The sequence below is a fragment of the Phacochoerus africanus genome, chromosome 3 (assembly GCF_016906955.1).
Source record: "Phacochoerus africanus isolate WHEZ1 chromosome 3, ROS_Pafr_v1, whole genome shotgun sequence".
NCBI classification, from domain to species: domain Eukaryota; kingdom Metazoa; phylum Chordata; class Mammalia; order Artiodactyla; family Suidae; genus Phacochoerus; species Phacochoerus africanus.
The window spans coordinates 203,152,470-203,289,181 of record NC_062546.1 but is presented as its reverse complement, the minus strand read 5'-3'; the positions used below and the strand labels follow the sequence as shown (position 1 = coordinate 203,289,181).

Sequence of the window (136,712 nt, the reverse complement as noted above, 5' to 3'; positions counted from 1 at the left end):
AGGACATAGACGCAAGTTAAATGTCCACCGACAGATGAATGGATAAGGAAGATGCGGTGTGTCACACACACACACACACACACACACACACACACACACACAATGGAATACTACTGAGTCATAAAAAATCATGAAATATTGTCATTTGCAGAAACATGGATGAAACTAAAGATTACCATATGAAATGAAGTCAGACAAAGACAAATATCATCTATCATTTATACGTGGCATCTATAAAATAATACAAATGAATCTAGATACAAAACAGTAACAGATGCACAAACACAGAAAACAATCTTATGGTTCCTGCAGGGGAAGGGGCGGATAAGTTAGGAGTATGGCATTAACAGATACAAACGACCATTCATAAGCCAGATAAGGAACAAGGATTTACTGTACAACACAGGGAACCACATCTTATAACAATCTATAAAGGAAAAGAATCTAAAATACATACACAACTGAATATATGCGCATATAACTAAGTCATTTTGCTATACATCTGAGGCACAGTATTGTTAGGTCAACTATACTTCAATTTTTCTAAAAAACCTGATTTTATTTGGCTTGTGGCTCTGCGGATCAGGACTTCACGAAGGGCTTAGCTGGGCCGTCCTCGCCTGGGGTCTCTCTGGAGGTTGGAGTCGGACGCTGGCCGGGGCTCAGATCCTTAGTCTGAGGGCTTGCCTGGAACGAATGTCCGAGATGACTCGGTCAACTTGGCTGGCTGTCACTGCTGGCTGTCAGCTGGCAGGTCAGCAGGGTTGCTGAGTACAGGGCCCCAGTGTGGCTTTTCCAGCAGGGCAGTCTCAGGGTAGCAGGACTTGGTACTCGGTGACTGACTTCCTCTCGAGCAAGCATCTCCAGAGAACCAGGCAGAACCTGGCCTTTATGACCGAGCCTTGGAAATCATATAATGGCTCATGCAAGAAGATGCTTCAACATGCCAGTTCCATTTAGCAGCAGACGGGGAAGAGCGGTTTTGGTGAGCTTAGCTAGAGCTGTTCTGGAGAAGCGACGAGGTGGAGCAAGGCTGGGGTGGACTGAGAGGTGAGCAAATGGAGACTATTCACTTCAGAGCACCTCTGCAGTTCGGCTGTTACGGGTGAGGGGAGGGCAGAGAGGACTTCACAAAGTGGAGTGAACGGTCAATGAGATGAGACCTGTGGGCTTGCTGGGTCCAACAACGTCCTAAGCCAGAGATCGCCAGAGGCACATCTGTAGTTGACCAGGTTGGGTTTCTTATTCATCCCAGCGAGGAAAACCGTTACTGGAAATCTCAGTAAAGCGATGCACAAAGGACTAGAAGGTCTGAGTTCACGTTCACTGATTTGGGGAAACACTTAGGGAAGTGGAGCTTTGCTCTGGACTGGATAATGTCAGAACTGGGGGGCGATGCCTCCACTGGATGTCTTACTGTCATGTCTGAAAGGCAGGACCACTAGACAAAGGCTACACTTGTAACTGGTAAAGAAGCAGCAGTCACTCTTAATCGGCAAGACAGGTTTTTTGTTTGTTTTTTTAGGGCCGCAGTTGCCTCATATGGAGGTTCCTAGGCTATTGGTTGAATTGGAGCTGCAGCTGCAGGCCTACAACACAACCGCAGCAACGTGGGATCTGAGCTGCATTTGCAACCTACACCACAGCTCACAGCAACACTTGGTTTTTAACCCACTGAGCGAGGCCAGGGATCGAACCCCCATCCTCATGGATACTAGTCGGGTTCTCTATCACTGAGCCAGGACGGGAACTCCCGGGTGTCTGGTCATTTTTGTGGCTTCGACTATGTTCATCTTTTGACCGGGTTCGGACATGAGTGGAAGGGCCTCCTTTTTTTGCCTTGACCTGTCCTCAGAGCCCGAGGTGTATGTTTTATGAAACTGTGCTTATTCAATAGAGCACCGAGGTCCAGCTGCGTGTGCCGGGCCAGCTCCCTGATGTCCTCTTTCCCCTCCCCCACGTGCCCGGATGGATGCAGACAAGCCGAGGGATGCCTCCTCTCCACCCTGCATCTTAAGGAGCCGCTGTCCTAACTCACCGGGCCGCTCCATCAGGCCTGGAATGGGCTGGTGTGAGCATGACGGAACGGACCCATGTGAAAACCCCATAAAGTCTTCCTGGCCGTCAGGGCTCACTGCAGCTGCCCTTGAGCTCAGGCATTTCTCTCCTGAAGGGCCTTCTCAACCTCGGAGGCCGGTGCCCAGGAGGAGTAGGAGGGGCCCGCGCCCGAGGTCCCCGAGAAACATGGCGCCTTCCGCGGCGCGTCAGCCCCGCCTGCCCAGGTACCAGCTCGCGCCCCGAGAACAGGGTAGACGTGCGCGTGCGCGCCGCCAGCCCCGCCCCCTCGCCGCCCCGCCCCGTCCCGCCCCGCGCGCGCGCAGGCCTCTGGGGCGGCCTGGCCACGCCGCGCGCCGATTGGTGGCGTTCCGGGCCCGCCTTCGGGTGATTGACGGCTCGGGGCCACCACCGCCCCGCCGCTGCCACTGCCGCTGCTGCTGCCGCCGCCGCCGCCGCCGCCGACGCCGCTGCAGGGTGTGGAGCCCGCCGCCGCTCGCGGGCTGCGCGTCTGCCGCCGCCGCCGCTGCCCAGCCTCCGCCATGGACCTGTTCGGGGACCTGCCGGAGCCCGAGCGCTCGCCGCGCCCTGCTGCCGGTAAGCGGGTGGCCGCCGGCCAGCGAGGGGAAGGAGGCCGGAGGGCGGGTGGCGGCGGCCTGCAGGCCCGCGGCGCCTGAGGCGGGCGGCGGGGGAGCGCGAGGGCGAGCGCGGGGGCACCGGCTCCGGGGCTCGGGCGCCTCCGCCATGTTCGCTGCGCAGGAGGAAAGGCCGCCGCGTCCTTTGTGTGCGGCCTCCACGTGCGGCCGCCCGGGGCCCGCAGTCCCCGCCGGCCCGCACGCCGGGCCCGCTCCCCGCCCGGAGCCGCCCCCGCGCGGCCCGGCCTGCGCTCGAAGCGCTCGCAGGGGCGACGACGTTATTCCGGGCGCTCCCCGCGCGGCGTCTCCTGCTTTGTGTTTTGTTGTCGCGCCAGAGGTTGCAGGGATCACCCACTTAGGCGCCCGCGGCTTGGAGGCCCGAGAGGATTTCTTCTCTGCCCCTCTGCTTTTAGCGTCTGATTCACAGCACTTGTCTGTGCTTTTCGGGGTCCCGGGAAGTGCCCCGCTCCCCGAAGTGCAGAGCGTTATCCCGGGGCCGCTCCCCTGCCGGCCCCGGCCGCTGAGCTCCCGGAGCTGGGGTTTGAGCTCCACGTTTTAGCAGCGTGGGGACCGTCTGGTTGGTCCTGTAGGTCCAGCCGCGCCGGGTCGCAGTTGGCAGAGGACCCGCTACGGATTTCACGTGCAAGGTCTTCAGCCGGATGCTGTGATTTAGGGCTTTCTTTCCAAGCCAAACTCGGTGGCAGAGAACGTGGAAAAGCAAAAGCAAGTTCGGATACTCCAGGCTGGCCTCAGCCCCGCTGCATCTGAAAGCCTGGCGAGAGCGCCCTGCCTCGGGGTCGTGAAACGTGCAGGAGGTTTTTGACAGCCCAGCAGGGGTCCGGAGACCCGCGGTTTGGGAACTACTGCTGCAGGCAACACGAAGGGCACTGAGACCCAGCCTTATGCTTTCAAAGAGCCTGATTCTGAGTGCAAGCGATTAAAATCGAAGAGGGCTGGAGGTAATGACTGTGGGAAATGCTGCTGTCCCGAGAAGCGGTGTTGGTAGTTCGTGGCCGGTGGAGAAGGAGGCGGAGCTGGAATTGGCCTCTGACGACGGGGCAGACTTGTGACGGGTCCTACCAGGGCGGGGGGAGTAGTGCGACACGGGGCCCTAACGGTGGTCCCCACGGGAGGAGTTGTCCTGCTGTCCACCGGGCCTGGGTGGGGGCTGGTCGCCTGTGGGTGGCCAGGCCCGTCTTTATCGGGTCCTTGTGCGCAGTAATGGCACCCTTACTTTTCTCCGAACGTTCCGTTTTTAGATTTGTTTTCTAGATCGTTCTGGTTGTGAAAACTCTGGCTTGTGTGTGCACTCTTTCTCACTCTGTGGGTGGAGTATAACTTTTGTCTGAGTATGTTTGGGGCAGACTTTGGATTTGTAGATGTGCCCGGAAGCCTATCAAATCTCTTTTTACCTGAAATTAATTCGGGTCTGGTGGGGGGGTCAATCCCTAAAATGACACAAAACTTGACAACTCTCCTAAGTTGGTGCTTGGAGGACACACCCAACCCTGCTGAGATGGCAGGTAGCAGGGCTCTGTGCGATGTTGAAAGCCCCCTTCCCTGAAGTGTCAACGGCACTGACACTGTCACAGGTCCTGCTTGACTGGGTGTGTTTTTTTTTAAATAGCTTAAAGAACGAAGAAGGCATGCTTTCTGATTTGTAGATGACAGAAAGCTGAGAGGGATAAGCACTAAAGTGAGTGACAAAATTGGAACCCCAAATAATCTTAACAGGCATTTAGTTAATACCAACAAGATGAAACGTAACAGGTTAAAAAAAATCATTTGAACAAGAACAGACTCTGATTTCACAATCTTGTGAAAATATTTTGATTTTTGAAACTTTAAATGTCATACTTTGTTTCCCAAAAATCGGCCATATTGGTTGATTAAATTGAACATAGAGTGAATGAAAAGAAAATAGGATGGATTTTGGAATTCCCGTCGTGGTGGAGTGGGTTAAGAATCCAACTGCGGCCTCTCCAGTTGATGCTGAGGTGCAGGTTCCGTCCCTGGCCCGGGGCACTGGCTTAAAGGATCTGGTTGGCCACAGCTGCAACTCAGATTCAATTCCTGGCTAGGGAAACTTCCATATGCCACAGGTGGGGCCGTTTAAAAAAAGAAGGAAGAAAAAGAAAAGGTTAGGGAGTCCCGTTGTGGCGCAGCGGAAACAAACCCAACTAGCAACCATGAGGTTGCGGGTTTGATTCCTAGCCTCGCTCTGTGGGTTAAGGATTCAGCGGGCGTTGCTGGGATTTAACTATGTAAAATAAAAAGTTTCTGCAGGCAAAATACCACAGAGGCAAGACAAGCTGAGAGAGAAGCGTTGCAATACACCTTGCTCAAGGTCACTGTCCCTAATAAGGGAGAGCCTCGGACAAATCTGTAAGGACGAGAGGTATCCCACCAGGAAAACGGTCAGAGGATGTGTCCTGACAGGTAATAGAGACGAAGTGCAAATGACCCGTCTACAGGAGCGGATGCTCTGTTTCTTCATTCCTGGAAAGGGAAAGGAAAAGCCCATCAGTGCTGTGCCCTGTTTTTCACTCATCAGCTTTAAAACTTGGCCAGATGGCGGGGAGGGTGTTCTCATAAAGTGTATTGGGAGTGGAAGTTACCACAGCTTTTTTTTGGAACACAGTTTGGCATTTTTCAATTTATTTATTTACCCTTTGACCAGCCGTCTAGCAGATATAATGAGGATATAAGTCTCAGGTTGTTTGTTGTGGCAGAATTTGTCATGGAAGAGACCAGAGGCATTCTGCATGTGCCCATCAGCAAGGGAACCAGAGAAGTGAGTGGCCGTGCTTCCCAGAGAGAATATTGTGGGGCTGTTGGGAGAATCAGTAGCCAGTGTGCTGGCCCGAGCATGTCCTGACGGCCTACAAGAGCAAGGATGTTTGTAGACTAGTGGACGGTGTGCGTCTGCCTTTTAAAAACGAAAACACACGTGCCCAAGTTCATGAGCATAAAAGAAAGTGGAAGCTAGACACTAAAACTGTTACTCTGGGTGGGGAGAGTGGGGGCGAGGCGGGGCCTTTTCTGATACCTCCGAGGCATTTGGAAAACACGCAGGGCAGCCCCGCAGTATCTGCGGGGGATTGGTTCCAGGGCCCCAGTGGCTCCCATAGCCCTGGGTGCTCAGGTTTCTATCCTAGGACGGCTGGCCCTCCGTATCCACAACCTCGGATGAGAAGGTCACCTGCATCACACTTGTAGTTGACAAGAAAATCCAGGTGTAAAAAGCAATTTAGGCAAAATATTTAAAAGCTTTTTGTTGCCTTATTGCGCATAGCAGCTTTTAGCTAACCCGAATATGGTCAGCCCAAGCGTAGTATGTAGTATAACTTTTAGTAGACTTAGCTTCAGAATGTAGAGAACTTTTTTAAAAAAGTCCTAGATGAAATTAATTGTGATGAAAAACTTGTTTTCGGTCTTGTTTCTTTCTTTATACTAGAGTTCTTATATCGAGAACACAGGGCCTCCTCCAAAGTTTCAGGTCACGGTCCCACTTGGCCCAAAGATGGCAGCCACACGTGTTTTGATTTGCTGTTTTTCCAAAACAAAATGTAAGGTTCTTGTTAACCAGAAGGTCCCCTACAGCATTTGTGACCTACGGAGTTTTTTGTTTTGCTTTCTTAAGAATCCGGACGCGGGCTACTCTAAATATGATCCTTTTGATGGTGCAGAAAGTGTTTCAGAGATGGAGCGCCTCAAGCACTGTCTTGGTGGCCTCGTGTAAGGGTTAAGTGAGCCGGTCCTTGTGAAGTCTCCAGACCGGGGTGGAGGCAGTGCGGCTCCTCGCCGAGAGCAGCCGGTGCTCAGCTGTGGATTGCCACGCCTCAGTCACGCCCTGGCACGGTTATTTAACCCAGGTGCCTTGGTTTCCCCGCCAGTAAGTAAAGCAACAATAATAGTACCCACCTCATAAGATTGTGGTAAAGGATTGAATGCATTCGAATAGGTAGAGCATTAGACACTAGAGTAGTTCCTGGCAGGCAGTGGATGTTAATTATCAGGTTTATAAGCCATTCGCAGTGGTGGCCAACAGAAATATGAAATGATGTCATTGTGTTTAATTGAAATAGTACTCACGGTATTCCAGAGTGACAGAGGCGAGGACAGACTCATACTGTTCAGGACGGGAAGGAAGGCCCTTCTCCGGGTGATGCTAGGTTTGGGGCACTACGCCAGACTGAGCTGTAGCCAAAGGAGAGGACCAGGCTGGTGCTAAGCTGGAAGCTCTGTCACGAGGAATGCTTACCTGGGTAAAAGAGGACCTCCCCCATTGGACGCTGGCATTGCAAAGACCTGATTGAGGTGTGTAGTTTAATTCTGGAATTAAAATCTGACCTTGCCCAAGTGGGAGGGTTGGTTGCTCTTGAGGTTGGCCTCCACCCCGAAATGTCCCCTCTCCTAAGATGCTGGGGCCCTGGCCCTGCTGGTAGCAGTGCAAGTGTTCAGCTGGACGCTGCTGGAGTGGGCGTGTCCATGGCCAGACAGCACAGAGCGAGCTTCCCTTGGCCGCGGCCTGCCTGCTGGAATATCAAGGAGGGCTTCTTGGAGGAGGCTTACTGCCCTGAGGAAATGGTTCTCCTAAGTGCCCCGCCCCCTTTTTTGGTCTTTGTAGGGCTGCACCTGCAGCATATGGAGGCTCCTAGGCTAGGGCAGAATCAGAGCTGTAGCCGCCGGCCTAGGCCACAGCTCATGGCAGCGCTAGATTCCCCAGCCCACTGAGTGAGGCCAGGGATCAAATCCGCATCCTCATGGACACTCTTCAGATTCGTTCCCGCCGCACCACAGCGGGAGCTCCCTAAATACCTTTTAATGTTTTTCTAATGCTGTTTTTTGAGTGCAGCCCATAGAGTCTCTGCATCAGTTGTGATAAAAATGAAAGTGCTTCCAATTACTTAGTTTCTGTAGGGTGGTCTTGAGGGTCAGACATCGCCCATTTGCATTAAGGATATAAAGCAAAAGAGTTACTTTTTGTTAAATTAGGAATATATCAGGTATTTAATGTCCTTCTGACCTAAACACTCCTGAAGAAATTTCCCTCTTTGGAGGTTATACTCCTTTTTTTTTTTTTTTAATTTTATGGCCGCATCTGTTGCACATGGAAGTTCCTGGGGGCAGGGATTGAATCCGAGCTGTAGCTGTGGCAACACCAGATCCTTTAACCCACTGTATCAGGCCAGGGATCAAATGGGCACCTCTGCAGCAACCTGAGCTGCTGCAGTAGGATTTTGTGTGTGTGTGTGTGTGTGTGTGTGTCTTTGTGTCTTTGTCTCTTCAGGGCCGCACCCACGGCATATGGAGGTTCCCAGGCTAGGGATCTAATCGGAGCTGTAGCTGCAGGACTACACCACAGCCACAGCAACGCCAGATCCGAGCTGGGTCTGCGACCTACACCACGGCTCAAGGCGATGCCATATCCTCAACCCACTGAGCGAGGCCAGGAATCCAACCCGCAGCCTCATGGTTCCTAATTGGATTTGTTTCCACTGTGCCATGACGGGAACTCCTGCAGTAGGATTCTTAACCCACTTCACCACAGCAGGAGCTCCTGGAGGATAGACATTTTAATTAAAATTTTGCCAAGTTTTCTAGGCAAAAAGATGAAATGGGTGAATCTTTTAGAACATTCAAGTTGAATTGGTTTTTACTGTATTTATTTATTTATTTAGTCTTTGGTCTTTTCAGGGCTGTACCTGCGACATATGGAGGTTCCCAGGCTAGGGGTCGAATCGGAGCTGTAGCCTCCAGCCTATACCAGAGCCACAGCAACGCCAGATCCGAGTGGCGTCTGCGACCCACACCACAGCTCACAGCAACGCCGGATCCTTCACCCACTCAGTGAGGCCAGGAATCGAACCCGTAACCTCGTGGTTCCTAGTTGGATTCGTTTCCGCTGCGCCCTGGCGGGAACTCCTCGTGTGATTTTAAAGGAGTTCATTGCTGTGCCTGAACTCTGGGGAACAGGACAAGTATGTTGCACGTGAGAGGCTGTGACTCTCTGCCACCCCCCCGCCACATCCCTGTGGGCCAGTTCATCTCTTTCGTACTTCCAGTAGAAATTTTGGGGAAAGCTGGAAGGGGAGGAGTGGTGAAATTTTACATGGGGGGGAAGAATTGCGTATCAAACATTTAACACAAGTACTTTGGAATGTTAATCTTTAGGTTTTCGGATAGGAAATTTCCCTGGCTGTCTTCTGTCTTGGAGGATGTGAAATTCCTCACTTTCTTCACACACGTCTGTTGAATTGAGGCCCGTGCGAGGGACGCCAGGTTAAGACGACTGGCTTGCTTCCCTCAAGTGTCTCAACATCTCAGTGCCTGTGTGTTTGAGAGCCTCCTTGGTGTTAGTTGAGAATGTTATTGACATAGGATTTTTTAAAGACCTGCAGACCTTTTGACAAGTCCCTTTATCCCTGAAGTTTTGTCTAGATTGAGGTACCAAGACAGAATTACTGTCTTGCCCTAGAATTATTTTTTTTTCTCCCCAGGATTCACTTTTAAAGAAAGATTTCAAAATACTTGTTCCGTTCAATAGTGAAATTATCAAGAAAAATTCTTGTTTCCCTCAAAATACCCAGTGGCCTTTAAAACGCCTGTTGGAGCATCTTCCATTGCTTTTATGTTGGCTGTAACTGTTGGAAACAAATGTCCATATTAAATGGCTGTCAAGAAAATATTTTTTAAAAATAAATGTTGCCCGACAGGGAGGAGAAGATTTGAATTTCATAGCAAACCCCTCTCAGAAGCTCCCCCCTCTGCAGAGCCCCGGCCGGTGACCACATGCTCTCTAAGCAGGTGTTCCGTGTTCTAGGGAAAGAAGCTCAGAAGGGATCTCTGCTCTTTGACGGCCTCCCTCCAGCCAGCAGTGCTGACTCAGGTACAGTCTTCAGGCTCTCCCAGGTGTGTGTCAGCGTGCCATCCTGGGATTGTAGTGGTCTCAATCTTTTTCCCTTTCCCCCATTTTCAACACACAGATGTTTTAGGTGTTGGACTGTCTTAAGTTTTGAATCCATGGCGTCAGGTAAGGCAGAAAAACCTGCTAGTCGCTAGCCCTGAGAAACTGCGTAAAAACGCTAAACGGTTTTCTCAGGTTCATTTGCGCGTCTATTTTACTAGCTGAGATGAGATTTAACTCTTTCAGGCAGGTTTTGTGTCCTGTGAAATGATAGGACTTTAAAATAAAATAGGTTCGAGATGCTATGTTGAGCACTGTGTGAGTTGCCACCGATGGACACACGAGTTTCGCGTTTATTTCGATGACCCGTGTAGGTGTCCTAGTGGGATGGATTCTGAGACTTGAGCCTCGTCCTGGTTTTGTGGATTCACCCAGTGTTCTGCTGTGTTTCAGGATCAGGGGGACCTTTGCTTTTCGATGATCTCCCACCAGCCAGCAGTGGCGATGCAGGTAAGTGGCGGGAAAGAAGTCCAGTGTGCCGATGGAAATGGTGCGTGATGTTTTACATTTATGTACAGTCCACTTGTACTTTTAACAAGGATCAGGATGACATTAACTCATAGTACAGCATAAAGCGTATTAGGGAGCAGAAAGATACAAGTACTACCATCACTTTTTCGTGATTATTTTTATCCCCCCCCCCCAGCCTTTTGTAATGACTTGAAGCAATATGAGTTTAGGGAGTTCCCACTGTGGCTCAGTGGTAACAAATCCAACTAGTATCCTTGAGGATGTGGGTTTGATTCCTGGCCTTGCTCAGTGGGTTAAGGATCCTGCGTTGCTGTGGCCGTGGTGTAGGCCGCCAGCTAGAGCCCCAGTTTGACCCCTAGCCTGGAAACGTCCATATGCTGTGGATGCGGCCCTAAAAAGGCCTAAAAAAAGAAAAAAGAAAGAAAGAAGGGAGTATGAGTTCAGTGATTTACTTTGATCTATGTTATTAACTTTAAAAACAAAACTCAGAGTTTGTCATTCTGGTTTTGCCTTGTTATATTCCTGACAGATCTAAATGTATCCAGCAGAAGTGTCTGTATATGAAATACAGTTAAAATTTATTTTCAGGAGTTCCCTTCATGATGCAGAGGAAATGAATCCGACTAGGAACCCTGAGGTTGTGGGTTCGATCCCTGGCCTCGCTCAGTGCGTTAAGGATTCAGTGTTGCCATGAGCTCTTGTGTAGGTCGCAGACGAGGCTTGGATCTGGCGGGGCTGTGGCTGTGGTGTAGGCTGGCAGCTGTAGCTCCGATTTGCCCCTTAGCCTGGGGCCCTCCATATGCTGCAGGTGCAGCCCTAAAAATAATAATAATTCAGTATCCCTGAAAAATTGAAGATATCCCTGATAATAAATCTTCTGTTTTATGCCAGTTATATTAAAAAAGAATTTTGGTATTGAAAAAATGAACTCAGAATGACACTGGTTATTAACTGGTAAGAGATCATATACAGGAATTTTCTTGAAATTCAAGACTTTAGTTAATTATTTTCCAGTCTGTCCTTATATGTTCTCAAGATTCTGTTTATTGATGTGATTTCATTTTTGTTAAGCCTTAACATTGGCTCAGAGTTCTCTTGTGGCACAGCAGGTTAACTGGCATTGTCACTGCAGCAGTTCAGATCACTGCTGCTGCATGGGGTCAGTCCCTGGCCTGCGAACTTCCACGTGCCGTGGGTGAGGCCAAAAAAAAAAAAAAACAAAAACAAAAAACCCCGCAAAACAATTGGCTGTACCTTTTCCTGTAAATGTTTTAACTTTTCCTTTTCTGTTCCAGTTAAACAGAAGGGGCAAGTAGAGCAGAGTCTCTAGGTTGTCTCTGTGACAAGTGTGTTACCCCATCTCACGGAGACCTTCTCACGTGGAATCCCCGAAAGGGAGGGGCTGCGGAGCAGTGGTGGGGACGGTGCTGGCGCGGCCGTCCTTTTCCTATGCAATTGTTATCTTCTAGTGTGAAAAGCCTTCCTTATGTTGTCAAGTCAGCCATACTCACTGCTTTTCAAGTATATTTTTTTTGTATCATAATTCTTTACCATAGAATCATTGGTCTAGAAAGTATGGATTAAATAAGTATCATCCCTATATTGAGAAAAAAGTATCACCATTATCTTACACATAAGAATTCTCAGGTTTCCAAACTTTGTTTCCTTTCCAAAAAATTAGAGCACTCTCATACTCCCAATTAACCTTAAAACCTTCTCGATAAAGACAAGTCCTCTGGGTTATAATGAAAGTTAACGTGTGCAGCTAGGGCTCTTGACACATTTGGTGAAAGAGAGGAGGGTTCCACAGAGTTCCATCGTAGTTACCCGTAGCCCTGATACTAGCAGTAATTTAGAAGATTTCAACAGCACTTGCTTGATTGTGTGTGTGCGTGTGTACATGGAACCCAGCCTTGTACCCAGTATTTTGGGCGTCTTGAGGAGACCTTCTTCTTAAGCAGGCAAGAGCCATTTACTCAAGTCGACTGCATCCCGGGCCATAAAGTAAGTCCCGGTGACTAATCAATGTCCCGTGTAGACCACATGTTCCAGTTAGAGTGTGCTTCAGTTAGAATTCAGCAACAGTCTAAAAAATGTCTGTTTTGCGACTTAAAGGAAGAGTCTCTTACATTCCCATGGGGGACCTGGAACACAGGCAGTAAGTGACAGGAGGCTGATGGAGGCCGGTGGGAGATCCGGGACCTTTTCCCAGTTAGGTCGCCTTACCGTGTGGGGTCGCGTGTGTCTGTTAACCTGATGCTGTTGCAGACCTCGCTCTTTGGCAAGGAACCGACTCTTTCTTGAGGGCAGGGACACGTCCTCTCTTTTCTCCTTGGTACTCAGAGATGTCTGGCAAGGAGCAGTTGAATAAATACTGAATGCTTGCAGAGTTTTACACCTGAACGCAGAGGGCACCTGGGGCCATGTGCTCCGACGGCGGTGGCCATGGCCTGGATACTCGGCGGACCAGGCACCGTGGTGGCTGCTTTGCCTATTTTCTCCCCACTGATTTTCAGACAGCCCTGAGAGGAGGGTACTCTCCCTGTCATGGGTGAGGAGACCGAGCCTGGGAGGTTAAGTCATTTGCCTTAAGCCCCCGCCCCCGTAACGGACATCTGAAACTAGACTTCGATCACTCCGGAAAGCACACGCACCGCGGGTGTTCTTGGCGCTGGCTTTGAATACCAGCTCACCCTTTGCAAACAGGAATGGCCTCAGCAGTCCTGTTTCACCTTTCAGGATGCATGTAATTCTTAAAGCCTGACCTTTCGGGGCGCTTGTTTCTTTTTTGAACTGGTTTGGGATGTTTCACTTGACAGATTTGGGCAACTTACTGATAAGGGCTTATGAATGTTAAGGATGGCGTCTGTGCCAGGCCCCCAACAGGCGTGGGCAGTCGGACCACGAGAAGCCTCTCCTGCGTGTCCTCTCATGGTCTGTCTGAGCAGGGCCTGGCTCTCAACTGGGGGGGGGGTCCCCCTCCGTGGGTGCCCGGCCACCGCCCCACCCCGCAGAGTGCGAGCCCCGACTGCTGTGCCTCCCTCTGTGCCTGGCCTCGCGTGAGTGGCTCTCGGAGTCTGAGGGCGGGGAGGGGCCTCGCCTGCCAGGGACTCTCACAGCCTACAGCTGCGTTTCTGTCTGGCTCTTGCTTTGTCTTTCCAGGTTCTCTCGACGCGTCGCCGTCCCAGACGGGAAAGAACGAAGGGAAAGGAGCAAAGAGAAAGACCTCTGAAGAAGAGAAGAATGGCAGCGAAGAGCTTGTGGAAAAGAAAGTTTGTAAAGGTTTTCAGACAGTTTGAAAACAAATGTATTAGACTCCGTATCTTAAAAGACCCCAGAGCAAAAGCACGCCCAGCTTTCCGATTACGATTCTTCCTTTCCGTGCCTGCACCGAGGGAGCGGGCGGGCTCCGGGCTTGCCCACGGGTCTCCAAGGCTGCTTCCGCCGCCCTCCCTCTGCTCTCGGCACCCCCTTCCTCAGCTTGTTCAGACAGGAAGCCTGCACCTGGTTTTCAAGGGCCAAAACGCTGGGGGGTGGGGGGTCCTAGCTTTCTGCGGGGAGCGGTCAGCTGACCAGCCCCCCAGCTTCTCTCTCGCCGCCCGTCCTTGCGCCCGGCCTGTCGAGGAGCCCTTGGGATATTCCGTGACCGGCGCGGGCAGGCAGCGTCCGCAGGGGAAAGACAGGCGAAGTGTGCAGTCAGCTTCCCCGCAGGTCCCGGTCCGTGGGAAGGAGCGAGAGCCTCGGCTCGCTCAGGGGAAAGGAGGAGCTGGGTCTTCCTCCCGCCGCTTAGTCTGGCGCCTCGAGTGGCCTGAGGCTCCCGGCCGCGGAGAGCGCAGCCCCGCGCAGCAGCCCCGCTCAGCCTCGAGGGCTTGCCTGCCTGCGGCCGCCCCGCTCTTGCGGAGGGGCCCCGGGCATTCCTCGGGGCTCTGGGTGGCGGGAGCCGCGCCCAGCGTCTCTGCCCCCGGGGGGGCTCCTTCCTCTTCTTTCCCTCCTGACGTCGCAGCCGCTGGTACTTGAGCAAACCCCGCAGGGGCCGCCTCGGGCTGGAAGCATTCGATTCCAGCGTCGCCCGTGGGGCGGGCGTGGCCGTCCCTCTCAAGTAGGCGGCTGGCGGCCGAGTTCTCCGCCCGCTTCCGCGCGCGCGCGGCGACGGCACGCTCCTTGCCCGGGCGCTTCGGCCTCGCGCCCTCTCGAGCGGCGCCGTCCCGGCCTGGCGCTGTCGTCCGCCGTCGCCTCTCGGCGCCGCGCCTTTGCCGAGCCGGGCCCTCCTGCCCCCGCGGCCCGACGTTGCTCACAGACCCGCGCGGGGAGGCGCCTCGAGGGGCGGCGCCCTCGTCTGCGGCCTCGGCGCGCTGCCAGCGGCACAGCCGCCCTGTCCTCGCTCGCTCTGGGACCGGGGCTCCCGGGGAGAAGGGCAGCGTTTTGTATTGGCTTCCTGTCCTCTCCTCCTCAGCCTCTTCGGCGATCTTCGGTTTGAAAGGCTACGTGGCCGAGCGGAAGGGCGAGCGCGAGGAGATGCAGGACGCGCACGTCATCCTCAACGACATCACCGAGGAGTGCCGGCCCCCCTCCTCCCTCATGTGAGTGTCCCCGACGGCCCGCGCTCCTGAGACCGCCGGGCCCTGAGACCGCCGGCCCGGGGCGGGGCGCTGGCGGTCGCAGCGGCGGAGAAGGCGCGGCCCTCGCGCCGCCTGCTGCGGCGGCCGTGGGTCTCCGCTGCGTCTTCTGGTTTCCACAGCGGGGCCCGTCCCACCTGCGCCGCGGGGGCGGGAGGCCAGGGGGCCGGCTGCGGCCACAGGTGGGTCCTGCCGCTCAGGGCCGCGCGGCGCCGAGTGTCGGGCCCGCCGGCGGCCGAAGGCTGCGGACCCGGGAAGGACCCTCCGCGTTGCGGGTCTTTGGGGGACGTTGCTTTCTACCAGGGTCTGAGGCGCTTCTGGCAGGTAGTGTTCTCGCTCTGACCCAGGAGATAGAGGCCGAAGCCGCTAATGAGAGCAGCGAGTGGTGCTCGAGGAGAGCTGGTGCAGAGCGCGAGGGCTGAGAAAGAGAACGGAAGAGCAGAGATGGCATCAGGAAGCAGAAGAACTGAACATTTTCCTACAGTTGTGCAGAGGAAAATGAAGCCTCTGGATACGGTCCGAGGCCTGGAGGAAAAGCAGCCAGGAGGCAGGACGTTGAGTTGGCCGTCAGGAAACACTGTTTACACCTGCGGCGACGTGTGCGTTGCACAGGCGCTCCCCCGCGTCCGTAATCGCATAGCCTTCCTGACAGGCGCTGCCTGACACCGAGTGCTCTGCTGGCGCTCGCTTTGGTGCCGGTGCTCTTGTCCCCTAGGTGAGGCCTAATCAGGAGGTGGCGATGGCCCCCGCAGGACACCCGGTCACCTGCAGAGACCACGGTCCCTGGTACACACCTCAGTGCTGCTAGGCTGCCATTGCGTACCAAGAGCAGGAGTCGCTTTCAGAGCCAGGAAAGGCACTTCTGGAGAGCACCGGGGGCAGGCTTTAGGGATAGAGCGAATTCGGGAACACTGAACCCTAACCAGCAAATACTACACCGTGAGAGTCCTTTTTTGGTCTTTTTAGGGCTGCACCCATGGCCTATGGAGGTTCCCAAGCTAGGGGTCGAATCGGAGCTGTAGCCACTGGCCTACGCCACAGCCACAGCAGTGTCAGATCTGAGCTGCGTCTGTGACCTACACCACAGCCCACGGCAACGCCAGAACCTTAGCCCACTGAGCAAGGCCAGGGGTGGAAGCTGTGTCCTCATGGATGCTAGTCGGGTTCATTAACCACTGAGCCACGACAGGAACTCCCAAAGATTCCGAGTTATAAGCCACATGAAGTTTTTTTGCCCTTGGCTTGTGTGATCCCGGATTGAAAAGGAAGTCCAAAAGTGTTTGGAAGTAGAGCAGCTCTGCAGAATCAACGTCGTTTCTCACTGGATTTATATTCTCTCCTCCTCGATTCAGTGTCTTCATGCCATTTATTCTATGTGTGTTGGTTTTCTGAGAACACGTGAATGGGGAAAAGGAGGAAGACTGGCACGATGGGCCTCAGGGTCTCTGTGTCGGTCAGAGTTGGAGCAGCAGTTCTGCAACTACCCATTCTTTTAGACTTTTTAACTGTCTTGCGTCAGGAACTGTTCATCTGAGTGTTAGTGTTTAAAACCAAGTCAGGTTTATTAATTTATTTGTGTTTTGGGTCATGCTTATGGCATGTGGAATTTCCCTGGCCAGGGATTGAGCCACGCCAGAGCAGCAGTCAGAGCCAGAACAGTGACAAAGCTGGGTCCTTAACCCACTGCACCACCAGGGAACTCCTCAGTCTGGCTTACAATAGAAAAAGTTCCGAGTTTTAGGTTAGTGAAAAAAATCAGAGTTAATAGATCTTGAATTTTGAAACAAGTCTGAGTGTTTAATTTTAAAATGTCGTGAAAGTTGTTTACATGTTTGTTTCGGTTAATGTTTGGTGGTTAAGAGTCATAGGCCTTAATGGCGAGGAGTGATCTTTGCTGACTCTCAATTCATTGTTCCAGTACCCGGGTTTCATATTTTGCTGTTTTTGATGGACATGGAGGAATTCGAGCCTCAAAATTTGCTGCACAGAACTTGCATCAGAACTTAATCAGGAAATTTCCGAAAGGTGAGACTGAGAACCAGAGCATTTCTCGTTCATCTCAGTGTTGGCTGTTGGTGTCGGTCGGTGAGGTGTCCTTAGCTTTTGTAAAGACTCGTTGCTGGAATTCTCTGGGGCTCAGCGGGTTAAGGATCTGGCGGCGTCACTGCTGTGGCTCTGGTTGTGGCTGTGGAGCGGGTGCAATCCCTGGTCTGGGAACTTCTGAATGCCGCAGGCATGGGCCTCTCCCCGCCCCCCCCCGCAAAAGCCCACAACACAGAAGGAAAGATGGAAGAGAGTCCCCGTTGAGTGTCAAAGAGCAGGGCTTCGAGGCGAGCAGGAGCTCTGGACCTGCGCACGGCTCTGCGTGCTCGGCGCCTCTCGCGAGATGTCTGTGGGTGCGAGTGAGTGTCTTGTTTTCATACTTGGGAGGCTTCAGAGCTTGTTTTGGCCCTTCTGTGATAGGGGATGTCATCAGTGTAGAGAAAACCGTGAAAAGATGCCTTCTGGACACTTTCAAGCACACGGACGAAGAGTTCCTCAAGCAGGCTTCCAGCCAGTGAGTACAACACGGGAAGACAGGTGAGGGAGCGTTAACTAAACACACTTCAGGCCTGGTGGGGTTTAATGCTCACGCTCACTGTGTGAACGGTTCCTAGTGCTGAGCAGGCTCGTGTAACTGCTCCCTAATCGGAAACAGAAAAGCACCCATCCAGGAACGGTCTGTTTTAAAGTCTAAGGCACTTCCCAGTCAGCTCGGGAAGCTGGGCTGAGTGCTTGCGTGCTGGTGGTGAGCGTGGTTCTGATGTGTTTCCCCGCAGGAAGCCTGCCTGGAAAGATGGGTCCACCGCCACGTGTGTTCTGGCTGTAGACAACATCCTTTATATCGCCAACCTCGGAGACAGTCGGGTATGTGGCTCGGAGGCCGCCCCCGGAGACGTCAGCGTGCGACGTGGGGGAAGAGCTGGAGGAAGCACTTGCTGACCAAGAGTACAGTGGTGCTGGCTGGGTCGCCGTCTTGTGGGGTGGCTGCAAGAGCTCCTGCTGCAGAGGTCATGTTCTCGGTCAGAGCACAGCAGCTCAGTTGGAGGCTGTTTGTCCTCTGGGAAGATTTATGCCCTGTAACACCTTTTCTGCTTTTTTCCACATTTTCCTTCTCGTGGGTACTCTCAAAGACAGGTGCTGGGTGTTGGAATTTAATCGTCACGCAGGGAGCTTAAATAGTCATCCTCATTTTCTGACCTCAGACAGAAATGAATGAAAAACATTAACCGCTGCCTCTCAAAAGCCTGTGATTCCAGAATAACTCAAAAGCCGTAGCTAGAACAGTGGTAGGTCTGTGACATCTATCCATTGAGCCCATTACACATGGCTGGGGGGGGGGGTTATTTCCCCCCGTGACAGCCTGCGTGCCAGTCACAGTGGTGGGGCGTGACTTGCAGCTGGAGGCAGTGTCTGCAGGGCGGCCGGGGCCGGCGCGTCACTTCCAGCACTGCTTCCTCTGCAGCCGGCCCCACGTTGTGCGGCAGTCACGGTGACAAAGTGACCTTCCCGGGCCTGGAAATAGCTGCTCCCCGGCCCCGTTGTGTTTAGGGTGATTTATAAAAGGCGGCCCTGGGGGTTAGGCCCTGAGCATCGCAGACGCTAGCCCTGCCTGGTGGTGCTTAGATTCTGGGGGTCCTTGAGTGGACTGTCTCTGCCACATAGGTTTAAACCAAAGGGCAGAGGAGCGTGAGTAAAACTGGCTGAGGAGAGAGAGAGACTTGGGAGTCAGAGCCCAGTTGGGCTCCTGGAGCTGCTCGGGGACTCGAGGTGTGATGCCGCCTGGGCCTCAGACTTCCTCACACAGTAAACACAGTGGCGGGAACGCACGGAGGGGCGCTGGGTCTGCCTCGTCTTGCCTCCCGTAGACTCCTAAGATGGTAAGGCCTGCAGGGGCCCTGGCCCCGCTTGGGGCCTCCCTGTGATGTCACACAGAGGACGGCGGCTGAGGGCGAGCATCCACCAGTTTGCCCCAGAGTTGAGACCAAGCCCGGGCTTTTCTCCCCACCTTCTTCTGTGACACCCTTCTGCGGCTTGATGCTGCCTCGATACTTGAGCCTCTGAACTCAGCTTGTCAGCAGGAGGCCGAATCTGAAACGCCACCCTTAACCTTTTTCTTTACTGTCAGCTTTGGGCGCTGAGCTCCTTGAATTTCACAGCTGCCGTAATCTCTCTCTTCCCAGGCAATCCTGTGTCGTTACAACGAGGAGAGTCAAAAACATGCAGCCTTAAGCCTCAGCAAGGAGCATAATCCAACCCAGTATGAGGAACGCATGAGAATACAGAAGGCTGGCGGGAATGTCAGGTAACGGGGGTGACGGCGACTCCAGGGAAGGAGGGCTCCCCTGAAAGGGGCCCGGAGACTTCCGAGGCGAGCGTCCTGTGTCGGGCGGTCTTCCGAGCTCTGACCTGGGCAAGCAGGCGAGCGAGAATTGACGGATCTCCTGTGTCCAAGTGGGAGCAAAAAATACATGCAAGGAGTTCCCGTTGTGGCTCAGCGGGTTAAGAACCCGACTAGTATCCATGAGGATGCGGGTTCGATCCCTGGCCTCGCTTACACCGTTGCCGTGAGCTGCAGTGTTGCAGGTCACAGACCGCGGCTCCGATCTGGCGTGGCTGTGGTGTAGGCCGACAGCTGCAGCTCCAGTTGGAGCCCTAGCCTGGGAACCTCCATGTGCCGCGGGTACAGCCCTAAAAAATGCATGCAAGAAACAGGCCTCCTGCATTTGCAGGAGGAGAGCTGCCTCAAGTTGAAGCGGACCATTTGCAGCGTTTTCTCTGGTCCTAGGAGCCTTCTTGACCGATCACTCGTCACAATCGGATAAGCTACGTTGAGGCAGTTCTCTAGAGAGACAGTCTGACGTGGCTAAAGCAGTAGATGTGAGACGGTGGTCCGTGCTGATCCTCTCCGGGCTTCCTGGGGCACAGCGTCTCTGGCTCAGAGGCCGCTCTCCCTGGCTTGGCCCTGGCTGTTCCACAGTCTTTGAACTTGACCACCGCGTGCCGGCCCTAAGTGACCATCTGCCGTCTCTCAGGGCGACGGAGGAGGTGGGGCCTACTCTACGCTCAGAAGAGGGACTCTTCAGGGACACTGTGTGTGAATTTGACCAGAAGGGTTCTTTGGTTCATCTCACAGTTTGACCCCACTAGATTTTATTTCCTGTTGGAGGTAAAACCAGCATATCAGCATAAGCCTGCAGTTACTTGTCCTTGGAAGCGTCGTATCTCTTCTGTTGCTCTTTGTTACTGCTCCAGGCTGGTCACAGCCGCTGGTGCAGGGGAGTCTCTGGAGAGGAGTCTGAATTCTTCGGGTTGGTTAAAAACCTCCTGGGTTAGTGGAAGGTGATTTTGGTCTTGGTTGTGGCTATGTCCATGAGCGCCGGTGGACTCGTGGGCTGGGTTCAGACGCTGCTCAGTGCTGTATGCCTGGCTTTTCCCTCCGACGGCTGTGGGCGTTAGTGCCTGAGAAGGCGACCCCTGCATTAAATGTCAGCGTCACCTGTGGTCCCCCCGCCGCCCCTTAAGGGCCACACCTGTGGCACATGGGGGTTCCCAGGCTAGGGGTCGAATCGGCGCTGCAGCTGCCGGCCTGCACCACAGCCGCACAGGATCCAAGCCATGTCTGCAGCCTACACCACAGCTCATGGCAGCGCCAGATACGTAGCCAACTGAGTGGGGCCAGGATTGAACCCGCATCCTTATGGGTACTAATCAGGTTCTTAACGCATGGAGCCACAACGGGAACTCCTCTGCCTTTTTTTTTATAACTGCTTTTGCCTGAATTCCTTGAAAAGATTTTGACACTGACGATCTTCTGGCTGAAAATAAGATCGGCGGTGCTGCGTTTCCCTCCTGTTTCCCATCCCTCGTGAAGAACAGTGTGTGTTTAGGGTGAGCCCCTCAGAAGAGGGGTGGGAGGCGAAGAGGTGGCGGGGGTTGGGTTGCGGGGGGAGGCAGTTCTGTTCTGGAGCAGCAGGGGCAGGTTGCAGCCTCTCTCCTGCTGAGGTGGGCTTGGCATGATTTCTCTTCCTCTATTCCCCCACTTTTATTAGTAAACTTTCCAGACGTGCAAAGAAAATGCTAAAATAGGAAACATTTCAATGTCTGCCACCTAGATTCAGTGAACATTTTGCTGTATTTGTTTTGTTTACATGTTAAGCGGAACTATTTAAAAATTAGTTGCGGACATAACACCTAAGAAAGAAAGAATTAGGGTTAGTTGTTACTTAGGGTCTCAGTAATCATTAGAATAATTAGGTGCTGTTAGGCGTGTGATGTCCCACATGTACTCGGCCTGCGCCAGGTGTCCCCGCATGCCGCGGTCTACATCCGGGGCCTGGGCAGCGGGCACGTTTCCTCCGTCCGCCCGTCCTCCGGGTGTAGGGCCGTCTCCCCTTTGCCTAGGCCTGGGCCCCGTCCCTCGCCAGGCCAGCGGTGGTCGAGGGTCACCAGCGGCACTGGTTCCACGTGTTTCTCACACAGCGAGCGTTAGGTCTGAAGACGTCCTTAAAAGATGTAGATGAAACACAGACGTGTTTGGTGGGATGCGGTGCCCTTCAGACGGTCTGGCTGCTGTCGGCGACCCTGATGCCCACGTTGGCTGCCGAGGGGTGAGAGGAGGTGTTTCCGGTGTGATGACCGGTGGCCGGGGGGATACCCTCCGGCCTTGGGCAGGTTGTTCCCACAAGCCTTTCGGCTGGCGGTTTTCTCTTGCCTCAGGGAGCCTTGCACATGCCCCCGCTCCCACAGGATGGCAGCAGCCACGGTCCTCCGCCTCCGTGGTTCCTTCTGCACGCGTGCTCGCGGGCGGCCTGGGAAGAGGGGCCGGCCCCCAGGAAGCAGGGTAGCGGGCCAAGTCCTTAGTCACCGTCGGCAGAGCCAGGCGGCCTTTCCTGCCTCTGCCTGCCCGTCCCTCTCTCTCCTCCTCCGCGGGGGCCGCAGGCGGGCTTAGGTCTCTTCCTCTCACGGCTCCTCGTCCGGGGCCAGGGGAGGGCGCCGCTTCGGCCGCCCCGGGCGCACCGGCCTGGCCCGTCCTCGGAGGCGTGGGGCTGCGCGAGCGGGGAGCCCGGCTCCGCCGCGCTCGGTCCTCCGTTCCGAGTCTGTTCGGGGACGGAGCCCGCGGAGACCCCCCGCCCCTGCAGGCCGGGAGCTCAGACGGCCGCTTCACGTTCAGGTCGAACATTTGGAGGGCCTTCTTTTAACGGCTTTTAACTCCGGAGTTGTCATGTTTTTCCACTGAAAATCGGGGTTCCTAATGAGGGGAGGCTGTCTCTCCGCCACAGCCGCGTGAGCACCGCGGCGTCGGCGCCGTCTCCACGAGTGACCGGAGCTCGCGGCTCTCGCGGCTCCCGCGTCCCCAGCCGGCGCCTCACGAGGACGCGCAGGGCTCGGGTGTGGACGCGGAGGAATTACTCTCAGCGCCGTCTCCCTGCCACGCTGGTTGTCACGGGCCTTAGTTTCATTGGGTGGTCGGCGTCGGGGCTTCGGCTGTTACAAAGCAGGGACGTGGTGACGTCGGACCGCCTGTGCGCGGGTGGTGGCAACAGAAGGTGGTGCAGCCGCTGCGGAAACCCCAACGGTGGGGCCTCACGAGCCAGGCCGGGCCACCCCGACAGCCAACACGTGAGCCGCGAAAAACAGTGCGAGCGCCCCGGGACCGGCGGCTCTCCTCCTGGGCCTGGACCCTTCAGAATGGAGAGCAGCGGAGTCGGACAGATCCTCGGGCGCCCACGTTCACGGCGGCGGCAGCCCCAGTGTCCGTCAGCAGATTAAGGGGTGAACCGATGAGGCCTGTCCCTGCAGCGGGCGGTCGCACAGCCTGAACGAGCAGGCCCTGTCACACACCGCGCCACACGGCACAGCCCTGACGGGGAAGCAGGCGGGTCGCAGACCCCGGGCCCACCCGCCCTGAGGACGCTTGGCCGTCAGCAGGCGGCGGAAGAGTGAATGCTGGGCGATGCCACGTCTGAGGTTCCTGCGTGTCAGAATCATCGTGGGGACAGAAGGAGAATGGGGTTGTCGTTGAAGGGGCAGGGCTTCGGGTGGGGGCACAGCGCTGTGCTGCCCGCCACTCAGCTGTACAGGGAGACGTAGTTAAGATGGTCACTTTTAGGTTACAGATATTTTTAGCACAATTTTAAAAGTGAAAACCCTTCTTCACGTGGTTAAATGTCTAAATTAAAGAAAAGGCACAGCTAGACCACGCTTTCACCTCCGCTCCCTTCACCCTTGGTTCCTGGTTGCTTGCCGGTGTTCCTCCTCGCCGAAGCTAGCAGATCCATGTACGTCTTTTTTCCTCTCCCGCTCTCTCACACTGGCGGCGGTCTGCTGCGGGCACCCCTGCATTGCACACGCCTGCCGCTGAGCGCCTCCGAGAAGGCAGGACCGTGCCAGGTGTATTTCACGAGGAAGGCAACGGAACAGATGGAGGGAGCTCGCCTGTGTAACTTTTTAGTTTCAGATACACGCTGTGTGCCTAGGACGGGGCTCTGAGGACAAAGACTTGGGCTGGGATCACCCCCAGCCATCTCTGTGGCACCCACGGACCTTGGCATCTGCGTCTTTGGACGGTCACAGGAAGATGGAGGTCCCACCTCCCAGCCTCAGCTCTGTAAGAACTTCGAGGCCACTGGGTCCCTGCCTTTGCTCACGTGCTAGATCAGCTGGAGTCAGAGCAGCAGCCAGACTGGCCTCCGATTGTGGAGGAAGCATTGGGACAGAAACTGCCACCAAAAAGAGCTGCTACGATCGGGGACCTCAGTGAGCGACTTTCCCACCGTACGACTGCTGTTTTCAGGTCGACGGCCTGACGGAGAGGAGACGCGCACCAGCAACCTGGAGTGAAGTTTAAAGTGCTTCTGGGCAGGAGGCCAGTCCTGTGGGTGACTGGGACCAGGGGACAGGCAGATGGGCCTGGGACCTCCTCAGCAGGGCGGGCTTGGGAGCCGTCGGGGGACAGCGGGAGGAGAGCGGACCTGCAGCCGTTCGTTGGGGGTGAACCAGCTGCAGAGCGCAGCGTCCTGGTGCCTCCCGGAGGCTGGCCCGTCCGGGACAGATGAGCCAGTTCTGCCGAGGGGGCTGGCGCGGGAGCAGGGCGGGCGGGGGCCGCAGTGCGCGTGTCCCACTGGGACGTGTCCTGCGGGATCGTCACTGAACACCAAGGGCAGGTGGCGTGGCTTCGTGCTCCTGTGACATGCAGTCTTGAGAGCTGGTGCTCGGGCCTCGCTGTCTGGCACTTGCACACGTGTGTCTGACAGCGCCTGCTCAGAGCTCGGGATTGGAGACGGCAGCTCTGGGCTGTGGTGCAGGCGCTCTTCCTCACCCGACTCAAGAGCTGTTCTGTGTTTCCTGTACTGATTTGTGCTGGCGGTAGCTGGGTCTTCCCGACCTGCCCCGGGCTCACGCTCGCTGAAACAAGCTGGGTTGATGGCTCGGGGGCAGTCTCGTGGCTTCCCACGGTCCCTGTGAGCTGGCATGGTGGTCTCCGGGCCGAGAGACCCCCAGCCCTCCCCTCTTCACTCTTCAGTGCTGCTGCTCTGCGCTCCCATCCCTCTGGCTGTTTGTTTTACTGTTTGTGCTGGAGAAGATTCGCAGATAGCAGAGTTCCGTTGATGACTTAGCTGTGACCACTGGGAGGGTGATGTGGGGGGGCAGACGAAGGGCTGGGAGCCAGGCTGGATTCTGACCCCGAGACAGCGGCCCAGCCCAGCTGGGCAGTTACCGGCCACATGCATCCAGGAGGCTGCAGCTGCCCGGGGTCGCACAGCAAGCACACACCAGATTGGTTCCTGGAGCCTCAGGCTGGGGCCCACTTCCCCCGCCGACATACCTGTCCCCTGACAGCGAGTCTGTGTATGTGGGAGTCACCGTCCTGGCTCCGTATCCCTCACCTAAAAGAGAAAATCATGCTGTCCAGGTACCAGCCTTGGTGTTGAAGTCATACTCATACCCAGAATGAAGAAAACTTGCTTCCAAATCTGGGAAGAGCCACTTTCTGGCATTTTCCAAGTCTGATCAGATTGAAGTGCAGAGTATCCCTCGATTCCAGCCATTCCTAACCCTGGTGCACGCGTGACTCTCCTGAGACTTTAAGATAAAAACAGGGAGTTCCTGGCTCAGTGGTTAACGAACCGGACTAGGAACCATGAGGTTTCGGGTTCGATCCTTGGCCTCGCTCAGTGGGTTAAGGATCTGGTGTTGCCGCGAGCAGTGTTGTAGGTCACAGACAGGGCTTGGATCCCGAGTTGCTGTGGCTGTGGTGTAGACCGGGGGCTACAGCTCCAATTCGACCCCTAGCCTGGGAACCTCCATATGCTGTGGGTGCGGCCCTAAAAAGACAAAAAAAAAAAGATAGGTAAAAGCAACACAGAAAAAGGAGGCTGGGCCCTGACCCAGGCAGCTGTGATGCTCGGCTCTGGGCCTGTCTGTGTGCGAGGCCCAGCACTGCCGTGTGCCAGCTGGAGGGGGCACTGTTGCCGTCGGTGCCACGGGGCTGAGGTGCAGGGCAGCAGAGTGTTAATGACCGGGAGCCGCGAAGCTGGACCACGAAGATGCCCGGCCTCACGTAGCCCGCGGCGGCGTCTCAGAGCTGTGGGTTCCCAGGTCACACCTCCCGCCGTCCCCGTTGCTCTGCTTTTTAAGATCAGGTTCTAGGCACTGGGACCCATGATCTGCCAGACAGAGTCTGAACGGTTTCCCTCGTTTCAGGGACGGGCGCGTCTTGGGCGTGCTGGAGGTGTCCCGCTCCATCGGGGACGGGCAGTACAAGCGCTGCGGGGTGACGTCTGTGCCAGACATCAGACGCTGCCAGCTGACCCCCAACGACAGGTAACATTGCCCTCCGGAGGGCTCTTTCTCTTGAGACCTTTTCCAGTTGGTGTAGTGAGCCGGGGGCGGCAAAGGGGGCGGCCGTGGCCTAGGCACCGGGCCAGGCCCTGGAGGTGCAGGGATTGATAAAAATACCATTTCTGCTCTCATGGGGTCCCCGGTCTGGTAGGGAGCATACATGGCTCTGGCTCTGGGGCTGCGCGGAGAGACCTTGGCCATGGAGGAGGGGCGACGACCCTGGTGGAAAAAGGAGGGTTTGTGGCAGAGGGGACACACATGGGCGTTAAAGTAGGACGGGGTGAACACGTGGCCAGGCAGGGGCCAGTACCGGGGCATCTTGAGAAAGTGACGGCAGGGTGCTTTGGGGACAGATTGGGAAGGCCTTGGATTTGTGCTGAGAAGTTGGACTTTTAGCTTAAAATGGAAGAATCATGGGAGGTTTGTAAGTGGAGCCAAGCTAGGCCGATAAAGAGGCACCCATGGAGCTGGCCCACCTGTAATTCTAAGGCCCCAAGCAAAGCGACAGCCCTCCGCTAGGAAGTGTTGAAGGCTGGCCTAGGATGGCGACGCCCGGGAGGAACTGATGCAGGGACCCTGCCCGGGGCGCGGTGAGCATGGAGGTGGCCTCTTCCAAGGAGCCTGGCCGCACCCCGCCTGCCTCGGCATCCAGCTTTCTAGGCACTGCCTCAGAAGGCACGTCTGCGCCGTGTGTGTGCCGTGCCAGCCCCCTCGGCTCGGGATCGGGACGGTGTGCCCGCGTGGCCACTTGCTGGAAGGGGCAGGTGCCTCCTTGGAACTGTGCCCATTGGCAAGCATGAGCCACGTGCCCAGTAAACAGTTATGGACCGAACGCCAGTCGGCAGGGGAAACCAGGGCCTGGGGAGTAAAACGAGGCGGGAAGGGTTAAGTTAGAGGCGGGACCCCAGGCTGGGAGAAGCGCGGCCGTCCCCCTCGCCCATCGCCGTCCAGAGGGCCTCGCCTCGGGACGTCTCGGGTTTGAGGGGAAGATGGTCCTGGTTGCAGAGGGTGACAGTGGACGGCTGTCCTCCCTTCATGTGGGTGGCGCTTGAGGACAGTCCCGAGTGAGTCCGGACCGTCTGCTCAGCGTCTGAGGAAGGGCTCGAGGCCTGTGCCAGGGCAGTTGAGTGCGTGTTCATTCCCGGAACACCTCGTGACTTGATGGGGTGATTTTCCCAGAGGGGGTCTCAGAAGCTGCCGCGTTGGGCTTCATCCATCGTTCGGGGTGAGGGGTGCAGTCCCAATTTTGAGTCAGAACATTTCACCCGCAGGTCACTTTAAGTAGCTTGAACTCTGGTCTCACAGAGGTTGAGCTGGTGGGCGATGTCGGCCTCCGAGGAGCTGGACAGACCCTCTCCCCCGGGGCGCCGGGCCACGTCACAGCGTGCCGCGGAGGCCGCTTCGCGCCGCTGAGGTTTCCTCTCCCCGCTGCAGGTTTATCTTGCTGGCCTGCGACGGCCTCTTCAAGGTCTTTACCCCGGAAGAAGCCGTCCACTTCATCTTGTCCTGCCTTGAGGTGAGACGGGTGTTAGAGGCAAAGCCGCTTCGGCCCAGGGTGCCCCGCGTGGGGAGCGTGAACCCCACCCAGGGGGCGGACCCGTCCGTTTGTCCCGCCGCCCAGGGCGGTGCTGTCTCAGGAGCCCCTGCTGACCAGCCCCCTCTCCTGCCCCGCAGGACGAGAAGATCCAGAGCCGGGAAGGGAAGCCCGCCGTGGACGCCCGCTACGAAGCCGCCTGCAACCGGCTGGCCACCAAGGCGGTGCAGCGGGGCTCTGCAGACAACGTGACGGTGATGGTGGTGCGGATAGGGCGCTGAGGCCGGGCCGGGGCCGCGTGCCCTGGGCTTCCCCAGGTCCTTCGGTGTCTGGCGCACATTGTGTGTTTCATGCGCTCTGGTGGGCTGCCCGTGGTTGTAAATAAAGGTTTCTTTCTTTTCTAGATTGTGAGTTATCTTTTACATTGCGAGCAGCTCGGGACCCTTCAGAGGTTGACGGTATTTGCTTTTGAAGGGGCTCGGGGTCTTTCCTTGTTGAGGCCGTTAGAGGCGTCTCGGACCGGCCAGTGACTGTGCGCTGCTGGCTGTGCGGTGCTTGGTGGTTTACGGGCGCCGTTCCAGGGCTCTTTCGCCCTCGTGGTAACTGGCTAGGGAGGCGCTCAGGTGACCGGTGTTGACAGACGAGGACCAGAACCCAGGGCTGCTGGAGAGCTCGGGCTGTGTTGTTTCCACACGAAAAGAAGCTGCCAAGGCATGAGGCGGCGGGACCCAGGCTGAGCTGGGCGTGCAGACTGATGGATGCGGCCATTCCTCAGGCGGCAGGTGCCCCTGTGGGCCCTCCGCAAACCCCACGCGGTTCAGCCTGCTTCTGATCCTGCTGATGGCAGAGCCTGTGGTGGGCTGGGTCCTCGGGTGCAACAGGTGCCCTTCCCAGGTTTGGGCAGTCAAGCGCGGCCTCTCAAGTCCGGCTTCCCATGTTAGGCGTGTGGCGTTTCCTGGAGGCTCAGCAGGTTATGGACATGGCCTTGTCACTGCGGTGGCTCAGGCCGCTGCTGTGGTGTGGGTTCGGTCCCTGGCCTGGGACCTTGCACGTGCATTCACTTGGCCCTGTGCCGGGCTGAAATTAGCTTCACAGGAACACGTCAGATTAAAGTGCATCTCCGCCTACTCAGAAAAACAAACTCTGAGATACTTTTGGAGTGCCCGTCGTGTCGCAGTGGAAACGCATCCGACTAGGAACCATGAGGCTGTGGGGTTCGATTCCTGGCCTTGCTCAGTGGGTTTAGGATCTGGCGTTGCCGTGAGCTGTGGTGTAGGTCACAGACGCAGCTCGGATCTGGTATTGCTGTGGCTGTGCCGTAGGCCGGTGGCTACAGCTCCAATTCGACCCCTAGCCTGGGAACCTCCATATGCCGCGGGTGCAGCCCTAAAAAGCAAATAAAGTACTTTTCAAGCCCTTATATCTGAAAGCAGGCCGTTGGTATTGCTGTTGTCACTTCTTAGTAAAGCAGCTTTTAGGTCCTTCTCTGTAAATGCTAGCTGCTGGATGATGTAAGATCTGAAAATTTGCTTTTGAAGCTGTTTTGGCATGTTTGCTGGCCCCGCCCAGCCTGCACACACGGCCTTATCGCCGCCTGCGTTCTGCTGGTGGACCGGCCTCCCTCCCTTTGCTGAGTGCGGGGACGATGCAGGGCCCCATCGCTGAAAAAAGGCACCTCAGTGTCTCAGAATTGGGATGTGGAACCGTTTACTTAATGAACTCCTTCCTGCAACGAGCCAGGCGCCCGTCTGTGGCCCTGTGGCCCTAATTCCCAGAGTGCCCCTGTCTCTGGCCGCCGCCCCCCCCCCGCCACCTGCTCCATGGGGTCGGAGGGTCTCCACGGCTGGAGGCCGTCCTTCTGCCCCCCCCCCCCCCCAGCACTCACACCTCCATCCGTCGTCCCGTCTAAATGATTTAAGTGTCTATGTTTTAAGGTTTGCCCTTTGTTCCTGTAACTGTGTGTAATCACAAAAACAATTCCCCAGAAGGTCAGTTTTGTCTATTTATATATAAATAGACCCCACTTGGCACTATTACACGATAAATACCTGAATAACTTGCTGTGTAACACACTCACACTGAGAAAAGGAAGAGATCTGGCTTTTTCGAGGGTCAAAGGTCGTTGCTCTAAAGTGTCTGCCCACGGGACCCAAAGTGAAATCCAGAAAAGGGCGTGGCCACACCCCCTTTATCACAGAGCTGGGGAGGCAGGACACCCACCAGCTGACATTTCCTGGTAGGGTGGGTACGAGTCCTACTGAGAACTGTGCCCGGCCTGCCAGAGGGCACAGAGTGGTCTGTGTGTGCTGCGCCCGCTCCCCGGCTGGGGGGAGAGGCTGGATTCTCATGGTGGAGATGGGAGCTTAGGGCTCCTGCGATCAGCAGGCCTGGCCCTCGTCACCTGCTCACCCCGCGGCCAGCTGGGCTAAGGTGAGAGGTGACTGCAGCCACTGCCCCTTCTCAGGCCTGCAGGCACCCTTGCCGGGCCAGCTGGGTCCCAGGACATCCCGTGGCCTGTTCCGTGTGGAGGGACAGGGGTTGGGAGGACTTCCTCAGCAGGTGGGGTCGGGGCCTCCATCTTGGAAGAAACTGCAGAAACTCCCAGAGACCCTTTTCTTCACAGAGAGAGACCCCCCCCACCCCCACCCCATCACTGCTACAGCAGCAGAGGACCCGGGACCCGGCCTTCCCGAGATGAGCTTTTTCTCAGCACCATCTCCACCCATCCGCGCTTGGAGCCACGTCCCCACCCAAGTGGGGGAGATGCTTCCAGCCCCCGTGCTGGAGGGACCCGGCCAGGCCACGGCTGGGCAGCGAGAGCGTGCGTCTGTCCCGATGGGTGGGCAGGGCCCGGCTGTCCCTCATCTGCAAGGGCGTTCCACTCTCTCATCGGATGGGTGGATCCCGGCTGTCAGCCAGAGCAGCAGGGGCGCGGGCAGAGGGACCTTGTTGAGGGGACAATTCGCGGAGGTGGCAGCGCAGCTCCTGGTGGGAAGGCGGGGGGAGCTTGCAAGCGAGGCTTCTATGGCCATGGCTGCAAGGAGAGGCTTGGGTGCCAAGGTCACTCAGGTCACACGGTGCCCTGAGGTCCGTGGCAGGCTACAGGCGTGGCCGGGGAGAGGGGCAGGTGGGGACCAGGAGCCACAGGTAGGGACTGGGGGCAGTGAGAAGGCTGCCACCAAGCTGGGCGGGCCATACACCTGGCTTTCCCTGGGAAGTCCCTCAGCCCAGAGCAGCCTGCCCCCCTCCACAGGGGGACCCTGGGCAGGCTGGGCGGTCTTTCCCCTGAGTGCTGGCACCCCCACAGGGGGCCCCTGAGAACACACGGGAAGATGGGTGAGCTGCCCGATGGGGCCGGGAGGGGCCCAGGTCTGCAGCCAGGTAGGGACAAAGCGAGTGCTCCTGGGCACGCCAGGTTGGCTCCCCAGCTAACAGCCCAAGAGGGCTTCCCCCTTTAAGAGATGGCACCCTAAAGTCACGCCCAGCCCTGGGAGGGTTCGCACGTCCCCCACCGGTGGTCCTCTATGGGCTGAACTGTGGTGGCCAGTGTGAGCTCTTCAGCGCCTCTGCCACGCTCGCCCGGCGAGAGGGCCTGGGGTGGCCGGTCACACGCCGAGGAGGACAGCGCTGAAGTGGGAGCCGCTGCGCACAGTGATGGGGGAGCCGCTGGCGTTGTCCAGGAAGACGGAGGTGTACTGGCCCATCTGCGGGGAGGGGCAGAGTCAGCCCGGGTGCTGCCCTCCTGCGCACACCCTACTTGACACAGACCTACTCGAGTGCTTTCTCCATGGCTCCATCCACCCCCTGCGCCCATGGGCTCCCTGTAGGTCAGGTGTGCGGGAACAAGCCTCTGCTCAGGGCCACAGTGGGGTTCAAAAGTCAAAGAGGTGTCTGGAGTTCCTGTCGTGGTGCAGTGGTTAACAAATCCGACTAGGAACCGTGAGGTTGAGGGTTCGATCCCTGGCCTTGCTCAGTGGGTTAAGGATCCAGTGTTGCCACGAGCTGTGGTGTAGGGCGCAGACATGACTCGGACCTGGCATTGCTGTGGCTGTGGTGTAGGCCGGCAGCTACAGCTCCGATTCCACCCTTAGCCTGGGAACCTCCATATGCCGTGGGAACGGCCCTAGAAAAAGCAAAACAAAACAAAAAAGTCAAACAGGTTTCTTGGCTGCCCTTGAAGCCTGAAAGGGTGCCCCTTCCTTCACAGGCCTGGCCACACCCGTGTGTTAGAGCCGTTGTGGGACCAGTACTCTGGCCTGGCTGCTCCAAATGTGGTCCAGGCACCAGCAGAGACACACCTGCTGGAAACTCCCAGAAACCCAGAATCTGGGCCTCACGGCCTAAGACCCCAGGCACACCATGTGCTATTTAAGTCTGAGCAGCAGTGCCTGGATCCAGACCCCTAAACACACTGCAGCACCCACGGCTGCCTGCGGCCACAGCTGAACCTCCAATCGGGCTTTGCTGTGTGAGTTTAGGCAAATTACTCAACCTTCTGTGCCTTAGTTCCCTTATTTGTTTTGTTTTGTTTTGTTTTGTTTTGCTTTGGTTTTTTTAGGGCCGCACCTGCGGCATATGGAGGTCCCCAGGCTAAGGGTGAAATCAGAGCTGCAGCTGCCGGCCTACACCACAGCCACAGCAACACCCGATCCGAACCACGTCTGTGATCTACACTGCAGCACCTTAACCCACTGAGCGAGGCCAGGGATTGAACCTGCATCCTCACGGACGCCAGCCGTGTTTTGTTTGTCACAGAGAAGTGATAAACAAGTGCCCGGAGAATCAAACGCGTCATTTCTGGGAAGGGCTTAGAACCGCCCAGCCTGGTGGGTGCTGTTTACATGGGAGCTGTTTCTCCACACATCTGCACCTACATTTTTTTCTTTTTTTTTAGGAAGTCCCACCTTTTCATCAATTTCTCAAGCACTTGCCCAAATCCCCACGGTTCTAGAAAGAGACTCTCTCTCGGGGTTTTGTGTAGAAACAACCACACCTGCTTCCCACAGTTTCAGTGGGCCAGGATGTCGTGATATCCCGGACAAGGAGCTGACCTCTGCCGCTGGCCCCTCACCCCTCTGCTGTCCACTGGGTCCCTCTGAAGGGCCAGGAGCAGCCGTGCTCAGCGTGGGGCGCTGGGGCGGTCTGAAAACAGGACACTGAGGAGCAGAGCGGCGGCTAAGGACTGGTATCTGCGGGGCCAGGTTTGGGGAGAGGCGACCTGGTGGCGGCCTGGCTCTGGCCAGACTAGCGTGAGAGCTCTGCCCGGCCCTGGCCCTCTCCCGGGACCTGGAGACACACGGCTCCTCGGCACCCACCAGCACCCCTCCCTGCCTGGTCAGCCCCACAGCTGGGCCCAGGTGGCGGTCCCCCAGAGCCGAGCACACACCTGCAGGTACAGGACCCCGTTTACCGAGATGGTAAACAGCTCGCTGCTGCTCTCCAGCCCCATGACAGCCTCCAGGGAGCTGTGGCCAAAAGAGAAAGAGGGTCGCCCGAGACCCCTGCCCCAGACCCACCAACTTCACCCACCCTTGCTCACAATCATCCCAGCAGCTGACCCTGGCCCAGTGCCAAGTGCCTGTCTTGACCAGGTCTCTGGTGGAGGGGTATCCAAACAGGGTCCCCAGGAGGAAGGTCCCCAAGGCTGAAGGGGTGCTGCAAAGGCCGGGAAAGGCAGGCCTGGGCCACCTCCGGGGGCAGCAAGCCTTGGCTCTGATGGGAAACAAGACACTGGCCGCTGGCACTGGAGGTGCGGGGGTGGCAGCGGGGAGGCTGGGTTCAGGCCAGTCCCGGGAGGGCTTTCCGAAGCAGCCAGAGGTTCTGAACTTCATTCGTGCCTGCCTTCTGCAACTATTGTGCCGAGCACCTGCTCTGTGCTGGGGCTCTTCTGGGTGCTGGGGATACAGAAGGAGCAGCCCCTGGCTGCACAGGGTCAGGAAAGGCCTCTGAGGACCTGGCGCCTCAGGGTGCTGCATGGCTGTCAGTCCCCTGGGGGAATGGGCAGAGGGAGAGGCCAGGCCCCCAGGCCCTGAGTCCGGGTCTGGAAAGCTCGCGCTGGCAGGCGGGACGCACACTTGGCCTTCGATGGGGGACCCTCCAAGGGAGGAGGCGGGAGCCCCGCTGCGCCCCGCCCTCGCCCACTTACGCGTGGTGCTGGCACCGGGACTGGATGCAGATGAGCAGGCGCAGGCGGTCCCGGGGGCGCAGCGGCCCCCGCCTCGGCTGCTCCGCCAGGGCTGCGGGGGAGGCGCGGGCGGTGGTCACGGGGCGGCGGGAACCGAGCCGGCGGGGCGCCCCCCTCCCCGCCCCGGGGCCGGGCCTCACCCACGTGCAGCGTGGCGGCGAGCGCGTAGAAGCCGGCGACGGGCGCCGTGTACTGGCCGCTGGTCAGGTTCAGGCCGGCGCCGCGGCGGAAGGCGCCCTCGGCGTCGGGCTGCGGGCACACGGCCGGTCACAGCGGGCCCCCCCGCGCCCTCCCGGGCCGCCCCGGCCGCGGGCCCAGACTCACCACGTAGTAGACGCCGAGCTCGTGCAGCGCGCGCCGCTCCACCGACGCGTCCCGGCGCAGGCGGCAGTGGAAGGCGGCCTCGACGCGCGGCGCCTGCGGGCCGGGGGCCAGGGGCGCAGCCAGCAGCGCCAGCACGCCCGCGCCCCCCGCGTCCTCCTCGTCCTCCGCTGGGCCGCGCGGGCAGGGCTCGGGCTCTGCGCACTCGCGCGTGCGCACGGCGCCTGGCACAGAGCGAGCGGTGGCCGCGCCGGACCCCCCCCTCCGCCCCTCCGCGTCCCGGTCCGGCTCCCCAAAACCCCGGCGCTTCTGAGAGCGCCGGGGACCATTACCGGTTACCCCGGAGCCGCCCTCTGGGATCCAGGGGACACCGCCCTGGCCTGCAGGGTCTTCGGAAACGGCTTCCTGATCCTGCGGCTGCTCCTGTTTCCTTTCACGCTTTGGCTAGCGGGCAGCCCAGGGGCTGATTGATACCCACGGCGCTGGTTCTCCTGCCTCCCCGCTCTCTCCTACCCCACCCCACGTGCCCCCTCCCGCTGCTGCTTTTTCTCTGTTTACATTGTTATCGTGTCAGGGAAGGCAGTCCTAGAAGCCAGACTGGGCATTTTGCGAAAGAAGCTGAGTATAAAGAAATAATTATTGCAGCTATACTGGAAGTAATAGGGAAGTTTCACGGGCCACTGAAGCTGGTCTATTTAAACGAATAGCACATTACACCCAAGGGGGAAAAGACTCTCCGTAGCTCTCTCTCTTTTTTTTTTTTTGTCTTTTCTAGGGCCGCACGTGCAGCATATGGAGGCTCCCAGGCTAGGGGTCTAATCGGACTGTAGCCGCCAGCCTACCCCACAGCCACAGCAACGCTGCATCCAAGGCGCATCTGCAACCTACACGAGAGCGCACAGCAACACCCTTCCTTAACTCACTGAGCGAGGCCAGGGATGGAACCCACAGCCTCATGGTTCCTAGTCGGATTCATTAACCACCGAGCCACATCGGGAACTCCCTCGCAGTAGCTCTTAAGGACATTAACTCTAGTAAATTCCCTGAGCCGCAATTCCAGCACCTGCAACAGCACAGGGCCAGCCCCCCTGGGTACTCCCCCTGGGCTCAATACCGCTCTCTCCCCCTGCGGCCTCCAGCTCAGCTGCCCCTCCTGCTCCCCGCTGTGCTGCCCCTTGACACTGTCCCCCCTGCCTCCCGCCCCATGGGGGCAGCCTCCTGGTGCCTTCCCAGGGGGCTCTGCAGCCAGCAGCTGAGATCTGTGGGGGGAAGAGGCAGGGGCAGAGGCAGTGGAGGGGAAGGAAGGGGCCTGCATCACAGGGGTCGGGCTCAGCTCCCCCTGGGGTCACTGTGGGGATCAGAGGAGCACTTTGCAAACTTAAGGAGCCCCGATCCCTCCCTTGCAGTCCCCTCTTGGGGGGGCACAGGCTTGGATATTTGCTAGGCTCACCCAACTCCCAAGTCAGGTATGGATGCTGGTCCCCAACCACCTACTGACACAAAGTGGCCAAGTCCACCTTCCTCTGTGAAGCCACCTCCTCACCACACCCCCCCTCGCCCGGCTCCTGACCCATGGCCCTGACCCAGGCCCAGCCCCGGAGCAGGGGCCTCCTGGAAGACAGGTGGACAGACCAAGGTCTAGCCCACCTCGGCTTCTCCGGGATGCTCCCCCCGCCTGCTCCCACAGGAGGTGTGTCTGGGTGGGTGGCACCCCTACCTTTCAGCAGCAGCTGGAACTCCTTCAGCAGTACCTCAGGTGGCAGGATAGGGCCTGGGGGACCCTGCGGGCCGGGGGGCCCGGGGGGGCCTGGCAGGCCGAGCTGAAAGAGAAGCTCGAGAGTGAGGACACCTGAACAGGCAGGCCGGGGACCCTGGGCTCCTCCTCTGCACCAAGGCCACCAAGGCCGGCAAGGGGGGCCCTGCTTTGACCCCTGCGGTGGAGGTCGGCCTCCAGGGCATCCCCTGAGAAGGCAGGGAAAGCTGCAGGCCGGCTGCGGTGGTGGGGCCCCTGGGGACAGGGCTGGGGGCAGGACGGGGCACATGGGTGGGAGAGCAGAGGGCTGCGGCCAGCCGTGGAGCTGGTTTCCTGATGCAGGAGGAGGGGAGGGAGGGAAACTCCAGGCTGCTTTTGAATCTCAAGATCTGTCACTGCACCACTGGCCAGTCCCCCCGTGCCTGGCCCAGCACCAGAGCCTGGGGTCCCCAGGAGCCTACCCTGAGCTGCGCTGGGACACAACCCAGGAGCAAGGAGGTCCTCTGCAGGGAGGAGCAGGGGGGAGCCCCCAGATCAGCGTGGGGCAGAGCGAGGCAGTTCAGAGGGGTGAGGGTGACGGGTCAGGCCATGGTGAGAGCCCCGCTGCCCGGGTGCCTCAGGCCCAGAGCCTGGCCCTCTGTTGCTGGGTCAGATCCAGGGCAGAGTGAGGCCCGGGCTCCATAAGGGCAGAACCTCCCTGACCAGGGCACCCCAAGGGGACACAGCCCTCCTGGGGCTCAAGGCAGGAGTCGGCCATCGGAACCAGGGGCCAAGTCCCTGGCCAAGCTGAATGAGAGTGGGACCCAGAAGCTGCCAGGGACCCATGTCCCTCAGCTACTAGGATCCAGTCCATGTCACCCCAGCCCCGCTGTAGGCTCCAGCTTGGTCCCTGAATGCCCTACCAGGCTTCCTATGCCAGGATGCAGAGGGAAGAGAAAAGGGGGAGCCAGCGAGGCTGCCTGGCACTTTAGAGGTGCAGAGAAAATGGTTGGAACAGAGCCCAAACTCAGGGTCACCTGGGCCCAGGCTGGACACTTTTGTGACCCGAGGGTGAGGGTCTGTGCTTGTTGGAAAAGCTCAGGGTGCGCAGCGGGGGCTTGCAAGGGGTGTGGGGCTGATGCTGGTGCTCTGGGGGTTCGAGGAAAGGCCCGCAGGTGGAGGCGCTCTCTCTCACACGCACACACATACAGACACACACAGCCTGGGGCTCCGGGGCTCACCTTGAGCTTCCTGGCCTTGCCTCTGCCCCCCCTCTTGCCGTTGACACCCTTGTCACTCTGCCGGACGAAGAGCATCCAGGCATCTCGGGGGTCGATGCCATGCGCTCGCTCTGCCACGGGTTCCTGGAACACAGCCACCATCGGCTTGGCGGGCCTTCCCCGGGGGGTGCCGGCTGTGCAGGAGGTCACTGCGTGGACTGGGCTTTGGCCCCCACGGGCCCCTGTTACTGTCCACAGAGGTGCCCTCCCAGAGAGCACAGCCCCCAACCCCTTCCTCCTGGCGCACGGAGCACAAACCCTGGGGAACAGGCCACCCGCAGCCCGGATTTAGCGGGAGAAGAGGACCCTGGACATGGGCAGAAGAAGGCGGGTGCCAGGCTTCAGAGCAGCTGGGAACCTGGCACTGCTGGGCGCCCAGGCCTCTCCAGCCTCCCTCCCCAGGAGCTGCAGTGAGGGCGCCTTCCTGGAGTCGGAGGATGGGGCACTGGTACTCAGGAAGCGGCCCCCAGGCAACCGCCACGGTCCAAAGTTCCAGGGAGGCAAATTCCGCCTGAGGGCTGCCGAGGCTCACAGTCCAGGGCTGGTGGGGGGACCTGGGGGAGGCGTGCAGCACTGAGGTGTCATGACTGGAGGCCCGTGCAACGGGGTGTGGCACACACCTTGCTCAGGGCTGCTAAGACGCAAGGACAGCGATGATTCCAGAAATATCTCTTCCCCTAGTGCTGCATTCTGACCAGCCCTGACCCCGAGGAGATTGCCAGGAGGCGCCTTCCAGGATGAGGCTTTGGCCCTGTGGGCCGTGGGCCTTGGTCAGTCGGGGCTGCAGGCAAGGCTGCCAGCCGAGGAGGACACTGGCTTAAGAGGGCTTAGACGAGGTCATGGGGGCCGAGTCCAGTGGCTGATGGGAGTCCCCAGGGATCTTGGAGCCGGCCAGGCCCTTCTGGCCGAGGCAGACCCAGAGGATTCCTAGCCACTCTGCTGGGATCGGCCTTCCAGGGGGAGCCAGTGTGCTGTGATGGGGAATGGGGCTTCCATGATGGAGGAGACTGCGCTGGACAGAGGCTACCTGGGGAGGTTCACCTTTAGTCCAGGGGAGGTGGGAACAAGGGCTTCCGGGGGGGAGGGGGGCGCTCCCACAGAGCCGGCAGGGCTGGCTGCCACCTTCACCTGTCTAGTGGGCTGTTCTTCACGGGGGGGGGGGGGGGGGGGGGCATCGAGGTTCCTAGTGTGATGCTGAGAGCAGAGGTGGGGGCCTGAGGGCCCAGCGACGCTCTGCCCTTTGCACCACCCAGAGGCATCTTCAGAATGAAACTCAAAGCGCCTCCTGCGAGTGCCCCACCCAGAGGGCTCCTCTGAAGGCCCCCGCCCCAACCTGACCACCACCCTCCGTAGCCCAGGGAAGGAAAGAGCAGGGCAGAGCTAAATGTGACCATACCCAGCCAGAAATCACGGGTCACTGGGGGCCCTGCACCCCCTCCCACTTCCGCCCCCTCCACCTGGCAGGAAAGACAGTTTTTGTTTTTCAGAGAGAACTGCACCAAATAGATGGGGGCCAGTAACTTGCTGACACTGCTACAAATGCCTTCTTCCCCGTTTCAGGACGATGAAGTTATTTACACTCTACTCACCTCCCACCTTAGAAGTCCCAGAAGAAAAGGCATTTCCCCTGGTCTAGCAGAACTTCCCTTTGATGCTGAACTAGCCCCAAAGCCAAGGTCAAGGCTGGCCTTTCCAGCTTAGGGCTGTGCAGTGGGGCAGCCTCCAGACCTCCCGGCTCTCCAGCAAGCTAAGCGGTTTTCATGCCCACTTTACGAAGGGGGACACCCAAGCGAGCCCAGGTCCCTGCTCGGGACGCCGCGCCTGAACTAAGCGCCCCCCCGCCCCCGCCCCCGCTCCGCCGTCGGGGCGCCCCGGAGCTCAGGAGGTGCGGGCTCCGGGCAGGCAAACCGAGACCCGGAGGTCTCTGGGGCGCTGGGGTCCGGCAAGTCGGGCGGCTTCTTACCGACGGGATGGCAGCGGGTCCCGCGGGCAGCTCGTTCCCGGGCGGGGGCTCCTCGCGGTCGCGGCTCCCCGAAGGCGCGCCGGGCTCCGGGGAGCCGAGGCTCGCGGCGGCGGCCAGCAGGCCCGCGTACACGAGCATCAGGGTTCCGGCGAGGCAGCAGACGGGGGCCATGTGGGCGGCAGATCCCTCCGGCCTCCGAGCGCGGCGTCTGGGAAGCTGTCTCCGGCTCCGCGCCTTATAACGCGCTTGAATCCCCCGCCTCGCCCCGAGGGCGCGCACCACCGCCCCGCGCCCCCTCCCGGCTCCCGCGCGCGCTGCAGCTGGGGACCCGGTGCCGGCAGGGACGGGGGCGGGGCAGCTGGGGACCCAGTGCGCGGAGGGATGGGGGCGGGGCAGCTGGGGACCCAGTGCAGTGGGGATGCGGCACCGGGCAGGGGTTAGGAAAGGAAGGAGCGAGATAAAGGGGGTGTGAGGAACACACTTCGGGGAGGAGGGGGCTGGGGGAGCTCGCTGGCGGTGGCCTGAGCGCCCCCTCCTGTTCAGCGCTTTTCCGCTCCAGCTCGCGGCTCCTGGTCCCTCCCTGCGCACTGTCCAGCGCCCCCACTTCCCCGCCCGGGGGCATCACGTCTGCCCTCCCTATCCCATGCGCCTTCTGCGGGGACCTGGAGACGCCTCCTCCCCATTCTCTTGGCCGGGTCCTGCGTGTTAGGTTGAGTATCGAAGGCCGTCAGGGATGCTCCTTGGCGCCCCTCTCCCAGGCGGTGACCCCTTCCTTCCCGGGCAGCCTTCTCCCCAAGGCTGGGGTGCCCTGAGCTCAGGGATGCGCTGTTGTTCTCCAGCGGGGCGCACCTGCAGGGGTCTGAGGTGGGGGCGGGGCGCATGGAGCCAAGGTACAACCGGGGACCGCCGCCCTGCGCCGGAGCCGGTGCACGGGAGGCCCGGACTGGGAGGATTGAGCCCTCTCTGGACCATGAAGGGTGTCAGGGGAAGATCGGACCAGGGTCCAAATTGCCCACCGGAATACGCGCGGGGCACTCGGTGCACCAGACCTCGCAGGCCTGAGCTCCACGCTCCTCCCTGAAAAGAGCCAGCACCCACACCCCTCCCTGGGCTCCCTTGTTCTCCTACGTGCTCATTGCTTCTGCCCCGCGTAATGGCGAGGGTGGTGCCCTGGGATCCTGAGTGGCTCTCCTGAGCTGCCGGCACTTAGGGGGGAAAGAGTGCATTTTAAACAGGGGCTTCGGGGGAAGAGCACGGCTCAGAAATGCACCTTGCAAGGGCCTGCCGCCCTCACCAAGGGACAATTGTCACCTCTTCTAAGAAGAGAGGAGACCTCCCCTGGCCTATTTCAGAGCAGAGGCCCCAAGAACTCCCAAGTGCAGGGAGGGGTTCATCCTACTCAGGAGCTCACCCTGTCACCTACTGTCCCCCCACTCCTGCACTGCTTCTGGGGAAGGGAAAACTTCATACTTTAGTAAAAACCTGGTATTAGATGTTAATTGCTTTCTGTAATTCCTCCTCTTTTCTCTAAGAGGGGGGAAGGTGGTAGTTTTGGGGGGGTGGGGAGGAATACCCTTCCTACCCTGAGAATGTGTTTCCCCCAGCGGCCAGTGTGTCTCCTAGACTCACTCAATGAGACTTAACTAAGGCAGAGGAGAACAGCCAAGGAGTTCTGTCTTGGCTGAAGACAGAACTGTATAAATTGTCTTTATACCATTTTTTTTTTGCGGGGGAGGGGCAAGCATCGGAATGAAGGCGCTGAAATTCCTGTAGAGGTTGTAGCTCTCCTAGAAGACGTGGGAGAAACACTGGCTTCTGTGATACGTAATCAACAAGGTATAAGGACTGACTTCAGCTGTTTTTTATCATTCAGCAGTTTTGTTTACAAATAAGGACATTTGCGCCCAAATTCTTAGATGGTTCTGCTGGTAGGCCCTCAAAGGACTCAGGATTTCTTGGGTGACTTCTCATTTCTGGTCCCACAAGGAACAGCTGTTAGGAAGCCGGGCATTGGAAGTTTGTCGTGACGTGTGTGTATGTGCAGGGTGTGTGCTTTAGTGTTAGGTATTACGATTTTGTTCAGTTTCGATTTTTTTTGTGGGGGGGGAGACTTTATTTGGGACCATTGGATGCCGAGTGTGTGGTGTTTTCTCTGCTGAAACCTAAGATCCACTGGCAGAGAGGGGCTTCTGTGCTCAGGAGACGACGCTTCATGTTCCTGAACAATCTTGTCCACATCCAGCCTCTCATTCGCTTCCCATGGACCCCACTGGTTCGCCCAGTGAGGTGGGGGCCGGCCAGGGACAAAGCCTGGGCTCAAGCCTGGGGCCCTTGCCCACCGGGCATGGTCACATCTTTGCAGCCACATATTCTGCCTGTCAGGGTCTTTCCTATTCTTGATGATGCAAGATGCGAGCCACGTGGCCATTCTGAGGGTCACTGAAAATGCAGCTCTTTCCCCTGAGACAGGTACCCCTTAGGTGGGGGGTTTCCTGCGGGGGGTCTGGCTTCGAGGGAAGCCCAGGGAAAGGCGTGTGGCTGCCACTCAGGAACCAGGGCTCTCGTGCACAGAGCTTTCCCCTCCTGGGGAGATGGAATGCCTTGGCACGGGGTGGGGGCAGCCAGACATGGTGGGAAAGGGCTTCGCCTGGTTGTACCCTCCACCTGAGCGTGGCCAGGCTGTCCTGGAGCTTCTTGGAATCACTTTTCTTGCCTGAGAGCTGGGCTTAATGCACGTGTGTCCTCAGGGGCTGCTCCAGGATGTGCTGAGCCCATGGCGGGGGCTGTGGGGAGCGAGGCCCGCTTGCCTTCCAGGCTGTCTGAGCAGGGAGGCTCATCACGCCCTGTTCCGGCGGGGGGTGTGGCTCAGACTTACCTGAAGATAGAGGCTTTGGGCCGTGGAAGCCACCTGTGGCTTTGGAGGAGGTACATTAGGGGGCGCTCGGCCCTCCGCGCCTCAGTGTGCTGCTCTGTACAGTGGGTACGACAGCAGCTGTTGGCGCTCATGAGTGGGATCCGCTTCGGGGTTGCTGGCCTGTATCCTGTCCGCAGCATGTCAGGCAGACTGTTCCGGATGCCGCGATTCCCAACCTGCACCCCGGGAAGCTGAGGCCCAGGCGCTGTCCCCTTGGGCAACACAGGGGATGTGTGGGGAGGGAGGGACCGGATCTGGGGCACGTGACCCTTCAGATATCCTCGTGGTATGGCTGCCACCTCCCAGTGGGGAGCCCTGGTCCCGTGAAGCCAGCGATGAGGACAGGAGCCGTTGCCATGTGAAAAACCGTTATTTTCCCAAACAGTGAACCATCCTATGATGTCATAGGCCGGCCGGAGGGCCCAAATCAAATCAGTTCCGGGGCTGCTGCAGCCTCCTGTAACACGATCCGGAGGTGATGACACAGCTTGGCCCCAGGGCAGGAGAGCGCAGGGGCCTGGGCCATCAGGTGGGGCTCCCTGTGGGTTTCTGGGGTGGCATTCCAAACACAGCCCTCACTCAGAGAATCGCACAGGTCAAGGACGACCAGAAGCAGAGTGGCGGCGACCCTGGGCGCCCCTCCCCCCGCGGCATCCCGTGGGCCAGAAAGGCGGCAGCATCTGAGGGTGAGTTAGGTAGTGGGTCCCAGGGGGAGGTGTTGGAGTGGCCGCAGAAGGAGGCCCGTGCAGCAGGAGGTGGCCTCCCAAGTGCCTTCGTGCCTGGCTGACATCTAATCCTCATTCTTGGGCCCTCGTGTCACGGCCCTAGCCCTGGCTTCCCAGTGGCCCGATGCTGTCAAGCTGTTCCCATTCGTCTCTCCAAGGGAAGGGCCTTGGCTGATGAAGTCATGGGAATAAGGCTCCCTTCGCCCCCCGAAGCAGTGGGAGCCTGAAGCAGCTCGCTGTGTGGCCTCCCGCCGAGCGGCCCCTGCTGTCCCTCGGAGCCTTCCCAGCATGACCTCATCTAACCCTCAGATCTCGTGATTTTGCTCCCATCGCACAGGTGCGGAACCTGAGGCGAAGGTCATGGAGCCCCCACAGGAAACCTCGTCCAGATCCAGCCCCACAACCTAAGGTCAGTAGCTCTGAAGAACCCGCAGATTCAATGCAAAGCAGTGGGCACTGACTCAATTCCTGCTCCGTGCCAGGCACATGCCAGTGCCGAGCACCAGCAGGTGCATGCTGGGCTGGACTGTGGGCCATCTCAGCTCTCACGGGAGAAGCCTTCTCTCTCACTTCTACCCAGAGGGTCTCTTGGGTTATTTTCTGCTGTTCCCATGCTTTCACGAGATTAACTTTTTTTGGCCACGCCTATGGCATGTGGAGATTCCGGGCCAGGAATCAAACCCGTGAGGTGGCTGTGACCTGCACCAAAACTGTGGCAACGCCAGATCCTTAACCTGCCGTGCCACAAGGGAACACCCTCAAGAGATTAATTTCATCTTTTTTTTTTTTTATCTTTTTAGGGCCACACCCGTGGCATATGGAGGTTCCCAAGCTAGGGGTCAAATCAGAGCTACAGCTGCCAGCCTACACTATAGCCACAGCAAGACCAGGGATCAAACCTGCAACCTCCTGGTTACTAGTCAGGCTTGTTAACCACTGAGCCACTACGGGAAGTCCCCAAGAGATTAATTTTAAAAAGTAGGCCTTAACTGGAGTTCCCTGGTGGCTCAACAGGTTAAGGATCTGGCATTGTTCCTGCACTGGCTCTAGTTGCAGCTGTGGCGTGGGTTTGATCCCTGGCCCGGGAACTTCCACATGCCATGGGAGCAGCTGAAAAAAAAATTAGGAGTTCTAGCTGTGGCACAGTGGGTTAAGAATCCAAGTACAGTGGCTTGGGTCACTGCGGAGGCCTGGGTTTGATTTTAAAAGAAAAAAAATCAGGCCTTCCTTAGCCCGACTCTCAGCTTAATGTAAGAGGGTAGGTATCAATGGCCCTGTCTGCCATTTTGGTAAGAAGCACATTTTTTATTTTTTATTTTTTGCTTTTTAAGGCCGCACCCGTGGCATATGGAAGTTCCCAGGCTAGGGGTTGAATCGGAGCCGCAGCTGCCGGCCTGTCGTGCAGCTCACAGCAACGCTGGATCCTTAACCCACTGAGTGAGGCCAGGGATCAAACCCACATCCTCACGGCTCCTCGTCGGGTTCGTTACCACTGAGCCACGCCGGGAACTCCAAGAAGCACATTTGTAAATGTGATTGTGACCAAATAGCTCCGGGGACGGCCTCTTAGCTCTGAAGATGTCCCACGGCTGCCTGGGCGGTTTATCCCGCACAGGAGGCTCCTTCCACCGCGAAGATTCTCACCACGGCCTTTCGTTCTTCAAGGAACCAGCTTCAAGTCTGGCTGTCCTACTAGGTACCAGCTCCGCACAAAGAGGAACGGCAGCGGCACTTCAGGCCGAGTGGCCGGCACTGTGCTGGGAACTGGGGATCAAAGGTGAGTGACACAGCCCCGGAGGAGTGGCCATCCTTACCTTCCAGGAAGCTGCGAGCACCCCATTCTCAGGTCACGACCAGAGGCCAAGGTCAGTTCACAGCCTTTCCACAGGACCAACTGGTCGACCAACCAGCCGGTGTCGCGGTCTAAGTGAAGCTCAGTGAGCGGTCCCTGGAGCGGTCCCTTCACTTGCAGACGTGCCCTTGGGAGTGGCAACTGCCTGGTCCAGGAATCGCTGCCTTTGCCTGGCACAGAGAAGATGCCCAACGACAAAAGGATCTTGTCTGGTGTTCCTGGGAAATCTAAGGCCAGTGGAAGTGTCTAGAAGCATCCCCAGACCCTGGCTCCCCTGGGGACCCCAGCGAGCTGCACCTGGCTCGGCTGTGCTGGGCCTGGCTGCCGAGGGCATTGTTGTCCCTGGATTTGGGGTCCTCTGGGGGTGGCTCAGTTTACCCAGCACCGTCTGAGGGAAAGGCTGCGCTGGGGCTGGGGAGGCGGTTTCACCCGCCCAGGCCTGAGAGCTTGGCGTGCTTTTGCATACATTCCAAGGCTACCTGTTCCCCTTTCTAGACGCTGCACAGCCCCAAACCTTCTGATGGCTTTTCTGGGACGTTGAAAAGGGATGAGGGGGCCTGGGTTCCATGGCCATCCTTGTCTGAATTAGCACGTGAGGGTCCATTTTAACCGAGAATCTCTCGTGTTTGATCTGCGGGTCAGGGGGCCTCCTGTTTGCCCTTCCTGGTGCCCCGTCTGCCCCTCTCCCCCTGCTCTCTGTCCCTGCAGGCTGGCCGCTGTGGGCTGTGTCAAAGGCTTGTCTTCCCTGTGATTCTGACGGGGGCAGGAGGACAGGAAAACCACTGGGGCTGGGGTATCCATGCTGCCACTTCCTCGTCGCTGGGGCAGTGGCCGTGGAAGGGGCTTCGGGCCTTTGGCAAAGGCCCTGCCCCTCGGCAGCCCTCTCCCTCAGCTGTCCTGTGCCTCTCTCTCTCTTTTTAAATGTTATGGCCTCGCACATGGTATGTGAAAGTTGCCAGGCCTGGAACTGAATCTGAGCTGCAGCTGCAAACTACACCACAGCTGCCGCAAGGCCAGACCCTTTAACCCACTGCGCCAGGCCAGGGATGGAACGCATACCTCCACAGTGACCGAAGCCGCTGCAGTCAGGTTCTTAGTCCACTGCGCCACAGTGGGAACTCCTCCTTCAGCTCTCTTTTTGGAGTCGGCCTTTGCTCCGCTTGGCCCTGGAGGCAGAGGGGTGATCACAGCTCCCCCCTGTCACCAGCGCTGGCAGCCCCTCGAATGTCACTGAGTCCCCTTCAGCCTGCCCACACCTTGGAAACGGCCCCTCCTTAGACCCTTCTCCATCCCTCAATTTGAGAGGCCTGATCCGGGTGCCCTGACTAGAGGCAGCTTAGCTGATCCCCCAAAGTTGAGGCTTAGGCCCTGGGGTGGGCTATGCCCTCCCCACGTACTGCCCCCATCGCCCCTGGGGCAGGAGGGACCAGACAGCAGGGCTTCCCCAGAACACCACCTTTTCAAATACCCATTTGTGATTTTAAAAAAAAGTCCATTTTGACACATTGAGTCTTTATTAGGAAACTGCACCTTCAAGAAGCATCTGGAACACATTTCAGGAGGTTTTCCTACGGAAACTTTCCTCCTGGTTCTCACCGGCTGACCAGGGGTCCTCACCTCCAGGGCTCGTGGTCCTTCCGGAGGAGACACTCAGGGGGCCCCGCTCTGCCTGGACCCCAGGGGCCAACTCAGTTCTGCCATAAGAAATGGGCACGAGGAGTCAGGGCCGGGAGCAAAGCGGATCGGGATCCATGGAAGCTGGAGGGCCCAGGGCCTTCTTCCTGAGACTATAGGGATGTCAGAGGCCACTCTGGTCCCTGATGGACTCACAGAGGAGCCGCAGGCCGGCCCTCGAGAGAAGCCAGGTCCAAAGGGAGCCGGGAGCTGCCCAGGGCCTCATCGGCGCAGGGGCTGGGCCAGGCTGGACCAAGAACTCCCAATTCGCAGCCCCGTGTCCCCTGACGGAGGCCGTGTCAGAGCGGGGCTGGGCGCTGAGCATCCACGGCAAGTCCTTCGTTGGCCCCTTGGCTACAAACTTGGCCTTGCTCAGGGGGAGTGAGGAGCAAGGAGGTGCCCCAGCTCCGCGAGGGGCCCCAGTCCAGCTCGGGGGGGGGGGGGGGGGCTCCGGGCAGGCTCTCCACCTGCTGGTTCCTCACTCAGGGGCGGCCTGGGAAAAGCCACCGGGGTGCCCAAGAGCCCCTGTGGGCTCCCTTGGGAACCTTCATTCTGATGAAGGGCTTTGTTTGGAAGCAAATCGCCCCCAAGAAACGGGAAATCCTGGCTCTGCCTGCTCGCCTTCCCAGGGAGCCTCACGACCCTCTCCCAGCTCCCGAGGAGGCAGAAGGACCCTCTCTCCTGGCCCCCAGGCCTCGCCCCCTCCCTTCCTGTGCCTCCAAGGTGCTGCCCCCCCCCGGGGGGGGTGGCTGACACAGAAAGAGCTGGGCCTCCTTTGTCCCCAGAAGCAGCCTTTGGAAACAAGGCACCAGCATAAGGCTGGGGGCAGGGAGAGCAGACAGCCCACCCACGCTGGCTCCATGTGTCTGAGGCCCAGAGAGGGCCAGCGGCTGGCCGTGGTCACACAGCTGTGGGACAGGCAGAAGCAGCCCCACAGGGGCCGGGTGCTGAGCCCACTCAAAGCCCTTCGCTCTGTGCCACCCACCCTCTCCAACAGCCTCCACCTCCTGGGCCACTTGGTGTCACCTTCATCTTTGTGGCTCCTCTGAGCCCCTCCGTTGGGACACTGCCAGGAGCCCTCCGTGTTCAGAGAGCACGAGTGTTCTCGCCGCGCTTCCCCGGCCCCGGGCTCCATCCTCCGAGGCCTCAGACACCCCAGGGCAGGAGGGCTGCCTCTCCCTCCACACAGGCACCCAGAGGCCGGGCCCCGGCGGCAGAGACCACGGCCAGCTGCGCCCAGGCAGAGACCTAGAGGGGACAGTGACCTTGAGCCAATAAACAATCCAAAGTGAAAGGGGACTGTCCCCGGGTGGGGGCTGGGCTGGGCCGGCTCCAGGTGCGCCGAGGAGCAGCTTAGGGCTCCTGGGCAGGCCCGAAGGGCTGAGTCCACTTGGAAACGTCCAGGAAGACGGCCGAGGCCCCGTGGTACAGCCAGAGGCGGGGCAGGGCGCCGTGGCGGATCCAAGCGTCGCGCCCGGGGTCGTAGGCCTCCATCTCCACGTGGTAGTCGCCGTCCATGCCCTGCCAGCGGCCCCCCGTCACGTACAGCTCATCGCCCAGCGGCACCAGCGCGCCGTTCTCATGCAGGCTGTGCAGGGCCTGCACCTGTGGACCGTCAGCGGTCAGTGTCCAGTGGGCGGCGGGAGGTGGTGGCCACAGGGGCCCTCGGGGTGGGGGCGCATGGGGAGAGCACGGCCTGCACTCCACTTGACACCCACGTGGGGCACCTGCACCCCTGTGGCCTGGGGTCTCACCCCAGGACCCTCAGACCCTCCCTTCAGCAGGGAGGCCCATACCCCCTCTCCCACCTGTGCTGCCCCCACCTCACTCTCCTAGCCCAGATCTGCTCATGTCTGAAGTTGGGGTGTCAGAGGGGTAGGGGATGTGGAGACCCAAGCCCGGAGCTGTGTCCCAGGGTGAGGTCTGGGCTGGGTGGCTGATTCTCAGTTTTTCTTTCTCGGAGGGGACAGATGTGGCCTCACCCTTACAGATGTCCCTGGGGGCCTGTCCCTCTGCCCCTGCACCTCTTGCCCCAGCCCGTGGCCCTCAGGGGTGCCCGTGGCCCTCAGGGGTGCCCGTGGTGGGGGATGTGGGAAGAGGCTAACAGCTTTCCGAAGGCCAGAGAGATGACGGGGGGACCTTCTGGAAGAGCCTGGGAGGGAAGGGAGGCTTCCGCGTGAAGACAGCAGCGGGCAGGAAACCCCCAGGCCTGGGGAGGACGGAGTGGAGCCCTCGTGGCTGGGACCCCAGCCTAGCACCAGGCTGTGGGCCAGGGGGGCCAGGCTGATGGGCCCAGGAGGAAAATGCCAGCCTGGCAGGGCCCGCCCTGCACCTGTTTTGCCGCTGTCACGGGGGCCTCCGGTCAGCTGAGCGCTGACGCCAGGGGACAGCTGTGGTCAGCAGCGTCACAGAGGCCCTGCTGGTGCCTGGCTGGCCCAGCATGGGCTCCGGGCACTGCCCCTCCTCTTTCTTGGGAAGAAAAGAGCAGACTCTTGAAATGCCCACCTCCCGCTCCCCAGCCCGATGGAGGACGGAGGGAGTAGCAGCCCTGGGGGTGGGGGGAACGGGGTGCCAGGGACGGGCTGCTCCTCCCCCACCGCTTAGCACCCCCCTCCCTGGCTTGACCACCCCCAGGGCTGGGAGACTCACTCCCTCTCAGGCCGACACCAGGTAGGAAGCACTTTCTGAGTCCACAGGGGTCCCTGAGCGCCCCCCCCACTGAGCAGGTTTTGCCCCTTGAGGACGAGGACAGGCCACCATGTACTGGGGACAGAGCATCTACGGTGACCAGTAGCCCTGGTCCTTGGCTCAGGCATCCTCATGCTTGGCCTGGGCTCTGGGCCCTAGTGTCTTCACCTCTTGGTGACACCCCCAGGCCCTGCCGTCCCCAGGCCTGCTCTCTACGGAGTCGGGGGGTCCTGACGGGGGGCAAGGCTGAGGCTCACCTTCTGCCACAGGTTGGCCCCGGGGTCATACACATAGACTTTCTTGGTGTTGTCCCCCACGAGGTAGAGCGCCCCCTGCAGGGCCGCGCAGCGCGGCGAGGACAGGTACTTGGGGAGGAAGGGGGAGGCGATCACGCTCCACGCGTCTGCAGGGACACAGGCCGGGCCCGGTGTCACCAGGTGGGGTCACCTGCACTCCCACCTGCAGTGGGCGTGGGACACCTCACTGAGCCTCACTCCCCTCTGGGGGCCTCGTCCTGCCGCGGGTCCTCGGGAGGGGCTGTCAGGCGCCCGGAGGTTTTGACCTGGCTGCCACCCTACTGCCCACCCTGACGGGGCGTCCCTGTGCCTCGGCCTCTGTTCCGCGGGTCCCCCGGGTCAGGTAACCAGGCCCCTGCCTGACTCTGGCTCTAGACCTGTGGAATCCTCACACCCACCCTGGAAAGTGGGTCCCGTTTTCACCTCCACCGTCCAGAGGATGGACCGGAGGGGGAGAGATGGGCTGGGAGGACTACCTGGTCGGAGAGAGCCCAGCTGGGGCCTAAAGCCTGGCGCAGAGTCTAGAGCCCAAGCTGGCGCCCGTTCCAGGCAGACAGAGCAGCCAGACAGCCTCGGGCCCCGGGGCTGGGCTGGCTTGTCCCTGCCCCGGGCACTCAGCCCACAGCCCCCAGACCTCCAGGCAGGGACAGGGCTGGGGCTCTGTGCCAGTGACCCCCTTGGCTTCCTGTCCCCTGAGTCCCCTGCTTGCCCCCACTATCCATCTCCCGCTGATGAGGCCGTGGCCTTTCGGAGGAGGGCTGCAGCTGCCTCGGCGCCCCCCATCCCAGGCCCCACCCTCCCACTCCCTGGCGTGGGATCCTGGCCACCTGGGCCCTGGCCCTGGCTCACTCCCCCGGCCACGGTGGGAGAGACGGTGCCCTGCCCCTCACCTGCGACGGGGTTGTAGCACTGCAGAGCCAGCGCGTTGTACTTGCAGGCGCTGGAGCCCACCAGGTAGAGGCGGCCCCCGCAGCCGGCCGCCGAGAAGTTGCTGACGTACTTGAGGGCCGGGCTGACGGGCGTCCAGGTGTCCGTGTAGGGGTCGTAGCTCTCCACCTCCACCACGTCCAGCGTGGTACCTGCGGGGGGTGGGGGTCAGGGCTGCAGGGGCGAGGCCGAGGGCCAGTTGCTGGACACACGGGCTCTGAGGCTCCAGAGGGGCCACCGGGATCACGCGGCTGCCCCAGCAGGGGAAGGGACAAAGGAGGATGCGGCCTTGAGAGACAGGTGACATTTTGCAGGGAGGGGCCCCAGGGCCCTGAGAGACGAGGGTGTTTGCCCAAGGCCATGTGACCAAGAAGTGGCAAGGGGACGGCGGGCGCCTCGACCCGGGGACGCCTGACGCGAGGGTGGATGATGCCGCCTTGCAGCAAAGCCCGGCCACTTCAGAGCCCAGCGTGCTTGGAGAGGTGTCCGTGGGGGTCCCCAGGAGGCTGCCACCCCCAGGCCTCCCTTCCCTGGGAAGGAAGACATCAGTCTGAGGGGACCTCCAGCAGCCCCCTGCCCAGCACCAGATGGCTTGGATGTGACAATGACACCGAGCAGCTTGGGGTGGGAGGGCCACCTGCTCTCGCCGGAGCCCATCCGGCCTCTGAGAGCCGCCTTGGGCTTGGGCCCTGTGTGTTCCTTCTACTCTTGGCATCTGGCAGTGGCCTCAGGGCCAGCGTGTCACCTGCAGAGCCCTTGGGAAACTCGCTCAGCCACCCACATTTCATGTCTCAATTGTCCCCTAACCATTTGCGACCCTGGGACGCTAGCTCTAGGGGGTAAGGGGGTTAAGGTGGGCCCTGTGCCGAGGCTGTGGGCATGGTGGGGACAAAGGTGACATCAAAGGGATGTCGCCACGGAGGTGACCCCGAGCTGAGGGCCGAGGCCAAGGTTCTGGGACGGGAGTGGTCGTCCCTGCTGCCAGGCGGAGGCTCAGCTGTCCCTTTGGGGGCTGACTCTGTCCTGCTCTCTGTGTCCCCAGAGTGCATGGACCCAGCCTGGAGCTGGCTACCAAGGCTGGTGCCCGGGCCTCGGCTCGGGACGCCCCGGGAGCAGGTGGCCTGGGTGTGGGGTCCGGAGGCTCCCAGGCCGCAGAGGGGCGGGCAGGGGGCTGGAAGGAGCAGGAGGCCCCGGGGCGGGAGCCTTACCGCCGATGGCGTAGATCTCCCCGTTGAGTGCGGCGCTGGCATGGTTCGTGCGGGCCTTCCGCATGGGCGCCACGGGCCTCCAGGCCGCCTCCTTCAGCGGGAAGCACCAGGCCTGCGTCGTGGACCAGGTGTCCGTCTTGGTGCCCCGAGAGCCCCCTGCCAGGAGAGGCTCTGTCCACTCGGGCGCTCACCCCCTGGGGTCTCCAAGGGTCCTGTCCCCTGCTCCCCATGCCAGGCCTCTGCTGCGGGACCCTGAGCCGGCGGGACCAGGGTGGGACAGTCTAGTCGTGTGACCCGGACAGGCCTCTCCAAGCCGCATAAACACGGGGCCAAGATTGGTGGTTTCAAACCTCCGTCAGTGGAAGCTTTTTTCTCACCCAGATCTTGTGGGGACCCCCAGCTTCTAAGACATAAAAGAGCAGCGTGAACCCCCCACCCCAGGTCACACAGTTCCTTCTGGGGACACCCTGGCCCCCAGGGGGAGGAGGAGGAGTAGCCGCAGGCCCCCCGGAGGGGCCACGGCAGGCAGAACACCGAGTGCCTCCCCGCAGCCTCGGGCGGACCCGTGGGTTTTAAATCTCTCTGTTTTGACGTCCCAGAAAGGTCTGGAAGAGTCTCCACTAAACTGTCAGGGATGCCACGGGGGGGGGGGGGGGGGGCAGGCGGGGGGGGGGGCAGAGTTAGCTCTCACGGCACTGCCTCCAGCGTTCAGGTCTGGGAGCAGACAAGCTGCTGGGGACGAGGCTCCAAGGCGGGACCCCTACCCACCTGTCACATAGACGTCATTGTTCAGGGCCGCCAGCGAGAAGCCCCACTTGTGGTAGTCGGGGAAGTCGGGGAGCGCCATCCACCTCTCTGGGGAAGACAGAGGGCGCTCAGGGGGGCTGGGCTCCCTGCTGTGGCCTCCCCTCCCCCTTTTCCACTCCAGGGGTGCAGAAATGTCCCCTCCCTGGCAGGAAGGTCAGGGGCGGGACTCAGCCCGCACAGTGTGGGGGTGGAGAGGGACCCCTGGCGGGGTAGGGTCCCACGCGGCCTGGGTACCCTGCGGGCCACCGCCAAGCCAGGCTCCCCACATGCCCACACTGGACACGTGTTTGCTATGCCCAGGGCTGCGGGGAGGGGATCGGACCCAGGCTTGTTGTGGGCAGAGCGGGTCCAGCTCCCAGCTCTCCTGCACCGCGACATGGCCTTGGATGAATCCCAGGCTCAGTTTCTTCATCTGTAGAATGGGGGCAAGTCCTGCCTCCCCAGAGGGTGTAGCAGCTCAGGAGCCATGTCTGTACATGGCAGCTGCTCAGCTGATGGTGGCTGTTAAAATGACTGTCCCTAACATGAGCGACAGAGTCATGCACCCAGGCTGCACCTGCCATCATGAAGCTCCTTGAGGTGCACTGAAACAGGAGGTGAGAGAGTGCTTTGAGGAGTGGCTCAGCGGAAACGAATCTGACTAGTATCCAAGAGCATGCGAGTTCGATCCCTGGCCTCACTCAGTGGGTTAAGGCTCTGGCATTGCCATGAGCTGTGGTGTAGGTTGCAGACGCAGCTCAGATCTGGTGTGGCTATGGCTGTGGTGTAGGCTGGTGGCTACAGCTCCGACTAGACCCCTGGCCTGGGAACCTCCATATACTGTAGGTTCAGCTCTAAAAAGACCAAAAAAAAAAAAAAAAAAGCTTTGAAAAAACCAAGATGAGACAATTATCCCGGGAAAGCTTACCTCCTATAAATGGACCCGCCTTGGGTGTTTGCGGACAGCTGAGAGAGCCGGGCCCGGGGTGTCCCCAGGAAGACTGTTTACTGTTTACAGTAGTTTCCGACCTTGCTGGGCAGCTGCCCGCTGGGCCAGGACTGTGTGTGCCCCTGACTCATGTCTGTGTCTGTGCAGGGTGGGGACTGCCCCGCGGTCACCAGGCCTTTGCCCGCCAGTGTGCCCCCTGCCGCCCTCCCCCCGGGGTCGGAGGGACAGCTGCTCCCAGGCTCATCTCCTGACGTCAGCCCCAAATCCCCTCTCGTCAGCCCCTGACCTGGGACAGCCGGCCTTGGCCTTCCTGGAGCCCGCCAGCCGCTGACACCACGGGGGTGGTGGCCACCTGCCCGGCGGCCCCAGGACAGCAGCCAGGGCATCAGTGCTTTCCAAAGGGCCTCTCGGAGCCAGTGTGACCCCCCCGCCGCTGCCTCTGTCCCCTCTTTCCCAGGGGAATGTGATGGGAGTCTGGTCCCACCCACGGGCCTGGCCCCCCCTTTCTGCGGGCTCCTCATTACTACTGTTCAAGGAGCCCATCCCGCTGATGAAGAAACTGAAGCTCCAGAAGGGGAGCTGAGCTGCTCGAAAGGGAGTTCCCACTGTGGCTCAGTGGGTTAAGAACCCGACTAGTATCCATGAGGAGGCGGGGTTCAATTCCGGGCCTCACTCAGTGGGTTAAGGATTCGGTGTTGCCGTGAACTGCATTGTATGTCAAGATATGGCTCGGATCCGGTGTTGCTGTGGCTGTGGTGTAGGCCAGCAGTTACAACTCCGATTTGCTCCCTAGCCTGGAAACTTCCATATGCCGCAGGTGCGGCCCTAAAAAGAAAAAAAAAAAGAACCCATGGGGCTGACCCAGACCCTGAGCCCTCACCCCAGGCAGCCTGCACTCCCAACCCCCTGTTCTCCCCCAGGGCTGAGGCCCCACTGGGTCCAGGGTGGGGACACTAAGAAGCAGCTGGCCAGACCGCCCCTGCCACTCGGGCTGGCGGCCACCTTTCCACCCAATGCAGCAGGATGGTAGAACCCTCCACCCCTGGCCCCAGGGAGCAAAAAACCAAAGTCGGGGCCTGGAGCTGGAGAGAGAGGGGCCACAGTGCCCCCACACTCAGCCTTCTCTCCCCTGCCAGGGCCCCTGGTTCCCCTGCAGCCTCCCGCGTGCTGTGAGGACAGTGGACACAGGCGGGCCCCTGTTATCTGGGCATCTCGCTGGCTCCACCTGCAGAGTGGACACAAGTGGCTCATGTCAGGATGCAGGGACAGAGGGTCTGAGCTCTGGGGGCCCGCTGCGGGGGGTACTCACGGGCCTTGGTGTCGTAGAAGGCGAAGTTCCCGGGCTGGGGGGCCAGCTCCTCGGCGCCCTCCTCCTCCTCCAGCGCCCGCCCGCCCACCACCACCAGAACCTCCTCCAGCTTCTGCGGGAGGGCCAGCAGCGCCTGCAGAGCCAGGAGGGCTGGGGTCAGGGTCAGAGGCGGGGGCAGACTGTCTGCTCCGTGCTGTTTTCAGAGGCAGGTGATGACCTGGGTGTTGGGGGCAGTGTGGGTCCAGAGTGTGGCCCTGAGTCAGTGCACGTGCATGGGGTGGGGTGGGCTTGAGTGCGTACACACATACACACACGCACACGCACACACACATGCTGTGGGCTGGTGAGGGCAGCGAGCACCAGCGCTGGGACAGGTGGAGTGGCAGGTCCTTGTGTGCCCAAGCCTGAGACCTGCTCCCCTCCCAGCAGCCCTTGCACACATTTTGGAATCATTCCTGCACCACCTTCTCAACCAAACCCCAGGCCCTGAGCGCCCAATCCCCCACCTAAGTCCCCTCCCTGCCCCCAGGAGTCCAGCTCCCCTGGGCCAGCCGGAAGCAGGTGGCACTAGGACAGCCTTGGCCCAGCAGAAAATGCTGGAATGTTTCCATTCTCATGGGTAAGTAACCACAGCCTGGAGCTCCAGGGCTCCGGGGTCCCCTGCCTCTCTGACCTGCCCTTGAACTTCCAGACTTCCGGCCACCAGCAATTATGGGGAGACCACATGCCGGGTGAGGCCCCCAGCTGGCTCCAGCATGAGGCCCACTGGGTGCCTGGTGGTGCCCAGGGGTGCCTGGCTGTGCAGCAACTGGTATTTGCCACCTCACCCCCTGCTGCTGGCCTGAGCCGTGGCTTTGTCCCCAGACGTGTCTCCTAAGAAGTCCTTCTGAGCAAGGCCTGAGCAGGCTGGTTGGCAGCGGACAGATGCCGGCTCCTTGTCTCTGTCACACCCTGGCCTGTCACTTCGCTAGGACCTGCCGGCCCGCCAGGCCCCCTGCCAGCAGATAGGAAATTGCACCCCATAAACGCTGTGGGCAGGTGGTGGCCGGCTGCCCTGCCCGTCCGTGCCCCCTGCCTGCCTGCGCACACGCTGGGTAGTCTTCCTGGATTATTTCCCTCCTGCTAAGCTCGGATCCTTCCTCTAAAGCCCAGCTCAGTTGCTGCCTCCTCTGGAGAGCTCTCTCCGACAGCCCGCCTCCCAGGATGCCCCAGTTCAGCCCTGGCCTTTCTTGCTGCCTTGGGTGTGTTTGCAGGCGTGTCCCCGCCAAGCTGTGGGCTCCTTCAACACAGGGGTTGGGGAGTTCCCGTTGTGGCTCAGCAGTAACGAACCCGACTAGTATCCATGAGGACTCAGGTTCGATCCCTGGCCTCGCTCAGTGGGTTAAGGATCTGGCATTGCCGTGGGCTGTGGTGTAGGTCTCAGAAGGGGCTCAGACCCCGCGTTGCTGTGGCTGTGGTGTAGGCTGGTGGCTGCAGCTCTCGTTCAACCCCTAGCCTGGAAACCTCCATGTACTGCGGGTTCAGCCCTGAAAAGACCAAAAAAAAAAAAAATCACTCCTGGGTTCCCTCAGCCTTCGCGGCCAGGGTATGGCACACACGAGGGCATAACCTGCAATTGGGGGGATAATCTGTGACCCCCTCTGGCAATCAGCCCAAGAGAGGCAGAGTCCCAAGGTTGGGGACACTTTGGGGACACCTGCTTCAAGTGTCTCCCTGCCCAGTCTCTGGGGCTCCTCCCCCCGCTTCCCGCCCCTCACTCACCGCCTCGTGGCCCTGGGACAAGGCCTCCCGACAGGCCTCTGACTCCCGGATCAGCGGCTCTGTGGCCAGCAGCTGCTGCATGTGGGGTCTGGGCACAGCGTCCAGGTGCACCAGGCCCAGCAGCTCCGGTAGGTGGGCTGCCCGGGCCTGGGAGTCATGGCGCACCCAGCGCAGCAGGGCCTCCAGCCGGCTTTGCTCCGGCTGTACCTGCAGCAGGTCGCTGGCCAGACAAGTGGCCAGGCGCTCCTGGGACAGCTGCAGGAACTCATCCTCGCGAGCCACGGCCTCAAAGTTCTCCCGCAGGAAGGCCCAGGCCTTGGCAGCCACGCCCAGCAGCCCCTGCTGCTCCCCGAACTCGCAGATGCCCAGGCAGTTGGTGGCGTCCAGCTGCTGCTGCAGGTAGCGGCCACAGACCTTCTGCACGGCAGGGAAGTGCAGGCGCGCGGCCGTGCGGGTCAGCGCCTCCACGTTGGCCTGGGTGATGGTCAGCCGGCCCGTGTACACGAAGTCCACCAGCTGCGCCACCCCTGCGGGCTCCACGTCCCGCAGCTCCACGCGCGCCGAGAAGCTCTCAGCAAAGTCGCCGGCGAACATGGCGTGGAAGTAGGGGCTGCTCAGCGCCAGGAGGCCCCGGTGGCAGGGCAGCTCCCGGCCGCCCACCAGCAGCGTGACGTCGGCCAGCTTGGGCTGGGAGCGCAGCCGCTGCAGCCCGTCCAGCATGTCCTGGGCATGCGAGGGCAAGTGGAAGTCCAGGTCGTCCACGTTGCGCACCATGACTGCACGAGGGGTCCCCACGCACTCCTAGGGACCAGAGTGAGCAGGGTCAGCCGGGGGACAGTCTCGTCTGCCCGAGCCACCTGTCCGTCTGCCCATCTGTCTTCCTCTCCAACCCCAAGGAGCCCTGGCTGAGCATCACCTGTGTGTGAAATGCCTTCTCCAGCCTCTCACCTAAGCCAGCCTCACAGCCCCGGGGTCTTTCCCGTGCTACGGAGGAGGTGAGGCTCAGAGAGGGCAGGCAATCGGGGCAGGACGGACCAGCACCAGAGTCCAAGCCTCTGCCCCTGCCCCCGCAGCCTGGTCCATGCAGATCTCTGGGCTGGAGGGTGGGGATTCCTGCACCCCCCCGCCCCCAGGTGGCCTCCTCTGCTCCCAGGTCCCACAGCACTGGGGAGGGCATCGGTGTTTGAATAGTTTCTGCCCCGTGGATCCTCAGTGGGCGTGCTTCTGTGGAACAGCAAAAAAGCCTCATGTCGCCTGTCCCAGACCCCACAGCTTGGACGTGGAGGAGCCAGGCTTGGGGGCCCAGGCCCTGAACCCCCAGGTTACAAGTTGCTGGGGAGCTTGGTAAGGACCAGCAGGGAAAGGAAATTTTCTGGGAGGCAATCGCAATTCAGACGCCTGATTCAGCAAATCCAGTCCTGGGCTCATTTCTTTACGTGCCTATTTCTTTATGATCTTCTGCTAAATTTTTGCCATAAAAAAACTGCCCTGGAGAAGTTCCACGCACATGCTCTCCCCTGAAGGACCAGCGCGGCAAGAAGCCGCACCCCAGAAGCGGTGTCCGCCAGGGGGCGCCTTTGGAGCCACCAAAGGGAAGGCCAGCGCAGAATGCCTGGGAAATCAGGGCCCCAAAGTGACAAAGCCCCACAAAGAGAACTGTGCTCTGCAGTCGCCCCAGGGCAGGCGTGTGGGTGGTGGGAGTTTAAGCAGAGAGGTACCCGAGGAACCCAGCTCTGCCCGTGCCCCGGCCAGCGTCCATCCTGCTGGACCCCCTCCCGGCAAGGCCCTCCCCGGGGAGCGCAGGAGATTAGTCAGGCGGCCACCACCCCACAGGCCTCGCATTCCCGTCATTGCTGTGTTCCTCTTGGCCGGCAGCTGCAGCAAGGGGGCTGGCGGGCCGGGCGTGCTGGCCATCCTCCCGTGGGGCCACAGGTTGTCTGCTGACACCTGCAGCCCCGCAGTCTCGGCCTGAGTCTCGGCCTCGGGATTCTGGAGGCTCTCAGAGCCTCCACTGGGTGCCCGCCCAGGCCAGGAGTGGGAGAGCAGCGGGGGCAGGACAGCAAAGGGCCGGAACCAGCTCTGGCCCCGGCCTGGATGCTGCAGCCCTGGCCGCAGTCAGAGGTGTGGTCCAGCCTCCCCCCCTCGCCACCCTGTCCTCTTCTCCAACCATGGCGTGGAAGGAAGCACCCCTATGCACCCCCACCCCACCCTGAGGGGCCTGGCTTGCCCAGCATGAGCGGTCTCCCCCCAAGGCACGCAGCTCTGAGACCTCCAAGCCCCAGGGCTCCCGCTGTAACCCACCCTCCCTGCTTGGCCCCACACAGTCCTCTCCTCCCGCTTCCGTCCGCCCCTGACCCTACCTCTCTCTCTCGGCACCTGGACCTCCTCTCAGGACTCAGGCTAGAGAATAGGACTGCCCAGCCGGCAAGGCAGCGCGGAAGGCCTGCTGGGATGTGACTGGGCAGACAGGGCTGGGCTGGGCTGGGCAGCCACGTGGGGACACAGGGGTATTTTTAGCCTCTGTCGGCATGGGGTGGGGGGGAGGATGGCCAGTGGGGGAGGGAGAGGGTGACAGCTCCTCCCTGGCTGTCCTCTCTGAAAGCCCACACAGGAGCCTCCTGTGACCCCTGGGCCAGGACAGGTGGCAGCAGGCATTCCTGGGCCTGGCCGAGTCTGGGCTCCCCTCCCAGTGGTGTTGGGCCAGGGGCTGGGGTGCCGCTCCCCCACCTCTGTCTCTGAGCTGGGGATGCAGGGGCCCCACGGAGGTCCTGGTTTAGGGCTTGGACCTCGTGAGGGCACAGATACCAGCTTCCCTGTGGTTACTGACAGATGCCCACGTGGCTTCTTAGTCTCTGCCAAGTGGGAAGAAGAGATTGTCATGAAGACATGCAGGTTGCTCCGCAAAGACTTTCAAAACCTGGGCTGTCTGGTGGCAGGGAGTCTCAGTGGTAAAAGCTGGTGACAGGGACATGAAATCCCAAGGCTCTGTCCCTCTGTCCCTTGGCCTTGGGCCTGCCTCTTGTTTCATCGTGCATGCATGCCAAAGACGCTGAGAAATGCGGCGGCGGCAGCTCACAGCCTCCCCAGAGGCTGGGTTCAGTCCCAGGGGAATCACTCACGTGGGTCTCCTCGGGGCTCCTGACCGAGTCTGGGGGTTGTGCCTGGGGCTGAAAGGGCATCTCTCCTGTCAGTGGTCAGAGTGCAGCTTCCCAGCCCGGGGCCAGCGGGATGCAGGAGAGAAGACGCAGCCAGGCGGGGCCTGGGTGAGGGGCTCCACCTGTCAGCCGCTTCTTCCTGTGTCCACTGGGGCCTTAGGAATAAGCATTTGCCAGGTGCTGGGACACGGAGGGGCCAGGCGGGCCAAGGCTGACAGAGGCCACCCGACGCCCACTAAGGCCTGGCTGGATGCTCTTGGGGCGCAGGGAGGCCCAGGGGCCCAGGGGACAGCCCTCACTCCTGGCAAGGTTAGGTAATTGCCCAAGGTGTCTGGGTGTCATGACAGCTCTGCTCCAGGACAGATGGCTCCTGCCCCTCCTGCTGCTGGTCCTGCTCCCGGCTGGGTGCGGTTGTGAGCTGACGGGAAGGCACGGACATTACAGAACCAATACAGCCCAGCTGGTTACCTGTTCCCAAGGCGCTTCTATACTCTGCTCACGGATCACATACTTTCTTCCCCAGCCCAGCCCTGTCGTAGCCCAGCCCAGCTCAGCCCAGACCAGCCCGGTCATAGCCCAGCCCAGCCCAGCCAGCCCAAGGCCAATACAGCCCAGCCCAGCCCAGGCCAGTCCAGCCATAGCCCAGCCCAGCCCAGCCAGCCCAAGGCCCTTCCCTGGCCCTAGAGCCCTAGGACTCTTCCCCTAGCCTTAGGCATCAGCTTCACCCCCGGGGGGCCTCATGGATGTCCCCAACTCTCTGTGTCCAGGGCCATCTGGGGAGGGTGCTGGAGCAGAAACAGAGGCTTTGCACTGGCCTCCCATCCCCCACCTCATCTGCAGGCAGAACACAAAGGGTTCCTGCATTAGTGCATTCCCACACTCAGACTCAGGCTGGAGGAAATGAGGACAGGGGACTCTGACGACAGGCCACTGTCACAGGGAGCTGACTCCCCTTGGGCATGGCACGGTGTGCCAAGAATGGAGGCCCTACAGGGACCCAGCGCCTCGGATGACAGGTCAGTTTGGGAAACTCGAAACCAGGGGCTCAACCGCTTCTCATCATCAGATTGCTAACGAGTGGTGCCGTTTTTAAAAATACGCTGCTTGCTTCTTTTCATGATGATAAAAATAACACGGTCATGGCGGAAAATTTGGAAAACACGGAATATAAAGCAGAAAATGCCACTGGTAGAAAATCCCGCACCAACAGGCTGAGCTCCCCTCCCGTCTCCCACCCGCAGCTGCAGAGGGACCGCGGTGCGTGCTGGGTCTGGTCTTATCATTGGAGAGTCTATCATGGGCATTTCTGATGTGGGTCATCTTTGAAAATACGATTTTTAATTCCATCATAATGGGGACATACTTTTAAGACGGTGGAAGTGGAGCTCCCACCTTTGTGGCTCAGCAGGTTAAGGACCCAAAGGGGACTCCGTGAGGATGCAGGTTCGATCCCTGGCCTCGCTCAGTGGGTTAAGGATCCAGAGATGCCATGAGCTGTGGTGTAGGTCGCAGATGCGGCTCGGATCTGGCGTGGCTGTGGCCGTGGTGTAGGCCGGCGGCTACAGCTCCGATGCCACCCCTAGCCTGGGAACCTCCATGGGCCGCTGACGGTGCGGCCTTAAAAAGGAAAAAGAAGAAGGAGAAAGAGAAGGAGAAGGAAAAAGAGGAGGAGGAGGAGGAGGAGGTGGACGTGACACTAGTCGCTTCTGTTAATGGACCCGCAGACTGTGCCCCGTTTTGCACTAGGGTAGCTAGAGCAGTGTCGCCCCAGTAATAAGTCCCCCAGAATGGAGTCAGAGAGTGCCATCGCGGACTTAAAGCATGTGTCACCTTTACAGCTCGATGCGAGAACCCAGGGTGGCCCAGCCCGGGTGAGTGAGGCACTCTCTCCAGCAGGAGGTCTCTCCCCCTGGCCTGGTGCCATCAAGGTCCCGCAGGACCAGGCCCGCCCACCCCTCAGCGGTGATTCACGGATTTCTCTGCTCCCGGTATTTTTATTCCGTCTGCCATTTATTTGGGGCTTGGGACCATGAGGTCATACATTTTTCCCCCGAATAGTTACCAGCGTCCTCAGGGCTATTATTAAGATCTTTCCTCTGTGGATTTGCGATGATACCTTTATTTTGAGAGCAGCGTCTTCTGAGTGGAGTGTCTCTGCTTCCTCTCTCCTGGTCTGTGCAAGTAACTGCAGACCTTGTTGGATGGACTTTTGCTCTATAATTTTGACATCTTCATGTCTGAAATGAAAGTCTCTTCATTGCTGGTCTATTTAAAATGCTCTGGTCTGTTGTACCTGTTATCTGCTGCTGCATAACAAATAACCCCGAAAATCTAGCCTCTTCGAACAACAAGCATTTATTATCCCACACAGTGTCATGGCTCTGGGAGTGCTCTAAGGGATGGTTCTGCCTCAGGAGCTGTCCTTAGCTGGCTCCAAGGGGCCACCAGACTGCAGTCATCTGAAGGCTGGACTGGGGCAGGGGGGGCTCACGCGGACCCAACATGGCAGCTGGTGCCCCCCAAAAGAAGACAGCAACCAGCACAGGAGTCCCCCGTCTCCTGCGTGGAGGTGCTCTCTGGCTTCTGCTGCATTCTCAGCGACCACGTGGGGGGCCCCACCGGACGTGACCTCCAGGAGGTGGGGGTCTTCTTGTAGGCGGACCCCCACAGCTGGCTTTATTCGTGGTTTCATTCAAAATAACTTTAGAGTCATTCAAAAAAAAAGAGACGAGTTTGACATTGTCCACCCCTGTACGTGGCCATGGGAAGGGCTTACGTCGTCACCGTATTTATTCCAGTCCTGAGGCAAAGGTGACATTCCTCTTCCTTCATGTTTGTCTCACACGTTTATGATCCAGGCTCCCTTTCTCCAGCATTTTCCCGACTCGTCTGGAAGCCCGTGGTTTGGTTTTGTGCCTGGTCCTCTCGCTGGAGTCTGCAGCCTCAGGACCCCTAGGCAGGGGCTGCAGGGTCCTCAGTGAGTTCTTGACGACTGGATGACAGGGTTACGGGAACCAAGCCAGGCCAGGCCCTGTCTTCTGCAGGGGACACCTGCTGCCCACAGGTGAGCTGCTAGTGGGCCAGGAGGGTCCCAGGTCCTTGAGCCTCAGAATCTCCTGGAATGTCTTTTAAAATAAGCCAGATTTGGAGTTCTCTGGTGGCTCAGCAGATTAAGGATCCAGCACTGTCACTCTTGTGACTCAGGTTTGATCCCTGGTCCTGGGAAACTTCCGCATGCTGCCGGCAAGGCAAACAAAACAAAACAAAACCCAAAAAACAAAAAACCCCAAACCCCAGCTTTCTCAGGCCCAGCCCAGGCCCAGCCAGGGCCTGGGGCCTCGGATCTGGGGGGCGGCTCTTCGGGTACCATGTTTTATAAGAAGGGCACCCCCCCCCAGAGGCAGGGGGTCGGCAGAAGGGCCTCTGGGGACCTCCCGTGAGTGCCCAGCAGAGAAGCCCTCTTCCACCACCCAGGCCTAAGGCCCAGGTCTGAGCCCCCGCCTCAGCTGTCACCTGGCAGCCCACCCTGAGCCAGTCCTCTTGGGACTTGGATGCTCATGGGCCGCTCCCAGCCGGCCTTGGCCCAGCCCCTCCACTGGGAAAAGGAGGCTTGGAGGCCACAGACGGACATGGCCAAGGTCACAGCAAGTGGGCGAGCTGACCCCCTGCTAAGTGCTCTCCTGAGCGCCTCTGGCCAGAAGGTTACCTCTGAGGCTGGGTTCTGCCACCCACCCCGCTCCCAGCTGCCCCGTGGTGAGGCCCTTGGAACCACCGTGTCCTGAGGGTGACACACAGGGAGGGAGACGTCAGTGTGCCCAGCCTCTTCTGACCCCACCTCGGGCTCACCCCAGCCCACCGGACCTGCACCCCGCCAGCAGAAGCACCCTGGGAACGGGCCCTTGTCTGGCCCCCAAAGGTTAAGAGTTTGGAGGCCAAAAGCCGGGTCTTCAGAATGCTTGCGGCTGCCAGGAGTCAGCGCCCTCTCGTCAGAACCGGCTCCTTAAAATACCGACACAGGCAGCCAGTGTCACTGTTGCCCCAGGACAGTGACACCCCCGAGTCCTCCCTCACCAGGTCCCTGGGCGTGGACAGGACAACACCACACCCATTTCACAGATGAGGAAGTGGAGGCTCTGCGGAGCTAAGGATGCTGCCTTGGGCACCTCAGCCGAGCTGAGCTGAGGACTGGGGTCTGGGTGCCCACCCGGCGGGCCGGCTCTGGACACGGGTGTCTCACCACTCTCTGTGGGCACAGGGCAACGTGTGTGAGCAGAAGGCTGGCCAGGAATGGGGGTCTTTGTTTAGCAAACTGACACCCAGTGTCACCTGGCCGAGGGAACTAGAGCCAGTGCCAGCACCTCGCCCTGCTCCCCCAAACTTTCTATCGTTCCTGTGACCTCAGGCCAGCCACCTGGGAGGACCCTCTGTTCCATCCCACAGCTTGCCAGCTGCTCCAAGCTCTGCAGGCGGGTGGGGACACTGCAAGAGACCCCTGTCCCAAGGCGGTTGGCTTCAGGAAGGCGGGGGCCTGTGGAAGATTCTGGAAACCACTTCCGCAAACACTGCCTTACGGGGGCCATCGGGCAGCGGCAGGACACCTCTCCCCTCAGGTGTCCGGACTCTGCGCCCACCCCACCTTGGGCCCCCAACGGGCTGCCATAGGGGCTGGGAACGAGCCGCATCCCTTGACCAGCCGTTCGGGGTCCGCCCCCAGCAGCCTGTTCATGCGACACTCTGCACACCTGGAGGCCCGGGGGTGGGGGGCATCCGTCTCCTGCCCTTGGTCCCTCGTGGAGAAGGCGTGGGGCGGTGGCTGGTGACCACAAGCAGTGGCCGCACCTCAGTGCCTTCCAGCCTGCACATCCCCTCTGGGCCCAGTGGCCCACCTTTGCGGGTGGGGCGCCAGCACCCTCTGTCCAGAGTCCCGTAACCACCACTTTTCTGGAAAATGTTCCTTATGTCCCTGCTTTCATGAGCCTGCAGGTGGGGCCCTGCGTGGCCTCGGGCCGTGTGGCCTGGAAGGGGGGATGCTGGTCGGCTGGGGGCCGGAGCCCCGCAGGGAGCCCTCCTTCAGGGAACCAGACCTCCGGACCACCCTGGGGGCGGGGGGCACCAGAGAGGCCGGGAGCTGAACACGTGTCTGTCAGCAGGTGGCTGCGTGTGACCACCGCACAGGGCAGGAGGGGCCACCTCCCTGACCCGGAGGATCAGGAGGGCAGTCTGGTCCGACAGGAAGCCTCCTGCCCATCCTGTCCTGTGGCCTCCAGCTCCCCCCACTGACAGGTGGGGAAAGGGGGCTGGAGAGGATGGGGCAGGGCCACGGTCACTAAAAGGACCCCATGCAGACCAGCGGAGGGTAGACAGGCTGGGGATGTGGCCAGAGCCACCGGCGCCAGAGGGACTGAGGGACAGAACATCCAGGTGATTCAGTGGAAACTGGAAGGAGGGCCGCCAGGGAACACAGGCTGGCATCACGGTGCCCGAGGGAGGACCTGGCAGAGACTGAGGGCTGAGACGGCAAGTCATCCAACTTCAGGGCTGACGGGGACACTGGGAGTCCCTCAGCTGAGGAGGGACCTGGCAGGGGCAGGGCTGGAGGGGGAAGCTAGCACACTGGGCGTCGGCTGGCCTGACCTCAGGGGTCCCCTGGCCACCAGGTGGGTGAAAAGGAAAAGAGAAGAGAAAGCCAAGACACCCCCCCCCAAAACCCCCTCTGGAGGGAGGCAGGCTGGGGGCCTCTCTCACTCCCCAAAGCTGAACATCTCGGCTTCTTTCTCTTTCCAGAAGGCGAAACTCCGGTCGATGTAGCCACAGATGTCCTCGCTATTGAAGCTGCCCCGCTGGGGGCCCGACCGCAGCCTCTGTGCTGTGGGCTCAGGGCCACTACTGGGGAACGTGGCGTGGGGCAGGGGCCCGAGCGGGGTCAGGCCCGACTTGCGGCCAGGCTCCGGGTCCCAGGCTGGACCACGGCTGGAGCCAAAGAAGCGGGCTTTGATGTCCTCGAAGCCGTCCGTCCAGGCACGGCGGCCAGCGGCCACCTCGTCGGTCACGGCCTTGTGGAAGGCGCGGGCGGCCTCCCAGCCGTGGGCGCCCAGGTGCTCAAAGACCTCGAAGCAGAGCAGGTGGCGCATCTTGCGTTCCTCGGCCGGCAGGTCGCACTCCAGGAGCTGGAAGTAGCCCAGCATGAAGAGGTCCAGCGTGAGGCTGCTGTAGGGCACGGGCGCCCCGTCCACGTGGGGCAGGAACTGCTCCGGGGACAGGGGGCCGCGGGGCCGCCGGCTCAGCCGCCGCAGCTGCCGGGTGGGTACGTGGGCCAGGATGGCCTTCCAGTTGCCCAGCAGGTGGGCGATGGCGCTGCGCTGCTGCCACAGGTGGCCCAGCCGCGGGCTCTCGCTGGGCAGCGGGGCGGGCAGCCGAGGGCCCCTGGCTGCCTCCTGCCCCAGCGGCCCCACGCGCCGGGCCTCCAGGGTCCTGCAGGCCGCCGTCTTGAGAGCCGGCCTGTAGGCCGACTTCTTCCAGTGGCCGAGGAAGAGCATGACGATGCGTTCCTTGCGGAGGCTGGCCAGGTCGGGGCCCGGCGCGGCGCCCGCCTCCGACGGGGCCTCCTCACAGCTGATGCCCGAATCGCTGGCCTCCTCTGTGTCACCTGGCCCGGGCTCCCCTCCGCGGGGCGGCAGGGGGATGGGCCAGCAGCCTCTTGGGCACGGCCTGGGCTGGGCCCCCAGCTCACAGGGGCCGGGGCCTGGGGTGCAGGGCCGGCCTGACTCGAAGTTGCCTCGAAGGGTCTGCACAGACACCCCACACTCCTGGATTTCGCGCTGGGCCTCGCTCCGCGGGGGGCTGGCCAGAGCCTCCCTGGGGACCTCCCTGGGGACCTCCTGGGGGGGCCTCTCCTCGCCCTGCACCAGCCCGTTCACGCCCTTCAGCAGCAGGGACAAGCTGCGCACCAGCCGGGCCACGTGGCTGCACCAGAAGGGCAGGGGCTGCCCGCCTGCTGAGGGCGCTGCGGAGCGCTCGGGCTGGGCCTCGAGGGTGCGGGCCTCCTCGCCCTCTGGTCCGGGCGCCCCGGGAAGGAAGTGGCTGTTGACGGTGATGCTGACCAGGGGCGTGGGCAGCAGGGCCTGCAGCTCGGCCGCCAGCCGGCCCAGCTCGCTCTGGTACTCCTGGCAGCGGCGCCGCAGCTGCAGGTCGGCGATCTGCTTCTCCAGGTACACCAGGTCGTCTTCGGTCAGCAGCTCCCCGAAGGGGCCCAGGATGGCCTGGTGGGTCTGCGAGTACCGCCAGGCCGCCTCCTCTGGGGGGCCCGCACCGCCACCGTCGTCCTGGGCACAGGGAGGGCAGGTCAGTGGGGCACGGCGGGGGCGAGGGGGTGGGTTCCTGCCGGCCACCAGCTCCCCTCAGGTGGCCTGGCCCCTGCGTCCCCTGGGGTCCTGGCCCAGCCCCTGGACACTTGCTGGCCCTGTCCTGAGCTCCAGGGCCAAGCTGGAGGCTCAGGGCCGTCACCACCCTGTGAGGGCCCAGTCTTCCCCTCAGGGGGGACAGGTGCCTCTGCTCTGCCTCCCCCCCCCCCCCCCCAGTTTTCCTCATCTCCTTGATGTTTAATTCAAAGTCTCTCCTCTGAGCCTCCTGGGGTGGGACAGCAGCCCAAGCGCTCAGCTCTGGGTCTGTCCAGGGTGTGGCCAAGTTCACCCAAAGCGCCAGGCCCTGAGGGCTCCCCTGGCACCAGGATACAGCCCCCACCACCGGTGCTCAGGGTTTGTGGCGGAGACAGACACACAGAGGACCCTGAGCTGGGCTCCCTGGCCGTGTGGCTCTGCGCCCCCTGGTTACCCCTCAGAGACCCTGAGGGAGGCCCTGCAGGTCCACCCCACCCCACAGGGGAGGGGAGTGGGCAGCCACCTGGTTACCGAGGGGCCCGGGATTGTCTGTGCCAAGTGGCACTCTGCAGGAAGATGTTCTGGTTCCTGTCTCAGGAGGCCCGGGGCCGGGAAGCAGAGGCTGGGGGAGCAGCGGCTGTGCTGGGCCGTGTACCGCCCACAAGAGTCAGGCAGCCTATGGCCGGGCTGTGACCAAGCCAATGCCTTGGCCCCTTCAGCCTGTCCTCTTCTTTCCCCAAGTTGTCCCCAGACCCTCAGCCCTGCCCCAAGGTCAGATGCTAAAGGGCTTCCCAGCTGTAGCAGGAGGTTCCCGCCTGCCCCTGCCCTGCTCCCCCCTCAACCCCATGGGGTCCATCCCTGACCGCGAGGACAGGCTGGGCTGTTGTAGCAGTGCTGTCCAACACTTCTGTGATGATGGGACAGTGTGCCGAAACACGCCACAGCCACTAGCCACATGCGACTGCAGAAATGAAGGACAGCTACCTGAGGGGCGGGCTTTTACTTTTTCTATTTTTTTGGCTGCTGCAGGTGTGCGCAGTGGCTTGATGTGGGATCTCAGTTCCCAGACCAGCAGTGAGGAAAGCGCTGAATCCTAACCACTAGACCACCAGGGAACTCCCATGGGGGGTTACTTTTATTTCGCCTAAATTAAATAGCCGCCTCGGCATTACTGCATTGACAGAGCAGCTCTAGACAGAGTGCTGCAGGCTACACCAGACAGCACTGTATCCCTCTAGGGTAAGACTCTGGAACAAGTGTCCACACCGCAGCCAGAGGAAGCCTGGTAAAGTCCGGGTCAGATCACAGCCTTTCCCTGCTCAGACCCTCAAGGGCTCCCCAGAGGTCCTGTAGTATCTGCCAGTCCCCTCTCTGACCTCACCTCTGCCCACAGCCCTCATGTGCTCCACTCCGGCAGCACTGGCCTCCTCCTGCTCCTGCCTTGGGCCAGCCCACTCACGCCTCGGTACCTTTGCACTTGCCGTTCCCTCTGCTTGTCCTACATTCCCTCAGGGCTCCCTCTCCTTTCCTTCTGCCCCCCCGCCCCCCCGCATCGAATAGGCCCCGCCCCTTCTTACTGCCCGGATTTCCTCCACAGCCCTCGGACCCACACTCCCCGCCCCTGCCCAGCCAGCACAGGGGCCCAATCACCCCGTCTTCCCTGCTGGAACATAAGGGGGTAGGGCCGGTCCCTTTCAATGCCTAGAACAGCGCCGGGAACACGGCAGGCACAGGATACGAATCTTAGATCAAAGAACATGTGGGGACCACACCCAGTGCCAGCGAATGGGCACCGCTCACAGCCCTCTGATCGGTTCGACTTCGTCGGCTGGCAGAAGAAGCTGAGGCCCCAGAGGGACACGCAGCCGGGCAACCGGGTTTCAGGACTCGAGGTGTGGGCTCAGGGCCCCGACCTTCCATGTCCACCCATCAGTCCAAAGCCACCTGCTCCACGGCCCCTGCCTCTGCCCTCTACACTCTGGGCCCACCCCGGCCAGCCCCACCTCCCTCCCACCGGGCCCCGCCCACTTCCCACAATGCCACGCCCCCACGCCCTCCTGCCCCGCCCTCCCCGCCGGGCCCCGCCCATCTCCAGGCCCCGCCCCTGTCCCTGCCGGGCCCCACCTGGGCCTCAGGCGCTGAAGCTACACTCAGGCGCGCCTGCAGCTTCCGCACCATCACCTGCCGCTTCCACTCGGGGATGGGCCGGCCGCGCTCATCCCGCGTGGGCACCAGCCCGTCGAGGTCGCCCGAGGGCAGCCCATCCAGCGGCAGCGCGACTAAGCTGTCTGGAGCGCCCCCCGCCGCCGTCTCCGCCCTCTGTGTGGACGCAAGCAGGTCGTTCAAGGCACCTAAGGGACTCTGGGCCGCAACGATGGGGAGGGCCACCTGGGAGGAGCACAGCCAAGGGAGGAGGGGCGGTGGAGGGTGACTAGGGAGGGCGGAGGAGCCGACCACGAAAGGCACTCCCAGTCTGGTGAGTGTGAGTCCTAGGAGGGCAGGAACCCCGGAGTCCCCTGTAGGACACAGGTATGTGCGGGAAAAGTCTCTGGCTGAGAGAAACAGCCAGAGATTCCTCTTCTCTTGTATAAATGGCAGAGAAGAGGTGGCCCTGAGCATGCCACCTGGATGGGCAAACTCGTTTGGGGAACAATTGCAGAGACAAAGTCTGGTGGCCAATTCTGGGCTGCAGGACTTGTCAGAGCCTTTAATGTGCTGTGTGCACCATAACTCTACAAGGGTGCAGCACTGTGCGGCATTTCCCAAACTCCCGCACAGAATGTCTCGGCTTAGCGTCTGCAGGACCTGTTCAGGGAAGGGGCGGGCTGGATTTAGATGGGGCTGGTGCCCAGCAAGAGGAGTAGAAAGATGAGTGGGCCACTGGGAGCCCCCGGAGGAGGAGGACAGCAGTGGGCGCCAGGCTGACCCTCCCCATGGACGGATGCTTCCCTGTACCATGACAGCAGCTTCTGAAAGGGGCGTGAAGCACCCCTGAGTTCAGAGGTCAGGGTGAAGGGCTTGGGTCACTGGGATCCCCCTGGGACCAGAGATGGGCCCACGTCTACTATGAGGGGGAGACAAGTTGCTCATGGCCTTGTAGTTCCCGTCTCTCAGAAGCTAGGTGTGCCGTCCGGAGCCAGCCAGTCACCTGTGACATCCTGACAACCTCCCGCAAGGAAGGGCCGGCTGCCCCCAGCACGGCCTGGCTGGGGTTCATGGAGAACATGGCGCAAGGCCAGCTGGGCTTTGAGACTGGCTGGGGGAGAAGGGACGTGGCAGGTGCTCACCGTGGGGATGGCCATGGCACTGGTGGTGACCCTTGGGGGTGCTGCGCGGGCGGTCTCCTCCCCTGGAAGAGGCTGGTCAGGCTGGCCGGGCCAGGCTGGGCTGAGAAACGCTACAACGGGGAGGAAGGGGGACCTGCAGTCAGAGAGGCCGGGCGGCGGGGCGGGAGCAGAAGACCCTGGACCTGGGGCAGAGCCAGCCTTCCTTTTTTTTTTTTTTTTTTTTGTCTTTTTAGCGCGGCATATGGAGGTTCCCAGGCTAGGGGTCCAATTGGAGCTGCAGCTGCTGGCCTGCACCACAGCCACAGCAACGCCAGATCCTCACAGACACTGTATCGGGTTCTTAACTCACTGAGCCACAACAGGAACTCCAGAACCAGCCTTCCTGAAGGATCACTGGACTTGGAGCCAAAGCCCCAACCAGTCCCCCTACCAAGGGCAAGCTCATTTATCCTGGGGTACCAGGGGCCTCGAGGGGACCCACTCCAAGCCAGCATTTTACCCCCCATCCCGTCCCATGACCACCCCCCCAGCCCCTCCTGAAAGGAGCTAGAAGGGGCATAGGGTTCAATTGTCTGGGGTCCTAAGGCAGCCTCATCAAACCACAGACCTGTCCTGTAGTTCCTGTCGTGGCTCCATGGTTAACGAAACCAACTAGCATCCATGAGGACGTGGGTTCGATCCCTGGCCTCGCCCAGTGGGTTAAGGGTCCGGTGTTGCTGTGAGCTGTGGTGTAGGTTCGCAGACTCGGCTTGGATCTGGCGTTGCTGTGGCTGTGGTGTAGGCTGGTGGCAATAGCTCCGGTTCAACCCCTAGCCTGGGAACCTCCATATGCCACGGGCGCGGCCCTAAAAAGACAAACAAAACAAAACTAAACCACGGACCTGCCCCTCCCTCCACTACACACCCCACTACGTGCCACTAACTACAACCATTCCATGAAGTGATGCCCGCTGACATTCCATTCCGCTTTCTTTTTTTTTTAAAGGCTGCATCCATGAAACTGAATCTGAGCTGCAGCTGTGACCTCTGCCTCAGCTGCTGCAACACCAGATCCTTTAACCCACGGTGCGGGGCTGGGGATGGAACCCACACCTCCCTACCCAAGCTTCTGCTTCTCTCTGTCTCTCTCTTTTTTTTTTTTTTGCTTTTTAGGGCTGCACCCAAAACATATGGAGGTTCCCAGGCTAGAGGTCAAATCGGAGCTACAGCTTCTGGCCTACAGGCTCACGTCACAGCCACAGCAACACAGGATCCGAGCTGTGTCTGTGACCTACACCAGAGCTCATGGCAATGCCTGATCCTTAACACACTGAGCAAGGCCAGGAATAGAACCTGAGATCTCACGGTTCCTAGTCGGATTCATTTCTGCGGCACCAGAACAGGAACTCCTGCAGTCAGGTCCTTAAACCACTGTGCCACAGTGGGAACTCCCACTCCCTTTCATGTTGACAAATGCTGGTCACAGTCCCCTGACGGGGGCGGGGGCAGCAGCGCCCTGCTGGTGGAGGACCGATTCCCTGCCCCCTACTGCAGCCTCAGGCAACAGCGGCGGAAACGGAAGATACCTTCGGACCCACCCTTTCATCGACCTCCCCACGGGCTGAGGCCCAGAGAAGGGCTGAGGCTGCCTGGGTCCCACGGGCACGAACGAGGGGCGGGCCCTGGGGGCTCAGAGTTCAAGAGATGCCCAAGGGCTGGGCAGGAGGCTGTTTCCCTGTGATGGTGAAACATGTTCAACCTTTTCCAAAGGCAACACGAGGCGTTCCCCTTGCGGCTCAGTGGAAACGACCCCATCACAGCGACCACGAGGATGCGGATTCCACCCCTGGCCCCGCTCACTGGGTTGAGTATCTGGCGTTGCCACAAACTGCGGCATCGGTGACAGATGTGGCTCGGATCGGGCGTTGCTGTGGCTGGGGTGCAGGCCGGCAGCTGCAGGGCTGAGTCGATCCCTAGCCTGGGAACCTCCATACGGGGCAGGTGAGGCCCTAAAAAAAAAGGCAACAAGACAAGAAAGGCATCCTTGAAGAGCTGGGGGCTGCGTCCTGGGAAGGGGTGGCCCCAACCCTGTCCCCAGTGTCCTGTGTGCCCAGCCCCCCAGCGTCTGCTGCTCCCCGCCTCCCCCAGGCCCCTCAGCAGGGCCCAACCCCAGCAGCCCCGGCCCAGGCCAGTCCTCTCCGGAGACGTGTACTCACAGCTGGGATTCCCGAGACCTGGGCGCCCCCTTCTTCCGTCCTCCAGGGAGTGCCCTGCAGCCGACAGTGGAGGTGGGGGGAACGGAGGGGGCGGGGGCGTCATCAAGAGCGGCACCTGGGGTGGACAGGCCTGGTCAGTGGGGGGCCCAGGGGGCCTCAGCTTGGCCTCCCAGGTGGCGGGGGGGGGGGGACATCTGGCAGGTCAGCCCTGGCCTGCTCTCCTTGGGCACCTGGAACAGGGCCTGGCCAGGTAAGTGTGCACAGCACCCCTAGGGGTTCTGTGCCCCGTGTCTCTGCACCTGGCCACACTGCTGCCCTTGTCTGCTCCCCACTGGGTGACACCCCCCCCATCTCAAGGCCCAGCTCACAGGCTCCCTCTGCAGGCAGCTCGACCCGGCAGCTCTGGGATCCATCAGGGTCTGGCGTCCCCCTGTGTCACCACTCCCGGGCCTTACAAGGCACCTGTCACACAGGTGGTTCCCATAATGAACTTGGAACCCTTCATAGCCCCATAAGCCGGGGCAGTGTGGCTGTGACCACGCCTCAGAGCAGTGGCACAGTGCCCAGGACCCACCACGCAGTGTCTGGGCCACCTTCCCAAGGGCCACCTGGAAACAGAGACCAGCAACGATGGTCCCAGGGGCCTGGGTGCAGGGAAATCCGTGTCTGGGGTTGCAGGGGCACCCACATTTCAACCCCATGTTTGCCTCAGGCCTGGGGCAATGCACAGCCTGCTCTGGCCACCATCCCTGCCCCCGAGCCAGAAAGAATCCCTGTCTTGGAGGGTCCTGGTCCCCAGCTCCGCACTGCATCTGACCAAGGGGCGCCAGCCAACACCTTCGGCCCAGTCGACTCCTGGGCTGGCCTGCAGGCTGCTGTGACACAGCGACTAGACTGTTCTCAGCCCCCTGCCTTCACGTGTCTCTCCTGAGGTGGCAGAGCAGTCCTCCAGGAAGACATGGAACTGTCCTCCAGGGACCCCAGAGCCAGGCTTGCTGCCTTTGGTTTAAAGCAGGATGTGGAAGGCTGGCAGGCCCCGTCTTTCAAATGGCTTGGCTCTCAGCTGCAGCAGTGTCGCCTTGATGGCTGTCTGGCACACACTCCCCCCAGCTCGGGGCTCCAGCTGGAAGGGCCGCACACCCTCTGGGCACCACCCTTGGCCATCAGACCAAAGCTCCTCACCCCCTCCCGCCCAGTGGGCCGCTGTGGCAGAAGGTGGCCTTGGGGCCCCCAGGTTGGCCCTGGAGAGAGTGCTGAGCAGGGCAGAGGAGCTGGTCCAAGCCAGCCCCACAGAGGACATGAGGCTCAGGGCCCGCGCCAGCATCACGAGTGTAGCTCCTTTGAAGGCTCTCCTGTCCTTGTCTTTAAATCATTCTTCCTCTTTTTTTTTTTTTTTTTTTTGTCTTGGTAGGGCTGCATCCTTGGCACATGGAGGTTCACAGGCCAGGGAAACCTACACCACAGCCACCGCAACGCCAGATCCAAGCCGTGTCTGCGACCTACACCAAAGCTCAAAGGCAACGCTGGATCCTTAACCCACTGAGCGAGGCCTGGGATCGAACCTGCATCCTCATGGATGCTAGTCAGATTCGTTTCCTCTGAGCCACGACGGGAACTCCTCTGTCTAAATTCTTAATTGTTTTTTAACAAGAAGCCCACGTGTCTCCTCTGCACTGGGCCCAGCGGGTCATGCCCTGGTGCTGCCGATGCAAATCCCCTGGGCCCCTCTGAGTCCCTTGCTCACCTGCAGGGTCCCCGCCCTCCTCCAGGCAAGGAGGCCCCTCAGGAAAACCCTCTGCAGCCACCGCCTCCCGCCCTCAGTCGCATTCCCGTCCAGGACCCCCAGCCCACGGCGGGGGTGCTGGGCCGAGGGGAGAGGAATGCAGCCCGAAGCCCATCTGCCCACCGCCCGCTCTGCGTACCTCACTCTGTGGGAATCTGCGCCAAGAGCCTGGGAGCCCCGGCACGCGGCAAGTCGGGGAGCATCCAGCAGCCCCAGCCCAGGAGGAGCAGGTGCTGGGCTGCGAGCATGGGGAGCTGTGGCCGCCCTGGGCTGCCGGGGGCTGTTGCAGCTGCCGCCCCCGGAGCAGCGGTGTCACATTAATATTTGAAGGCTGAGGTGTCAGGTGGCCCGGCGGGCTGGGCCTGGGTGTGGGATCCCTTACACAGGGCCTGAACCCTCCACTGTGCAGGGGCCGGGGGAGCCCTGAGGGCCCTGGTTACAAGGGGAGGCCACCCAGAGGACTCCCCCCTACTGCCCCTCACGCTGCACAGGTGGGGAAACAGGCTCAGAGAGGGCGGGGGGCTTTCTCCACGTCCTACAGCTGCAAGGGGGCAGAGCTGTGGTCAGATTCTTACTTGAGACCCCCCTCCTTGCTCCTGCCAGGACTGAGAGCCCAAAGGGGCACCAGCAGCACAGGAAGAGGCAGGCGGCTGGGCCTCAGCGAGGTGGGGAGCGGCCCTGGTGGGGTCTCTCGCACTCCTGCCAAGGACGCCAAGCCCTGGCTGTTCTTCGCTGGCGGTTTCTCAGGGCTGCCTTTGCGTGCAGGAACGCAGAAGGAAGAGCAGGTCGCTCACCGCTTGTTGCAAAACCTGGGGCTCCCCAGGCTCAGGGGTCCTCGGCTGTGACACAAACGTGTGCGTGCAGCAGCTACCTGGGCCCGTACTGGCCACCCTGGGACTCAGGGGGACAGCATCTGGAAAAACATGGTGCTTGCTCCCTGCGTGTGTCTCGAACCCGGGAATCTCTGGCATCTACAGCGCAGGCATGAGTTGGCCTGGAGCCTCAAGAGGGTTGAGTCAGACCCCAGGCCCCATGGCTGGAGAGGCTGGTGCTGACAGTCTGAGGCACAGAGAAGGGCTGAGGCCCAGGTCGGGCCCGGGGCCCTGCTCAACCCAGAGGGGCTGCGAGCCTGCCAGTGCCCCCCTGCTCCCTGCCCGGCCTGGGGGCCCTCGGCCCCTCCCCACAGCTGGTGCAGAGCGCGGGGCTCAGCTGGGGGGTGGGGCTGTGGCCGGAAGTTGGTCCAGGGCCCAGGGGAAGGGACCTGGGTCCAGCGCAGCACCTGCAGCCTGGGAGACCTCACGCCCCTGGTCCCTGAGACCAAATCCCGCTGCACCTCTCACCAAGGAAGCCGCGGGGAGTCCCCCAGGTCGCCCAGGCCGGCGTGTCTCCACCTTTGCCAGGAAGATGAGGATTACAGAGCACAGGCGGAGCCTGGCGCCCCGCGGGACTCCGGCATTGATGCTGCCGTTGCCACCATGTCGTGGTGATCTCGGAATTGTAACTGGGACAGGGTCTGCTGTGGTGTTTCCCAGGTAACAGGACTATCCATGTCCCCGTGTCCCTCGTTCAGGTCCCGGACACTCACCGAGTCTAGGGGGACCGGAGGGAGTGGCAGATGTTGGGTCCTGACCTCTGGGGTCCTGACAGCTGGGCACGGGCTGCCCCCACATGGAGCCATTGTCCAGTCCCCCAGCCTGGTGTTCAGCTGGCCCTGGGCTGGTCCCTTTCCACTGCCTGGTGTCTCTTTTTCTGTGTTTTTGATGAGATTTGAGCAGCGCCATGCCTGCCATGCATTATACATCGAGGACAGCTGTGGCCAGCCAGGTTACAGTCTGTAATGCCACCTGGGCCGAGAAAATCTTGACCCACAGATGGGCGCCGGACACTAGTCAAGACGGCTGAGATTGGGTTACTGGCTGCACAGCCAGGCCCCACCCCTCCCCGGGGGGGGGAGCGCAGGGGGAGGCCACCCAGGGCAGTCCCGAGCCCTCTCTGGGCCTCAGTTTCCCTGCCAGTAAAATGAAAGGGTCCGAGGGCCCTTCTGGACCTGGGGGGAGGGCAGGGAAACAAGCACCCGCCTGGCACGCCAGGCACATCTCTTCCTGCCAACTAGGCCTCAAGTTCCATCATACAGAGGAGAAAATTGAGGCTCGGAGCCGCTCAGAACCTGGGGGTGCCACCCAGCCGGGAAGCGTCACTCCAGTGCTGGTGGGCATGAGTCCAGGGCTGGGGGACCAGCTGAGGGGCTGGGCTCCCCGCATGTGGAGGGCTCTGCGTGCCATCCTGGGCGCTGCTCCAAACTGCTGCTGAACCACCAGGAGCCCGGCGCTCACCTTCAGGTCAGAGCCCTGTCCTCACTGGGCAGAGGGATACCTGGGACTTGGCCAAGGTCAAGGGGGGGTGGTCGAGGCAGGACCTGCCTTCCTGAGCCGCGTGCAGGCCCATGCTGGGCAGCGGTAAACCCAGGTCCTGCAGACCCCCTAGAAGGGGCACTTCCCACGGGGGCAGGTCTCCCACTAAGCTTTGTCCCGGGCTGCCTCTCTTGGCACCCAGGACTCCCTGGGGGCAGAGGCAGGCGGCTGTGTCAAGAGGAAAATGACGGCTTTCACCACCTCCTCTGAGCCTGACACGGGAAGAGGGCACGCGGGCGACCTCTCCATATTGTGTTTCCATCAATATTTCATCAGGCACCCAGCCTCCCCCAGCCCGGCCCGGCGGCCCACAGCTGCCAGCCCGCCCTCCCCCAGGGTGAGGCTGCGAATGTGGGGTGAGGGGGGCAGGGGCAGCATGACGTGAGGAGGTAGACAACCCATGCCCTCCACCGCTGCGCATGGGGCCAGTGCCCAGGCGGGACACTGAGGGCCCGCAGGTCGGGTTTGGGGAATCCTGAGCAGAGGGCATCTGCCTCGGGTCCTGTGGTGACACCAATGAGACCGCCAGAACCAGAAGAAACCCCAGGAAGCCTGGCATGAGCTGGTGCCCACAATCTCCAGGGATGTCAAGAGAGCAGCATGAACCCCCGTCCCGCTAAGAGAGCTGGGCACAGTGGCCGGGAGGACAGATGGCCCAGCGTGGACACTGCAGGGTGGGCTGGGGCCCTGGGAACTCCAGTCAGAGGCCAGGCGGCGCCTGCTCCCTGGCAGCCGGGCAGCCCCCCACCCCACCTCCTCATCTCAGGGGCCAGGGGCCAGCGCCAGGGCCCACAGAGGCCGGGTGGGGGCCGCGTGGTCAGGACACTCCCGGCCTGTGCCCTGCGGGGCTCTGTCCACCCACCAGGAACCAGCTGGGTTCCACTAGCTTCCCGAACCCAAGCCAGAAAGACAACCCTTTATCAAACAATTGCCGATCAGAGGGGTAGTAACTAACTGGTCAACGGATTACTTCAGGCAGCAACTGCAGTTCCCAGGTCTGAAACCAGGCCACTAGGACTAACCAGGGCTCCATCGCGTGTGCCCAGAAGCACCCCTGGCTCCGCACCCGTTGGCCCCCGCGGGTGGGTCTCGGGCGGTGGAGATGAGAGGCTCTGGGTGAGGACCTCCCCCCGGCCCAGGGCCGAGAAGACCTCGGCCCTGCCCCAGCTGGTCCTGGATGCACGGGGGGATGCCCCTCGGGCTAAGGAGGTGCAGCAGCCCGGGTGAGACCTGGTGGGGTGCAGGATCCCCCTGTGGGCCTCGGTGCTCTCACCTGAGGACGAGGCCAGGCGATTCCAGGGACACCTTCCGAAGGGGTGGCCACTACAGAAAACTGCGGCAAAATCTGTACATGTTGGGACAATTGTCAGTCACTGCCCAGGGCCGGGGTGGGGGCACTGGGGGATCCTGGCCCCACGCTGAGCGAGCCGCATATCTGCCCTACCACCCCCCCCCCCCGTCCCCCCACCTGTCCGTCTGCCTGTCTACCGCTCCACTCACTCATCAAACACATGTGGCCTGTCATAGGCTCAGGGCTGGGGCACATGGGATCCCTGTCCTTGGAGACCCGAGGCTGGCTGAGGTGGGGGGTGGGGAGGGGGACTTTTCCCGTCTGGGTCGTACGGCGCTGGCCTGCTCAAGGTCTCCTCACCTGGATGCAGGCCCTGCTCCCATCCCCAGCGTGTCCTCAGCCTGACAGCGTCACCCAACAGGAGCCCTGGCCACAAGCGTGGACCACAGCTCATAACCTCAGCCAAGGTCCAGCCCTGGTCCCAGCTATAGCCCCGGCCCTGTCCCAGCCCCTGCCACCTCCCTGGTCCAAGCACCAGCTCCGTCGTGCCCAGGCCCTTTCTCCTGGCTGATGACACAGCGTATGCAGCGAGCTCTCCAGCTACCCGGCCATCAGCACCGCAGGGGCCTGCCACCCAGCCCTCAGGAGGGATGGGGACCCTGAGGCTTACCGGCCGGGTGCTGTCGCGCAGGTACTGGGCACAGGCGCGGTGGCCGTGGTACTCCGCCAGGTCTGCAGCCGTGTAGCCGTCCTCATCCCGCAGGGCGGGATCCACGCGGTGGGAGATCAGGGTCTGGCAGCACTGCGGGAGGGGAGTGCCCGTGACCGCTGGCCCCCGGGCCCCCTCCAAGCTGGGACATGAGGCCATTTAGTGCAGGCCACGACCTGGACCCCACCCTGTCCTGGCAGCACCAGCCCCAGGGCCGGCAGGCTCCAGCACCCCCTTGCCCCAGGGGTGCACCCCAAGCGCCCATGCTCAGGAATCTACCAAGGGCCCAGCTGGTGAGCTGACAGCACAGCCGGATCCCAGGCAGGCAGGCTGACCCTGACTTTGCCCTTGAACCCCCGCCTTGGGTTTAAATGCAGAAACGGTTTCTGGTTTTACAGCAACCTTTGGGGATGTGTATCATTTTCACACAAAGAACCTGGGGTGCAGGAAGCTAAAGGACGTTCCTCCCACACCCTCTGCATCCCCACCTCTGAGCACCCAGCTCTGCCACCTCTGAGCACCCAGCTCTGCCAGCCCCGTGCATGCTTCTCCCCGGTCGAGCTGGTCCTCTGGGCTCGCGTGATGGGTGCTGGGAGGAGAGGAAGGCCTGGGGCCCAGAAGCAGAGGGGGGAAGGAGGAGAAGAAAGTGAGCTGTGGTTTGTGAAGAGGCCAGGCTGGGAGGAGGAGGGGCTCCAGGGGCTGCTGGGCCCCCTGTGTGTCCAGAGCGGCAGTCACAGCAGAAGCAGAGGTGGGCAGGGGGCCCAGCGTGTCAGGCCTGGCCCCCGACGGTGCGAGGACAGCAGCCATGGGGTGGCGGGTAGGGAGGGGCACTTTCCTGCAGAATGGCAGCCATCAGGGCTGGCCTTTGTGAGCAGAGTGGGTGGTGGTCACACGGCCAAGATTTAAGGCTGGAACCCTGTGAGGTGGCCATGCCAGTGGCAGAAACAGGTGGGCAGAGAACCACACAGGCCACACGAACCCACTCCCAGAGTCGATGTAGCAATGGACTGAACATAAAAGTCACCTTCCTGGGGCATCAGACAGCCAAGGAGGCAGCGAGGAGCCACCAGGCCAAGCTCAGGAGACACGGAAAAGCCGGAGGGATGAGCTCACCACTCAGAGCGGCTTTGGCCCTAAAAGCGGGCCGGTGCAGGAAGGGGTGTGGCCTGAGCAGCCGTCAGGGGACCGGGGAGACTCTCTGAGGCTCAGGGTCCAGCTAGGCTGGGGGCCCCACCCTCAGAGCAAAGTAAAGCAGGAGCCAGCCGACGCCCTGCTCCCCATCACGCCGAGAGCCCACGATCACCTGACAGGCAGAAGCCAATGAGATGTCATCCAGGGCGTCAAATGATAACATGAGGCAGATAGTCAGGCAAAACCAGGAGCTCGAGGAAATAAGGTACCAGCGATGAGAGGCAGCGCACCCAAACGCACGAAGAAACAGACCCCGAGAGACCCGAGAAGTTACAGACTTTGACGCAGCTGCCCTCGCTGCTTTCAAAGAGGTAAAAGCCAAGCTTGCAGATGAAGGCATGGAATTGCGAACTACAAAAAGCAACACAGGGAGCTCCCTGAGTATCCCACATGGACACTCAGCGGTGAACGAACCCGACTAGAATCCATGAGGATGCGGGTTCAACCCCTGGCCTCACTCCGTGGGTTAGAGATGCAGCATTGCCATGAGCTGTGGTGTAGGTCGCAGATGTGGCTCAGATCCTGCGTTGCTGTGGCTGTGACTGTGGCCAGCAGCTGTAGCTCCCATTCGTCCCCTTGCCTGGGAACCTCTATAGGCCAAGAGTGTGCCCCTAAAACGACCAAAAAAAAAAAAAAAGGCTGAAGACCTAAACAGCTATGTCTTCCGAGAAGATATTCCGATGGCTAACAGGCAGATGCAGAGATGCTCAGCATCACTCATTACTGGAGGCGTGCAAATCAAAACCAAAATGACGTACCACCTCCCCCCAGTCAGAATGGCCACGATCAAAACGTCTGCAAATAACAAATGCTGGAGGAGGTGCGGAGAAAAGGGAACCCTCCTGCACTGTTGGTGGAGCAGCCCCTGTGGGAGACGGCGTGGAGGCTCCTTAAAAAACGGAAAACAGAGATGCCACATGGGAGGCCATCCCACTCCCGGGCGTAGATCTGGAAAAGACAAAAATTCTTCTTTGAAAAGTTACACACTGTCGCTTTGAAATACTGGTTTCCTCATTCATTCATGAGTTAAATAAAACTCTCCGCCACAGACTCACTTCACTGAATGACAGCTGGGATTACCAGCACTTTCAGAAATTATCCATTACCATGTGGAATCACTGCAGATCCAACATTTAAAAAGCAGCTGGCTGGAGGTCCTGCTGCGGCACAGGAGAGCTGGGACGCAGGTGCAATCCCTGACCTGGCCCCGTGGGTTAAGGATCTGGCATTGCCACAGGTGTGGCGTAGGTCACAACTGCAGCTCAGATCCGACCCCTGGCCTAGGAACGCCATATGCCAAAGGAGTGGCCAAAAAAGAAGGAAAAATCAGATGGCTGAAGACTCAAACATCAGGTTCAGTACCGCATTGGTGATGTCATTTCCCCAAAGAGTGAACAATTCCTGGTAAAGTGCTGAGTAAAATAAAACGCTGTCTTCCCTCAACATACCCAGTAGGACCATTCTTGGAAAATGGAATAAGGCTTATGTATGCTAAACTATCCGCAAACATTGGTGGGTGGATGCATATTGGAATTTAGGTTCTAAGCTTAGATAAGACACATACGTGAGTTGAGTTCAAAGCTCAGACAATTACGAACAGGTTGCCACAGCCACGGCCACGTGGGATCCTTAACCCACTGAGCAAGGCCAGGACTAGACCCCAAATCCTCATGGACATTATGTTGGGTTCTTAACCCCCTGAGCCACCATGGGAACTCCTAGAATATTTTCAACCTCTCCCGGAGTCCCAGCGCAGCAAAGTTTGAGAACCATTGCACTAGTGCTATTTTCTGCACCTAGAAACCTAAACAAAATGTTAGCAGATGAAATTTACCTATACAGAGAAGAGATCATTTTTCATGACCAAGCTGAGCTTATTCCAAGAGAGCAAGGTTGGTTTAACATTTTGAAACATAGAGTAGAAAGCAAGGTCTGGAAGAGATATTTGCCCACTCATGTTCCCTGCAGCATTAGTCCCGAAAGCCAAGAAGTCCAAGGAGCCAACAGCCAATAGACGTCCAACAGTGACTGAATTTGGCACACCCGTACCATCAAAGAAAGAAATCCTGTCATGTCCTGTCACATGGATGGGCCTTAAGGACATTATGCTAAGTAGAATGAGATAAATACACAGAAAAATAAAAGATAAATACTGTATGATTCCATTCCTACAGGCTTTGTTTGTTTGTTTGTTTTTATGTCCACACCCAAGGCATTTGGAAGTTCCCAGGCCAGGGACTGAATCTGAGCCGCAGCTGCGGCAATGCCAGATCCTTTAGCCCACTGCACCAGGCCAGGGATCAAACCGATGCCTCTGGCACTGCGGCCAGATTCTTTTTTTTTTTTTTTTTTCTTTTCTTTAAGGGCTGTACCCTGGCATATGGAAGTTCCCAGGCTAAGGGTTGAATTGGAGCTGCAGCTGCTGGCCTATGTCACAGCCATAGCAACGCCAGATCCAAACTTAGCCTGTGACCTACACCACCTCCTCACAGATACTAGTTGGGTTTGTTATGACTGAGTCACAATGGGAACTCCCTGCAGTAGGATTCTTAACCCACTGTCCCACAGTGGGAACTCCTGTATGATTCCACCTGCATGAAGTATCCTGAGCAATCGAACTCACAGAGACAAAGGAGAAGGGAGGTTGCCAAGGGCTGTTGGAGGGATGGGGGGTTGTTACTTAGTGGGGGCAGAGTTTCTGTTTTGCGAGATAAAAAGGTTGTGTTCTACAGATGTGATTAGAAAAAATAAAATAAGATAAAATAATAAAAAAGGTTGTGTTGTGTTGTGCAACAGTGTGCAGACAGTTACCAACACCAGCCTGCTCACACTTAGAAACGTTTACGCTGGTAAGTTTCATGTCACGTACTTTTTTACTCAATTGAAAAAAAGTAATCGGAGTTCCCACTGTGGCTTAGCCGGTGAAGGACCTGATGTTGTCGCCCTGAGGATGCAGGTTCCATCCCTGGTCTCACTCCATGGGTTAAGGATGTGGAGTTGCTGTAAGCTGCAAAGTAGGTCACAGATGCGGCTCGGATCTGGTATTGCTGTGGCTGTGGCTCAGGCCTCAGCTGTAGCTCTGATCTGACACCTGGCCTGGGAATTTCCATGTGCCGCAGGTGTGGCTGCAAAAAGAAAAATACATAAAAACGAAAGCCAGCAATCAGGGTGATTTGCGCCTTGCAGAGAAAGGCTGTGCTACAGCAAATAGAACACATACTAAAACAATCATCGTTCCCCAGTGGAGGCTGCTACGGCACCAGCTCATTACTCTGAAGTTTCGTTTTTAAAACTGGTGGGGATGGAGGTCCCTAGTGGCCTCGTGGTTAAGGATCCCGTGTTGCTATTGCTATGGCTTGGGTTTGATCCCTGGCCCAGGGATTTCCCAGCCAAAAAATACATACAACAGAATAGAACAGAATTAAAAAAGAAATAAAACTGAGGAGGAAACTGGCACGACCAGGAGGAGCCTGAGGGGACGGGATGACTCAAGGTCCCGTGGTGCCGTGGGGGGGAACATCGGGTGAAAAGCAAGGAACTCGGAAGGAAGCGGGGACTTCGGCTACGAATACTGTATCTGTTTTGGTTCATTAATTGTGACACACGTACCATGTTAACCCAAGTTGTTAATGATGGCAAAGTGCACGTGGACTCTCTGGGAACCGTCTGTACTAGTGTCTCGATGTTTCTCCGAATCTAAAGCTACTCTAAGTTATTCTAGAGGAAGAATTTCTTTGAGGACCGGGTTGGGGCGGCGTGGGAATGAAGCATCCGCCTCTCTCTCCTGGATGACTGTGTCTGTGGAACCGTTAACGGATGAAGACCCAGCAGACACACGGCTATAGCGTGCGGACTCTGTTTCAACCCTGATTACGGTGCCATCAGGCAACGGCTATCAGGTGGATAACAGACCGACTGGCTGTTAGATGACCTTCAGAAATGATCACGAGTTTTTTAGGTGTGGTTTGAGGCTGTGATAAAAAACCAAAGGGAGGGAGTTCCCGGGTGCTACATTGGGTTAAGAATCCAGCATTGTCACTGCAGCGGCCAAAAAAAGGAGGGGGCGGAGTCCTTATGTCTTGGAGATGTCTGTTAAGATATTCATGGATAAAACGATGGGTCATCTCTTGACCTGCTCTTAAATAACCGTGGGGGAGGGAATGGCCGAGAAAGACACAAAGGCTGAGGCAGGAGGGGTTGACGGCACACGCGCGCCTGTGTGTGAATTTCTGTAACAAAAAGATGGGACAGGAAAGCAGTTCCCAGCTTGGAGGCTTGCGTGTTTTATTTTTATACTAGGGAGGGCTGAGGAGCTGGTAGACTCTTGGCTTATCTGTTGAACTTTTTGGACTCCTATAGAATATTTCATTTGAGAAAAGATTATGCTGGAGCTCTGCTCCGGCCACCCTCCCATCACAGAGCCCAGGCTCTGGAGTGGCTGCCGAAGCCACACCGCACTGGCTCAGGGCGCTTCAGGCCAACAGCTGCCTGCTGGGGACATGGTCTCCCAGCCACACACCCAGAGGCTCCTCTGAACTCCTGGTCTGTCATCGCCTCTCAGCTTTTTTTCTCATGTCCAGGACAAAAGGGACGACCGTAGGGGTATCTGCAGGCTGCTCCTCGTATCTGAGGACTGTCCTGGCACAGCCTGAGGTTCACGCCTGCCCTCCGTCTCCCTCTAGATAGGGATGGATGGGGCCGCGGGCCGGGCAGGGCTGAGTGGTGCCCGCGGGGAGGAGGAGAGGGTGGAGGCCCCTCAGGTCTCCTGAGAGTCAGGAAGACAATTTTCGGCAGCGCTGCCATGAGCTGGGGCTGGGGCTCCTGATTCTTCAAGAGGACACAGCACCTTCCCTTGACTCTGGGTCACTGTCCTTCACTTCTTTCCTTTGATGCAGCTCAGACTGGGCCACCTGGGCCCCAGGAGCACTTGGGTTCCAGCTGCAAGCAGCTGTCCAGAGCCATAGGCCCCGAATGGCATCCTCAGCGGCACCTCCATAAAACCCTAAAAGCCTTTCCTGGGCCCGGAGCGGGTGCAGCAGGCTGAGCGGGGTTGTGCCCATCGCTCCCTGTGGTCCGGGCGGGGCGGGTGGAGCAGGAAACCTCTGTATTCCCCTGAGGCCAGCGGCAGGTGGCACCAGTGCAGGGGTCAGCAGCTGACAGCCAGGCCCATTCCCAGTGTTGGACTTTTTGACTATCTGAACCCCACTCCTGCCTGCTCTGGGTCTCTGGGTGCCGTTTCCTGGGCACCGGGCCCTGGGAGCCCCCAAGGTTTACCCGGATCACATCCCACCCCCACCCCAGGAGGACTCTGTTCGCAGGCTTCTCGCTGCAGGGGGCCAGCAGCTAAAGGCCCTCCTGGGGGGACCGGCGGGAGGACCAGTGCCCTGAACAGGCTCCCAGGGAGTCTCTGTGCAAAGGGAGGAGCCCACAAGGAGAGGGGATAGAGCAGAGCCCTGGGCAAGCGACTGCCCCTCTGAGCCTCTGCTTACTCATCTGTAAAAGGGGAAGAACAGCCCCGCAGGGTTGTCGTGAGGGCCAGAGGACTCGAGGGAGAAGCGCCTGGGGGTGGTAAGCGGTCCAGGCTCCTCGGCCCGCCTCATTCTTACCTCCAGCTGCCCGTTCTCCGCTGCGTCGTGGAGGGGGGTCCCACCCCAGGAGTCCCTCATGAGGGGGGCGCCCATCAGCAAGAGCCGGTCTAGAATGGGCGTGTGGCCGCCTCGCGCTGCAAAGTGGAGGGCGGTGGCCCCCTCGTTGTCCCGCGCCGTCAGGCCGATGTCCGTGAAGGTGACCTGAGGACGGAGGAAGGGGGACGGACCCGCTGAGGCTGGACGGGGTGACCACTCCCACCTCAGGGCAGGAAGCCCTGGGGACAGAGCTGGCTCCTCTCAGGCGGAACGCCCCCAGGGCTGGAAAAATGCCTGGGGCAGCACCTGAGGGACAGCGAGGGAGAGAAAGGCGTGCCCGGCCCCAGGCGCGCCCTAGACACAGGGCCGCCCGGAGGTGGGTGCTGTGCAGCCCTCCTCAGGCCGGACTGGAGCCTGGTGGTGCCACGGCGTGGGCAGCATGGGCTCTGGCCCCACACCGCGTGCACCTGGCCGGCCGCGTGCACCCGGGCTGACAGTGAGATGTAAGGGGCTCCTCCAGGAACATTCTGCCTTACGACGGAAGGGGCTGGTGACATGGCGTCACCCCCTATTGCTCCCTTTTCCTGAATGTGGCCAACTTTGACCACGAAGGAGAAAGGCCGGGAGGACAGTAGAGATGTCACCCAGCGTCAGCAGCCCCCCGGGGTTTCAGCCTCGTGGAGATTTAGACCACTGACGGCTGCAGTCAAATGCCAGCTGATCCAAACTTTTTTTTTTTTTTTTTTGCTTTTTAGGACCAAACTTGTGGCATATGGAAGTTCCCAGGCGAGGGGTGGAATTGGAGCTACAGCTGCCGGCCTACACCACAGCCACAGCAACACCAGATCTGAACCACGTCTGCGACCTACACCACAGCTCACGGCCATGCTGGATCCTTAAGCCACTGAGCAAGGCCAGGGATCGAACCTGCGCCCTCACAGATACTAGTTGGGCTCATAAACCACTGAGCCACGATGGGAACTCCCGACCCAACATTCAAACGCGTCTCAGAAAAAGGACAGTGAGCCAGGAACAGAGGTCCTCCTATTGCCCAGCTCCCCCAAGGGAGAGGGTGCCCAGCCCGCGGTAGGTGAGCCAGGCCAGACACTGCCTCCTCTGCTTGGTCCATCCTGGGGCGGGGAGTCGCATCTGGAAAGGCCTTTCTGGCTCTGGAGCCCATGGCTCCTGCTGTTTCTTCTGGGATGGGGCCCCAGGGGGCTTGGTGGACATTCTTCCCTCCTGCCCACCCCCTCTCTCCCTCCCCTGGGGAACCCCCACCGCTCTGAGCGGCTGCTCCTCGCTCCGGGCCTCCCTGCACAGCCCCCGGCTCACTTCCACACCTGCTGAGCACCTGCTGTGTTCGTGGCCTTGTGGCCACAGAGGGCCAGGAGTCCAGGTGTGGGGACAGGCACATTTCTGGGAGGCCACAATCAGAACTACAGGAGAGGGGATATAAGGACAAGTCTACCTGACAGTCAGGGAGGGGCCGGTGACCAGGGTGCTGGCAGAGTGGGAGCTGCACCGCTTTCTCCTGCGAGAGGAGCTGGCCCTGTAGGAGAGCTGCAGGAAGGCAGCCGGGGAGGCGACACGACCTGTGCCAGGGTATAGTGCCGGCAGTTACCGCAGGGGCTAAGGGCCAGCCTGGGTGACTCAGTGGCAAAAGGAGGCTGGAGGCAACTGCTAGCAGCCTCTGAGGCCAAGGGAGTCGCTGGAGGTCAGAGAAAATCATTTATTTCCTCCTTCCCTTCATGCACTCACTAAACCTCTCTGGAGCCCTTAGTCTGTGCCAGGCACAAGGGACGCAGCAGCTGGACTGAGTCCCTGCCTCCTGGAGCTCCGGGAACTCACCCTTGGAGGGTGGAAATAGACCACCACCAAGAGAAAGTCACAGACACAGCTTACCAGGTGCTGGTGCAGGAAAGCAGGACAGGCTCCCAAACTAGAGGTGAGCAGGGGAGGCCGTGGCAGAGGGGGTGGGCGGGGGGAAGCACACCTGGGGAGCTTCCATCAGCCAGAGGGCACAGCACATGCAAAGGTCCGGGGGCAGAGAGGTGGGCCTGCTGGAGGAAGGGCTGGAAAAGGAGCCCCCACGGGAAGGGTGGTGGGTTCTGAGCGAGCAAAGGCTCTCCCTTCTCCATTAGCAGCCAGCATGACCTTCAGAGATGCCAGCAGACCTGCCGCCCCCAGCTCCATGCCCTTCAGTGGCTCCCCAGTGCCCCCAGGAAAGAGCCCGGGGCCTCCTGGGGCCTCCGTCTGCCTCTCCAGCTCACCCTGCCCACGGGCTCCCCCCACCTTTGAGCCGTACCCTCCTCCCAGAATATGCTTTGGGCCCCAGCCGCTGCCCACCACCTCCTGCCCATGCTCGGCTCTGCCTCTCCCCAGCTGAGAGACCGCCCCTCTCTGGGACTTGATGGGGTCTCTCAGAGCTCCCGGACAGCCCTCCTGGCCTGGTTTTTGGTGGCAGAAGCAGGATGTCCCCAGCCTTGGAAGAGGGCATCCTCCCAACCCAGGCCTCTCTGGCTCCGGGGTCTCAGGGCTTCCTTCCGGAAAGAGGCCTGAATGACCGCCCCCACGGGCCCAGAAGGGCAGGGGGGGCTGGCCCAGGGCTCTGAGCAGCAGGGTGGGAACAAGTGGCCCACCTGGCTGCCACCACCCCTGAGAGCCCCAGGAGACCCACCAGGACTCCTGAGAGAGGGGTCAGGAGAGGCCCCAGGAGGGCGCCACTCACCCCCACAGCCCCCCAGCGCGGACTTGAAGTCCGAAGCCGCTTCCAGTCAAAGCTGTGGGCTCCAGGCTACACTGGGGCCCAGACTGGGGCTCTAAGCCGAGGGCGGGCACAGCTGATCCCCAGCAACCCTGAGGGTGCTCGAAACTCCTGTGGACAAACTGAGACCCGGGAATGGCGCCCCCACCCCCGCCAGGCCCCGGTGGCTCGGAGGCGAGCCTTCCTGGACCTCCCCTGCCTGAACCCGCGCCCCGCGCCCTCTTACCAGCCAGACCACGAGCGAGTAGTGGCCGCGGGCGGCGGCGGCGTGCAGCGCGCTCATGCCGTCGAGGGCACGCAGGTGCACGTCGGCGCCGCAGTCCTTCACCAGGAACTGCGCCAGGTGCAGGTGGCCCTCCTGGCACGCCAGGTAGAGCGGGGAGGCGCCGCTGCGCGTCCGCCGGTTCACGCCGCTGCGGGGAAGGGCGGGGTTCAGAGGGTGCCCGGCCTGCGTCTCCCGGAGCTGCTCCCGGGAAGGGCTTAGATCGGGGAGGGGCGGCCTGGCACCTAGCTGAGCTGTTTGCGGTCACCCCGCTTACCCGCTAAGGGGCCCAGCCGGCCACTTGTGAGGTTGCTCAGGTTGCGCCCGCCCAAGGGCACCGAGTTGGGTAAGCGGTGGGCACCGGCCGCTGGAATCCAGCTCCCCCAACTCTTGCATCAAGCTGTGCGCGCCGCCAGGGCTCGCCGGCAGGGGGCGCTGCCCAGCAGGTGAGTCGCCCAGCAGCGCCTGTCTGCAGTGGGGGTCAGGGAACCGCCAGAGCCCGGGGTCTGCTCTGTGAAAAGGGCCATTGTGAGCAGGACACCAGCCCTTCCGTGGGCACCCAGTCCTGGCATCGGAATTCCAGGGCCCAGGGTGGGCAGATGGAGCAGGGTCATGGGATTTCTGCATCCCACTTTGCCTCCACGTTGCTGCAGGGCCAGGTGAGTTCTTGGTCCCCAGGGAATCCCTGCGGAGCGGGGCAGTTCCCTCCCCAAAGCCAGCCCTTCCCCTGTGCAGGAAGACTTCACCTCTGCTGCCAGTGGGAATGTGGGCGCCGGTGCAGGGGACCCTCCTGTGTGCTCTTGCTTGTTTTAATGTGAAGTCTCTCAGTATTCACATGACAGAAACTACTTTAAAAACTGCAGGTCTTGGGGTTCCCGTGGTGGCTCAGCGGTAATGAACCCAACTAGTATCCGTGAAGACAGGTTTTGATCTCTGGCCTCCCTCGGTGGGTTCAGGATCTGGTGTTGCTGTGGCTGTGGTGTAGACCAGCGGCTACAGATCCAATTCGACCCCTAGCCTGGGAACCCCATAGGCTGCAGGTGCGGCCCTAAAAGGACAAACAAAAAACAAACAAACCCCTCCAGGTCTAAAAGACACTCTGGTCAGCCAGGCCCAGGGCAGCCAGTGTGGACGCGCTTGGGGAAGATTCGCACAAGCGAGTCCCAGAGCCTCGGCGGAGGGGCAGAGACAGGAAGGCGTGGGAATAGGGACACGGCTCCGCAGCTGGGCTGTCAGGCCGGGTCCAGGAACAATCGCGGCGTGGCCAGGACAGCCAGCCGGCCAACAAGAGGCCCCGCGGAAGGAGAAGAGACGCGTAGGCACAGGGGGCTTGGGGCAGAGAGGCCAGGTCAGGCATGCAGTAGACACAGAGTCCCACTCCCAGCCAGGCCAGCAGAAGGCCACGGGCACGGCACCTGGGTGGCCCATTAAGTGCCCAGGGTATCTGTTGTCCTAGGGGGACAAGGGGACAAGGATCAGAGGAGAGCCCAAGATGCAGAGGTGGCATCCTGTCCCCCCCCGCCCAGCAGCAGGGCCTGTCCTGTCCCTGCCCTTCCTCCTTCCCCGTCTGCCAACTCCAGGCGGTGGGGCAGGGGTTCACAGTGTGGGGCACAGGACAGCGTGGAGGGGCCTGATGAGGTCTCATTGCCCCAGGTCCACTGCACAGCCTGTGTTCCCTTCAGGAACCGAGGGACCTACCTCCCAGCTAGGGGACGCTGGGCCCTGAGATGCCCCCAGGCATCTGCTCTGGCAGTTCCCGCTGCCCCCTTCACAGCCCTGCGCCTCACCTGCATCTGCCCTGAGCCGGCTCTTGGCCCTCGGCCTCCAGACGGGTTGCTTGGCACCCCTTCCCACCCAGGCCCATCTCCCGCCTGACCCCCCACCTCGGGACAGCCTCCCCCGCAGCCCGCACCTCCCAGACTGCCCGACAGGCGGCGCTCTGGCTCCTCACCTGCGGTGGGCAGCGGTCAGGAGCTTCAGGCAGGTCAGGTCCCCGCTGACGGCGGCGTGGTGCAGCGGCAAGGCCCCCTCCAGCGTCTCCAGCGTGGCCTCGTGGCCCCCTCGGAGCAGCCACTCCACCAGCACCGGGTGTCCGAAGCGCGCGGCCAGGTGCAGTGGGGAGACGCCCGAGGCATCCTGGTCCTGGGGAGGCACAGACGGGGCAGGCCTGGACGGACCCTTGCTGGGCCACCCAGGACTGCACCGCCTGGGACCCCGCCCTGGCGCTTCTCCCACTCGCCCCCTGGCTTGCTCCCTCATGGGGTGTGCGGAGGGAGGGCTCTGGGACCCAGTCGGGCCACCTGCTCAAGGTAGAAGCAGGGCTGGGACTCAGCTCCAAGTCTTTTGGGTCCAAATTTGTGGCCCTGCTGCATCTGAGCCCCACTTCTGGGCACGGTCACCACCCTTCCCGCTCTCTTCCACTTCCCTGCCTTGTGTCCAGAGATGCTGCTTCTGGGCCTCTGCCCCCCACTTCCCAGCACCCCCACCAAGTCCTAAGTCTTCTTGCTGGGGCCTGGGGGGTGGGTGCATTTCCGCCGTGGGCACCTGGCAGGCCAGAGCATTCTCCCGGGCACAGAACACAGAAGTGGCACTGCCCAGCCCTCAGGGCTGTAGGAAGAGCCGTTCAGGGTGAGGGTGGGAGGCTGAGCTGCTGGGCATCGGGCTGTGACGGCTGAGTCTTCCCTTTCTGGGGACCGGGCACATCACCTGATGCCCACCCAGCTCTGGTCTCAGGGAGGCCGCCCTCACATCCTCAGAGCTGGCTCACCATCCTCCCGGTCCTTACCCCACACAGAGGGCACTGGGCAGGCAGGGAAAGAGAGGGGCGGGCCGGGTAGAAATGCCACCCCCCTCACCCCCAGGCCATCGCTGAGCCCTGGAGACCATCTCTTTAGCATCAAGGCTCTGGTCCTGCTGCCCTCCACAGCCAGGGCTGTACTGTCACCCCCTGGGGCCCCCGGTGGTCTATGGCCGTGCCCACAGCTCCTGAGCCCATGTGCCCACTGAGCGTCTCCACGTACAGACCCTTTTCTAGGCCCTTTTGAAGCAGGCCGCGTGGATCAAGCCTGGTGAGTATTAGACGCCCCCTGGCAAGGCCACGTGCTTCTGTGGGGGGGGGGCATGGGGAGAACGAGCAAGAGGGGCTGCCCTGTGCCAGGTGCCGGGGAATACAGGGTGGTCGAGGAGGTGCCCGTGGCATTTGGGGCTTTGTTTGGGGGCTGGGGCTGGGCGTGGGGCAGAGACAGACACCACTGAAGGTGCCGAGTGTTTGGCGTGGTGATTCCTTGGGAGAAGTAGCCCAGGGCCGAGGCACCCAGGGGAGACGGACGGCTCCAGACTTGGCTCGGCTCACACGCATCTCCCGATCCCCTTGGACACCGATCGGCCCCCCTCGGCCGTTCCCGCTCACCTGCAGACCGCAGCCCCCGTCGCGCACCAGCCAGCACAGCTCGGCCAGGCTGCCTGTGGCGGCGGCATCGTGTGCCGGTGTGGCCCCGTTGTGGGCCCGCTGGTTGCCGGGCAGTTGGGCCCGCTGCACCAGGAACTTGACGCAGGCCAGGTGGCCAGCCCGAGCGGCGTGGTGCACCAGGCCGGCCCCCAGGGCATCGGTGATGCCTGGGCCCAGGGCACCCGCCTCCAGCAGCTGCTCCAGGGTGGCCAGATCCCCATCCTGGGCGGCCACAAGTGCCCGCTGCTCCTCCATCCTCTGGCCCCAGCCACCCGGCCGGCTCTATGCGGCTCACGCACAGGCCTGGGCTTCCTGTTTCAGGCGTGGACAGAGCTCCCGGCTCTGGTTACCCGATAAGCAGAGCACAGGGCAGATGGGAGGCGGCAGCAGGGAGTTGGGGGGGGCAGGCCTTGGGGACCGGGCTTTGCAGCCCTGCCCACGCCACTCCGGTGGTGCCTGGAGCTTCGGCGGGCAGAGGGTGCAGGGGAAGGGGCTGAGGGGCTCAGGCCAGGGGTGGGTGCCGGCCAGCGGGTGCTGCCCTGTGCACGCACCATACCTCTTCCTTTGCAGAAAGCAAGAAGCTTCTGCTTCCTCCAGTCTGGGGGGAGCTGCCTGAGGGCCACGCCGGACTGGGGAGGCCACCTGGAGACCCTTCTCCGCACGTGTGGTGGGGGGCAGCAGACCCATCCGAGAGGGGCCCTTTCTGGGGATCTTAGTACCAGGCGGGTTGGAGCCAACGGTTATGGCCATGTCACCCACCTGCCCCCGGGAAATCCAGGTTGGACCCTGGCCTCAGCTGGCCCGAGGCCTTGGGGGCTCCAGGACCCTGGACAGGAAGGCCCCTGAGGGGACACGAGGGTCTCAAGGCCCCCTGCTGAGCCCACCCTCCAGCCCCAGGGACGAATCTCTGGGGCTGCAGACGAATCTCTGGGGCTGCAGCCCAAGGTCCCAGGTACATTGTTCAGAGCCAAGCATCTTTTTCCAGACTGTTCTCTTCAGGGGGGCTGGACATGCATCGTTCTTTGCTGGGAAATCAGGGCCCCACAGCCCCTGCCTCGAGGCTACAGGACGCCACATGTAGGGACCTGTTTTCTAGGGTCCCTAGACACCTTCTCAAGCTGAATCTCTTGACCAGAATCATACAGAGCGAAGTGGGTCTAACCCCGCCCCCAACAGCCGGCGCAAGAGAAGCACCTGCTCGAAAAACCACAAAACACTCAGAACAAGCAGTAAAATCTTGTGTCCGTTCATTTAATTCCTGCAGCTGTTTCCTCAATGTCACCCTGTCGTCCTCTGCCCTTAAAACCACACGACAAAGTGCTCTTCACTTAAGAGATGGTTCCTATGTAAATGTCACCGTAAGACGCAACCGCCACGAAGAGGATGAAGCCCAGAGGGCCCGTGTGAGGACAGCCGAGTGGGGGCCCGCGGGCCGCCCCACACGGGCACGGGCCGCCGTGACCCTCCCGGCGGAGCCGAAACCCTGAGCGCATCATCCAAAGGGAAAGGGCCGGTGGGGCCTGGGGGCTGGGGGCTGGGGTGGGAGGCGCCCTGGCCGATGGCCTGAGGGGCCGGTACGTGGCCAGGGGGACAGGCGGGGCCCGGAGGATGCCGAGTGGGTAGGGGGCTTGACCAAAGTGGCCGCACTCCCTGGAAAGGGCTCGAGGAGGGGTCCGAGGGCGCGGAGAGACGGGCCGGGCCGCCTCTGCAAACACACGTGGGCGGCCGGCATCGCAGCCGAAACTCAGGTTTCCTACTTTTATGACAGCAGGTGACAGTCAATTATAAATACGTCCATCCTGCGAATAAAAATGCCCCCTTCCAGGCAGGGTCCTGAGCGCCCGCCCAGCAGGGGAGCATGGGCAGGGCTAAAGGGTTTCCACTCCACCTGGTGCCACCGGGCAGCAGTGACAGTGACAGTCCCACAAGGGCACCTGGACCTGTGCCCCTCAGCACCAGTGGGGTCTGTGTGTCCAGCAGGCCCACCCCCACTGAGAGGGGAGGGAGCCCAGCCCACCTGCGGGGGGACAACAGCAAGACTCCTTCGGGCACAGCCCTGGGCACTAGGCCTGGCCCTCCAGCCGGGCCACGGCCTGCTTCAGGTCCTGCACCACAAGGTCCACCTCAGCCCGGGTGGTGCTGCGGCCCACGCTGAGCCGGATGGCGTTCCTGGCCACGTCGAGGGGAATGCCGAAGCTCAGCAGCACCGGGGATGGCCTGTGGGGGCGAGGAGGCCGTCAGCTGTCAGAGACCGGGGCCCTCCTGTGGCCCGGGGCCCTTGGCCAGCTCCCCCTCCCCTCTGCCACGCACCCCTCGGCCCCCCATTATTAAGGTCCAGCCCAAAGTCTCCCTGCTCTCCAGCCTGGGAGGCCAGATGCAGCACAGACGCCCCCCCACCCCGCCCCATCCCAGGGGGACAGGCTGGGCCTGGGGTACAGGTGCTGAGTGGGCTTGGTTCTCGGAGGAGACCCCACATAGCCACACACAGGAGGCCGAGGGGCTTGCCTCCCACACACACTCCAGGCCGTGACCCACCCGAGTCAGGACTGTGTTCAGTCTCACGCAGTCTAGGGCCCTGGCTTCCAGTGAAGGCCTGTCACCCATCACGACCCCCCCTGCTCTCCCCAGAGCCCAGGCCGCTTTCCAGCTCCCCCACCCCCACCTGCAAGGCTCCTCCACTCACTGAAGCCAGACACCAAACCCCCTTCCCTTCCTCCAGCAGGGCTGGTCCCCATACCCAAGCCCCTCACCCTCCCCTCGTGCCTGCACCTGACCGGCCACCATTACCCCTCCTGCTCTTGGCAGGGGGAGGGATCCGAACCCCAAATCTGACCACAGCCCCTGGTGTTCTTGAGGGTAAGCTGAGCACCTGCAGCCGGCCTTGCCCCTCCTCCCAGGCCTCCCCTCCCAAGGGCTGGCCCCCTGCCCTGTCAGGGACAGGGCATCACTCTCCACGTCCCTGCCCCACCAGGCTGCACAGCTGCCCAGCTCCTGGGGCATGGACGTGCCCTGGATGTGCACTCACCGGTCTCCGAGGTCCGAGTGGCACGCAGCCCCCACGCTGGCCACCAGCGTCCTGCACTGAGCCAGCACCGAGCGGCCTGAGGAGACAGCACAGGTCCCCTGAGTGGAGCCCAGGCAGGGCCCCACCCGTCCCACGTGGGCTGCCTCTTCTCTGCTGCATGTTTGGAGGGTCCCTCCCTCCTGCTACCTAACGGGATCATCCCAGGACACTGGCAGCAGGGTCCAGAGGAAAGGCTGCCTCTCCTTGGCCACAGAAAAGCAGACACGCTGCTGCCTCACACAAGTGGCCTTGAGCATCCTGTTCCGATAACTGCCTGGCAGGAAACCCAGAATTCTGATTAGCTGCCTTCCTTAATAATGCTTTGGAGTTCCAGTGTGGTTCGGTGGGTTAAGAACCCAACCAGTATCCACGGGGACGCAGGTTCGATCCCTGGTCTCACTCAGTGAGTTAAGGATCCAGCGTTGCCATGAGCTGTGGTGAAGGTTGCAGACGCGCCTCGGATCCTGAGGTGCGCTGTGGCTGTGGTGTAGGCTGGCACCTGCAGCTGTGATTTGACCCCTAGCCTGGGGACTTCCATATGCTGCAGGTGCAGCCTTTAGGAAAAAAAAAATTGAGTGTTTCCCTGGTAATAATATTTAACTTCCCACGCTGTCTTTAAGCTAGAAGGCATTTCCCTCCTCTCTCACAAGCACAGAGATTTCAAAAAATACATAGGTGACTGCTGATTCAATTAAAATAAGACCCCGCCTCATTTAAATTAGTGTGAGCATCATTGAACACAAAGGCTGGGAGTTCCCTGGTAGCCTAGTGGTTAAGGGTCCAGCGTTGTCACTGCTCTGATGTGGGTTTGATCTCTGTCCTGGGCTCTTCCACATGCCATGGACATGGGCAAAACAAAACCAAAAAAGTCTGCCCCCAGAAAAAAGGGGAGAAGGTTCTAGAGGAATTTCGCTTCCTGCAGCAGGGAGAGCTGGAGAATTTGCCCTGCGCTTTGTTCTGGCGAGAGCACACTCCGCCTGGCCCGGTGATGGCCCCAGGCTCTCTTCACCGTCCAAACAAGCGGTCCTGCTTCTCGGGGTGACCCAGAAAGACCCACAAAGCAATGGCCTCTTCTGAGAAGTCAAACTGCCCTGCAGGGTGGCTCACCCGAGCCCTCCGGCCCCAACACTCTCCTCCCAGACACGCGGGATGTTTAACACCTGGACTCAAGCCCCGGAGACTCGGGCCGCAAAGTCCTGCCTGAGTCTGGACACAGGGACCCTGGTGGGCAGCCGGGGAGGCGGCTAGCGCAGGAACAAGACACCTGAGGATGTGCACTTATCCTAATTCTGAGCCACTTTGTTTTGTTTTGTTTTGTTGTTTTGTTGTTTTAGGGCTGCTCCTGTGGCATATGGAGGGTCCCTGGCTAGGGGTCGAATCGGAGCTGTAGCCACCGGCCTACGCCACAGCCACAGCAACACCAGATCCGAGCCACATCTGTGACCTACACCACAGCTCACTGCAACGCCGGATCCTTAACCCACTGAGCGAGGCCAGGGATCGAACCTGCGTCCTCATGGATACTAGTCAGGTTCGTTTCCTGCTGAGCCAGGAAGGGAACGCCTAAGCTCATTTTTAGCTGACTGCCGCTACTTCCTCTGACCCTCATAAGATAGTTGTAAAAACTGCAGACAGAGATGGACCAACTAGTCTAAAATCCAGTTAATTTTATCTCCTTCCCTTCCATTCTTCTGGCTGGACTAGGACTGTGTGTGCGCTGGGCGCCGCTGCATGTGGAGCCTCAGCCCCGTGCAGGTCAGGGAGGTCAGGACAAGAAGGAAGCAGCTGCTCTGAGTCTGGGCACTACGGGACAGTGCCCGACAGGGCGACCCTGCCCTCGGCCAGCCTCCTGACGACACGCGCCGTGCCCAGCCCGCCCCACCAGCCCCACCACCCACGCCAGGGTGAGTGGGAGGCGGTCATCACCTTGGAGCTGGGGGCCCAGGATGGAGAAGTTACAGGTGTTGGGCAGTCGCTCAGTGCCTGGAAACCGGCTGTTCAGATGGATTCTTTTACCGAATTCCGCCTGGAAAATCAACAAATCCTTCAGTGACCTCTTCGAAGCCCCTGACCCCCAGCTGTTTGAACCTCAGCGTTCCTGGGAAATAAGATCTCAACCTCAACACCTAAAATGACTATCTGATTGATAAGGGTCCACCCGTAACAGTTAGGGAGCCTAGCCGTGGAGAGCGAGGTTCCCTGGGAGAAAAGCAACTTCCGAATCATCCGGGCCTCCTACGTGCAGCCAGCGGCCGCTGTCAAGTGTCTGCGAAGAACACTCGGTCTGGAGCCCCTCCTCCGGGGGCGGCGGTCTCCCCCAGGGCTGTCCCGAGAGCCCCCGCCCCTGCTCCTGGTCCCGCCTGGGCTCCGGGCTCCGGGCACTCACCGCCAGCCTCTCCTCCAGGTAGTCGCGGATGGTTTCCATGTGCGCCTCGTAAGCCTCGCAGTTCTCCGCCACCAGCTCAGCCGCCTGGGGACACGGAAGGCGCCGTGTGACAAAGCACCTCAGTTACGGTACGGGGGGTGGGGGTGGGGTGGCAGAACAGCTCTAAGTAGCAGAGGTGACTCTTCCTGGAAATGGGGTGATGGTCCCCTCAAGCAGCTCGTTTCCTGGCCCATCACAAGCAGTGTGCACAGAGCCCACGTGACGGGCCAGGTGACCCGGCCGTGCTAAGTGCTGGCATCCTCTTCATGTGCTCAGCAGGCGTTTATCAGGCTCCCGACCCCCTCAGGAACGGCAGATCCCACAGCCAGCGGCCAGGGAAGAGGGGACGCCTCAGAAGGTCAGGTGAGCACCCAGAAGGGAACCTGGGCAGCGGGGAGGGGCGTTCCAGGCCCCCGGCCCCCGGGAGGGCGAGGCGCGCTTGCTCCTGGAACAGAGTGATCAAGGCGACAGCGCCCCGAGGCCCCGTGACAGGTGGGATCTGAGCCCCAAACAAGCAAACGCACGTCGATTCTGCGGACGGGCTGAGGTGCGCTGACGGGGTGTCTAGCGATCGTCCCGGATGCCGGGTGGAGAATGGCCGAGGGGGTCACACGGACGGGGGACCTAGAGCTTAGAGTCAGTGCAAGTGGACAAGGCGGGTGCTGGATGTGTTGTGGAGACCAAAGACAGGAGGACTGGCTGCTGCCCCAGGTGCAGGGGACAAGGACAAGGACGGATCAAGGGCACCTCCTGGGTGTCTCAGCTGAGAACCTGGCTGCCGGGAGGCGCCATGGGGAGCGAGAGCAGGACACATCGTGGGCCCAGAGGAAGTAAGAAGGGGGACACGGGCCTCCCAGAAGGTCAGGACCTGCCCTGAGATGTCGAGCCCAAGACCGGAGCACAGGCCAGCGGCAGAGCCGGGGGACGGGACCTAGAGGCAGGTAGGAGGCGGGCCCAGTGCCCAGAGGCTGGCGATGGGGGGTGGGGTGGGGAAAAGAGGTCCCACAGCTGCCAGAGGTCACAGGGCGAAACGGGGGGCAGAGAGGGGAGCAGGAGACCGGACGTTAGGACGGTGGGGTGGGGTGAGGGGGCGTGCAGGCCGCTCTGGGGAAGAGGTGGGAGCAGTGAGGACCGGGGAAGGATGGCGTTAATGGCTGGAGGGAAGGCCAGTAGAGGAATGAGAAGACGCAGGAGAGGGGGCACCCAGGGAAGGGGTCGGAAGCCTTGACTTGCCTTGAACTTGAAGAGCCCCTGACGCTGCCCAGGTGGGGCAAGGGCACACCTCTGGGGAAGAGGGGCCGGGGGGTGTGTCCAGAGCCTGATTGCACTGAGGGGGTCCAGGCTGGACAAGGGGGGATGACAACTGTGTGACCCCCGTTCCCCCAGTTACAGCAGGGTCAGAGGATCTGGAGGAAGATGCAACCAAGCTGCAAGAAGAGGGTCACAGCTGCAGAGCCGGAGGGCAGGTGCCAGGTGCGGCTGGGCCCCCAGCCACCAGTCCTCTAGAGGAATCTCTTCAAGACACTGCAACTGTGTCCCCGTCATGTAGGCCGGGCAGCCGGGCTCAGGGAGGTGGCGAGACTGGACCCGGGGGTCGGAGCAAACCTGTGGTGGTGACACCACTGTGTTCCTTATATTAGAAGAGACTGGAAAAAAGAGCTTTTCCCTTTTAAATGCCAAGCATGTGACATCCACTCCACAGATCTTAAAAAGCACCTCTCCGGGTTGATGAATAAAACTGGAGGTTTTTCTCATCTCGATCTGTCTGTTGGGATCACGAAGGCTCCAGAGAGCCCGGGATGCCTATTACAGGTGCCGGGGAACTGCTGTCAGGCCATGGACCACATACTCGCTCGAATCGGCCCTGCTCCCCGGCATGGACCACACACACCCTGGTCCCTGCCCTGCTCCCTGGCACAGAGCTCTTGAACCCCTGGCACCTCCTAAGTACCAAGAGCACCAGGAACAGCCTTCATTCTAACACTTGGTCTTAGACTCTGGCTCCCGACGTGGGACTCCTAAATCCCTCGGAACTTCCTGGGTGAGAGGAGTGTCTTTTCTTCTAATGAGGTGACTCTGGGTGGGTTCCTGGGTGGGAGCTGGTCACCCAGCCATGATTAGAAGCTTAGGATTTTCAGCAGCCCTCCCCATTCTCCAGAGGGGGGACAGGGGGCTGGAAATGGCATTCACGGTTGATCAAAGTCTCCCTGAAACCCCCGAAGTCTGGGTTCAGAGAGCTCCCGGATGCTGAGAGGGTGGTGCCCCTTCCCATAGCTCCCGGACGTGCATCTGTACCCTGTGTCATATCCTTTCATTATAAACCAGTACTCTAGTAAGCAAAATGCTTCTAAGCTCTGGGAGCTTATTCATTAAACAGAAGGAGGGGTTGTGGGACCTTCTGACTTAGAGCCAGTTGGTCAGAAGCATGAGTGAAAACCCGGACTCTCAAGTGGCATCTGAAGTTGGTGGGAGTGGCGGGTACGTCTGTGGGACTAAGCCCTTAACCTGTGGGATCTGACTGCTAACTCTGGGTGGATGGCGTCAGAATTGAGTTGTGCTGCAGGATACCCAGACGGTGCCATAGAATTGCTTGGTAGGGGAGACCCCGCACATCTGGTGGCAGAAGTGTGATGAGGGTGGCAGCGGCATGAGAGGGAGGGAGGAACGCAGGAGGATGGCCGCGCTTTCCCTGCGTGCTGGTGGATAAAGCAAGAGTGTCATCCGTCCAAGGTCACCAAGGCTTTTACCTTTCCAAGGCCGGCGATCATCGGGGTGTTCTCTGTCCTGGAAGAGACAGGAGTCAATCCTATTTTCACGCAAAGCAAAGAACAAGTGTCCCAGGAAGGAATCCCACCTATCTGAAAGGTGTTCAACCAACGTTTTTGCTTAAAAATGTTCCGTGTGGGTGCCTCCAGCGCAGCTGCTGGTCCCCCAAACCCTCTGTGCAAAGGTTTCTCATCCTCACCCAGGGACGGCCAACATGGCCCACTGTGGGCAATACAAGTTGGGTGTCCAAGTGACACTTCTCCCTGGACCCTTCTTCTGCCCAGGAGAAACCCCTGCTCCGACTGCAGGCCCCAGAGCCCACTTCTTTGGTCCCACCGTCAACCGAGGCGAGGGTACAAGCAACTCCTTCCCCATCGGCCAACATTTCAGCTGAATGCTCTCAACTGTAATACAGTATCTTTCTGCTTCTAAAGATTTGGGGGGGCGGTGTGTGTGCGCACACGCGTCTCTGTCTGTGCGGGAGGCAGGAAAAGCCCTGATGAACAGTGGTTCCCATCTACTGGTCTAACGAACTGAAAAACAACTCTTCACTCTATTTCAGGAAAAAATAAAACCTTCACTTAATTTTCTGAAGTTCACATTTTGGCTAAATCAGGTTTTCTTAAACCTTTGGAGGCGGCTACTGCTTGCTCGCCAATAGATGGCAATGGAAGTGAACTTGCAGCACAGGTATCATAGGGAAGGAGAGCCCACTGGTCTTCCAGACAAGTTTACTGTCAGGTCCGTCCCTGGAGACGGGCGCGGACCCCTGGAGGTGGTCTAGCAGGAGGAGGAGCTCTGGGCCTCGCCCTGGTCTTCTCCAGGTTGACGAGGTAGACCAGAAGCATCTCTCCGGGTCTATGACCTGTGACTGCGTGGAGACGGGGTCAGGGTAGCACAGCTGGGACCCTGTGTGAGCCCGGGAGCCCTCCCTGCACTAGCCCAGCCCTCCGTCAGGTCTGTGTCTCCCCCCGCCGCCCCCCCGGCCTTTTCCACCCCTACCCAGAGGCTTGCAAACCCTGCTCCCGCCCCTGTCCACCCACGGAGCTGCCCGGTATGGCTTCTGGCATGCCCAATGCTGTCTCTCCTTTTTTAAATGAAACCCTTGCTTTTGAGAGACTGTAGATTCCTGTGTGATTATAAGACGTAACACAGAGACACCCTGTGTGTCCTTTTCTCAGTTCCCCCCAAGTGACACTGCAGGACAATATCTCAACCTTGACACTGACCAGACTCAGAGCATCTCCGCCAACAGCGAGATCCCTACGGCTGACCTTTGACAACCCGCCCTTCAGCCCCCACTCCCCCCCAGTCCCGGGCAACTGCCACCCTGTTCTCCACATCTTTAACTGTGCCATCTCGTGAATGTCATACAAGTTCCCTTGGGGCACAGTGGGTTATCTGTCATTGTCACTACTGTGGCTTGAGTTGCTGCTGTGGCACAGGTTCAGTCCCAGGCCTGGGGAACTTCCACATGCTGTGAGTGAGGAAAAAAAAGAATATCATATAAACAGAATCCAGAGTTTATAACTTCAGGGGATTTTTTTTTTCCTTTTTCTTTTCTTTTCTTTTTTTTTTTTTTTGGCTTTTTAGGGCCCCACCCACAGCACATGGAGGTTCCCAGGCTAGGAGGTGAATCAGAGCTAGAGCTGCGGGTCTAAACCACAGCCACAGCAACATGGGATCTGAGCTGTGTCTGTGACCTACAGCACAGCTCATGGAATGCCAGATCCTTAACCCACTGAGTGAGGCCAGGGATCGAACTCACATCCTTATGGATCCTAGTTGGGTTCATTAACCGATGAGCCACAAAGGGAACTCCTGGATTTTCTCTTTTCAATTCACCTCCCTGGAGATTCCTCCAGGCTGTCGTGTGTATCGGTGGTTCATTCTTTCTCCTTAGTGACTGGCGTTCCACGGCACAGATGTGTCCCTGCTTCCCTAAAGGACACCTGGGTTGTTTGCAGCCTGTGTGAACAAGGCTGGGAGATAGCCCAGATGCCCACAGCCTCTCTGGCAGAACCCCTGGCTTTCCCCAGCAACCGCCTTCCCCTGTTCCGTCACCACGTGGACAAACAGTTGGTCCAGCAGCTGGAAGCTAGGATGAAGTTTGCCTTGACCTACTGATGAGATTGTTCGGGAATATGCATATGTGGGAAGAGTTTAATCATCGGACACTAGCTATGTAGGGGTCACGCCTGCAGGGATCCAGGGAGTCTGAGGACAGTTCTGTCTTGATGTGTTGGAGGACTCTGCCCAAAGCAGCACCGCCTGCCTTTCTTCAAACATATTTGTGTGCAGGTCTTCTTGCTCGTGAACAGAAGTCTTCATTTCTCTGGATAAATGTCCAGCAGCGCCACTTCTGCGTCACATGGCCGTTGCATGTTTAGTTTTAACGAAACCGTCACACTGTTTCCTGGACGAGCTGGACCCTTCACACATCCCCGCCAGCCGCGTATGAAGGGTCCAGTTGCTCTGCATCTTCGCCAGCATTTGGCGTGGTCACTAGTTTTATTTCAGCCATTCCGACAAGTGCGGAGTGATGGTGTCTCCTTGTGGTTTTAATTTGTACTTTCCTAACAGCCGACAATGTTGAACATATTTTCAGGTGCTTCGTTGCTGTCCTCTTTAGTGATTGTATTCATGTCTTTTGCTCCTTCTTCTCCTTCTCCTTCTTCTCAGGGCCACACCCGAAGCATATGGAGGTTCCCAGGCTAGGGGTCGAATCGGAGCTGTAGCTGCCAGCCTGCACCACAGCCACAGCAACGCCAGATCCGAGCTGGGTCTGCGACCTACACCACAGCTCACGGCAATGCCAGATCCTTAACCCACAGAGCGAGGCCAGGGATCGAACCTGCAACCTCATGGTTGGTTAACTTCTAAGCCACAACGGGAACTCCAGGATCGTGCTTTTAATTTTGCTGTCTGTAAGTGCATTACCAACATACAGAAATGCAATTGATTTTGTACGTTTAGTTTGTATCCTGTGATCTCAATGAACGCACCTATTAGTTCTGGGAGTTTTCTTATCTATTCCTTGGGATTTTTCCACATATACAATAGGGAACGTTTTTCCTCTTCCTTTCCAATCTATATCCCTTATATTTCCTTTTCTTGTGCTCTGCACTGATTAGAATTGTCGGCACTGTTGGATAAGCGTGTGCGAATGGACAGCCTGGGCTTGTTCCTGATAACAGGAGTGAAACATGAAGGCTTTTCACCAACAAGTATGATGTTGGCTGTAGGTTTTTGGTAGATGCTCTTTTTAAATTGAAGTAGTTCTCCTCCAGTCATATTTTTGTGAGGATTTTTGACAAACGAATGTCGAGTTTTATTAAATGCTTTTCATCAAATGACAGTGTTTTCTTCTTTCTTTAATATGCTGGATTACATTGATTGATACTGATGTTTAAATACTGAATCAACCAGCCTTGTATCCGTGGAACTCCACTTCATGATGATATATATATCATCTATAGCACTAAATTCCATTGGATAATACTTTGTTAAAGATTTCTGCATCTGGAGTTCCCGTCGTGGTGCAGCAGAAACAAATTCGACTATGAACCATGAGGTTACGAGTTCGATCCCTGGCCTTGCTCAGTGGGTTAAGGATCTAGCGTTGCCCTGAGCTGTGGTGTAGGTCACAGACGAGGCTCAGATCTGGCGTTGCTGTGGTTCTGGCATAGGCTGGCAACTGTAGCTTTGGTTAGACCCCTAGCCTGGGAACCTTTCTATGCCGTGGGTGTGGCCCTAAAAAGACAAAAAGACAAAAAAAAAGTTTCTGCATCTAAATTCACGAGAAACATTTGGTCTCTTATTTTCTTTTTTTGTAATGTCTTTGCCTTTGATTTTGCTATAAATTCACAAAATGAATTGGGACGTGTTTCCCCTTCTATTTTCTGGAAGAGACTGCTAAGAAATAGTGTTAATTCATTAAATATTTTGCAGAAGTCTGTGAAACTATCTGGGTCTAGAGTTTTTTTTTTTTTTTTTTGAGGAATTTAAAAATGACAAAATCAGGGCATTCCCACTGTGGCTCAGCGGCAATGAATCCAACTAGCATCCATGAGGATTCAGGCTCGATCCCTGGTCTTGCTCAGTGGGTTAAGGATCCAGCGTTGCCATGAGCTGTAGTGCAGGTCACAGATGTGGCTCGGATCCCGAGTTGCTGTGGCTGTGGTGCAGCTGCAGCTCCAATTCAGCCCCTAGCCCAAGAACTTTCATATGCCACGGGTGTGTCCATAAAAAAAGAGACCAAAAAAATTACAAAATCAATTTCCTAATAGTTATAGAACTATTCAAATGATCTATCTCATATTAGGTGAATCGTAGTAGTTTATAATTTTTTTTTTTTGTCTTTTTGCTATTTCTTTGGGCCGCTCTTGCGGCATATGGAGGTTCCCAGGCTAGGGGTCGAATCGGAACTGTAGCCAAGGGCCTACGCCAGGGCCACAGCAACTCGGGATCCGAGCAGCATCTGCAACCTACACCACAGCTCACGGCAACACCGGATCGTTAACCCACTGAACAAGGGCAGGGACCGAACCCGCAACCTCATGGTTCCTAGTCGGATTCGTTAACCACTGCACCACGACGGGAACTCCGTAGTTTATAATTTTTGAGGAAGTGGTACATACACTTCGTGGGAGTTACCACATTCATGAGTGGAGGTTAGTCTGCAGCATCTGGGATCCTTTTGAGTCTGTAGCACTTGTAGTGATACATTATTTCATTCTTGATATTGGCAATTTGTTTCTTTTTGTGAGTCTTACTAGAGGCTTGCCAATTTTATCACTGTTTTCAAAGAGCCAGCTCTTCATTTCATTGATTTCTTAAAAGTCGCTTTCGTTTTTTTTGTTTTTTTTGTCTTTTTGTCTTTTTGTTGTTGTTGTTGTTGTTGCTATTTCTTGGGCAGCTCCCGCGGCATATGGAGGTTCCCAGGCTAGGGGTCTAATTGGAGCTGTAGCCACCGGCCTACGCAAGAGCCACAGCAACGCGGGATGCGAGCCGCGTCTGCAACCTACACCATAGCTCACGGCAACGCCGGATCCTTAACCCACTGAGCAAGGGCAGGGACCGAACCCGCAACCTCATGGTTCCTAGTCAGATTCGTTATCCACTGCGCCACGACAGGAACTCCCGTTTTTAATTTCATTGATTTCTAGTCACATCTTTGTTATTTCCTTCCTTCTGTTTGCTTTGGGTTTATTTTGCTCTACATTTTTTTTTTTTTGGTTCTTCAGGTGGGAGCTGAAATGATTCATTCTTTCTTTTCTAACTTATGCATTTAGTGCTGTAATTTTCCCTCTCTGCAGTGCTTTAACTGTGTCTCTTAAATTTTGGTATGTTGTATTTTCATTTTCACTTGTTTCAGTGTATCTGAGGCTTCCTCCTTGGCCCATGGGTTATTTATAAGCATTCTGTTGGTTTCTAAGTGTTTGGAGATTTTCCTATGACTTTCCAGGTATTGGTGTCTAGTTTGATTCCACTGCAGTTAAAGAAAACACTCTGTACAGTCTCAGGTCTTTAATGCACTGAGGTCAGTTTAATGGCACAGAATTTGGTCGATATTAGTATATACTCCATGGCAGTTGAACAGAATGTGTACTTTGCGGTTGCTGGGCAGAGTTTCTAAAACATGCTGATGAGATCTTGTCAGTTGATGGGTACGTACTACTGAGTTCTTCTTTATCCTAGACAATTTCTGTCCAGTCGTTCTATCTGCTGTTGAGTGAAGGGTGTGACGTCTCCATCTGAACTGTGGATTTGTTGATTTTTCCTTTCAGTTCAATCAGTTTTTGTCTCACGCATCTTGCAGCTCTACTCTTTAGGGCATCCACATTCAGAACCGCTGTGTCTTCTTGGTGGACTGACTCTGTCATCATTACGTAACCCCAACCGTGTAATTTTCTCTGCTCAGGAGTCTCCTATGTCTAATGTTAGACAGCTATTCCTGCTTCCCTGTTTGATACATTTTTTTCCATCCTTTACCTTTTTTTTTTTTTTTGCTTATTTTTTCTTTTCGGTTATTTAAAAGTTTTATGGAGGTACAGTTGATTTACAATGTTGTGATAATTTCTGCTGTATCCATCCTTTACTTTCAAATTGCTTCTACTGCTATATTTGAAGACGGCATATAATTGCATCAGTTTTTAAAAGTCTACTCTGCCAATCTCTGCCTTTTGACTGGTGCGTTTATTCTATTTACACTTAATGTAATTGTTGATGTTTGGGCTTACGTCTGCCATTTTAATTTTTGTTTGTTTGGGTTTTGGGTTTTTTTCTTTTTTCTTTTTTAGGGCTGTACCCAAGACATATGGAAGTATCCAGGCTAGGGGTCAAATCAGAGCTGCAGCTGCTAGCCTACACCACAGCCACAGCAACTCCAGATCCAAGCCACATCTGTGACCTACACCACAGCTCACAGCAATGCCAGATCCTCAACCCACTGAACAAAGCCAGGGATTGAACCCGAAAACTTACAGACACTATGTCAGGTTCTTAACCTGCTGAGCTGCAATAGGAACTACCATCTGATGATTCTTGATATCTTCTTAGTTCCTGAAAGATATCTCTGCTGTGTATGATTCTGGCTTGAGACTTCTTTTCTTTGAACTTTTGCCAAATACTGCATTACTTCCTCTGGCCTCCATAGCTTCTAATGAGTAATTCCCAGCCATTCAAATTATTTTTCCCTATTGGTAAGGCGTTGGGTTCTTTTCGTCTCTACTGGGTGCTTTTGGGACTTTTTCTTTTCTTTTTTTTCTTTCTTTTTTTTTTTGTCTTTTTGCCTTTTCTAGGACCACTCCCATGGCACATGGAGGTTCCCAGGCTAGGGGTTTAATCAGAGCTATTGTTACCAGCCTACGCCACAGCCACAGCAACGTGGGATCCAAGCCGCATCTGCGACCTACACCATAGTTCACGGCAACACCAGATCCTTAGCCCACTGAGCAAGGGCAGGGATTGAACCCACAACCTCATGGTTCCTAGTCGGATTTGTTAACCACTGCACCATGACGGGACCTCCCAGGAGTTTTTCTTTGTCTTTCACTTATGGAAGTTTACTTCTCATGTCTGGGGATAGATTTATTTTGGTTTAACCTGTTTTGGTTTTGTTCAGCTTCTTGAATCTGTAGATTTTTTTCTTGCCAAATATGAGAAGTTTCCAGCCATTATTTCTTCAAGTTCTTTTTCACCTGCCCTCTTTCTCCTCTCACTTGGGGCCTCAGTAAAATGAAGGACGGATCTTTCGTTACAGTCCCACCGGTCCCTGGGGCACTGTGCAGTTCTTTTGAAGTCTATGTCCTCTCTGTTTTTCAGACGGATTTATTCTATTATTCTTCTAGTTCACTGACTCTTTCCTCTGCTGCCCCTATTCTGCTGCCGATTCCATCCACTGAGCTTTTTACTTTGGTTGTAGTTTTTAGTTCTGAAATTTCCATTTAGTTCGTCTCTACAGCCTCTTTTTTTTCTGATACTTTCTATTTCTTTTGTTTTAGTGTGTTCATAATTGCACAGGAAGCATTTTTATTGTATGTGCCTTAAAATTGCTCGTCAGATAATTCTAACATTTTTGTCAACTCACTATTGGCATCTGCGGATTATCTCTTTTCTTTAAGATTTTTCTGTTTCTCAGTACGATGAGCAATTTTCAGCTGAAGCCTGGATATCTGCATATTGTGAGTCTGGATGTTTCTTAACGCTTTGGTGTTAGCTGGCTTTTTGACCCTGCTCTGGCAGAAGGACTGTGCCAGTTCATCACTGCTGAGTGGAGGCAGACGTTCAGATCCCTCCTAGGCCTGTGGAAAGGCCCAAGGGGAGAAAGGACCTTGTCAGTGATGGGTGTGGGTGGAAGCCCAGGGCCCCCACATCCTCCACTGACCCTGTGGGGGGGGGTAAACTACTGTGGTGGGGGCAGAAGTCCTGGCTCCTCACTTGGCCCTGCCTGACACACAGGAGGGCTCTGGGCAGAGGACCCGGCTCCCCACGTGACGTTGTGGCAAGGGTGGGGTGGCAGCAGTTTTCTGTGTCGATTGGCTGGAGGAAGCAGGTATCACCTTAAGCGCTCTGTCTTGCTGGGCTGTCCTTTCCCTGGTCCACCAGCCAGAGAGACCCAGCTTTGCTGGGTACTTTCTGTCAGCCTTCATTGGTGTTTCTGAACTGCTGGCTTCTGCTCCAAGTGTGGGATAAAGGAGGCAAAAGAGCCCCCAGGAAACGCGCCACCCATCGGCCATCTCTCCCCCTAATTATCAAGTTTCTGCCAACACGTGTGGTGCTGGTCCCACCTCATGACCCGGTTGGAACACCCCAGGGACACAGGAGCCACTGCAGAGGAAACCGGGGGCTTCTTCACGGCCCGGCTCACCCCACAGTCAATAGGAGGGCAGCACGTCTCAGCAGGGGCTCCCCAGGCCTCTCATCGTTGGGGAGGGGGGCAAAGGAACCAAAGGAACTTGCACTTTGAACCGCAGCTGAAAGCAGGAGATTTCCTTCCTCTGCCTTGAATCTCACCCCAGACAGACAGCAGACCCGTGAGTCCTGGGCGTAGAGTCGACTGGTACAGCCACATCTGACCCAGTGGAGATGACGTCTGGGCCATGACAGTGCTTCCGGGACACAGAAGAGCCACTGCCGTACAGACGAACAGCAGGGCCAGGGGGTCAGAGACCGGGTCAACCTCCTACCTTACCCTGGCCTGAAATTCCGCTCTTGTCCACCTCCAAACAGCATGGGGTACAGAGGGGTGAGCTCCCCGAGCCCTCGGACGTACAGTGCTCCGATCCTGGGGCCATAGAACTGAAAGGAAAGTAGTTGTTCACTTAATAAGAACCTCCTGGGGACCCTCTCCGGACGCGTGCTGAGTGCCGAGAGCACACGGAGATGCTTGCTAACGGACGGGCTGATGCCTGCGGCTCCACAGCCCTGCTACTTGTCTGTCCCCGATCCTGATACGTGGGGGTCACAAAAGCCTTCGAGAGTGGGGCAGGGGCTGGACTCCGGCGCTCGGTGGGGGCAGCAGAGCACCTGCACACCGAGGGGGAGGCCCCGCGAAGGGGAGGGGCTGAGCAAGAGGTCACCAAGGGCTATCCTGGGTGTGACGCCACGCTCGCAAATCCGTGTCAGGCAACAACTTCAAGGGCCACCACGTCAGTCCCACACACACGCTCCTTTGGGAACCCGCTGAGAATAAAGGACTAAAAACATCCCAGGTTCCAATGGGCTGCTGGGAAGATGCACAAAAGCTAAGAAGGGTGTTCACTGTGCACGAGGCCCCCAGCACCCCCTGGGATGGGGGTCCTAAAACCACCCCTTCGCACTCCCAGCCACACTTTATAAATCAAGTTAGGGGAAGCAATCACTCTCGAACCCTGCATCTTCCGTCCCTGGTGGGGCGTGAGGGGCTGACCAGGGCTCTGCACATGCTCTCTCTCGGGGGCAGAGAACCCTCACTTCCTGGCTAAACCCACCTGAGACCTCAGCTCCACGCCCACCCCCACAATGTCCCCCCAGCCTTGCCTGGCTGCCCCTGCTGCCCAGTACCGGCTGCGCTGCCCAGCATCCCCATTGAGCACCCAGTGTCTCAGCTCTGCCCGGCTCCCCTCCAAGCTGCCAAGGGCAGGGCCGAGAGGCGTCCGTCCTCTGGTGCCGGGGCCTCGCTCTGGGCAGGTGCACCCAGTGCTGGGGGGCAAAGGAGGAGCAGTGCCACAGGCTCTGCTCAGAGGTGAGCCTCAAGGGGCACGGATGCATCTCCCCGCCAGGAGGGCAGGAAGGCGGCCTCCAGGGACGCACCTTGTGGCCCACGATGGTCAGGAAGTCCACGCCCAGGTCCCACACGTCCACACGCCTCTTCCCCAAGGCCTGCGCGGCGTCCGTGTGCAGGAGCAGCACAGGCAGCCCGCAGGCCGCCCGCTGCTGGTTCAGGGCTCTGACTCGCCGGCTGATATCAGGCACCGGCTGAGGAAGGGAACACACAGCTGAGTAGGTTGCCCCGGATGGATGAAAACGGGATGGATGAAATTAGGAATGGACGAGCATGGGCGAAAGAGTACCAGACTGGAGAACAGAGGAAAAGAAGCGGCCAGGCTGGGCTGCACGAGCTCCCTGTCCCCCGGCCACCATCCTCCTAAAAGGGACAGTGACTCACCATGACCACGCCGGTCTCGTTATTGGCCAGCATGATGGTCACCAGGCACGTGGTCGGGCGCACAGCCGCCAGGATGTCCTCAGCCTTGACCTGCCCGCTCACCTTGGACACAGGGACAAAGGTGACCTCTGAGGAGGAAAACACAAGGGGCCAGGTCAAGCCCACAGGGTCTTCTCTGGAATGTTCCCTTATTTATTAAAAAAATTTTTTTAAGTGAACTCAACTGTTTTTATTTCACTTTTTTTCTTTTGTTTTTTTGTTTTTTTTTTTTTGTGGCCTTGGTGAACAGCGGCAATTATGTGGGATCTCAGCTTCCAGACCAGGGATTTAACGTGGGCAGCGGTGGTAAAAATGCCGATTCCTAACCCCTACACCACCAGGGAACTCCCTAGAATATGCATTTAGACACAGTGGAAAAAGCCACTGTAAAGGTCAGAAAACTGTGAAGGAAGGTGAGCCTCCCCTTTATCACCCCGTCCAGAGACCACTGGCTGGAAGGCATCACTGACGAACCCCAGTTAACAAGCCGCCGGGGGAGGCTCTCTGTCCCGCCTCCAAAGGACCCGCAAGCGGCGTAGTAAGACGCCCTCAGTTCCCTGTGCATCTCGATGCTGCAAATACTTGCCCTTCACTCACTCGGCACTTGACCCAGCCTTCATTAAGCGCCTACTGTGCCACGTTCCAGGCACTTAGACTCTCACTACTGCAGACAGAAGACAGGCAGAGGTGACTAACTCGAGGTTTTGGGTTCCACGCGGTAAAGACAAATGCATCCACTTCCCCCCCGCCACAAGGTCCCATGAAAATGAGAGCACAGATTTTTCTCAATAAGGGCGATCAACTGAGGATAAGGAATTTCAAGAAGATAGAAAGATGATGGCGTTAGATGAAGAGCAATAGGAAAAACCCCCTCAGGGCACCGCGAGGTGAAAATTAACTCCACATAAAGCAGGAAAGTATCCATCCAGAGGCCAGGCTAGTTCAGGGTGCACGGTGCCAAGAGCAGGGTTGTGGGGGCGGCTGGGGCAGGCAGAGGACGGGGTTCTGATGCCCAAAGACCCTTGCCTTACACCCAGGATGTGGGGCAGAGGTGCTGGCCTCAACACTCTAGGCCCGGGGGGCTCCCGGGGTGGGGGTGGGGGCAACAAGAGAAGGGGTGCTGGCACGTCCGCTGTCAGACTCCAAGGGGATCAAAGGCAAGGCCACTGCTGAGCATCTGGTCAACATCACCAGCCCTCAGGGGGTACAAACCCAAACCCCCGTGAGACCCCACGCCATGCCCACTAGGACAAAGTTACCGGAAAAGGGAGACAATAGCAAATGCTGGCGAGGACGTGGAGAGACGGGAGCCCTCAGGTGACAGTGTGAACTGGTGCAGCTACTTTGCACTAGAAAGGGTTGGATGAGACATAGAGACACGTCCAACGGTGAAGCACAGAGTCACCACATGACCCAGCAATGCCACTCCGGGGACCGACCCGAAAGAAACAAAACGCACGTCCACGTGAAGCTTTCTACACGAATCTCACACGGGCAGAGTATTCATGACGTCAAACGCTCCTCAACCGACGAGCGCATGTGCAAAACGCGACTGCACTCCCCACAAGCAGGAACGAAATCCTGACACGGGCCGCAGCACGTGGGCAGATCTCGAAAACATGCTGCTGAGTAGGAGGCGTCACTCGTGAAAGACCACACAAGTCTCACGGTTTTCTTCCTGCGAAAGCGCGGGGTGGGGAGGTGGGGGATCTGCAGACAGAGTTTCCTGGTTGCTTAGGGCTAAGGAAGCGGGGCTGCGGTTCACAGACACCAGGCCCTTTTTGCGGCCTTAACGTCCGCTCTACAATTGCCTGCGGGACGGGGCGGCTGCAGGACGCTGTCAACACACACCAAACTGCTCAGTCGAACACTTCAAATGGGTGAAGCCGACAGTGAGTGAGTTCCATTTCCATCGAGGTGACATCAAAAGCAAAACAAAACAAGTGGACAGTGGGGGCGGGGGGGACGGCGGAGGTCAAGTCACCATTTACTTATCTGTTATTTATTTATTTTATTATTATTATTATTTTTTTTTTAAGGGCTGCATCCATGGCATATGGAGGTTCCCAGGCTAAGGGCTGAATTGGAGCTACGGCTGCCAGCCTACACCACAACCACAGCAACATCTGATCCTGAACCCACTGAGCGAGGACAGGGATTGAACCCGTGTCCTCATGGAAGCTCATTGGGTTCGTTAACCCCTGAGCCACGAGGGGAACTCCAGACCTGACTTTTTTTAGTTAAAGAGGTGCGTTCAGGTAAAACCATAAAGAGAAAAACCTTTCCGGCAGTCGAAGGGAAAACTGGTAAATAGAAAAAACCACTTCCGCTGCCTCCCTCAGGTGTCCAGGCAGATCGGGTAAAGCGGCTGATGCTGGGGAGAAAGCCATGTCTTATTCCAAGGACGGTCCAACGGTGGCTGCCTGAGAAAAATGACTCTCGTGTTTTCTTTTTTTCTTTTCTATTTTCAATTAGAGATCTCTCTATTTTATTCTTAATTGTTTCGGCCATGCCCACAGGATGCGGAAGTTCCTGGGCCAGGGATTGAACTCATACCACAGCCGTGACCACGCTGGGTCATTACCCCAATGAGCCACACGGAACTCCAAAATATCTTCTCTCTCCCCCCGCCCCCAATTATTTTCAAAAGCTAGTATCTACACTCTGTGTCTCAAGACGTCACATCACCGTAGCAAGGACCAGAAGTGACCAGGGCCATTGCTACTGCTGGCCAAGCTCACCTGCCCCTCAGACGGCCCGGCCAGGGGCCTGCCCCTCTCCACCCCTCACCTGGGGGCCTCGCCTCCTCTGCTGAGATAAGGGCTCCGGGCAGGAAGCACTCATTTTTGCTTTTCCCACCAGAAGCTAATGTCTATGTGGTCTTTTTTCTTTTACCAGAGGGAGTGCAAGCCACGATTTTTTTTTTTTTTGTCTTTTCTAGGGCCGCACCTGCAGCATACGGAGGTTCCCAGGCTAGGGGTCTAGTCGGAACTGCAGCCGCCAGCCTACACCACAGCCACAGCAACGCAGGATCCGAGCCACGTCTGCGACCTACACCACAGCTCACGGCAACGCCGGATCCTTAACCCACTGAGCAAGGCCAGGGGTCGAACTCACAACCTCATGGTTCCTAGTAGGATTCATCAACCACTGAGCCACGACCAGAACTCCCAAGATTTAATTATTAAATCAAACAATGAAAAGCAATGGTTAGCTTTTATAGGCACGTTATTCATATATTTATCATATCTGCTATGCATAGATTCATCAAATAGAAGAGTCTGACATATCATTTGGTGATCAATGACCCGTTATACAGTAGACTATTGAGCTTTCCCTCCGGGAACATCTGCAAGGACAGGCTGTGTGACCTTTGCACCTGAGCCAGCCAGGCAGCGCGCCGGAGGGTGAATGATTCACCAGGTCCCCCCTCCCCCTCCCCACCCCCAGCCACTCACTCACCGGCCTCTCGTTCCTCCACCAGGTGCTCCAGGGGCAGGCGGATGGAGTCGTGTTCCACGGTGCAGGTGATGAAGTGGGGCAAGGCCCCGGCCACGGGGCGGGGATGCTCGGCCGCGTCCCCCTCTGAGATGTGGGTTTTGTGGAAATGTTTCAGGGCAGAATGGATGACTAAATTGTTTGACTGCAGAGACATCACAGAGAACTCACTTAGGAAACGACCCTGCGGGGAGACTTGCCGTAACAACCTCTCCCACTCGTATTTCCCTTGGGGGCTAACAGGGAAAAGGGGGAGAGGCCTCAAAGACACTCACTCCTGCACTGCACTTTTGGGGGGGCACAGCCACATCCTGCGGAAGTTCTCAGGCCAGGGACCCCACCCACAGCAGGGACCGGGGCCACAGTCATGAGGACGCCGGATCCTCAACCTCCTTCACCACCAGGGAACTCCTGCACCTTTTCAAAGGTCTAACTGAAGGGTGTTGTCGAGGCTCAGAGCTGACAAACCCAACTAGGATCCATGAGGACTCGGGTTTGATCCCTGGCCCCGCTCAGTGGGTTAAGGATCTGGCGTTGCTCTGAGCTGTGGTGTAGGTCACAGACAGAGGCTTGGATCCTGTGTTGTTGTGGCTGTGGAGTAGGCTGGCAGCTACAACTCTGATTTGACCCCTAGCCTGGGAACTTCCATATGCTGCAAGTGAGCCCCTAAAAAGATAAGAAAAAAAAAAAAAAGATTTAACTGCAAAAAGACTCGGGAATTTTAAACTTTCAAAAATGTCAGACTTCATTTCTGGTGAATTATGCATTTTTTTTTGTTAAGCAATATTATGCACTTTTCAAAATTTTCTAAATCAGTCAAAAAAGATACTTTGAAATGCACAGTTTTGTATATGTCATGAATGGTCAACGGGAACCTTCTGCGTAACACAAAGAATCCACTCAGAATATTCGGTGACAGCCTGTCTGGGGACGGACATGTGTGTCTGAACACCTGATACAGAAGGTGCATCTGTATACGCTTTGCTGTACAGCAGAGGTCGACATAGCAATGTAAACAACTATACTTCAGTGAACTTTTTTTAAAAAAGATATTTTCCCCAGGCACCCTTCACTGGTGACAGTGTGAACTGGCCCAACCTCCATTAAGGTTATATCAAGCAAGCCCTCTGACCCAGGAAATCTATTGCCACACTTTTTTCTTTTTTTGCTCTTTTGTCTTTTTAGGGCCACACCCGCAGCATATGGAGGTTCCCAGGCTAGGGGTCTAATTGGAGCTGTAGCCGCCAGCCTACACCACAGCCACAGCAACGCCAGATCTGAGCCACGTCTGCGACCTACACCACAGCTCACAGCAACACTGGATCCTTAAGCCACTGAGAGAGGCCAGGGATCAAACCTGCAACTTCATGGTTCCTAGTTGGATTTGTTTCTGCTGCGCCAAGACTGAAATATTCTGCATTTCTAGACTTGATCCTACAGCTACACTTGCACAGAAGCAAAATGATGGATGTAACATTTATTAAGTGTACCATAGTGTAACAGCAAGACCTCAGGAAACCCCTCAATGTCCATTAAAGGGACTTGTTAACGTAATTACACTCATTCAATGGACACCAAGCAGATGTAAAAGCACCAAGGGGGGTTGTTCCCACTGTGGCACAGAGGGTTAAGGATCTGGTGTTGCTGAAGCTGCTACGGAACTTCCACATGCCACAGGTGGCGGCAAAAAAAAAAAAAAAAAAGCACCGAGGGAGGCTCTGTGGGCTGATGCCGAGGATGTCAAGGGCACTTGTTAAAGGAAAAAAGGCAGCGAGCATCGTGTGCGGTTTCCTACAGTTGGTATAAAAAGGGCGCCGTATGTACACGTTTGCTTATACACACCAAAGACCCGGGAAAAGGAGAGACGTGTATCAATCCACACACCTGGGGCTTTTAAGGCACAGCTACCTCTGCAGGACACTAACAGTCCCGGACTCCTGAGGGAGAGGACGTGGAGAGCTGAGGATGTGGGCAAGGGGACGTTGCTGTCATAAAGAAATCTTTTCTTTTACTACATACAACACATAAATAGAAAAGTGTATGAAATAGAAAGGGACGTTTAACGAAAAAGCACGAGAGTGAACACCCGTGTAACCGTGCCTGGGTCAAGACAGAGCCGGTTCCCACACCTGGAGACGGGCCCTCAACCACCGCCTGAAGCTAAGCAGCATCCGGACGTCTATGGCAGCCCCTCCCCTGCCTTTCTTCGTGCTTTTCCTTCTTCTGCAAGCAGCCCTACAGGATTTTGCTTATTTTGCCTCTTTTTGACCTTACATGAATGGAATTGAACTGAATTAACTTTTAAAGGATTTATTGATTTATTGATATCTTTTTTTTTTTTTTTTGGCGGCCCTGCAGGACATGGAGTTCACAGGTCAAGGATCAAATCTGAAGTGCAGCTGCTACCTACATGGCAGCAGTGGCAACAGCAGGTCATTGAAACCTTCTGTGCCAGGCCAAGGATCCCACCTGCATCCCAGCACTGCAGACACAGCTGATCCAGTTCTGCCACAGCAGGAACTCCTGAATTGAATTTTCTTTTCAACTGAGAATTAAATCTATTCAAGCATCCGAAGGCAGGACGGCACGGTGGGGAGGCGGTCACTGCTGCTTGTTCTGCTCTGAGGACACACACACTGTCACACGGTGCTCAGGGGACTTAAAAAGCCCTGAGAGTTTAACAGGTGGTCCTGGTGGGTAAGGGAGGCGGCTGTTGCCAGGGTTCGCCCAGACCTGAGACGCATCAAACCAGGTAATGGGGAGAGGGTGGTGGGCGAGCGGTTCAAACGTGTTTCTCCGAAAGGCAGGTGGTTCTCTCCAGCCCCGAGTCACGGCCTCGCAGAAAACACTGCTGCCCCGCACAGCGATTCCTGGTCTAGAAAGGCGGGCCTTCCGGGGCTGCACACCTCAGGTCAGATGATCGGACCCACCGAGAACGGGATGGCGGTGCCCGGGCCCCTCCCACGCGCCGCCTCCACCTGCCGGTACCGGCCCAGCGGCACTCGACTCCACCAGGCGCCCAGCGGCGATGGGAGCAGAGCAGCCTCTGCTGGAGCCGGCACGTCACCTCTGAAACGCTCCGTGCGCCCCAGGCCACCACGCTCCTGCACACCCGGCCCCTGAGGAGGCCAGGAAAGCCCCACAGGGCAGCCGGGGTGGCTCCCTGCGGGCCCCCAGGGGGCTGGTCCTGGGGATGGTGGGAGCCCAGGTGCCTGGCGGCAGCTCCGCTTCCCCTACCCGGCTCAGCCCACGCCGTCCGCCCCCGCGCTCGTCCTGGCGCTGCTGGGATGGGGGCTGAGGGGCCCGCTCCCCCCGGTGACGGCATCAGGGTGAGCACAGCAGTCCCTGCTCTTTGGAGGGACTTCCGGGTCGTCCCCACGCTCCGGCTGACACGACGGCGGCTGTGAGCCGCACAGTCCGGCCTGCACGTGGTGCCCACGCGCCCGGCTCTTCCGGGGCGGGTCCCTGAGCGGCGCGGCCGGCCGACAGCGCATGCGTGGCCTTGACCGCCTCTGGCGACGCCCACCTCCCGCCGGAAGGGTTTTCCAGCACGTGGAGCTCCCGGTCAAGGTGCTCGCTGCTCGGCATCCTCCGTCGATACCATCGCTGGACCTAAGTTTCACCGCAGAGGCGTTTCTCTGCTCTTTACCCCCGCGTTCTGCTCACGCCCGAGGCCGAGTCCCTTTTCCCGGGTAGGGATCCCGTGGGCTTCTCCGTGAAGTGCGTGCTTCCTGCGCGTTTTTCCGCTAGGCTGCCGGCCGTCGTATTCTGGATGCTGGTCTTGCGTCAGTTACTGCGCTGCAAACATCTCCCACTGACGAGTGGGTCTTTTTACCATTGATTCAGGGTTCTCTGCTGAATTCGTTTGTTTTGCTGCGGTGGTGGCAGAACTTATCAGTCTCCACGTTCATGAGCAAAGCCTCCGTATTTAAGAAATCCGTCAGTCTTCCCCATCGCAAGGACCAGGCCTGGTCACGTGACCAGGGCCCATCCACGGACCCCTCAGTCTCCGGCCTGGCGTCGCACCTGTGTGACCAGCAGCTGCCTTAATTAGTAGAGCACGTGTTGCGTTGCTGATCTTCAAGAATTCCTGGCTGCTCTTGGCACCCTGCATCCCCATATAAAATTTATGCCATTCCACCAAAAAACAAAAACAAAAGAGAGAGAGAGAGAACTTTGACTGAGGTTGCATGGGATCTACAGATCAGTTTGGAAAGAATTGGTACATTCTGCTTGTTCACCCTTCCCCGTCTGGGAACAGGGCACCCGGCTCCAGTTATGTGGAAGGCCTCTGAAGGCCCACTCGTGTTTCTACTCCTTCCCAGGTTGGGGGTGGGGGGGATGGAGTACAAAATCTGTTTTACTATCAGACACAACTTAGAATAGATTTACAAGGAGATCCTGCTGAATAGCACTGAGAACTTTGTCTAGATACTCATGTTGCAACAGAAGAAAGGGTGGGGGGAAAAATGTTATGTATACATGTAAGGATAACCTGACCCCCTTGCTGTACAGTGGGAAAATTATAAAAAAAAAAAGAAAACAGATAGTAAAATGATACCATTAAACCCAATCAAATTATTAATCTCATTAACTAAAAATAAATACCTCAAGTAAAAAAAAAAAATCTGTTTTACTAGATTTATTTCCTAAGGTTTTGATTTTTTTTTTTTGTGCTCTGATAAATATCTGTTTGTTGGTGGTACATAAAAGCAGAGCTGATTTTTTTTTAATCTAATAACTGCTATATGTACTAACTCTAATAATATAGTGCAGATTCTCTGTTTTCTGGGCTTTGGTGGCCTGGCCAGCAGCATGCAGAAGTTCCCAGGCCAAGGATCAAACCTGCGCCACAGCAGTGACCCAAGCCACTGCAGTGACAACACCAGGTCCTTTACCTGCTCTGCCACAAGGGAACTCCTCTCTGTTTTTCGTATGGACAGTCATCACCTGTCATGCCTTCACCTCCAACAAGGAAGTGAGACAGTGAGAATTACTGACTGGAGGCCTTGATGCCATCACACTGTCACTGAGTATCTTCTATCAATTTAAAAAGATGTACATTTGGAGTTCCCCTTGTGGCTCAGCAGTAACGAACCCAACTAGTATCCACGAGGACATGGGTTCGATCCCTCGCCTTGCTCAGTGGGTTAAGGATCTGGAGTTGCTGTGGCTGTGGTGTAGGTCAGCAGCTACAGCTCTGATTCCATCCCTAGACCAGGAACTTCCATATGCCACAGTTGCAGCCCTAAAAAGAAAAAATAAATAAATAAATAAATAAAAAGATGTACATTTGAAAAGAGTCAAACCTTACACTCTTTTTATTTGAAGTATAGCTGATTTACGATGTTATGTAAACATGAAATGTAAAGATATTCTTTTTCAGATTCTTTTCCATTTAGGTTATTGCAGGATATTGAATATAGTTCCTCATGCTGTACAGTAGGCTCTTGTTGTTTATTTTAAATACAGTATTACGTATCTGTGAATCACAAACTCCTAATTTGTCCTTCTCCCTTCCCCTTTGGTAACCATAAATTGGTTTTCTATGTCTGTGAGTCTATTTCTGTTTTGTAAAAAGTTCATTTGCATCATTTTTTTATTTTAAAAAATTATTTTCTTTTATAGTTTTCTTTTTTAATGATTTTTATTTCTTCCATTATAGTTGGTTCACAGTGTTGTCAATTTTCTACTGTACAGCAAAGTGACCCAGTCACACACATATATATACATGCATTTTTTTCTCATATTACCCTCCATCCCGTGCCATCACAAGTGACTAGATATAGTTCCCAGTGCTGTACAGCAAGATCTCCATTCCAAATGCAATAATTTGCATCTATTAAGCCCAGACTCCCAGTCCCTCCCACTCTGTCCCCCTTGGCAATCACGTCTGTTCTCTAAGTCCAGGAGTTTCTTTTCTGTGGAAAGGTGTATTTGTGCCGTATATTAGATTCCAGATATAAATGATATTATATGGTATTTGTCTTTCTCTGACTTACTTCACTTAGTATGAGAATCTCTAGTTCCATCTATGTTGCCGCAAATGGCATCATTTTGTTCTTTTTTATGGCTGAGTAGTATTCCATTGTGTGTGTGTATATATATATATATATATATATATATACACACCACATCTTCTTAATCCATTCATCTGTCGGTGGACATTTAGTTTGTTTTCATGTCTTGGCTGTTGTGAATAGTACTGCAGTGAACATACAGGTGCATGTGTCTTTTTCAAGGAAAGATTTGACTGAATATACGCCCAGGAACGGGATTGCTGGGTCACGTGGCAGTTCCAAGTTTAGGTTTTCTGAGGTACCTCCATGCTGTTTTCCGTAGTGGTTGTACCAGCTTACATTCCCACCAACAGTGCAGGAGGGTTCCCTTTTCTCCACATCCCCTCCAGCACTTGTTCTTTGTGGGCTTATTAATGACGGCCATTCTGACTGGTGTGAGGTGGTATCTCAAGGTAGTTTTGATTTGCATTTCTATTCTAATAATCAGGGATGTTGAGTATTTTTTCATGTGCTTGTTGGCCATCTGTATATCTTCTTTGGAGAAATGTCTACTCAGGTCTTTTGCCCATTTTTCAGTTGGGTTGTTGTGTTTTTTTGCTGTTGAGTTGTATAAGTTGTTCGTATATTTTAGAGATTAAGCCCTTGTCAGCTGCATGATTTGAAACCATTTTCTCCCATTCGGTAGGTTGTCTTTTTTTTTTTTTTTTTTTTTTTATGGTTTCCTTTGCTGTCCAAAACCTTGTCAGTTTGATTAGGTCCCACTGGTTATTTTCCCTTTTATTTCTGTTGCCTTGGGAGACTGACCTGATGTATGATCTTTTTTTTTAAGATTCCACATATAAGTGATCTCATATGGTATTTGTCTTTGTCTGACTTCTCTGAGTATGATCGTCTCTAGGTCGGTCCATGTTGCTGCAGATGGAATTATTTCATCCTTTTTTAAAGGCCGAGGCCGGCATTCCACTGAATGTGGGCCACATCTGCTTCATCCACTCCTCTGTTGATGGACATGTAGGTGGTTTCCCTGTCTTGGCTTCTGTAAACAGTGCTGCTATGACCACTGGGGAGCATGTGTCTCTTCGAATCAGTGTTTTCCTTTCTCCTGGACATATGCCCTGGAATAGGACTGCTAGATCATATGATAGTTCTGTTCTGTTCTGTTTTTGTCTTTTCTAGGGCTGCTCCCGTGGCATATGGAGGTTCCCAGGCTAGGGGTCCAATTGGAGCTGTAGTCGCCGGCCTACGCCAGAGCCACAGCAATGTGGGATCTGAGCCGCGTCTGGACCTACACCAGAGCTCACGGCAACGCCGGATCCTTAACCCACCGAGCAAGGCCAGGGATCAAACCCGCCACCTCATGGTTCCTAGTCGGATTCATTAACCACTGAGCCACCACGGGAACTCCGATGGTTCTGGTTTTTTAAGAAACCTCCATACTGTTCTCCACGGTGGCGGCCCCGTTTACATTCCCGCCCGCAGTGCAGGAGGGTCCCTTTTCTCCACACCCCCTCCAGCATTTGTTATTGGTAGACTTTTTGAGGATGGCCATTCAGACTGGAAATCTCACACCCCTCATAAGGTCAACAACTTTGGGATTCAAAGGAATGAGATTCTAGGGCGAAATGAAGGGGAAACTCTCTTTATTGAAAGAGCAACGCAAAGCAGGTTACTTTATACGAGAGACAGCAAACATCTATCAGTGCCCTGGAAGTCACCTATGGGATAAGCGCACATCAAGCCAGCCCGCACACGACCAAGACCCGGCATTACTCTTTCTTCCAAACATCATGATACCAGGAGGGAGCCGCTGTCGCTTTTTATCGTGGGCTGCAGCTAAAGGATGAGAGGCCGTGCGGGCCGTTTACCTCCGTGCCCCCGGAAGTGAAGATCACGTCCTGAGGTCTCCCGCCTACCATCCTGGCCAGGCTCTCCCGGGCTGCGCTGATCGTCTCCTTGGCCTTCCTGCCTTGAGGACCAAAACGGACACTCATCAGCTTGGCTTCACCGAGTCCAACTAACACAGGCTTAAAAGAACCACCAGACGTGAAGGAGCCAGCTGAGTGGCGCGTTCTCCTCAGCTCCCCTCCTTCCATTTGTGACCACGACACGACACAACACTACACTGCAACCGGGAGATGACGTGGCCAAAGACTACGGAGATCTAAGGAAGGCAGTAAGAGCCAGAAACAAACACGGGAAGATGCCTGGGAACCCTAAAACTCCCGAGCCATGGCTTTCTTCTTACCGGAACAGGAGAGGGAAGCCGTGGCCACGCGCCCTGCTCCCCACTCATCAAGACAGGAGGAAGAAAAAGGATGCAGTTGTTGCTTAAGGGCGCTGCACGACAACAGAAATAAGCACGGAGAGAACGCGTGACTCCTCAACACAAAGCCCAGTGCCCTGTGTCACACGCAGGTCCCCTGGGCAACCAGAGGCCGCTGCTTCAGGGACACATCCGCTTTCAAATGAGGGCAGGAGCCCACCTAGTCCCAGTGCCCCTGGGTAGCAGGGAAGCTCATGTGGCCGAGGAAGAAAGAAGGGTTCTGGGATGGGAACTCTGGGCATTCGGGTCACCAGTCTTAGGCATCTTTAGTCGCCAAACCTTTTTGACTATTCAGTCCTACGTATAAAAAAAAAAAAAAACCAAAAACTTTTTTTGAGCAGGCACTGCTAAAATAAATACATAGGAGAAAACGTACATAAAAACAGAAATGTAAACAAGAATGGTAAAAATAAATATACAAAGGAATCCGCACACTCCTTCAGACTGCTTTGTAGATTTTAATTACAAACAAAGGTCCATGGTGTTCAGGAAGCCTAGTCCCTTCAGTTCATGAGAAACGTTAAGAGGCGGTGATACGTGTCAGTCAGCTGGGCAGGACCATAGCCTGGCACGCTATCAGCTCCTCTTGGATGTAGCTCGAATCTGGTCCCTCCAGGATGCTGTTGAGAAGCCCCCTCTGCGAAGCCCCCGGCGGGACCCCAAGGCAGGAGCTCCTCTGCGCCCCCTGCCCGCGCGGCCCACTCTCCCAGGGCAACTGCTGCGGCCCATGTGGGGTGTGGCGGCCAGAGCCGCTTCCAAGGCACCTACGGACCGTCGTATGAGCATTTCATCGTGGTTTTTTTTTTCCTTTTCAAAGACGGTTTCATAATTTACATACCGGTTTGCAAAAATTTCCCGTTCCACTGGGAGACACGGCTTGGAGACCCTTCTGAGTAAGGACTCGTGTGGCTACCGCACCACCGCTCACCCACTTTTCCCGAGGTCCCTGAGTGGCCGAACCCAGGTCCTGAGTCAGGTCCTGCCCCTGCCCGCGGTCCCCGGGCCCTCCCGCCTCGGCTGGCGCGCTGTGGGGCTGGGCTCCAGTCCCAGAACGCAGAGCCCTCCTGTCTCCGCAGCCCAGCTCTGACGCCCTGATGACGCTGACCGCGCCCAGGTCCCCAACCCAGACCTCGGCTGGGTGCTGCTCACTCCACCTGACGGCCAACAAGCACCTGAAACCCAGCCTGCTCGCAGCGGGAAAGCCTGCCTTCTCCCGGGACCAGCTCCTGGCTCAGCCTTTCCTTCCTGAGTCCTGCCAGGAGCCCAGGCTTCAGCCCTTCTGCTCCATCACCCAGCCCACTGGGCCATCCTGTAGGACCTGCCGTCAAAAATATCCAGTATCGGCCCCGGCCCCGGCACCCCACACCGTGCCCCAGCTACAAGCCAAGCAAGGCCACTGCTAGAACATTCTCCTGGCAGGACCCCAACGTGGTCCGGTCTCAACAAAGCGGCCAAAGTAAAGCCCTGAAAACCCCAACACGCTTTGTGCCCTGTGCGTTTCCCTACCTGGAGCAGTGCCTGCACACAGTAGGTGCTCACTCAATACTGGTTAGATCAGACGTTCTCAAAGTGTGGTCTGGGGAACCCTGGAGGGAGGGTTTGTCCCTGACGTGTTTGCAGGGGGTCCACAAAGTCAAAATTATTTTAGTAACACCGAGATGTCATTTGCCCATTTCCTTGAAAGTTTAGAGCGAAGCCTTCCGGAGGCCCCGTGATGCGAGCACTGCGGTGAGCTGGACGCAGCGCCAGCAGTGGGACCTGGGGGTCTTCTCTTGAGACATCAGAGAGATTTCCAAACACGTGCAGCAACGCCGTCCTCGTCACTCCATTGGTTCTGTTTTGGAAGAGATCGCTTCTCTTCCAAACCAATGTTAATATGTAACGGATTCATTACTGCAATGGGTGATGAGTTCCTTCACTTTTATTTACAGGGTTTCAGTGCTGAGCTCTAACGTGTTTTTAGTGTTGAGCCCTTAACGTGTTTCAAGACTGTGAAGGTCTTGGGAGGAACTCAGTCACGTCGCCCCTCTGCTCGGACCCCGAGACACTCTCTATCTCAGCCCCCCAAGATGGCCCCAAAGCCCTACAGGGCACCACCCCAAACCGCTCGGACCCCCATGCTCCCCCCACCTGCAGTCCCGCTACTCAAAGGTAACTGCAGGGGAAGTACCAGGAGAGCATCCTACTGATATGTCCTGGCCGTGGCCGTGACTGTCCTTGCTGCCATCTCCCTTCCTACCACCAAGGATGTTTTCAGCGGGCGCACATCTGAATTAAGGCCACATTTAAATTAAGAAATTCTTAGATTAGGAGTTCCCGTCGTGGCACAGTGGTTAACGAATCCGACTGGGAACCATGAGGTTGCGGGTTCGGTCCCTGCCCTTGCTCAGTGGGTTAACGATCCGGCGTTGCCGTGAGCTGTGGTGTAGGTCGCAGACGCGGCTCGGATCCCGCGTTGCTGTGGCTCTGGCGTAGGCCAGTGGCTACAGCTCTGATTCAACCCCTAGCCTGTGAATCTCCATATGCCACAGGAGCGGCCCAAAGAAATAGCAAAAAGCCAAAAAGCCAAAAAAAAAAATTCTTAGATTAAGTAAGAATTTAGGTCTCATTTCCCAACTTTCACTGCAATTGGGATGCCAAAGCTTGGCCGTGAGACCGACCTCTGGCAACAGGCTACAAGCCAGAGTGGTACTTGCAACTTCTAGAAATGTCCCTGAAGGACTCAGGCATCCCTTTCTCCTCTCTTTCTCTCCATGCCTCAGGCTGGACTGCTGACGTGATGGCTCGCGCTGCAGCAGCCATCTGGATCACAAGAGGCAGGTGTGTGGTGAGGATGGAAGAAGGCAGAAGGAGCTGGAGTCCCACAGAGTGGCGGAGCAGCCCCATGGGCCCTGCACTGTGACAGAAATAAACTTCAAGCTGTTTAAGCTACTGTTATTTGGGCGTTTCTGACTCAGAGGAAACACAGCTCATACACAGCTTTTTCTTGGACGGGGGTGGGCAGGGACATCAAAGAACCCACACTGCCCATAACATGCACCCTCCACTTGGGCCAGATGCCACTACCAGCCTTCTGGGTCAATCCGGTCCACACCTTTGCTGTAGCGGGGTCCAGAACTCATTCCAGGGCTTCTGCCTGTACCTCACGGCTTCACTCCGCCCTCAAATGATGGACACTGAGGTTATAAGCAAGGGGTTATAAAATATCCTGGGTTTCTGGACTGTTCCTCCCATCCTTATCATTTTCATTACAATAGATGCCTCTCCAAGGAATTCTTATCATGAAATCATAATAAGGTGAAAATAATTAAACAGGTCACAGCAGTGATTTTCTTTTTCTTTCCCTTTTTTTTTTTTCCATTTCCATCTGAATGTCACCAGAGAGGGAACTGTAAAGCATTTTTTAGGGCTCCTTATTTGTGGCAACACAGGCTGTCAAGGCATCTGAAAGCCACTGACAGGCTTCACCAGGGCAAGATGAGCCCCGTTATTTCTCCCTGAGGGTTACCCCTAAACTCTTCCTGATGAGCACCTTTAATTAGCATTTAACGGTTCTCTGTATTTTCAAGTTTTATGCATCAGCAAGTTCAGTTTTACTAAAGAGGAGTAGATACAAGGCAAGTCCAAAAGATTAGCCAGAATACATGTGCAAAATAAACCAGCAAAAAAGTTAATATATAACTAGTACCTGATTTTGAAAATAACTTTTTGTTATCAAGTTGTGAAACTTTTAATAAGCAGACAGACATGAAAATCCATGAAAGCCTGTAAATCCGTATACAGGTAATGCTAAATCCTGGGCCGTGGCAGTAGTCTGTTTGAAAGTTATTTTAATTCATCATGACCCAGTTAAGATAGTTTATTATTTTTTATTTTTTGGCTGCTCCACTGGCACATGGAAGTTCCTGGGCCAGGGTTCAAACCTGCACCTCTGCAGTGACAATGCCAGGTCCTTAATCTGCTGTGCCACCACGGAACTCCTAAGATACTTTATCTTTTTTTTTTTTTTTAAGATACTTTATCTTAATAAAAATAAAACTATAAGAAGGTACAACTTCAGGTCATCTGAAAAACATAACGTGACTGCCACCATGTAACTACTGATTTGAAGCAAATTATTTTCCAAAACCTCCAACTGAGTGCCCTACATTAAAACAAGAATAAATGAGAAACAAATAATAAGAATATTTATAATTAAAGTATGTAAAAATAATTTCCATGAAAAAAAAAAAGGCCAGGATTATATATGTACTCCCGATGATTTAAAAGATCCAGCTTAGAAATTTTGAGGAGTTTTCTTATGGCAAAGAGAGTTACGGATCTGGCATTGTCACTGCAGTGGCTTGGGACACTGCTGTGGCACAGGTTTGATCCCTGGCCCAAGAACTTCCATATGCCATGGACACAGGTTAAAAAAAAAAAAATGAATAAGGTTAAAACATGTCTAGGATCGCACATTTGGGTATAAAACCAGTATGAAACATAATGAAGTTTATTTTGCAAATTTTGTGAGGATGACCAGGATAAATACGTGACGGGGTTCTAATAAGTACTGTTATTACAAATAATTTCTTTTTAATAGCCCCACCTGCAGCACATGGAAGTTTCTGGCTGAGAACTGAATCTAAGCCACAGTGGAGACCTATGTTGCAGCTGCAGCTATGCGGGATCCTTTAACCCAGTGCACTGGCTGGGGATCTAACCCATGCCTCCACAGCAACTCAGGCTGCTGTAGTTGGATTCTTAGCCCACTGCACTACAGCGGGAACTCCCACAAACAAGTGTTTTTTTTGGTTTGTTTTTGTTTTTTGGTCTTTTTAGGGCCACACCCATGGCATATGGAGGTTCCCAGGTTAGGGGTCCAATCGGAGCTGTAGCCACTGGCCTACACCACACTCACAGCAACGTCAGATCCAAGCTGTGTCTGTGACCTACACTGCAGCTCACAGCAACGCCGGATCCTTAACCCACTGAGTGAGTGAGGCCAGGGATCGAACCTGCATCCTCATGGATCCTAGTCAGATTCATTACTGCTGAGCCACGACAGGAATTCCCCAGGAACACCTCTTCATAACACATCTTTTTCATCTGGGAAAGGGCGACAGGAGTGTATGCTAAAGATGAAAGGTCATGGCTCAACGTGCGAAACTGGACTTCTCAGAAAAAGAACCCCCAACACTACAGCTGAGGATTTGCAGTCAACAGAAGATCTGTGCAAAGCCGAGCGATCACACGTGGTGTACCATTCCTCTAAGACCGCCTCTGCCCCCACCCCCCGTATCTCCGATCTGGGTGTGTCTTCTAGAATTACCTTCCGGGTAAGCACTGCTGGGATTCCCCCAGGCTTCCTGCATGGCCTCGGCCATGGCCTGGATCACTTCTGGCTCCAGGGGGGTGGTGGCGTTATAGTCCATGTAGACTTTCCTGCAGGAGAGAAAACACAGACATGGTCACTAGGGGAAGAAGGTGAATTTGGAACCAGAGCTGCACGCCGCCCTCCCGGCGCAGGAGCCAAGCACGTCCAGGGCAGGAGCTTCTCTGCCTGTGTGCCGCTCGGAAGTCTGCACGCCATCAGCATGCACAGAGAATGGCTGCGGCCTTCTGAGCCCCCTGAAATTGCTCGTTTCCTTTCCTGCGACAGACAGGAGGCCGTCCACTGAGACTCTCAAAGCTTCTGTCCTGCCCTTGGCAGGAGGGGTCGGCTGGCCTGGGCTCCTGGGTGACGCTGTACCCCCACCCCCCCAATGGAAGCAGGGGAACTTTACAGGCCCAGGGAGCCACACATTCTGGGGCAATCTTCTTCCCTGGCCTGGCTCTGTAATTTTTTTTTTATTTAATTTTTTTTTTCTTTTTGCGCTTTTTAGGGCCGCACACTCGGCACATGGAGTTTCCCAGGCTAGGGGTCGAATCAGGGATACAGTTGCCGGCCTACATCACAGCCACAGCAATGCCAGATCCGAGCCACATCTGCAACCTACACCTAACGCTGGATCCTTAACCCACTGAGCGACGCCAGGGATCGAACCCGCCACGTCTCGGTTCCTAGTCGGATTCGTTTCCGCTGCACCATGACGGGACCTCCCCTGGCCTTGCTTTTTAACTTCCCCTCCTCACCACAAGTTTGCCTTCATTTCCCTGCAGCTTCTTTGAGGGCCGCGAGGCTGCGGGGACCTGGGCGCCCCCTGCTCCCTGATGCTGCGGTCTCCAGGGCAGGCTTGCTTCTCTCCCGTTGCCCCTTCTTTGCCTAGAGTGACCGTGCCCTCCGCCCCTCCAGCACCTTTTAGGTCTTTGCTCCAACCTGACCTTGTGACACTATCTGGGCTTTTGACAAATTTGCAGCCACCATGCCCTCCTTCCCAGGGCTCCACGTGCCCCTGGCCGCTGCATCATCCAGACACTAGACTTGCTCCACGTTCATTCTCGGTCTCGACAGAAAGTAACCTCCAGCTGTTTTCCCCGCAGCTCTGAGAACAAGGCTGGCACACAGTAGGGACTTGATTTACAAGGTGACAAGAGAACTGTCACAGAAAGTACACAGCCCCTGAAGGAGCCCTTAGAAGTAACATTTATCAGTGTATCTTTCTTACCAGCATCAAAACCCTTCAGAAATCTTCATGAATATATGCAGTAGGCAATACCCTGCCAGGCAGTATCAATTATTTTACCCAAGTTTAAAATCAACAATAGTGTTTAAACCAATCATACGAAAATTCAAACACAATTACCGACCACGGTGGTAAAGCCCAGGTTACGGAGTTTCCCTCCTGGCTCAGCGATAAGGAACCAGACTAATACCCATGAGAACTCGGTTTGATCCCTGGCCTCACTCAGGGGGTTAAGGATCCAGCATTGCTGAGAGCTGTGGTGTAGGTCAGCAGCTGCAGCTCTGATTCGACTCCTAGCCTGGGAATTTCCATATGCCCCGGGTTTGGCCCTAAAAAGCAAAAAAAAAAAAAAATAATAATAATAATAATAAAAAATAAGATCCGGGAGTTCCTATCGTGGCTCAGTGGTTAACGAATCAACTAGGAACCATGAGGTTGTGGGTTTGATCCCTGGCCTCGCTCAGCGGGTTAAGGATCCGTGTAGCTCGCAAACACAGCTCAGATCCTGAGTTGCTGTGGCTCTGGCGTGGGCCGGAAGCGGAAGCTTCGATTCGACCCCTAGCCTGGGAACCTCCATATGCCGTGGGAGCTGCCCTAGAAAAGGCAAAGAGACAAAAAATAAATAAATAAGACCCAGGTTATTTAACTCATGTTTTAACGCACCCTCTTGTCTCCAAGCCCAAGTATAAGGCCTCAGGGCAGGGAGTCTGACCAGCCATTCTTGGCCAGCACAGTATCAGGAATCCCCTGGCCCTGCTGACACTGAAATTTGCATGCGACCCTAATTCTGCTCTCACTTCCTGTAAATAACGATCCCAAAGTTCCCCAGACCACGAGTGACCGCAGTGCTTCAATCTGCAGCTGGGCTGAGCGAATTCACGGTTTGAGCTGCAGATGAAGACTTTACCGATTACTCAGCCTCGGTACTTACACTTACAGCTCCCTTAACGCGCTATCAATACTGCAGGGGAAAGCTCAACTCTCCGAGGTTCAGAACCAAGGAGAGGAGGCACCCTGAATCTCTTCTGACTCGGTACCTTTTCCCAGCTCCTTCTTCTCAGTCCCAACCAAAGAAGAATGTCTAATGAAAGAAATGGTCAGATTCAGGCCAGGACTCAAATTTTAAAGGCACACAGGAACCCGACTAGTATCCATGAGGATGTGGGTCCATCCCAGGCCTCGCTCAGTGGGTCAAAGATCTGACATTGCCGTGAGTTGCAGTGTAGGCTGCAGACGCAGCTTGGATCTGGTGTTGCTGTGGCTGTGGTGTAGGCTGGCAGCTCTGGCTCGGATTCGACCTCTAGCCTGGGAATCTCCATATGCTGTGGGTGTGGCCCTAAAAGGACCAAAAAAAAAAAAAAAGAGAGAGAGAGAGCGACCCATTCCCCCCCCCCCAAATATTTCACATATTCCCGGATGGAGGGCAAAGACTCACAACAAAAAAATGCATTTCCCCCACCCCAGGGAAAGGTTCCCACAGGCTGGAGGGCAGCCTGGGCTGAAAGTGCCTGCATCTTCCTTCCACTCTGCCAGCCACTCAGGCCAGGAGCCTGGGAGCATCCTCCTCAATCTCTCCTACCCTACACCGCGCAGGAGCAAGTCCCGTGAGTTTTGTCCCAGGACGTCCACTTCTCTCGCCACAGCTGCCACCACTCTGGGCCATACCTTCTCTTCCTCCCGAATTATTACGAGTCCCCAACCGGTTCCCCTGCTTCCTGTAACCCCTACACTCTACAACGAGGCTAGAAGACTTCTTCGAACATATGAAACAGTAATTTATAGTAGCACTAAATTACACCACTCCCCTGCTCAAATCTCCAAGATCGCCCTGAGAGTACTACTCCCCAGAGTCCTTCCTGGGCTCTGGCGCTCTGCTCCTCTCCAGCCTCGCGCGCTCCGCAGTCCCAGCTGCCTAGGATCCCGCGGGCTCCTTTCGGCCCTCGGGCCTCTGCAGTAGTTCCCTCTTCCCGACCCGCCCGTTCCCAGAACTTGAAAGGCTGATTCCTGGATGTCACTCAGACTTTAGCCCAAGTGTCACCTCCCCGGGAGCCCTTCCCAGGACACGCCTCGCGTCCGCGCGTCCATCTGGCGCTCATCCCGAATTTAGGCCTCCCGCGCTGACAGCAAGGCAGCGCTGCATGCCCGCGCGGACCGTCATGCCGCCAGTGACTCGCCGGCTGGCGCCCCCTCTCCGGGAAGGACCCTGCCCCCGGAAAGTGACCAATGGTTGGCCGCCCTGTCTCTCGGGGAGTGACCACCGGCCTCCCGCTCCCCTCCGCCCTCGCCTCGCGGCGCCTGGAGGGCTTCCTGGAGGAGGGCGCCATTGGTTTCCCCCGCCTTCCTCTCCAGGAGCGTACCTATCCAGCAGACTCTTCTCTGCGGGGCCGTCCGGCACACTCGCCGCTCGCCCCCGCTCGTCCCTGCTCCGCTTCCTGGCCGCCTCCATCCGGACCCCGCTGCAGCCAGGATCCAGCCCGCTGGCCCCGGCCGCTGTCCCAACCCGCAGAGACTGTCAGGCTTAGGAGCGCGGCCGAGAGGAGCTGCGAGGGCCGGGGCGCTTCCGGATTGGCTGAGCTGCGCACTCCCGGCCAATCCTCGCACCTCAAAGATGCTCTGCGAGGAGGCGGGGCCCGGGCTGCGCGCTATCCTGTGACCGGCTGGGGGCGGGCTCGTGCACGTCACAGGGGCGTGCCCACGGCGGTGGGCGGGGCTTGCCTGGAGCTCGGGCTGTCAACAAGGTAGAGGCCCCAGGGGGCGCTGGGGGGCAGGGGGGCGCGGCCTGGACGGTAGGGATCCGGGTGCTTCAGCCCGGGTCCTCCGAGGCCGGCAGACCACGTCCAGTGTCACCGCAGTCCCGGGGGACCCGCTGTGAGCTGACCGTCTGCATAAGTGACTTGGGTGGAATTAGGACTCGTTTCCTGAGGGTGGATCTGAGGGTCTGGAGGCGAGGCTGTTACAGTATCCGAGGCAAGACGTGGGGACACTAAGCAGGGAGCGCGAGGCGCGGAAAAGTTGGATCCGGGATAGACTTAGGATGTAAAACAGGCGAGAATGCTGAAAGCGGAGCCTGCGAGAGAGTGAGAAAGGTGGTGACTTGGCGCCTTTGCCTGGGACAGGAACACCCCGGCGGGGAAGACTCTGCGCGGACCTTTGGACCTGTCGAGTTGTCTGTGAAGCAGTCAAATGGAAAAGTCTAGCATTCGTGTAGTCGGCCAGCCTTAACACAAGTCAGTTTTGAAAGCAAGAGGGCAGAGATCCAGATTGTTGAATTCTAATGAAGCCACCGTCTCTTGCCTTTTTGGCAAAATACCAATTTCTAAGTTTAATTGAGCTCTGAGCATGTAGCCAGGCACTGTTCCCAGTGCCTTTCATTTATTCTCTAGTTTGATCTTGATAACACCCCATCCCCTTTATCCCCACTTTACATATGATGAAATTAAGGTACAGAAAAAGTCCGCATCTTTCCCAAGTTCACACTGGAAGTAATGGAGCCAGAATTTAAATTCAGGAATTCTTTGCCAAGAAGCTGAATTTTAATTGGATGTTTGTGGACTTGCTCAATCTCCTCAACAGGAGTCCAGAAGAAGTCTTTTCCAGCTCTGCAAATCTCCACATTTCTGGATTTTTTTTTTTTTTTATTTCCTATCATTCTCTACCTTTTTTTTTTTTTTTTTTTTGCTTTTTAGGGCCACACCAACAGCACATGGAGGTTCCCAGCCCAGGGGTCAAATTGGAGCTGCAGCTGCCAGCCCACAACACAGCCACAGCAACACCAGAACCAAGTTTTGTCTGTGACCTCCGATGCAACTCATGGCATCGCCAGATCCTTAACCCAATGAGCGAGGCTGGGGATCAAACCCATGTCCTCATGGATACTAGTCGGGCTCATCACAACTGAGCCACAGCAGGAACTCCTATTTCCTGTCCCTCTTGCTTACACTCTGAGCTTCTTTTTCAAAGGCAACAAAGGACACATCAAGATTTAAGAATTAAACAGACAGACAGAAACTCAAGGGCAGTTGAAAGAGGAGAAAAGAAAGGGTGAGAGGAGAGTCTAAGACTGAGTGTGAGCGCAGCTGAGCGGCGATCTGAGGTGTGCGCTGAATGCCACGGTCAGGACGGCTGATGAATTTAGTCGGAGGAGTTTGAGGAGAGCAGCAGGGAGGGGTGAGGAAGGAGCAGGGTTGGGCAGTGGGGAAGGAAGGGGGTCGAGGGGCACGATGAAGGGAGATGTCTTAGACAGACAGCACGTGTGCGGGCTGACGGCAGGTAGCAAAGGAGGAGGCCGGAGGAAGCGGAGTTCCTGTTGTGACGCAGCTAAGAATCCGACTGGTACCCATGAGGATGCAGGTTCCATCCCTGGCCTTGCTCAGGGGCTTAAGGATCCAGAGTTGCCATGGGTTGCCCTGTGGTCCGCAGACGTGGCTCGGACCTGGCGTGGCTGTGAAGTCCCAGAGGCAGGGAGCCAGCCTGAGACTGGGGCGAAGGCGGGTGGGGCGGTTGAAAGGGAGGGGGCAAGTTTCACCATCTAAACCTAGACGCAAGGCTGTGAGGAAGGGAGCTGGAGGCGCGAGGGCCACTGACGAGGTGACTCATCTCGAGGCCTCCTTGGACCAGTTCCGCTGCAGTCAGAGGGTGTGTGTGTCCAGGTGGATAGAGTGACTGCAGTGACGGGGTCAGAGAAACCAGATAGCGCCCCATGTGGCTGGCGACACCCGCACAGAGGACCAGTGCTGCCTGGCCGAGTGGCCTGGCCTCCTCTCTCCCTGAAAGCAGAGCAGGGGGCAACAGGAAGGAGCGGCCAGCTGACTCCAAGTGGGCGAGTCAAATATGCGACAGAGGCGCCAACGGGGTGTCTTAACTACGAAATAAGTGCCCGATAAAGACTAAATATTTGAGGAACGCCACCTCCATGGACAAGAGATACGAAATGGAACTCGCGCCTAAGAGAAAAAAGCCACAGAGCCATCAGGAAAATCGTCAATAAAGGAACGGCCTCCAAGGAGATCAATGGGTATCTTTTTTTTTCCTCCAAGGCGGTCGTAAAAAAAAGAGCCAACAACAAAGAAAAAACCAGATTGGATGGACACTATAATAATTGAAGTTTAAAAACGCCATAGAGTTGCCGGGGACTTGGCTGGACGGGGTGGGTGAGTGGGCAAAGCACAGCTGATTTTTTAGGGCAGTGAAACCATTTTGAATAATATTCTAATAATGGATCCACATTGTACGTTTGTGAAAACTCCTATGATGTACAACACGGAGAGTGCCAGGGTAACTAGGGACTGTGGGTGCTGATGATGTGGCAGTGTCGGTTCATAATTGTGACAAATGTCACCAATTGTGTGATGTCATAGCAGGGGAGGTGATACGTGTAGGAGGCAGGTTTATATGGCAACTCTCCACTCTGCTCAGTTTTGCCGTGAATCGAAAACTGCTTTAAAAAATAAAGGCTATCAACTGCAACAGAAAAAATAAAAATCTTACAAAAAAGATATCATCTGTAAATATAAATGTATTTCTTCCTTTTCAAAAAAAAAGAAAGTCTGTTTTTAAAAAAGCAATAGATACATGAGTCATATAGGCATAAAGCATGGATTCATGAGCTAAATGGCTAAGCGGAGGAATTCTCTCAGATGAGTGCTCAAAAGCAGAGAGAGATGAAAAATAGGAACGAAAAGAAACAACCATCTAATGGTGATTCTCAAGTAGGAAAGACTTTTCTCTCCAGGGGACATCTGACAACATCTAGAGACAATTTTAGTTGTCATAACTAGGGGGCGGGTGCTTCTGGGATCGAGGTAGCAGAGGCCTCATAGGATGCTAGACATCCTACAATGCACAAGAAAGCCCAACGTGGGGCCAAACCTGGCCCCCAACGCCAATCATGCTGAGGCTGAGAAACCCTGAGTGGTTCCACACATCCCCTGGGGGGCAGAGTCCTTCTGCCTGAGGACTTTGCTCAACATTTCTCCCTCCCTCCCTCCCTCCTTCCCTTGGCTGCACCATGGCATATGCAAGTTCCTGGGCCAGGGATCGCGTCTGAGCTGCGACCTATGCTACAGGTGTGGCAGCTCTGGATCCTTAACCTGCTGCACCAAAATTTCTTACAGTTTGTCTGCTGGTAGGACTTTGCGGCTTTTGTACATATGACAAAAATCTTTATTTTTACCTTCATCTTTGATATCTTCCGTAGATATAGAATTCTATGGGTTCTTGAGTTTTTCTTTTCTTGGCCACACCCAGGGCATGTGGAAGGCCCCCGGGCCAGGGATGGAACGTACACCAAAGCAGCAACCTGAGCCACAGCGGTGACAATGCCAGATCCTTAACCACCAATCCTGAGGCACCAGGGAACTCCAGAGTTTTTTCTTTTTTTTTTTTCTTTTGTCTTTTTAGGGCTGCATCCGTGGCATATGGAGGTTCCCAGTCTAGGGGTCTAATTAGAGCTGTAGCCACCAGCCTACACCACAGCCACGGCAATGCCAGATCCAAGCCGTATCTGTGACCTACACCACAGCTCAGGGCAACGCCGGATCCTTAACCCACCGAGCAAGGCCAGGGATCGAACCCGAAACCTCATGGTTCCTGGTCAGATTTGTTTCTGCTGTGCCCCGACAGGAACCCCGAGTTTTTTCTTTTCAATGAATATTTTTCTCCAGTTTTCTTGGTTGCATTATTTCCAATAAGAAATCTGCTATAATTCTTTCCTTTGTTCCTTTATATATTATGTCTTTCATTCTTTAATATTTTTGCTCTTACCACTGATTTTAAGCAAGGTAGAGTGTGACTTGGTGTAATTTTCCTCGGGTTCTTTTGCTTTGAAGTTGTTCACCTTTTATCTGTTTGTAGTATTTATCAGTTTGGAAAACTTTCAGCGACTGTATCTTCAAACAATTTTCTCTCTCCCCTGCTCCTATGGGAACTCTAATTACAAGTTTATGAGGCTACATGAACTTCGCCCACAGCTCATTAAAGTTCTGAAGGTTTTTGCCCCTCAGTTCTCAGTCCCCCTGCCCCATTTTTCTTCTTTCCTTCCTTCTTTCCTTCTTTTGTCTTTTTAGGGCCATACCCGAGACTTATGGAGGTTCCCAGGCTAGGGTGGAATTGGAGCTACAGCTGCCGGCCTACATCACAGCCACAGCAACGCCAGATCTGAGCCTCGTCTGCGACCTATACCACAGCTCCTGGCAACGCCAGATCCCCAACCCACTGAGCGAAGCCAGGGATAGAACCCAAATTCTCATGGATACTAATCAGATTCGTTTCTGCTGTGGCGCAATGGGAACTCCTCATGTGTAAGTTTTCACATGGAGATATGTTTTCAGTTTTCTTGGTTATGTAACTGGGACTGTAATTGCTGGGTAATAGGGTCACTTTATGTTTAATCTGAAGAACTTCCAAAATGTTTTCAAAAGCAGCTGCACCATTTGCCATTCTCACAAGCATGAGCATCCCAATTTTGCAACCTTCTCAGCAACACTTGATGTCTGTCTTTTTTGTTGTTGTTGTTGTCTTCCCGCGGCATATGGAGGTTCCCAGCTCCAAATTGGAGCTGTAGCCGCCGGCCTACGCCACAGCCACAGCAGTGCAGGATCCAAGCCACGCCTGCAACCTACACCTTAGCTAAGGGCAACGCCGGGTCCCTAACCCACTGACCAAGGTCAGGGATCGAACTCACAACCTCATGGCTCCTAGTCGGATTTGTTAACCACTGAGCTATGACGGGAACTCCTGTTTTTGTTTGTTTGTTTTTAATTTTAGCTATCTTGGTGGGTGTGGTCTTGATTCTCATTTCCCTAATGACAAATTGTGAGGTTGTGATTTTTTTTCTTTTTTAGCCTGCTGGTGACATATGGAGCCCCCAGGCCAGGGATGAGATGTGAGCCCAGCAGGCTCGACCTAAGCTGCAGCTGTAGCAATGCTGGATCCTTAACCAACTGTGCTGGGCTGGGAATTGAACCTGCATCCCAGTGCTCCCAAGATGCCACCAATCCCATTGTACCACAGCGGGAACTGCTACGATATTGTGACTTACAACGACAACAACTACGTGTTTGATCTGTGTCCGTGTTCCTGGCACAGAGCTCCTAAAACCCTTGGAATTCCTACACAAGAGGGAGAAAGCTGAAAGGAGCATCGCATTCCTAACAAGCCCTTTTCGGCAGTGCTCAAGCTTAAGGATGGGGGCTGGTTGTCAGGGGAACCAACCAAAGGATTAGAGGATTGGACCATTCCGGCCCCGCCCCAATGTCTGAGGAGGGGACAGGGGCTGTCAATTTAGTTTAATCGTCAGTGGCTAATCACTTAATCAGTCATGTCTACATAACAAAGCCTCCATAAAAGCCTTGGTTCTAGAGATTCCATCCAGGTTGGTGACTAGTGGAGGAGCTGGGGGAGGGGTGCCCCCCTCCCCCTCCCCTTGCCTTGTGCATCTCTTCCATCTGACTGTTCCCGAGTCGTGTCATTTCCTAACAAGGCTGTAACCTAGTAGGAAAACTCTTTCTGAGTTTCTGGGAGCTGTTCTAGCAAATTACTGAACACTAGGGGGTCAAGGGAACGCCTCATATATAGCTGTTCAGTCAGAAGTAC

General features: G+C 57.6%; 5 protein-coding genes across 12 annotated transcripts; 1 reads left to right on the top strand and 4 right to left on the bottom strand.

The window, feature by feature from the left end:
- The first annotated feature begins 2,435 nt into the window (after positions 1 to 2,435).
- On the top strand, positions 2,436 to 27,568 carry ILKAP (ILK associated serine/threonine phosphatase). Of its 4 annotated transcripts, XM_047773926.1 has the most exons (12): positions 2,436 to 2,652; positions 9,517 to 9,582; positions 10,054 to 10,110; positions 13,294 to 13,413; positions 14,585 to 14,711; positions 16,666 to 16,772; positions 17,211 to 17,304; positions 17,567 to 17,654; positions 18,971 to 19,092; positions 25,494 to 25,613; positions 27,066 to 27,147; positions 27,306 to 27,568. In XM_047773926.1, exons 1-12 carry the CDS (start codon positions 2,598 to 2,600, stop codon positions 27,444 to 27,446), a joined length of 1,179 nt encoding a protein of 392 aa, XP_047629882.1. In that variant the 5' UTR covers positions 2,436 to 2,597; the 3' UTR covers positions 27,447 to 27,568. The 4 variants fall into 4 exon arrangements, with proteins under 4 accessions (XP_047629882.1, XP_047629883.1, XP_047629884.1 ...); XM_047773927.1 differs by lacking the exon at positions 9,517 to 9,582 and having other exon boundaries at positions 2,452 to 2,652; XM_047773925.1 differs by lacking the exons at positions 2,436 to 2,652; positions 9,517 to 9,582; positions 10,054 to 10,110 and having other exon boundaries at positions 11,330 to 13,413.
- A 1,586-nt stretch (positions 27,569 to 29,154) lies between these two features.
- On the bottom strand, positions 29,155 to 38,832 carry ERFE (erythroferrone). The gene is made up of 8 exons (XM_047773924.1): positions 38,646 to 38,832; positions 36,644 to 36,766; positions 35,388 to 35,490; positions 33,674 to 33,894; positions 33,490 to 33,598; positions 33,311 to 33,401; positions 32,552 to 32,630; positions 29,155 to 30,869 (listed from the first exon to the last, which is right to left on the bottom strand). Exons 1-8 carry the CDS (start codon positions 38,814 to 38,816, stop codon positions 30,771 to 30,773), a joined length of 996 nt encoding a protein of 331 aa, XP_047629880.1. The 5' UTR covers positions 38,817 to 38,832; the 3' UTR covers positions 29,155 to 30,770.
- A 6,799-nt stretch (positions 38,833 to 45,631) lies between these two features.
- KLHL30 (kelch like family member 30) lies at positions 45,632 to 58,233 on the bottom strand. 2 transcript variants are annotated; one of them, XM_047773922.1, is made up of 8 exons: positions 58,095 to 58,233; positions 55,735 to 56,535; positions 53,974 to 54,106; positions 51,698 to 51,784; positions 50,930 to 51,085; positions 49,685 to 49,873; positions 48,756 to 48,901; positions 45,632 to 47,415 (listed from the first exon to the last, which is right to left on the bottom strand). In XM_047773922.1, the coding sequence occupies exons 2-8, from the start codon at positions 56,506 to 56,508 to the stop codon at positions 47,164 to 47,166; spliced, it is 1,737 nt and encodes a 578-aa protein (XP_047629878.1). In that variant the 5' UTR covers positions 56,509 to 56,535; positions 58,095 to 58,233; the 3' UTR covers positions 45,632 to 47,163. The 2 variants fall into 2 exon arrangements, with proteins under 2 accessions (XP_047629878.1, XP_047629879.1); XM_047773923.1 differs by having other exon boundaries at positions 47,334 to 47,415; positions 50,930 to 51,041.
- Positions 58,234 to 62,165: 3,932 nt separating this feature from the next.
- On the bottom strand, positions 62,166 to 92,336 carry ESPNL (espin like). Its single transcript, XM_047773920.1, has 9 exons — positions 91,192 to 92,336; positions 89,734 to 89,924; positions 87,747 to 87,933; positions 84,739 to 84,921; positions 77,903 to 78,034; positions 71,748 to 71,862; positions 69,553 to 69,662; positions 68,390 to 68,584; positions 62,166 to 66,211 (listed from the first exon to the last, which is right to left on the bottom strand). Exons 1-9 carry the CDS (start codon positions 91,483 to 91,485, stop codon positions 64,631 to 64,633), a joined length of 2,988 nt encoding a protein of 995 aa, XP_047629876.1. The 5' UTR covers positions 91,486 to 92,336; the 3' UTR covers positions 62,166 to 64,630.
- Positions 92,337 to 92,465: 129 nt separating this feature from the next.
- On the bottom strand, positions 92,466 to 130,708 carry SCLY (selenocysteine lyase). Of its 4 annotated transcripts, XM_047773917.1 has the most exons (13): positions 130,478 to 130,705; positions 126,827 to 126,939; positions 121,058 to 121,158; positions 113,137 to 113,317; positions 109,636 to 109,763; positions 109,281 to 109,445; positions 108,181 to 108,287; positions 99,467 to 99,503; positions 96,681 to 96,764; positions 96,221 to 96,320; positions 94,256 to 94,331; positions 93,248 to 93,447; positions 92,466 to 93,029 (listed from the first exon to the last, which is right to left on the bottom strand). In XM_047773917.1, exons 1-12 carry the CDS (start codon positions 130,564 to 130,566, stop codon positions 93,294 to 93,296), a joined length of 1,335 nt encoding a protein of 444 aa, XP_047629873.1. In that variant the 5' UTR covers positions 130,567 to 130,705; the 3' UTR covers positions 92,466 to 93,029; positions 93,248 to 93,293. The 4 variants fall into 4 exon arrangements, with proteins under 4 accessions (XP_047629873.1, XP_047629872.1, XP_047629874.1 ...); XM_047773916.1 differs by having other exon boundaries at positions 92,466 to 93,447; XM_047773918.1 differs by lacking the exon at positions 130,478 to 130,705 and having other exon boundaries at positions 92,466 to 93,447; positions 121,058 to 121,154; positions 126,827 to 126,895.
- Between the last annotated feature and the right edge of the window lie 6,004 nt (positions 130,709 to 136,712).

Coding starts and splice junctions, on each gene's coding strand:
- ILKAP (XM_047773925.1), top strand. CDS start 12,978: ATGAATGTTAAGGATGGCGTCTGTGCCAGGCCCCCAACAGGCGTGGGC. Junction 19,093..25,493: donor AAGGCTGGCGGGAATGTCAG/GTAACGGGGGTG, acceptor CCCTCGTTTCAG/GGACGGGCGCGTCTTGGGCG. Junction 27,148..27,305: donor TCATCTTGTCCTGCCTTGAG/GTGAGACGGGTG, acceptor CCTGCCCCGCAG/GACGAGAAGATCCAGAGCCG.
- ERFE (XM_047773924.1), bottom strand. CDS start 38,816: ATGGCCCCCGTCTGCTGCCTCGCCGGAACCCTGATGCTCGTGTACGCG. Junction 33,895..35,387: donor GTTCCAGCTGCTGCTGAAAG/GTAGGGGTGCCA, acceptor GCTCTGTGCCAG/GCGCCGTGCGCACGCGCGAG. Junction 33,599..33,673: donor AGCTCGGCGTCTACTACGTG/GTGAGTCTGGGC, acceptor GTGTGCCCGCAG/CCCGACGCCGAGGGCGCCTT.
- KLHL30 (XM_047773922.1), bottom strand. CDS start 56,508: ATGGTGCGCAACGTGGACGACCTGGACTTCCACTTGCCCTCGCATGCC. Junction 51,086..51,697: donor CAATGACGTCTATGTGACAG/GTGGGTAGGGGT, acceptor CTCTCCTGGCAG/GGGGCTCTCGGGGCACCAAG. Junction 49,874..50,929: donor GGAGATCTACGCCATCGGCG/GTAAGGCTCCCG, acceptor CACCCCCCGCAG/GTACCACGCTGGACGTGGTG.
- ESPNL (XM_047773920.1), bottom strand. CDS start 91,485: ATGGAGGAGCAGCGGGCACTTGTGGCCGCCCAGGATGGGGATCTGGCC. Junction 89,925..91,191: donor ACGGGGGCTGCGGTCTGCAG/GTGAGCGGGAAC, acceptor GTGCCTCCCCAG/GACCAGGATGCCTCGGGCGT. Junction 87,934..89,733: donor CTGACCGCTGCCCACCGCAG/GTGAGGAGCCAG, acceptor CCTTCCCCGCAG/CGGCGTGAACCGGCGGACGC.
- SCLY (XM_047773916.1), bottom strand. CDS start 130,566: ATGGAGGCGGCCAGGAAGCGGAGCAGGGACGAGCGGGGGCGAGCGGCG. Junction 113,318..121,057: donor TCACTTCCGGGGGCACGGAG/GTAAACGGCCCG, acceptor ATGTCTCTGCAG/TCAAACAATTTAGTCATCCA. Junction 109,446..109,635: donor ACGAGACCGGCGTGGTCATG/GTGAGTCACTGT, acceptor TCCCTTCCTCAG/CCGGTGCCTGATATCAGCCG.